General features: G+C 41.5%; 2 protein-coding genes, 1 long non-coding RNA gene and 1 pseudogene across 12 annotated transcripts; 1 reads left to right on the top strand and 3 right to left on the bottom strand.

Moving 5' to 3' along the window:
• Positions 1–22,712: 22,712 nt before the first annotated feature.
• Positions 22,713–52,543, top strand: LOC107033339 (uncharacterized). Of its 2 annotated transcripts, none has more exons than XR_012074383.1 (9): positions 22,713–23,138; positions 32,386–32,540; positions 35,372–35,517; positions 36,465–36,604; positions 37,037–37,081; positions 37,730–38,516; positions 45,624–45,795; positions 46,440–46,545; positions 51,838–52,543. It is a non-coding gene; the product is annotated as an uncharacterized lncRNA (long non-coding RNA). The 2 variants fall into 2 exon arrangements; XR_012074384.1 differs by lacking the exon at positions 22,713–23,138 and adding an exon at positions 31,964–32,262.
• NOD1 (nucleotide binding oligomerization domain containing 1) lies at positions 37,598–96,012 on the bottom strand. 7 transcript variants are annotated; one of them, XM_072964747.1, is made up of 14 exons: positions 95,895–96,012; positions 69,562–69,659; positions 69,202–69,344; positions 67,748–68,053; positions 66,524–66,698; positions 62,359–64,183; positions 57,761–57,844; positions 56,253–56,336; positions 55,089–55,172; positions 52,631–52,714; positions 51,690–51,773; positions 49,268–49,351; positions 46,059–46,142; positions 37,598–38,490 (listed from the first exon to the last, which is right to left on the bottom strand). In XM_072964747.1, exons 4-14 carry the CDS (start codon positions 67,946–67,948, stop codon positions 38,418–38,420), a joined length of 2,862 nt encoding a protein of 953 aa, XP_072820848.1. In that variant the 5' UTR covers positions 67,949–68,053; positions 69,202–69,344; positions 69,562–69,659; positions 95,895–96,012; the 3' UTR covers positions 37,598–38,417. The 7 variants fall into 7 exon arrangements, with proteins under 7 accessions (XP_072820848.1, XP_072820846.1, XP_072820845.1 ...); XM_072964745.1 differs by lacking the exon at positions 95,895–96,012 and adding an exon at positions 94,867–95,368; XM_072964744.1 differs by lacking the exons at positions 69,202–69,344; positions 95,895–96,012 and adding an exon at positions 94,867–95,368.
• Positions 96,013–103,467: 7,455 nt separating this feature from the next.
• On the bottom strand, positions 103,468–112,136 carry GGCT (gamma-glutamylcyclotransferase). Of its 3 annotated transcripts, none has more exons than XM_072964731.1 (5): positions 112,108–112,136; positions 111,522–111,686; positions 107,258–107,403; positions 106,147–106,282; positions 103,468–105,011 (listed from the first exon to the last, which is right to left on the bottom strand). In XM_072964731.1, the coding sequence occupies exons 2-5, from the start codon at positions 111,660–111,662 to the stop codon at positions 104,868–104,870; spliced, it is 567 nt and encodes a 188-aa protein (XP_072820832.1). In that variant the 5' UTR covers positions 111,663–111,686; positions 112,108–112,136; the 3' UTR covers positions 103,468–104,867. The 3 variants fall into 3 exon arrangements, with proteins under 3 accessions (XP_072820832.1, XP_072820831.1, XP_006201915.1); XM_072964730.1 differs by lacking the exon at positions 112,108–112,136 and adding an exon at positions 111,893–112,033; XM_006201853.4 differs by lacking the exon at positions 112,108–112,136 and adding an exon at positions 111,809–111,996 and having other exon boundaries at positions 103,469–105,011.
• A 16,154-nt stretch (positions 112,137–128,290) lies between these two features.
• On the bottom strand, positions 128,291–128,857 carry LOC102543355 (large ribosomal subunit protein uL6 pseudogene; annotated as a pseudogene).
• Positions 128,858–144,179: the final 15,322 nt, after the last annotated feature.

The following is a 144,179-nucleotide window of genomic DNA, read 5'->3' as shown; positions in this document are numbered from 1 at the left end:
TTTGCCCATTCCCCTTTATTTCTGAAGTAGGTAACTTGTGATTTTTCCTTTGCTATATTGTGAAGAACAATAGTTGCATTATCTGTGTTACTGTCCGCTTTTCTTCTCTACCCAATTCGTTTCATTCTGAAACTAAATTGTTACTTGGTTTTCTTTACAGGAAATTGCTACTTGGTATACTCCTAGTAGTGATCCTTATTCAGGAACACCTGGTAAAACTTTTTTGATAATAACTTACCTAGATAATTTGAGTACCATACTCTGTGAATACTGTGCTTAACTGGGAAACTGAGTGTTCTTTTCAGATCACAGAATTCCTGTATTGAATGGGAAATACCTGGTCTTTTAAGGCAGCTGATTCTCTGTGGAAGGTAATTAGGCATCAAAGAAAACCAGGTATGTTAATATTTAGTTTTAGTTGACAGTGCGATATTACTATGCTTAGGGGAGTTGGTATATTTTCAGATACTTAGCCATCATTAATTTTAGACCAATGGCTAATGGTAAGATAGATTGTTGGTTACTTATTTATAGAGAGGCAAAGAGCAACATGGTATAAACTCACATCCCAGAAATGAAAATTTTTAAAGTGATATTATAATATATATTAATCGACATTGTTCTTCTTAACTCTGTCCTGGCCGTGAGGCACTGGTCAGGGCACCAAGTCTTAGAAGTGACTGATTTCTCTTATTACCGAATTCTCACATCTTCCTTTTTAATGTGTTATGCTGAGATTGATAAGTACTGATGATTTATGTTTATAAACTTACAGCTCTGCTGGTACCTTGTTACCAGTGAACCTGGTGCCAGCATCTTGATAAGATTGCATTGTTAGTCAAAAGCATTTTGAACACCTGTGTGCATATAATACAATTCGCAGACCCCATAGGGAGATCCAAAAGCGCTTTTGGAATTTGATGATGATACTGATCTTTATTACAGTAGTCCATTACATTTTGTTGCTTTGCAATGACTGTTTGAGTTTCCTTGTTTGAAAATCATAATAATAATAATAGATATTTACCTCTGTTGCTCTGTTCATGGTTTCCTCAACTCTTCTGTAATACTTCTTAATTTCCTCTATTAGAAAATATTTTCCTGTTAAATAAGGTATCAAAAGCATCAATCACAAGAAATATAGAAAATGTATTAGGAACAACTTGTATTATGTTCTAACCTAAAATAGAACAATTCATTATTGATATTTTAATAAATAAAAACTCCAAATTATCTTGCCACATCATCCCATTATTTAGAAGTATAAAATAAGAATACTTTTAAGGAAATTTGTCATATCCACCCCTATGTCCAGAACTTGACAGTACATTACAAACTGAGAATGGTCTGAGTGCTGAAAGGTTACCATGAATTAACTGATGTCACAGTTTCTGTATCTGTTTTTGTATATCCATTACCACAAAATTGAATCCAGAAATATTAAAATTCTGTACTAGCTTAAGAAACCGCTGTTTGTAGTGATAATGGACAAAGAGGTCTTTCTTCATTACCATAAAACACTAAGTAAAGATGTACTTTGAAATTTCTCATGTAAAACCTACTAGGTAAATTTGTAATTGAAATATGATTGGAGAGCTTTAAATTTTGGGGACGGATGGTCTGCCAGTGCACAGTCACAGCTTTTAAAAATTTAGGTTGTATCTTAGTAACATTCCATTATGTTTTTAAAAGGAGAGTAATCTTTGAAGCACAGTGTTCATGATGGAAGAGGTGTTGAATTTTGTAGGATAGTGGTTAAGAATGTGAGTTCTGAAGCCAGATTGCCTAGTTTTGCCATCTTTGTGACTTTGGGCAAGGTAATTCTCTAGGTCTCACCTTTGCCTATAAAAAGAGGTAATATTACTGCCTACCTCAAGGTTACTTACCTCAAGGTGAGGATTAAATGGGAAGGTACATGTATGCACCAGAGTAAGCGCTTAATAATGTTAGTAATTCTTATAAACAATAAAAATATTTGTGCCCATCTATGAATAAATAATTTGTGTTATTCTCTTCAGTCATGAGGTATAGGAGTACTTCATAGACCTTAACTGATAACGTTTAAGAAACCCAGGATTACGGAGGGCGTTGTGGATTCTGCTCTTCCCTCTCGCTAAAAACCAGAGGTTTATTATTTCAGCACTACTTAGTTCTGTGGACTGTTAGGGAAGCAAGAATATAGAAATCAGAGATAGCTGACCTCCAGGAACTTAATCTTTAGTGGGTGAAGCAAATAAGTAGAGCATGTAACAAAGAGTAATAAATGCTCTGATAGACGTACACAGGGTGTTGTGGAGGTAGTACGAAGGGTCATTAAACTCAGACTAGGCAAGAAAATGATTAAACTAAGTCTTTAAGAACAAACAGATCATAGCTCTAGGGGATATGGATAAAAGGGCATGTGAAGTGGGAGGTTAGAAAGGGTATTCCCAAGGCAGAAAGCATAGCACATACCAGCATGACACTCCGGGAGAATTGCTATGTCTAGAGAGGTAAGCAGGTAACAAATCATGAAGGGATGTGCTTGCCATACTATGATTGAGGGGTTTTAAGCAGGAAAAAGACAATCAGATTTATCCTTCAGATTAGAGAGGAATGAGACTAGAGGCAGATCTGTTAGAAAATTTATAGTAATTCAGGCAAGATGATAAGGGGGGAAACCAGAGCAATGACAGTAGGGAAAGCAAAGTTGGAAGAATGTAAAGATTTAAGACAGTAAAGTTAACACATCTTGGTAGTCACTTAGATGTAAGGGGTAAAATCAGGACCACTCCTAGTTGTACTTTTTCCACATCTTGAAGGGTTGAATCTTAAGGACAGAATATCTCTCCCTGGGGAAAGCTCATTATACCAGAAATTCCTGCTGTAAAACCAGAGATAAAGAGCACCAGTTCTAACATGAAGAATCTTAAATGGGAGGCAGAGCCTTCAGAGAGAAGCCCAACAGGAATAGTTGGCAAGTTGTGAGAAAGGAGAGAAGGGGGAGAGAGAGAGAGAGAGAGACTGTGTGGCTCTGTGACTGTTAGGGCTTAGGAGGTGTCTAGACAAAAATGTGACCAGCACTGTTAGAAGTGCATGGTAAGTGGGCTACACTGAGCTAGTTTAACGACATCTAGGTTGGTTGATTTGGACTCCTCCCGCCATGTCCCCTTTAACCTCAGATGCCTGTTGGAGTAGGACCATGCTTTCCCAGGTTTGCTTAGTGAAATGCTGAGATGCACTTTGAAACATTCTTGAGATTTTCCCTTTGATTCATTTGTCCCATACTCTTTCCATTGTACTAGTCTTCTTAGACATTCACAATGTAAGTAAGCTACTCTTGGAAGCAGTCTTTTTAGAAGTAGACAGGAAGGATAAATCCTGCTCTCCTGATGGATGCTGCTGTTGGGATGAGTCGGTTAGGCTACGCAAGAGGAGGACCAGAAGAGGTTTATTAGTTCCTGCAAGACTGGGTTAATGTCAGCTCCTTCATGATCTTTGTTTAGCAAACGACAGAAAATGAGGACTGGTAAACTTATATTTAGTTCCAGGAGAGGCAGCAGAAACCTTGGGATATCCTTGTGTTAGATTAGGTCAAGGAGTCAGTTCGCTAATCTAATACAGCATATCCATCCATAGGAACACCCTTTCAGAAACTGCTCCAGATTGGTTCAGAGGTGCTCCTGTAGGTAACGTGGAACTTCCTAGACTAGGAATTTCTACAAAGCAAGGCCTGTGAGAATAATAGAAACTTAACACCTGAAAGGGAACTGTTCTAAAATGTCAAAAGTGCTTGTATTCGTAAATATTACTACATGATTTAAAATTTGCTTTCCCACATAAAATACAGTAAAAATAACTTCTGCAGTAACTTAATGACAGAACTATTAAATTCCCCCGTAGAGTGCCTTGTTCCTGTGATTCTTTCCCATGAACTTATGAATTCAGTGTTCATTATTTTATGAGATTTAAAAACTACATGACCAAAACAATATCTTCCCAACAAAGTCAGAGATTTTAAATGCTTTTAGATTGGCTTGATCATTTACTAGCTAGGTTACTGAAAGCAAATTGTTTAATATTAGCAATGTAAATTTATATTTCAGAAAAATATCAAATAACTATGTCATGAACCTTTCAAAGTAACTCATTAATAATTGAAATGTTATTAAATCTATAAATGTTAAGGGTATTCATTGTTCAAATATTCAGAAGTCAAAAGGTATACAGTTCAGCTGTTGTCTAACTCAAACATTGCAAATGTCCTAGGGTATTTCAGTGTCAAAACTAGTATCATTTTAGTACGTAGTCAGTATAAAAACTATCAATGAGATATTTTACATTCTTTTTGTTTTTCAGTCTTTGAAATCTGATGGTATATTTGGTATTTACATAGCACTTCAGCATTTAGAAATAGCCACATTTTAAGTATTTAAGACTCATGTGATTAGTGGCTACCATTTGGGTGCTCAACTCTAGATGACTCTGGGATGTTGATTTTCCACTGAATCTATCTTTACCTGAATATTTTTTGAAGGTTTTATAATTCCAACTTTGTGAAACCTGAGTCTCTCAGTTAACTACACATGAGCAGAGCTAGTCCTATGTTGTTACTAAATTGAGGCAGAGTTTCCAGAGTTTTTCATTGAAAAGGACTGGAAATATCTTGAAGGGTTGACAGTCTAACGAATCTTCTTCATATGCTTTCAGAGATGTCACTGGCTTTTGCTGTAATTAGTTTTTTGGTGAGCACACACAGGCTGAATAACTGATCAGTTTTATAGTTAGTTAACGTGTGTGTGAGGTTTTAGCCAGATGACCAATAGGAAATATAAGCAGCGCTGACAAATAGCTCCAGTCAGAGTTGTCCCCAGTTGATCTCTGTGGGGCAGTTTCATGAGTTTCAGACCTTCTAGCCAATAGTTGACTTTTTACCACATCTGTGCTTAAACTTCTAACTTTGTTCACTTATTCACAAACCTGAGTCTCTTGAAAATCCAGCTTGAGAGTCACCAATAGTCAGTTCTAAGCTCTCTTCAGTAAGATACTCTCTAGTTTTTGTGGGGATTCTTTGCTCAAATGCCCTGTTGAAAGGAGTCAGGGGTGGCATTGCCAGGGAGTTTGTCTGCAAGGATGGACTACACCTATGGAGGACAAATATTATGCTCCTCTGAGTTGGGGTCTGTGTAAGCGAGTGATTTTCAATACTTGGTTAAAATTAGATCAACTCGAGGTAAAAAGGGAGGGCAGAGGCAGCTTTTTAAAGATTAAAGAGTCTACCCCAGAGACTCTGAGTTGATTGTTCTCGTGTGATCCTGTTGTATAACCAGTGTACAACCTTTATCTAGGGTTTTCTCACACCCCCAGAATAGGGTGTCAGCTCTTGAGGAGGAGAGTACCAAGCATGTCTCAGACCTCTGCAGCTAAGCCCTGGCTTCATCCCCTCCAGCTCTCTTTCCTGCTTTGTCAAACTCTTCATTCTTTTTGAATGAGAAAACTACTCCTGTATCATTATGCATCCTTCCCAACTCTGCGGTTCATAGAATAAACTGCCTGATTCGGCCAGGCTCACATACTTTTTTTGCACAGCAAAGTTTGTGGTTTCCTAAAAGCCCTTTCTGCCTCCAGAATGTGGCTCTGACAGATCAAAAGCCCTTTGGGTTTCAGGCTCTTGTCTCTTCCTTTGGCTTTCAAAAACTCGACTTTGACACTCACAATTGAGCAGTGATGTCTTTTGTTTTATCCTTATTGTCTTTCCTTACTAAAGCAGCAACTGCTAGTAAGTCACTGAGTAAGTTGCCATAAGCAACTAGAAATGCAAGGAATGAAAAATGTAGCAGTTAATAATTCAAAAATAGGATTTTATTACATTCACATCAATCACCAGAAAGCCACAGTGGTGTAACTGTATGTGGGCATGTGAGTAACTGTAGTCTCATATAGTTTTCATTCTTAGAGTTAATGATAATTTTCAGAAGACTCACCATGAAGAAGAATGTGTGGGAGTTACTTGAATGAGAATACAGGGTAAACTGAAGAGGTTCATTCATTTAGCACGTATTTATTGAGCAGTTGATAGATGTACAATACTGTGTGAGACACTGTATGTACAGTGATGGGAAAAAAAAGACAGTTCCTGCCCTTAGGGAGCTAATGGTTCAGTATTCCTAGCAGAAGTTGGTTATCTGCTATGACGTAGCAAATATATAAATAACATGGGTGAGTGAAACCTAGTTGTTTTTTCTTTCCAGTTTTATGGAGATGTAATTGACATACAGCACTGTATAAGTTTAAGGTGTATAGCATAATACTTTGACTTACACACATCATGAAATGATTACCACAGTAAGTTTAGTGAACATTCAGCATCTCATACAGATACAAAATTAAGAAAAAAGAAAATATATTTTCCTTGTGATGAGTACTTGTAGGATCTACTCTCTTAGCAACTTTCATGTATCACACATCAGTATTAATTACATTTATCGTGTTGTACATTACATTTCTAGCACTTACTTATCTTGTAACTTGAAGTTTATGCCTTTTGACCACCTTCTAACCTGGTTCTTGAATAAGTATTTTTGTTAGAACTTTCAAGGCGTAAGATTATTAAAGTCACTGGAAAATACTACTTCATTTGACTATGCATATGCTAATAGTTTAATACCTTATGCCAGAACCTGGTATGTGTCAGTGCTGCTGGAGCAAAATGAAAACAGATGAAAGTGCTACCAAACACTAGGATTGCAGTAAAGACAGCTAGCTGGATGGATTTGTTAACTCATTCCATTTTGAGAGGACTGTTTCCTCAATGAGAATAATGTTATATTTCAAATCAAATTTTTTTTGTTCTCGGCTTATTAAAAATAACTAATAGGTTATAATTTACATACAACAAAACATCCATTTTAAGTGTACAATCTGATCAGAATTTGGACACACATATACACCTGTGTATGTATCATCACAACCAAGATGAGTACATTTCCATCACTCCTCAAAAGTTACCTCTAGCTTCTTTACAGTCAGTTTTCATCTACCCATCCTCAGCCCTGGACAGCCATTGACCTGCTTTGTGCCACTAGAGATTAGATGAAAACATTTAGTGTGTGCTTTATTTGTGTCAGGCTTGTTTGGCTCAGCATGTCTGTGAGAGGCATCAGTGCTGTTGCTTGAATCAGTTCTTTTTTTATTGCTCAGTAGTATTCTAATGTATGAATGTGAATATACTACAGTTTGTTATCCATTCTTTAATTGGTGGGCACCTGAGCTATTTCTAGTTCGGGGGTGTTATGAATAAAGTGGCTGTGAACATTTATATATAAATCTTTATGTGAACATGTGATTTAATTTCTCTTTAATAAATACCTAGGAGTGGAATTACTGAGTTGTATGGTAAATATTTGTTTCACTTTATAAGATACTGCCAATTGTTTTCAGGGTGGCTGTACCATTTTACATTCCACCAGCAATGCATGAGGGTTTTGCCTCATAGCAACACTTGCTATTGTCAGTCTTTTCAGTTTTGGCCATTCTGGTGGTATGTTGCGGTATCTTGCGATTTAGTTGAATTTACCTAACCACTAATAATGTTAAGCATCTTTTTATGTACTCATTTGCCACTCATATATTCTTTGGTGAAAGATCTGTTCAAATCTTTATCCCATTACTTTTAAGTTTTGTTGAGGTATAATTTACATGCCATAAAATCCAGCTGCTTCAAAAGTGTACAATTCCATGGTTTTTATTGTGTTTACAAAGTTGTATAATCCGTAGCATAATCTAATTTTGTAATATTTCTATCACCATAAACTTCATACCCATTAGCAATCTCTCCCCATTTCCCCCTCCTCCAGCCCTTAGGCAACAACTAATCTATATTCTGCCTCCATAATTTCCCTTTTCTGGATATTTCCTAGAAATGGAATCATATAAAATATGGTCTTTTGCATATAGCTTCTTTGACCTAACTGTTTCTGAGGTTCACCCATGTTTATCATGTATTAACAATTCTTATTTTTACTGAATAGTATTCTATTTTATGTATATACCACATTTGTTCTTTCACCAGTTGATAGAAATTTGGATTTTTTTCCACTTTTTTTGGCTGTTATGAATAATGCTATAGGAGCATTTGCCTTCACGTCTTTATGTGGACATATATTTTTCATTTGTCTTAGGTAAGTACCTAGAAGTAGAATTGCTGAGTTATATGTATGCAGCCTTACATCCCATCCCATCCTGGGATGTACTGGAGGTTCATTCAGTATTATCTCATCCCCATATCACTGTGTTAAATTTCTGCTATTCTGCTCACCTGTTGCTTGTCACAACGAATATCTCATTTTCAGACAAGCTATAAAGTTGGCCTTTCCTGGTTGCCACCAAGATGACACTGTTGCCAACAGTACCTCTGAACGAGTTTTCTTATATTTTGCTCCAAATCAGTTCAGTCCCCTGCAGCAGGGAGGCTCCAGGTACTCATAGTTTGCCCTACTCATGTGGAACTACATGAGGTTTCTGGGGGGAAGTGGAGCTATTCCAGGCTGAAATGCTGGGCTCCCACTGTTTTTGCTAAGATTGAGTAGGTTTTCTTAAGTAAATGTTTCTCAGTTTGTTGCATGCCTTTGGCCAATTTCCAAAGATTTGAAAAGATTGTTTTGACAGTTTTGTCAAATGTTGTTATTTTGTGGGGGAGAAAATTTGCCATGTGCCCTACCCAGTTCTTCCTGAAGTCTCACTGGGCTGCTCATTTTTAAATATGTTGTGCATCATCTTACTGAGTTGCAAGAGCTCTTCATATATTTTGCATACAAATCTTTTTACCAGATAAATGATTTGTAAATACTTTGTCTGTGGCTTGCCTTTTCATTTTCTTAACAGTGTCTTTGAAAGAGCAAAAGTTTAAAACTTTGATGAAGTTCAGTTTCTTAATTTGTTTTTTTCTTGTTTGTACTTTTTCTGTCCTAAGAAATCCTTGCCTAATACAGAGTCACAGAGATTTTCTTCATAGCTCTTACATTTAGATCAGTGGTACAATTTAAGATAATTTTTGCATATTGTGTGAAGGTAAGTATTGAGGTTTATGTTTATCCATGAAGATGGCTCTCCAGTTTATTCCAGATCATTTGTTGAAATGATTCTCTTTTCCCTGTTGAATTAACTTGGCATTTCTATTGAAAATCAAATAACTGTATGTGTGGATCTGTTTCTGGTCCCCATTTTGTTCCATTGAACTGTATGTCTGTACTTTTACCAGTATTACACTATCTTTACTATTGTAGATTTATAGTAAGCCTTAAGTCATTACCTTCAGTTTTGAAAGAAATTTTGCTGGGCATAGATTTCTAAATAGTCACTTTTTGTTTTTGTTTTATTTTCCTTCAGTACTTTAAAGATACTTCGTCATTGTCTTCTATCTTACATAGCTTCAGGCAAGAAGTTTGCCATCATTCTTTTAAAAATTTTTTAAATTGAAATGTAATTCGCATGCCATAATACCCACCATTTTGAAGTGTACAATTCAGTGTTTTTAGTATGTTCAGAAAGTTATGCAACCATCACCACTAAATTCCAGAGCATTTACATTACTCCAAAAGGAAACCCCATGCCCATCAGTAGTTACATCCCATTGTTCCCTTCCCCCTTGCCCCTGGTAACCAGTAAATTACTTTCTATAGCTCTGCCTGTTCTGGACATTTCCAAATGGAATCATAGAATATGTGTCCTTTTCTATCTTGTTTCTTTCACTTAGCATAATGTTCTCAAGGTTCATCCATGATATAGTACATAGCAGCACTTCAGTTATGTTTAAGGTCGAGTAGTATTCCATCGTGTGGATATACTACATTTTTTTGATGGACATTTGGGTTTCCTTTTTTAGCTACCTTGAATAGAATTTGTACAAGGCTTTCTGTAAACATACATTTTCAATTACGTTGGGCATATACCTAGTAGTAGAATTGCTGGGTCATATGTATGGCAACTTTATAACCAATTTTCTGGAAACTGCCAGACTCTTTCCAAAATGGCTGCACCATTTTACATTCTCACTATACGTATAGCATTGTATAAAGGTTCCAGTTTCTCCACATCCTCACCAACACCTGTTACTGTTCAGCTTTTTTTCTTCTTTTTTTTTTTTTAATTGACTTACATAATCAGTTGACAGTGTTGTGTCAATTTCTCCTCTCTTTTAATATAGCCATTCCCATGGCTATGTGAACTGATACCTCCTTGTGGCTTTGATTTGCATTTCCATGACTGTGTTCAGCACCTTTTCATGTGCTTGTTGGCCATTTGTTTATCTTCCTTATGTCTTCAGATCTGTTCCCCATCTTTACTTGTCTTTCTGTTGAGTTTTAAGAGTTCTTTCTATATGTTTGTTATGGGTTCCTAGACCCTTATCATATATATGATTTACAGATATTTTCTCCTGTTTTGTGAGTTGTCTTTTTGCTTTTTGACAGTGACTTTTGAAGCACCGATGAAGTCCAGTTTTGTCTTTTTTTTTTCTTTGGCTGTTTGTGCTTAGGTATCATCTGAGAAACCATTGCCTAATCCAAAGTTACAATAATTTTATAGTTTTAGCCCTTGCATTTAGGTCTTTGATCCGTTTGGAGTTAATTTTTGTATACAGTATGAGGTATAGAGGGCCAACTTCATTCTCTTGCATGTGACTATCCAGCTGTTACAGCATTATTTGTTGAAAAGATTGTTTTTCCTCCATTGAACTATCTTGCTTCCCTTTTTGAAAATCATTTGACTACAAATGCAATAATTTTTTTACTCTTAATTTTATTTCATTGATTTATGTCTGTCCTTATTCTAGTATCTAGTACCTGTCCTGGTAACTGTATGTTTATGATATGTTTTGAAACTGAGGAGTGTTCTTGGCTTAGAAATATAGAAAGTTTTCCATGGCACTTGATCTAAAGGTGATACCGGTTTGTAAGTATTAGCATAGCTTTACATTTTTGCATGTAGTAAATCATGATGTAATCCAAATGATTGGAAGATCCTCAATTGGGCATTCTTCCACTATTAAGAGTTGACAGATCTTGGCTTTATAGTGTTTTTGTAAATACTCTAGTGTACTTTCCCTTATCGAGCAAGGTGGGAACTCAAACAATGTTTATAGTTGCTGGTATTTGAATTGTTAGCTGATAGTCAAGTCCGGACAGCTTTTAAAAAATCTTTCATTGGGATAATTGCAAAAGTAAATATGTAAGAACTCATAAATGCAAAGAAAAAGTAAGACTACCTCAAATCTTACTGTATAGATAACCACAGTTAATATTTGGTGAATATACTCTCACTTAAAATCTGCACAAACATAATTTTACATAAATTGTCATACCATCTCTGTTGTCTTTCGGCCTGTACATTCAACAAATGTAAATATCTTTGTCATTAAATACAGATCTACTTCATAATTTTGATATCATACTATTATTGAAGTAACTATAACTTCATTAATAAATTGTTGAAATTTTAAGTTGTTTACACTGCAACCAACCGGACATGTGAGTTTAAATTTTCCCATACTTTAGGCAAAACTGAGTTTTGTCACTGTTTTTCTGTCTTGCTATTTTGATACTCAGAGTATCAGTTTTCATTAAATTTCTTTCATTATGACTAGTTGAAAATCTTATTATTAGTGTTTTGGCCATTTGTATCTTTGTGAATTATTTATGACTTTAGCCTATTTGTTTTTTGCCCTTAGTGGTTTATCTTAAGATATTTTTAAATATTAAGACTATTAATCTTTAATATGGATTGCAGATGTGTTTTTCAGTTTGTCATTTGTCTTTGAATCTTATTTATGGTAATGCTTTTTCTTACGGTTTTTGTTTTGTCTTTTTTCTGTTAAAACATTTATCTTTCTATAAAAATAATCACATTTATCAATTTTTGCTTTTATGTTTTTGACCTTTGTGGTCATATTTAGAAGGATTTTACTCATCTTAAGTTTACATAAATAACTTGAACTTTCTCCTGATACTTTTATATGTAATTCATTTAAAAATTTAATCTGTTTATTATAATAACTTTTTAAAAATTGTGTAATTTTTTATTCTGCAACTATATTTGAGAAATAGGTGTATTAGGAGATGGATTTTACTTTACTTGGGGAAAATCAATTAAGCTTTCTAAGTCCCACTGTGCTAATGCTGGAATAAGCTTTTATTATGTTGAGATATATTCCCTCTATACCCACTTTAGTAAGGGTTTTTATCATATATTGGTGTTGAATTTTATCACATGCTTTTTCTGCATCTATTGAGATGATCATGTGTTTTTTATCCTTTCTCTTGTTGATGTGGTGTATCACATTGATTGATTTGCGTATGTTGAACCATCCTTGTGTTCCTGGAATGAACCCAACCTGATCGTGGTGTATGATCTTTTTTATGTGCTGTTGGATTCTGTTTGCTAATATTTTGTTGAGGATTTTTGCATCTATGTTCATCAGTGATACTGGTCTCTAATTTAATGCTGGTATAAGAATTGATGAGATACAATTTTTTTATATACAGTATTTATGCTCTTTCTCCAGATCTTCACTTGGCTGGTTCTTTCTCAATATTCAGATCTCTGCATGAATGTCACTTGCTCAGATAGGCTGTGTCTGACCACTCTGTCTAGATCCTCTCCAGTCACTCTGGTGAAGACTGTACCCATCGTTCTGTATTGTTGTCCCTGTTTAATTTTCTTCTGCTATGACGTTCTGTGAAAGAAACTTACTTATCCACCAGTATCTCTTGAAATTATAAATTAAAAAGAAGGCAAGTGAAGAATATTACCATTTAATATAAAAATGAAATTGTGGAATCATCTAATTCCAGGGACATAGGTTGACCACACTTAAAGATGGTAAAAATAGAACTATTAACCTATTCACATCAGCCTTTTGATAGTTGTTTTATTAAGGTTTTGTGTTATAAGCTTATGCTGATAAAAGTGATATCTTGTATTTTGGAATACTCACTCTGTGCCAGCCATCATGGTAAGCACAGATATCTCATTTAATTCCTACAACAACCCTTTCAGAAAGGGATTTTCATCCTCATGTTCACAGATGAGGAAACTTGGGGAGGTTAAGTGATTTGACCAAGAGAAAAGTATTAGTAGATGACTGAACTGAAATTACGATTATGGACATCAAAATTCTTGGCTTTATAAATCTGATAGTATACCACCAGAAGTTTATAGAGAGGTTATGAAAGCAAAGTTGATAAGATGTTCATCTAGGAAATGATATCAGAAGTAAACCCTTTTTATCTTGTTGGATTAGTGAAGCTGTCTTATGGTAAGTAGTTTGCTTGATTGAGTGTGGGACATATCGATAGAGGTTAAACTAAGAGAGGACAGATGTGTCATGGACTTTGGGGACCCTCTACCTCCAAAGGCAGATTGGGTGGAAACCTCAAGGCCCAGTGAAGCGGAGTAGGCCCTAAGTTGTAGGTCAGTTCGGAGAGGTTATAGGGCTTAATGTTTATAGATTTATTTAGACACTTAATTTGCAGCTGAGTAGATTAAGTCTCCTCTTAAACCTCACCTGAGTGTTTCTGGGAGCTTTTAACACCTCTGGTTTGAAATATAGTACTTTAATTTTATAACCAAACTCTGTGTTTTCAGTCACATGTACTGTTCTTTTCCACATACCCTAAATCCCAGTTGAAATCATTTGCCAAATCCTCTGTAGACCTTTTTAGCAACCCAAGGGAATGGATGTCTAGATTATTTTTCCCTCATACATTTGCCTGTGAACATTCCACCATTCTGTAAGGCCTTTCAGAATGCCCTTTCTTAGAGAAAGCTGCTTCTGATTGTGCTAACTCCTTGTGAACCACCCCCATAATTAATTTGTAAATACTTCTTTCTTTACACTTGGCCTAATACCTTTTATTATTTTCTTGTCTGATTCCATCTAGTAGACTTTAAGCCAGAGGGTAGACTGATTTTAAATCATGTCTGCAGATTCTTTGCTATTTCCTCAATCAAGAGGTAAAATATCAACTTCACTTCTCTTGAGTATGAGCTGGCCCTACTAATTTCTAACTAATGCAGCCAAAGGGATGCTGTGTAACTTCCAAGACATGGTTAGAAAAGGCAGTGCTGCTGCTTCATGGCACTGTCGGGAAGCTCTCTCATGGAACCAAGTTTCCCTGCTGTGAGGAGGCCCAGGCCACATCGGCTGCCAGACACGTGCATGAGGAGGCCTCCTGGATGACTCCAGTCCCAGCCACTGGCAGTCTGCAACCATCCGAGAGACCCCAAGCGAGAACCACCTAGCTGGGTGTACTCAACCCCCAGGATTGTGAGAGATGATAACATACGGTATTGCTGTTTCACGCCACTGAAGTTGGTGATGCTTTGATACACAGCAATCAATAACTAGAACAGAGACCTTTCCTAGAAACACTGGAGAACCTCTCCTGGAATGGTCCTTCACCATTTCCATGTTTGGCCACTTGCTTCTCAAACAGTGGCCAAGGTGTGTGTTTTCTCTAAATCCCCTGTCGACCCAGGCTGCTTATCTACTGAAAGTTTCTCTTTGTCTCAGCATCCTGATGCTTTTGAAAATCCTTGCAGTTAAGAGAAATGTGTAGACAACTTTGCAAAAATTGGCAAGTATTAAATCGATAAAATTACTACTAAATTCAAGCAAGCAAGAAAGTGGTTAAAACAGTTGTTCGAAACAGTTAACCGGTTCTCTTTAAGCCCTTCCTGAATGTCAGTGGCTTGTTTTAGAGATTTATTAGCCACTTACATGCCGCTTAGTTCATATTCAGTTTTGCTTATTAATCATAGGAGCTGAAATGGGCTGCTTAAAATTGTTTTGAGCTTAAGGTAAAGCAAAGAAAAAGGTATCTTGGTTGACAGTTCTAATGATTCATCCCCTAGATATTTAAAAATAAATTTTTTTCAGCAAAATACTGGATATTGGTTATAGAAATGTTCAAAAATACAAGTAAAGCACAAAGGAGAAAACATGTTTTTCCTTTCTGCATCTCCCCAGGGATTTTTTTTTTCTTCTTAATATGTTGATATATGTCATTCCAGGCTTTTCTATGCCTGTGTATTCATGGGATGCCATTATATAATATCAGATCATGTGACTCCTCTCCTAAAAATCCTTCATGGATCCCATCTTACTTAGTCACAGCTGAGGTCTTTACCATGACCTAAATGGCCCTACAGTGTCTGGGGTGTGTGTGCATGCATACACAGATGTATACATTCCAGTCACTCTTTCTCTCATTTCCCCAACTCTCCTTGTTCCCCTGAGGCCACACTGGTCTTTTGATGTTCCTAAAGTATACCAGGCAAGCCCCTACCCCAGGGCCTTTGCACTTGCTCTTCCCTCTAGCTGTGGCACTTCCTTCAGGTCTCTACAGGCTTCCCCTTTAACTGATTTTGTTACCTTTGCTCAGCTGTTGCCTCATCAGAGAGACCTTAACCTTACAATATAAAATGAGAGCACCTTACCACCTTGTTGGTCTGCCAGCACCCTCATATTCCCTATTTACCTTACCCTGCCTTTCTCTTTCCATATAACCTGACAAATTTGGCCCATAAGCCTTAGTTTGCTGGCTTGTGTTCTAGGAGATTTAGGTGTTATATTTAGTCTATGATCCATTTCCAGTTTTTTTTTTACACAGTGCAAAGTATGAGTTGAAGTATGTCTTTTTTTTCTTTTTGCATATGAAAGCCCAGGTATTTTAGCACAACTTGTTAAAATGACTGTTCTTACTCTGATTAATTATATTTGTATTATGTCAAAAATCTGTTGTCCATACATGTGTGGATTCATTTCTAGATTCTCTATTCTGCTTGTTTTTCTGCCCTTCCCCACTACTACATTGTCTTGATTGCTGTAGCTTTGTCTTGAAACGAGGTAGTGAGTCCTCCAACTTTATTCTTTTTTCCCCAAATATTTTAGTTTTTCTTGTTTTCCCTCCCTCCTCCCTCCCTCCTTCCTCCTTCCTCCCTCCATCCTCCCTCCATCCACCCCCCCCCCGCCCCCGTCTCTCTTGTTACGTTGGCTAGGATCTCCAGTATGATGTGAATGGAAGTACTAAAAGCTGAGAACCTTACTTGTTCTTGAACTTGAAAGGAAAGCCTTCAGTCTCACTACTAAGGTTTTGTTAGCTGTAGGTTTTTTGTAGATGCCTTTTATAAAACTGAGAAACTTGCCTTTTGTTCCTGTTTCCTAGGAGGATTTATTATGAGTGAATATTGAATTTTGTCAAATGCTTTTTCTCTGTTGAAATAATAAGATTTTTCTTTAATCTGCTAATATGATAAATTCACTGATTGATTTTAAATCTTGAACTAACGTTTTATATATTTCTGGATTCAGTTTGCTAATATTAGTTAAGGGGTTTTGTTTTTTTTGCATCTGTGTCCATGAGGGATATTGGTTTGTAGTTTTCTTGCAGTATCTTTGGTTTTGTTATCAGGGTAATGGAGGGCTCATTAAAATAACTGGAAAGTGTTCCTTCCTCTTTTATTTTATTTTTTTAAATAAATTATTTTTATTTTAAATATATAAAATAAATTATTTATATAAAATTATTTTATTTTAAAATATTTTAAATTCTATTTTATTTTTATTTTATACAGAATGCTGTAAAATTTCCTCTGTGCCCTGCTTTAGCTATAGCCCACAAACTGATATGTTGTTGGTTGAAAAAGATGAAAACTAATATATTGTTGGTTGAATGAAAAGATGAAAGGTTGTAGGATGAGGTGGGTAGTCTATATTGGGAGTATAAATAACATTTGTTGCATTAGGCTTGAGCCAACTGCTTGTCCCTTGAGGTAGGCACATACCCTGAGTGAAGGCAAAGAATTCTTCCAAATCAGGCTGGAGTCTCTGAAGAGAACAGACTGACCATTGCCACAGGGAAAACCCCAGTATCTGTTCCCACTCCTAAATGAGCTTATAATGGCTGTACTATAGTGATTTCAGCAGAAGTATTTTGTTGACTTCAGGTAGGTTCCAATTTTTATAAGACTGAAGGATTGGGGTTAATAAATAAAAGGAAATTTCAGTATCATAAAAACCTACTGTCTGAAGTATATAAAGTAACAGCTGTCACTTTAAATTTTTGTCAGTGAGGTCAGGTTGGAAATGAAAATTATCTATCAGTCAGATTTAGAGCAGTAACTGAACTGAGAAAAACACGAGGGGTTTTGCCTTTTCTTAAATTGCAGAGTTGGTGAGAGAGTGAAAATACAACAGTGAGAACATGGGAACGCATTCTGTGAAACCACGAGGTGATGGCTAGGGGGCACCAAAGTACGGTAACAAATAAGATTAGCAGTAAAGCAGAAGAAAATCTGAGATATCAGGAAATTAATCTTCTGCCATGTTGGGTAGAAGCTGTCTGCTTTGTCATCATCTCCTCCATCTGACAGGGTCTTTGGTTAGCAGTCTCCATCTACAGAGCATCTGCTCCTGGAGGATTTTTAAGGCTCGAGAGCTTCAGATCTCCTGGAAAGGTCTATTTCATCAAGACTCAAAGGTAGTTTTTCTCTGCTATTAAAACACTTTTTAAAACTTCTCTTTTATTTGTCAGTTTTTGTTCTTTTAGTGTATGTTTTGAAAACTAAGACAAGGTCTCATAACAGTTAAAATACTTAGAAGAGTTAAAATTCAAAGTACCAAAGAAATTCAGTTATTTCTGTTTTCCTCCCTTTTTACAAGGTGAAGAAGCAAATTCCAGGTTACCTTGGAGCCTCTCCAGGATACCCCCCCCCAAATTTTTAGTTGTAAAAGGCACATTGGAAGTTTTATTATTCACAGATTGGGAAAAGCAAAATAAAGAACAGGTGACAAGGAGACAAAATAGAGACATAATAAGTATTGGAATGCAAGAAATTTTTAAGTTAATGTAAAAACAGCAGTAATAAGTGATGATGATTACGAGAAACTTAACTTTTTGGAAAAAAAGGAAATGTGTGTTAAAATAATTCAAGAGTATGCCAAAAATATATAGATTTCACTATTTTCAGTTTTAAGAAGAAACTCTGCTATCGACACAGAATAAGTCAGATCATTTTACAAAATTAAAATTACCTAATTTTAATTTAACACTTTTATGTCACCCAAATGGTGATTTGCAGTTAAGGAACTGTATGCCTTTCTTTCATGCAGCTTTCTAAAGCCCTCCTAAATATTTGTTTAGACATATGTAAACATGTAAAGTAATTTAAAGTTTTAATTTTGCTTTAAAGTAGGATTGCCTTTATGAGCATATTAAATAAATCAACATATATATTGAGTTTACCATGTTAGTAAAATTAACAGTTCCCTTGATAAATAGATAAGCCATTCCCATTATCTGATATGTATGAGATGTATTATTTTGTAACTATACTATAATACAGTCTCAACTATTTTATTAGTAACTACCTTAACCAAAATAACCCATTTTATTTCCTCCAAACACTGAATGAGAATACATAAAACTAAAAACTTTACATTTTTTTTCTCCATGGCTACACGTTTTGTATCTTTTATAGATTTGAAGATGGCAAAAATAAATTAATATTTTTAAGACGTTTCCATTTAGTTACTCTTTAGTCATTCTATAATTTTTACAATAGGAAACAAGGATAAATTAAAACCATGTTAAGTGACCAATGTTTTGTATCTTTTTCTTAGAAATTGTGACAGTATCCAAAGATTGTTTATTAATTTGATTCATTTATTAACTTAATTCAGTTTATTATTAATGTTAAGTTCTTAACAAAGTTAAGATGGGAAAACTACAATTGAAGTTTATACATTAAGTCCTTACGGTTTGTAGCATAATAAGAATTATGTATGACTAAATCAACCTGACCTATAATGCAAGAGATTTAGAAAGTTCAAATCATAAAACATTCAATCCAAGTCTTATACAAACTAGCACTTTGCACTAACATTATTTTTACATGATCGTAAATCAGTGAGGAGACTAAAAGCTATTTTTAAACTAAGATTAAATCATTCCGATTTGTCCAAAGGAACATGATCAGGAATATTATATGAACTCTGTTCTCTTTCTGATATATGATGAACCAAACCAAAAATGTACATTATAAATATTATACATTAGGAAGTTTTAACTTTCCTGCCTTTTTGGATCTTATAACCTAGTATCCAAGGCCATTATTCAAACTGGCAACTAATTTTTTCTCCTGTGTTAGTTTTAGGGGAAAAAAAAAAGTTGAAGAGGCAATATGTGTAAAGCTCGAGACTTTAAAAAAAATCATTTGAATTTTATCTGGACTGGATGAATATGTGAGTAGCAACAATACTTTATGACTAATTTTTGATTTTTAATTAATTCCTAAAGTTTTTGTAAGAGAAACAGAAGGGAGAAGGAGGGTGGAGAAGAAGAGGGAGCCAGCTATAGGCCGATCAGACGAAAGTTAACCTACCACCTGGTAATTGTTTAATTCTGAAATATATGATTTCCTATTTATAGATTTATAAATCTGTAGGATTTATATTACAGCCCATGTCATTTTGAAAGGTATGTTTCTATCCTTCCATCAGAGATAATCACCTTCATGGGCTAAGAGGATCACTGAAATTTGGATGCTACAGTTTCCCTTGGATCTCCTTTGTGATCATCCAGAGGCTTCTAGTTCTTCCTCTTTTGGGCTTGAATGGGGCAACTTTCCAGTTAACTTTTATTTATAGTGTCAAGCTTTTGCATATCCTGGACCCACCAAAGGGAAGAACTGCTTGAATGAGGTCAAGAAGGTTTGGAATATATGGACCAGGACAGGACTTGGAAAGTCCTCAACCATGACACAAAGATCTGAATGTAACCAGGATTAGAAGATGACATTCTAGTAAATATTAAGGACCTCTTCATGTAGAGGTTTCTGTTTTAAGGGACTTTGAGTTATTATGGATAGTTCTGAAGATAGAAAAGGAGAGAAGAGAAAGGAAATAACAGGGTTTAGGTGGATCCACAAGTGAGACAGATTTTAAATGTTTTGTGTTTTATTGGTCTGGGGAAGAGTTTGAGGTAAGTTGTAGAATCTGGACTTTATTTAGAAGCCTCTCCTACCAATTTTTAGCTTTATTTGAAATTAATTTTATACTCACAAGGAATTGCAAAAAAAAAAAATAGGACCAAGAATTTCTGTGTACCTTCACCCAGAATTCCCCTGATGCTCCAGTAGTAAGATCTTACATAACCATAATTCATTATCAAAAACAAGTTGACAGTGGTACAGTTCTTTAAACTGCACGTCTTATTCAAATTTTACCAAGTTTTACATGCATTCCTTTCTTTTTAACATATAGTTCTGTGAAATTTGTTCACATGTATAGATTCCTATAACTACCACAATAATCAGGATACAGAACTTCCCTATCACCACAAAGAAACTCTCATGCAACCTTTTCATAATCATACCTTCTCCATAGTTGTAACACTGACAACCACTGATCTGTTCTGTATCACTATAACTTTGTCATTTCAACATGGAAATTTATTTCTCTAAATGAAATCATACAATATATAACCTTTTGACAGTTGGCTTTTTTTATTCAGTATAATAGTGTTGAGATCCTTTCAACTAACTGCTTGTATCAGTAGTTTGTTCCTTTTTTATTGCTGAGTGGTATCCCATTGTATGGGTGTACCACACTTTATCCATTCACTTTTTGTAGGACATTTTGATTGTTTCCAATTTTTAGCTATTAGAAATAAAGCTACTATAAACATTCATGTACAGGTTTTTGTGTAGACATGTGTTTTCATTTCTCTAGGATAAATACCCAGGAATATGATTGCTGAGTCGTACGGTAAGTCTGTGTTTGACTTAATAAGAAACTGCCAAGCTCTTTTCCACAGTTGATGTACCATTTTATATTCCCACCAGCAACTCATGAGAGATGCAGTTGCTCTATATCCTCACCAGCAGTTGGTATTGTGGATTTTTTCATGCCACCTAGTAGGTTTCATATTGAATTTTATGTCTTATTACTCTTGCATTTATTTTTTTAAACTTTTTTATTGATTTATAATCATTTTACAATGTTGTGTCAAATTCCAGTGTAGAGCACAATTTTTCAGTTATACATGAACATATATATATTCATTGTCACATTTTTTTCTCTGTGAGCTACCTACTCTTGCATTTAGAGAGTTCATTATATATATTCTGAAATGGGTCTTGTGAGAATTGTGAATTGAAAATACTTCTCCTCGTCCATGTCTTGTATTTTCACTCTCTTAACAGGATCTTTCTCTTAGCAAAAGGATTTGGTATTGATAAACTCAAATTTATGATATTTTTCTTTTGTGGATCATGATTTTGGTGTCATGGCTAAGAACTTTGCCTAACCCATGCAATTCTCTCCTATGTTGTCTTCTAAAAGATTCATGATTTCACTTTTCACATTTGATCTATGATCCATCTTGGGTTAATTTTTTTGTCAAGTGTGAGTGTAGGCTGAAGTTCATTTTTATAAAAGCCTCGGAATGTACAGTTATGCTAACACCATTTGTTGAAAAACCATACTTTGTCCTTGGACTTGCTTTTGCCCTTTTGTCAAAATCTGTGCTTTGGGTTATTTCAGGCATTTTTATCTTCTGTCCTGTCCCTCCACCAATACTACATTGTCTTGATTACTGTAGCTAAATAAGTAGCTATTAGAAAGTTGAGTAGTGTGATTCCACCAACTTTTCTCTTTCCAAAATTTTTTGTTTTGTTTTTATATTTCCATATATAAACTTAGAAAGCTTCTCTATTACAAAAAATCTTTCTGAGATTTCAATAAAATTGCATTAAGCCTGTAAATCAGTTGGGGATGATTGACATCTTTAATGTGTTGAATAAGTTCTCAGTCCATAAACACAGTAGGTTTCTTTATTTATTTAGGTCTCTTAAAAATATTTTCATCAGAGTTTTGTGGTTTTCTTCATACTAATCCTGTACATGTTTTGTTAGATTTAAACTATAGCATTTCTCTTTTGTAAGAGCAATTACATGTGGTTTTGTGTTTTTAATTTCAGTTTTGATATGTTTGTTGCTAGTGTATAGAAATCCAGTTGATTTTTGTAGGTAACTCTTATACCTTGCAACCCTGTAAAAATTGTAAGTGGTCCCCTTTCTTCTGTTTCCTGGAAGAATTGGTATATAGTTGCTGTTATTTACTCTTTTAATGTTTGATACAGTTTAGCAATGAAACCACCTAGCTTAGAGATTTAAGAAACTGTAGATTTAATTTTTTTTTTTTTAGTATTTATGACACTTCAGGATGTCTGTTTCATTTGGGGTGAATTTTGATAGTTTGTACTTTTGAGGAATTGGTTGATTTCATCTGAGTTGTTGAGTTTATGGGCATAGAGTTGTTTGTTTTATTCCCTTACTATCTTTTTAATGTCTGCTGGGTCTGCAGTGGTATTCCCTCTTTCATTTATGATGCTGGTAATTTGTTTTCACTTTTCTTGTGGACAGAAAAGTGCTTTTTTTTTTTTCTATTGTGCCAATTTCTTTTAATTTTCATGTATAAACTATTTACATGTAATATAGTTTTGATATGTTGGGATTTGTCTGCTATTTTGTGTTTTCTTTGTTTCTTCTGTTTTTCATTGATTTTTCCCATCTTCTTGGGGGTACTTGCACATTTTGTTAGTATTCCATTTAAATTTATTTATAATGTTTATAAGTATGTCTCTATGATTTTTAAAGTGGTTATTCTACATTTACATAAATAATATATATAAGTCTACCAGTATTAGCATTATACCACTTTAAATGGAATGTAGAAACAGACCATTGAATAGTTGGAATTCCATTTCCTTTTTGTGCTAATGTGCCTGCCAGATGAATAGCATTGCTCTTGTCAGATTTCTTCAGAGTGACCACTGCAGTACGTAATTGTCTTTCATGAAATTATGCAACTTGGAAAGATATGTGCCTTATTTAGCAGTGTAACAGGTATCATGAAGGAAAAGGTATTTGGCCTGAAAGGACTGTAAGCTTAAGACTAAAAAGTTCTCACAAGGATCATTGCATTGATAATGTGCTTGTGCAATGGCATGTCTCCAGAATCTGGCCAAGGACCAGTTATTGTCAACTGAGGACTCATTTAAAGAAAAGAAAAGAAGCAGCTCTAGGAAGACACAACTATAGTAAGTCAGTCTTAAAATATCTTAAAAAGTGACTGTTGTGGATTGAATTGTCTTCCAGAAAGCTGTGTTGAAGTCTAAACCCTAGGTACTTGTGAATGTGACATTATTTGGAAATAGGGTAAAGTTAATATGAAGTCATACTGGATTAGGGTGGATTCTAAATCCAATGACTGGTGTCTTCAAAAAAGAGAGAGAGATTTGAAGACACACAAGGAAGGACATAGGCCATGTAATGACAGAGGCAGAGATGGGTGTGCTGCAACTCTAAGCAAAGGAACACCAAAGATTGCAGCAGCCCAGAAGCTAGGAAGGATTCCCTAGAGGCTTCAGAGTGAGCACAGGCCTGCTGCCATCTTGTTTTCAGACTTCCAGTCTTCAGCATTGTGAGAGAATCTGTTGCTCTTGTTTTAAGCCACCCAGTTTGTGGTAATTGTTGTAGCAGCAGCAAACAAATACTGTGACCCAAGGCAGAGTTTGTACCAAGGGTATAGAGATGAAGAGATGAGATATTCTGAACTCAGCAGCCATCAGAACCAGCCTTGTTGGCAGTTTATCTGGTCTGTGTCCCTCTCTGTAGGCTTTTCTGTTCCAGAGGAGTGACAGTCAAGACTGGACGACTGGGCAGATTGTAGGAATGCTGAGTTAAAAGTTTAGCAGCCAGATTTTACCAAGATGATCAGAATTCAAAAGTCCTAGAAATTAAATACAAACCTAACACTGAAGGGCTCAACAAATTATTTGGAGTTCACATTCAGCCTGTGTTGCCTTGGAAAGGATGGCTTTGAGACTGTGGAGATTCAAGGAGTTTGAAATTTGCCCACCACTTCGAAGTCAAACGTGGTTTGTGGTAGGGAAGGACCTAAGCCAGATCTCAGGAAGCTCCACTCTTCTCAAAGGTCACCAACCAAAGACCACCATGAACACAACTGAGGTCAGCATAAGGTTTCTTTAGCTAGGTGAGGAACCAAGGGGCATTTGTGTAAGAGAATTCGAACAAGCTTATAAATTTGGACTTGTGCTGTGTGATTCAAAGAAGAGTTAACATAAATAGAGTCTGGTAGTGATCTGAGTGCCGTCAGGAGCTTGGGGCTAGTCAGTAATTACGTACCTTGGTAATTTTCCCTAGGAGTCAGTATGTTTAAAGCAGAGCTAGATTAATGGTTGGGAAAAAAAAAAAAAAAACACGTATCGGAAGAGGGAGGTGTATAATTGCTTTAGTGGTTGCAATGTTTCTGTCCCCTGTTCGGGACATGCCCACTGAGTGGCTGGGGTGTGTCTCAGTCCACTGCGTTCACAGAGCTGCTTTGTCTGATCGTTGTTGCTGTATTGTGATCATTGTTTATATTCAGATGGGAAAGACACGGTCTTTCTGTTAGTTGGCAAGGCCGTTTTTCCTTTTCTAGGGGTCTGGCCTGGAGATAGCATATGTCACTTCTGCCTGCGTTCCATTGGTTAGGACATAGTCAGGTGCACAAGAGGCTAGGAAGTAGGTTTTAGCTGAGTGCCAGAAGGAAATGTGAATTAAGTTTAGTAATTACATAACATAACACTCTATTGTTTGGGGTTGTTTTGTTAAATTATTTTCTCCCTTTATCCCCATCCCCACTCCCATAGACATGCACCTTAGTATTTAATGTGTCCCTCTAGTCTGTCTACCTTCTATATAGTTAACTAGATTTTTTGAATCTTTGAACGATATGTAGGATTGCTTTGAGTGTGTTCTTAAAATGTAAAATATTCATTGTTTATCATTCTGATTATTTTTACTGTATGTTTTTGAGATCTATTTTTGCTGCTGCATATAAATCTAATTCATAGATTGCATCAAAATACACCATTTTATTGATATTCATTCAATATTTTACCTACCATTTCACCATGTACAAAAAGTTTAAAGCTTTGCTAATTTAATAGTCATATTTAGTCTTCTAGTTATTTTTGCTGCATAGTAGAGCATCCCTTAGAGGCTTAAGGTAATGACAATCCTTTTATTTTATTCACAAATCTGCAATTTGGACTGGAATTGGCAGAGACAGCTCATCTCTGCTCCATGCAGTATCAGCTGGAGCTGGCAGTGACTCAGCTGGTTGGGACTGGAGTCACCTGAAGCCTCAGTCAGTCACATCTAGTAGTTGATGTTGGCTGTTGGTTAGGCCCTCAGCTGGGCTATTTGCTGGAGCACCTATACACGACTTGTCCCTGTAGCTGCTTGACTGCCACACAGTGTGGTGACTCAGTTCCAGGATCAGTTGTCCCAAGAGAGCAAGGCAGAAATTCATGGGTTTCGTATGACCTTGTCTTAAAGCCACATGGAGTCACTTTGGTTGAGGAGGACACAGAGGTCTTACCAGGTTCATGGGGAGAAAACGTAGACCTCACCACCCAGTGGAAGAAATGATAATGTCACATGGTCAAAAAAAAAAAACGTTGGATGGAATATATTGTGGTGTCCATCTTTGGAAAAGCCACATTTGTGAAAATTTAAAATCTGATTTGAGTATTAACAGAATTTGATTTTGAGACTGATTAGCAAAAATTTTTAACTGTAAAATTACAACTTTTTTTATTGTCCAAATACACTCTTTCTTTTTGGACAGAGTACTGGATTGTGACCAACAAACTCTTGCTCCCTGTATCCCTAGAATTTTTTTCTAAGGTTATCAGTATCTTTCCCCTTGGTCCTTACTTTTTATGTGATCAGTATAACAGATGAGACCAACCAGTTTTTAGAATATGATTGCATAAACCTGTGTACACCTTGGGTGTCATAAGGAGAAATTGATTTTTTTTCTCCAGAAAATACATCTTAAGAGAAAGAAATAGTAACTAGTTCTCAGCCCCTTTCTCCTTTTATTTTGTGCTGTTGACCAAAGGGTCTTTTATGTACTGGATATTCTGATTAGATACCCTCAAAACAGAGTGACTATTCTGAGAGCTTATTGTCTCCATCACTATAGAGTAGATACATAATTTTTGCAGTCCTTGTGCTTTTTTTCTCTGACCTCTTCTCTCCTGAGACTATGAAATATGATGGTGCTTGAGGAAAATACTGCCAACATAGCTCTGCCTTTCTTAAGGTGATAGGATGTGAGGAGAATGGGGAAAGTATTCTAGCAATCAGTAGGTCAAGAAAAGGTTGTTGTTGAGTTCATCCAGCCCTACCAAGTCTTGATTTCTGTGTATCATTTTAGCTGTTTCCCTCAATATCCAGAAAGACCATAGCCAGATGGATGATAATGCAGAACACAGCAGTGTTTCCCTTTTAGTTACATAAAGTTTCCACCAAAGCAGAAAGTCATAGCTAAAAAAAAATGTGATGTGAGGATGGTCCAGTTAAGTGCATCCCTTTCTTCTTGAATCTCTACGCCAAGATGAGACCAGTCTTGAGCGTTTGTTTTCTTCCTTTGTTTGTTTAGTAGAAATTTTCAAGTGTATACAAAAGTAATGAGAACAGTATAGTGAACTCCCGTGTACCTGTACCCTAACTTCAGCAGTTATCAGCTCAAGGCTAATCCTGGGATGTGTGCTCTCCACTTCCCTTCCGCAAATGTATTTTAAATGCATTATTTTAAAGCAGAATCTTGATATTATTTTATCTATAAATACATCAATATGTATGTGTAAAAGAGACTCCTTATAACCACAGTAACATCACACACTTAAAAATTAGCACTTCTGGGGGCTGTTGAAACATGCAAAAAGTGTGTCTGTAATTGGAGAGAATGAAGCAAAAATATATAACATGAAAAAGGAAATGAGTTTAATCTCCAAAGTCCTAGAAGAGGTTTCGGGTCTGTGTTTCATATTGAGAGCCACACCCTGTCTTTCTGTCCCTCTAATAAATCCCCTCCTTTTGTGGTAAGACTGGTTTAAGTCATGATTAATACTACTGCTATCTGGATAGCTATTGTTCCTCTTTTTTTCTCTCCATACTCTGATTTCTCACACCACTCAATTTAGTTATAACACTAATGACATCAGCTCCCATTTATTGAATGCCTATCACGTACCAGACACTCTACCAAGAATGTGACATTTAAACCTCGCAACAACCCACTGAAGATGGTAATTTCCCTGTCTTGTGGAGCAAGAATTGCAGATTTACATGGATGAGGTCATTTGTTTGGGTTACACAGTTAATAAATGTGGAGCCAAAATCCTGCCGGATCTTTTTAATCCTCAGCCCATGTTCCCACTCTGTCATGCTGGACCTAACAGCGTGACTTTTCTTTCCTAAAAACAATGCAGTTTTGTAGCATCAAACTGTGACTTGTTCATGGAAGCGTTTCCTCGTCTCCCTAGGCACCTGACCAGACTCCTTTGTTGCGGTTAGGCTTAGTCATGTGGCTGGGTTCCACCTGTGAAATGTGGACAGAAGAGATGTGCCCTGTTTCTTGACCAGGCCCAGTAAAACTTTCCATTTGCTGTCCTCTATGCTCTGCTTCTGATATCCAGTTTATGATGCCTAAAGTGACCTTGGAAACCACAAGTTGACCATGGCAAAAACTGACAGCCTGTGTCCCTGAGTGATTATGCAATAGAGGCCCCTGCCACCAATCTCAAGCCTTCCTGAACTGTTTATATGAGCAGGCGATAAACTTCTCTTGTATTTAAGCCATTACGTATTTCGGGATCTATTTATTAGAGAAGTTAGCCTTCCTTAATTTTTATGTACTGTTTCAGTTATCCTTTGCTGGGTAACAAACCACCTCAAAATTTCAGTGGCTTAAAACCATAGGCTTACCTCATGATTCTGTGAATCAGAAACTTAGACTTTTGCCTATACTTGCATGTAGCTACAACCAGCAGGTGGGTCAACAGGGGGCTGATTGGTCTAGCATTGCCTTACTCACATGTCTGGAGATGAGAGCTGGCTGCTGGCTGCTGGCTGTGCCACGTGTCTCCAGCAGGTTTGCCTGGGATTATTCACATCATAGTGGAAGTGTTCTCAGCAGCAAGAGGGCAAGCCGCAATCTGCAAGTACTTTTCAGGCTTCTGCTTTTGTGTGTTTGCCAGTATATCATTATCCAACACAAGTCACATAGGTAGAGGGAAATGTAATTTATTGGGAAGCATTTACTGCAGCAATCTACCATACATACTACAGTACTAGTGCACAATTAGGCAAATCATTCACATATATACAACATCTCAGTCGCATATTTGATTATAGAGTCCAGCTTCTGAGGCTATTTTCATATCCCCTGAATCAAGTTCTAATATCAGTGTTTTAATAAATAGTACACTGGTCTTGTTTTAAAATTGCATTTCAGTTCTGTATATAAAAATGAAATATTTACCAATACATGATAAATTTAGATTAATAGAATTGGCACTATAGCAATGATGTTGTAGCTTATGGTCCAAATTTACCTGAGATTTAATGGATCCCCTTTCTCAAGGTTCTGTGCATTTGTAACCAAATCTTTGCTTTAAAGCAGTCTTTAAAGGGCTAACCTTAGATTCACCCTTATTTAGAGTAACTTTTAAATAAATGATTAAGTTACAAGTTCAGCATTTCCTCACTTTCCTATAACTTTTCCTTTATTCGGTCATACTAATCCCCTGCGAGGGCAAGATGCTCTCTCCCATTGCTCAGGGCCAAGCACTCTGCAGTGCTTTCCCCACATGATGTTACTGACGTGAGAAGTAGTGCGGTGGGTAAAAGCCAGAGTGCTGGACCCCAGGTTCACATCCTGTGGTTTCTGCTTGTTGTGTGACCCCGGGCAGTTTAGTTACTTGGTGCCTCAGTTTCTTCACCTATAAAATGGGGATAATTACCACAACTTGCCTCTTAGGACTGTTGTGAGAATTAAATGAGATAAAGTATCTTAAAAAGCCCTTAGTTCAGAGCCTAGCCCAGAAGAAGTCATGCTGGTTTTCTTTTTCTTTTTTTTTTAATTTCAGCTTCATTGAGGTATAATTGACAATTTTATTTTTAATTACTTTTCAGACCTATATGAGAATGAAATCTTACACATAAATTTAGATTTGTAGGAGATTGCCTATTTTCTTAGAGGCATGCTAAAATATTGAGGTAAAAGGCTTATGATGTATATGACTTTCAAATGCTATAGTGAAAAGAAAAAATACACTAAAATATACAGAGAAAGATAAATATGGTAAAATTTTAATACTTGTTAATATATGTAGGATACAAATTTCATTATATTATTTCAAGTTTTCTGTAGGTTTAACATTTTTCATAATAAAATTTGGAGGGAGGATGGAAATACTTTTCCCATTTCTCACAATCTCCCGTTTCTCTTTTCATTCTTTTTTCCTCCCCGTCTCCTATCTCCCCCAAATTGTCTCTCAAATCTCTCCCAAGCAGGGCCTCTTGTCTCTCCTCAGCTACAGGTTATCTCCTCATTATGTACTTAGGAATAGCAGCAGTGCAGCATGAGTGCTGAACCATGCTGACTCTGGAGCCAGGTTGTCTGTGTTGGAATATCTGCCATCTAACCTAGAGTGTGACCTTGGGTGACTTCCTTTAAACCCTCTGCAGCTCAGTTTCCTCAGCCTCATAGGGTTATCGTGAGGAGTGAAGAAACAGTGAGTATCTATAAACAGTTAGAAGAGGGTCTGGTGTATTGTGAACCTCCTAGGAATTTGCCATAATTCTAAAAATCTCTTCTTGTCCCTGGCTTCTCTCCTGTTTAGCAGTGATGGGCCCTGGAGCCTTTCTCCTGAGGAGAGGGAGTTGTTGGGGAGAGACTGCAAATGCTTCTTACTTAATTCCTTTCTTTCTTTCTTTTTTTCCTTTTTGAACACAAAAGGAGTTGAAAATGGTCAAAGATCCTCCTGAAAAAATGCTTCCACATTTTGAATAAATATATTCTACTTTGTTTTTGCTTTCCCATTTCCCCCTGAAGAGATAATTATTTAACAATAAAATTTTGCATTGACTCTGGATGCTGATAGTGGCATCAGCACCCTACCCCTGACCTCACAAGCCCATCTAGCCTGCACCTGTCTTCTCTCTTACTCTTGAAACGGCGAAGCCCTCTTCCCATATGAAGTTCAGTCTCTCACCTATGCTGGAGATCCCAGCGACCTCACCGTCTCAGAAGTCCTGCATTCTCAATTACTCCTCTTTTGTACCCACCTCTCCTTCCCAATTACATCTTTCCCACCAACATTTCGCTCCTTCTCATCTTAAGTCAGACGAGGTAACCCCCCGTAGATTCCATATCCCTTTTGAGCTACTGTCCTATCTTCTCCTTCACGTGATATTTCTTGAAAGATATCCTCATCTTCCAGTTACTTCTCAACCCACTCGGGCCTGGCTTCCCTGCTGTCAGCATAACAGAACAGCTGTTACTAAGGTGACCCATAACCTTATGTCACTAAATCCACAGGCATTTTTCAGGACTTACCTTACTTTGACTTACAAAAATATTCAATAGTGTTGACTTACTGAACTCCTTATTGAAACTTTTTAAAAGATATTTACATGTGGTTTTTTTAATTTAAATTTTTTAGGTGGTGGGAGGGAGGTAAATAGGTTTCATTTACTTGTTTTGTTTTGTTTTTAGAGGAGGTACTGGGAATTGAACCCAGGACCTCGTGCATGCTAAGCATTTGCTCTACCACTTTGGACTATATCCTGCCCCCTTATTGAAACTTTTTTATTCACCATTGGCTATCTGTTGTTCTGTGAAGAACAAAGCACTGTGTCTCTGACCCAGGAGTCTCATGTCTGATGCTGGCATCCAGGAAACAGTGTCTAACTTATTACATAACTTATGAGTAGGGTAAAGTCAAATCCCAGACATGACACTAAGCATTGTATGCCTAGCAGCCCCATAGTGCCTGGCGTGAAGTACATGTTCTGTATTTATTTGTGAGGTGGGTGGATGCCGAGACATTGCAGGGATCAAGCCCTGTCAGAACAGACACCTGTGTTCTGGGATTGTGGGGGAGACAGCTGAGGGAACACGAAGGTTAATTTGATCTGAAGTCTCTCTGGATTTTGTGTTTAACTGGAGAGTATTTTGATCAGTCAGCTTCTCTTCTGATACGTAAACCATCCGACACGGGTAATCCTGTTAGTTCCATCTTACTCTGAATTACTTGAATTGATGTTACGTCCTAACATTTAGCTGAGTTTAGCAGTGGTACATGAGGAGGGCTGATGTGGGAGGTAGGGCAGCCTGGGGTGGGCAGAGGCCTGGGTTCTGTTTCAAAGGGGGAATTCTGGATATTCCTAGGTTTCTTGGAGTGGGTGTGTGGGTGAGGGAAGCTAGAAGTGAAAAGGGGCAGTGGGACAACAGCAAAGGCAAACTTGGTCGGCCTTGAGACCTCCCCAAAGCTTGGGAGCAGTAGCTGGAGACACGCCATAGAAGTTCATCTCTGAAGCTGCTGATGCCAGAATGCTTCAGACTGTAACTGTCTCTGTTAGTATAGACTGTTTGCCTTTTGCAAATACCATTTTTTAAAGTGACATAAGCAAGTTTTTGCACATAGAGTAAAATTGTTTTCAGGACAGATAAAAGAGTAGAAAGAAGGAATGAGAACATTAAATTTGTAACTGTTAAGATTTTTTAAATTAGAAGTTGAATAAAGTGTAGAAAGGCTAACAGCCTTTAGAGTGACAGAGGGGTTCTTGGAGTTGGCAAACATGGCAAGAATTATCTAGGCTTTGACTCTCTGCAGGAGGGATATCACCCCTAAGTGGGGGTAAAAATTGGTCCTTAGGGGACAGAAAAAAACCTTAGTTATTCAGTGGCCTACATGGCCAGAGTACCTAAACAGAAATGTAGCGCATTTGTGGTATTAAAATTTCATGGTGGGAGGGGGGGATTAAGGGAAAATGTCTTAAAGTCTCCTTACTGGGGCGATAATGAAAAAAAGATTGAGAAACACTAGACTAGATGATTCAAATGGAAGGATTTTTTTGACCACCAATGGGTCCTTCTGGGGAAATGAATTGGAAATGTGTTGTCTCAGCAGAAGGAAAAGATCTTACACGTTGTCTAGTGAGTGTCCATTGGGAGATCTAAAAGCAGCAGTGAGCAGCTGGGTCACCCCCTCAGCTGCTCCGTAGGTGATGAGCTGCTGGCTCCATATAGCTTCAGTGCCCAGACACACAGGGCCAGCTCCTGGACACAGCAAACAGAAGGTATGAATCGGGGTGGGAGTCAGGATTCTAGGAGTTAAACCACCCGCCTTCTACCCTCCTGATTTATTTTGTTCTGTTCTGTTCTGTTCTTACCTGCCTCCCTCCCTACTCCTCTCCTGCTAGCTCTCAAGACTCCCATTATTCACCTTTGCTGGAGGCCAGGGGATCAATAGCAAAGTTAATGAGTGAATGAAAAGAATGCTAGAAACAGAGAACCACAAGCTGACATCCAAGAAAGAACTGACGTTCAGCCGTATGGTTTTAGTGTGCAAAGCCAGGTAATGCACTCTAACATCTCTGAAATCAAATCAAAATGCAGATAGGCTTTTAGCTTTCCTGCTTCTGAGTATAACCTGGACATGCAATTCCTTAACAAAATAAAAATGAAGACAATGTCAGATACAGGAAAAGGTTAGTTCTTAACCCACAGGTACTCAGCCTTGGAAATGACTTCTGGTCTCTGAGATGCTTAACTGTCTAGACTGCTCTCAGCTTGAAAATGGCAGTGTTGTCTCAGAGGGGCTCTTAAGGAGGGGAAGGATGGCCTGGCAAGGTCCCCTCTTTTCTGTTGCCTTATCCCTTGTGCTCATTAAGGTAGTGCTAGAGGGAAAAAGTCTGATAGCAAAAGTTGCTACTTCTGGAGTCCTTACTACATGTCAGGCACTGTTTTAAGTGCTTTATATATATATTAATTAATTGACTCCTCATAACCAAACCACCCTGCAAAGAGGCGGGGATGGGATGGGAAGCTCAGGCACAGAAAAGCTAAGTCACCTGTCCAAGGTCACACAGCTACTGGTAGCACTGGAATTTGAACCCAGATTCTTAGAACCCAGAGAACTTGCTGTAACAGTGCCCTTTAAATGCCTTGGGGCCAACTCTCCCTAACTTACCAATGTCTTTGAAGTCGTGGATGAATGGGTTCACAATGAAATTGCTTTTAACACCATGCACTTTGGTTTTTTATGTAAGTAGAATGTTGGGTCATTCATCAAGCCCTCTGCATGGTTGAATCCTTCAGGTCACTTACATAATGGACTAATTGCTGGATATGTGCTGCCCTCTTGTGATAAGAATGATCCAAATACGACCTTCTCCAGCTTTCTGGAATGCACCTTCCTTTGGTCCTGTCCCGTGGTTGGTGGGTGGAGAATGTGTGGCCCATGAAGATACTTTGGGCTCTGAAGAGTCAGACTCCTGTGTCACCTGACATTCTCCAGGGTGTTCCTGGCTCTTCAGTAAGGCTTGTAAATGTGACTCCAAAGTCCTGTAACTTAGCACCATGGGTATAAGAGAAAAGACTAGGCTTTCCAAAGAATCCCAGGGACATTAAAGAGACCCCACCTATGTCCTTCTGGGGAGAGTTCACTTTGTTTAACTTGCCCTAGTTGATTGGGACCAGGTTTCATAGACTTCGCAGAAAAAAGGTCAGTTGGAGAATTAGCTGAAGGTCACCGGCTATCAGAACAGAGGGAAAATGAAACCAGCCGGAGGCCTGCATTCTAGTTCTTGCTCTACCAATGATGACGTGTGTGATCTTGGGCAGGTTGCTTTTGATCTCTGACTCCAGTGTCCACACTGGCAGAGTGAGAGGGTTGAACTCTAAGTGAGCTCAAAATCTTAAATATTATCAGGTGCAACCTTCTGCCTTTGCCAAAATCCCTTTCCTGAAGGGTTTTGCTTTTTTTTTCTCCCTCCGCTTTTATTCACATCCTCATTAGTAAGACAAGATACATATTCATACTCACTACTTTTCCATTTCCTCACCCAGGAAGTAATCCCTACTTCACAGAGTGGTTGGAAGGAACTAGTTCCCATTTGACCCAGTGCCAGTGGGTTCAGTGAGACTGGGCTTGTTTAGGCAAAGCAAATTATGCACATATACAGATGTTTAAGGTCAAGGAAAACTGATTTTGAAGATACACCTACCCAGTTACGAGTGATTATCTTGCACAGTGCCACTTGCAAATAGATGCCACTGTATGGGTTGCTCATTCAACCCCACAGCTGTTATTACCAGTGCCCATCTGTGGCTGTAACACATCTGTGTGTGTGGGCAGTGCCCGAACACTGTCTAGAGTGGGAGTCTGGGGCAGGGAATCTCATTCGCATTCAAAGGAGACAATACATTGTTCTCTAACTTCCACCTGCTTCCAAACCATTTATTAGACTCCTAAACTGGACAGGTTAACAGACTGAAAAAGAAATAAAATTTCATAGCAAGAATCTTTGACTTGCTAATCCCACTCCAAAGAAATAATCCTGAAGAAATATTTACTTCCATACAAATGTCTGTAATAATCACCATGACCACCACAACCAATCTGGAAACCTGAATGTCTAACACTTGGCACATAATTAAGCAAATTATGAAACCAGTAGAATACAAATGGTAACTATAAAGATTATGTAACAATGAGAAAATGATTGAAAGAAATTGCAAATATACAGCGTGATTATAACTCTGTAAAAAGTCTCAAAATATTTAGCCTTAAAAAAGAAGGAAATCATATGAAACTTGAGGACATCATGCTAAGTGCAATAAGCCAGTCCCCGAAAGGCAAATATTGTATGGCTCCACTTGTGTGAGGGACCTAGACTAGTCAAAGTCATAGAGACAAAGTAGAAGGGTGGTTGCCAGGGGCTGGGGGGTGAGGGGGTGGGAAACAGGGAATTGTTGTTTAATGGGTATAGAGTTTTGGTTTTGCTAGAATAATAATTCCGGAGATGGGCATTGGTGATAGTTACACAACATACGGAAGTGTTTATACCACTGAACACTGATTCAAATGGTATATTATGTGTATTTCACCATATAAAGAAGTCTCAAAGTAGGCAATACAGGGGAAGATGGCATAAAAAATTAAAGTAGCTGTGTTAGCATTATTATAAGCATTATCTAAAAATTTTTTAAATATTGTGATACTGCTTTTATAACAAATATAATACTGACAAGGGGAAAAAAGTCAGGGAAAAAATTTCAAGATATTTTGATATGTATTAATTTGCCCCAAAATGCAACCTAGTAGTTGTGGGAAAAATCATAAACCTGTTTAACATTCTTGCACTTTTTATAATTTACTATTGTTTAAAATCTCTTTTATTACAGATCATTGGGGGCCTGTAACCTTTTCAGTGCTCAGTGCTTCTAAAAGTTTTAAGCTGGTCTTGGGTGCAGTTAATTCAGTTAGTTTCAAGGTTGCCAGAATCTCGCTGGGATGGCCCCTGGACCCTGCAGCTCTGCTACAAACCCATGTATGTGAATATGAGCTTTGGCCTCCTCACCAGCTATTTCCACTTTCATTAAAATTCCTCTCTATGGACCTGGGAGAATGGTCATGGTTTGGCCTTTTCAGCTCCAGAGCAAGGATTTTTTTTTTTTTCTGTAAGTGAGCAGTTGGGTTACTGGAAATAGACATGTGTCACACCTGGAAGTGGACCAAAACAGACGAGCCATGTGCTCCTTTCCAACTGGGAAGCTTAAAGGGACACCTGGCAAAGGCTGGAGGGCCTGGCTGTGTGTGGTGATGCCAGCTCCCACTCTATTCTTTACTGGGCAGTGAAGACGGGGCTGCGCCTCCCTCTGTTCAGTGAATAACACTTAAATGGCAGGGCTCTTTGGTAAGAATGACAACTAATGGCTGTGCTTTTCACTGGCGAAGCTAGGATATGCAGGAAGCTTAATGTTGAATGTTTTTAAACTTGACTTTGAGAACTTCTAGTCCCATATTTGACCTTGTTGGAAAGTTCTCTAAGCTTAAGAGTGAGAAGAGGATACCTAGGGGTTCCACTGTGAGTGGAAATGAGAAATGTCGGCTTTATAATACACTGTCACATATTGAGCAGCAACCCTGCGCCCGGCACTGTACTGACGGCTTTCCAAGCATCGGTTCATTCAATCCTCACAACAACTCTGTGAGTTGGGACTCTGGGATCCCCATTTTTCAAGGAGGAAATTGAGATTCTAACGTCTTAGGACGTTGGCCCAAAGCCCCACGGTGACATGACATGGCTTATTTTATAAGTTCCAAATCAGCATGGACATGCAATAAATGCAGGTCTGAAAGACAGGAGTTGTAATTTCTTTCCCTAAATCAACCAACATGTCCTGTGGAAAGAAAATCATATCCTAAGTTGGGGGCATTCTTTTCTTTTCTTTTTCTTTATTTTTTTCAATTTTCAATTGTCTTTTTCTTGATTAGGAAAAGTCTCCACGTCTCTGCACAGAAGCTCACCTGTGGTTAATGGAGAACCTTTCCAGCAAGTTAGGAGTCTGATTGCACTTTTATAAGAGACATAGAAAATCTACCGGTCACCATCGTGGATACCAAAGTATTTCCAAGTTAGAATTTAAGCCAATGCCACACGGATTTCAATTTCCCTTAGAAGCAGCAGTTTTAATTTTGATAGTCTCTAAAAGTAATAATATTTGGTAGTTTCTGAGTACATTATAACTCTCAAAAGTTTAGTTTTAGCAGTTTAATAAAATACATATTTGTCAGCTGAGAAGTGTGGTTCTCTCACTCAGCAGGTCTGAAGCCTGTTCTAAGCACCTTTGGTCTTCAGTTTGCCTTTGTGCTTTCTGGGCATATCTGCTGCCCAGATTCTCTGGTAGAGTTGCTTCCTCAAGGGGTGACTACCCAAATCTGGGGTAGAGAGGGGTGGGTGGCAGAGCAGTGCCTCAAGGGAATGGCCACCCTGTGGCTGAGTGACTGTACTGGATTTTCCCTATAACTTTCAGAGCTAACTTCCTGAATTGCACCTTTCCTAACAGGGGCTGCTGTACACAGTGCCAGGCTGGACTTCTCAGGACTCGAAGGTATGTATGTAGGGGCCCCTCATCCCCGCCCCTCTCATGCTTGGCCCCTGTCTGCTCAATGCCTCCTGCCACAGTGGGTGACAGGCCCACCTCGGTCTTCCACTAAGCAGGGGTTAGCCAAGGAGGGTAGTGGACATTAAAGCTGGCCTGCCAGGACCCAAGATGGCAGTGGTGAGGGACATGAAGTTTGGCCACGCCAGTGTACCCTGGCCCCAGCCACCCCGAACTCGTCATTTCCTCTGTGAAGCCACCTGTGTGGATCGGGAGGTCAGATAGGGAGTCCTCAGATGATTCCTCTGCTCTTTTTGGTCCCTTGGTAGGTGGAGAGGCCTATGGAGGGTCACACTGCTGATGCCTCCGGCCTTCCTTTGTCAGGCCCTCCTCACAGCACATGACCCCAGGGCCCCACCCAAAGCTGTGAGTGCCTCTGAAGGGAGCCAGGCATGGCGTTCGGGGGTCACAGCGTGCTTGCCAGGCTCAATCCCCTTAAAAAAAAATCAGCCTCAGGCAATTAGGAACAGTGTTTTCAGTATTTTACTAACAAATGAATTGGCAAAAGAACAAGTTATCTAGTAATACCACCCCACCATTTGGCATCCATCACGTGCCCACCACGACAGCAGGCGTCTAACGTGTTCTGCCAGCCAGGTTCTCAGTGACTCCCGAGTCTTGCCTCCAACTCAATACCCCTCACAACTGCTCAGCGGCAGGAAGAGTCCCCTTCCTCAGGAGGGCAAGAGAGATAAGCCTCTCTTGGATGCCAGGGCCCCTGGAGCAAGCCGGGACTCATTGCTGGTGGAGGACGGCACTGAGCCTTCTTCCTGGAGCAGAGCACCTCTACCCGCAGCATCAGTCTTCCGGAGGGCAGCAGTGCCACACGAAAGCCCTCAGTGGAGCCCCAGCATTACAAAGACATAGGTAAAACACTTTTGTTTGTTGAGCACCTTTTCCCCAAGAAATGTGGCACCCCATGTCTTCAACTCTTCAGTGAACACAGTATTGCCCGACTCACTTTCCCAGGTCTTAGAGCAGGCGTTTGTATGAGCTCAAAGTCTCTTTCCTCTAGTTTCAGATGAAAATAGTCATGGCTATGCATTAACATCTCTTCATAGTATAGTTACAGTCACTGAAACAGCTCATGTTTGTCCTGCAGAATTGTAACAGCTACTCAGGGACTTTGCCAGTCAGCACTCGGACGAAGGTTGATTTGCACCATGAAGGCAGGGCTCCTGGAAGTCCCACCGCAGCAGACCTTGGAGGTCTTTCATTCATCCAAGACATGCAGCTGCACAGAGTTGCCTCCAGGGCCAAAACCCACCAACAGGAAAACAGCCTCTCAGAAATAGACAATCCGCTTCTCATCTTCAAATACTTTGGCCTCCTCTGGCTTTATCAAGTTCCCATTTAAGCTGTTGGAGAAGAACAAAGAACACAAGTAAGTGTGAGGGGCTACTGTGCACTCCTTCCCAACATGTGTTCCAAACACACTCATGTGCTTCACACAACCCTGAAATTACAGAACATGCTCTGTTTGAATACTTGGGGTTTTTTTCCTTTTTCTTTAATTGAAGTCTAGTTGATTTACAGTATTGTGTCAGTTTCAGGTATACAGCATAGTGATTCAGTATTTTTGCAGTTTATATTCAATTATAGGTTATTACAAGATAATGAGTATAATTCCCTGTGCTATATAGTATATGCTTGTTGCTTATCTATTTTATATATAGTAATTCATATCTGTTAATCCCATACTCCTGATTTGTCCCTCCCCCGGCTCCTCTCCCTTTTGGTAACCACAAGTTTACTTTCTATATCTGTGAGTCTGTTTGTTTTGCATATATAATCATTTGTGTTATTTTTTTTAGATTCCACATATAACTGATATCATGCAGTGTTTGTCTTTCTCTGTCTGATTTATTTCACTTAACATAATATGCTCTGGGTCCATCCATGTTGCTGCAAGTGGCAGTATTTAATTCTTTTTATGGCTGAGTAATATTCTGTTGTGTGTGTTTGTGTGTCACTAAGCCAGTCATCTTTTGATGGGTGTACTTGAGTTGCTTCCATGACTTGGCTATTATAAATAGTGCCACTATGAACACTGGAATGAGAGTTTATTTTCAAATTAGTGATTTAGTTTTCTCTAGATAGTTACCCAGGAGTGAAATTGCTGGATCCTCTATTTTTAGTATTTTAAACTCCATACTGTTTTCTAAAGTGGCTGCACCAATTTACATTCCCACCAGCAGTGTACAAGGGCTCCCTTTTTCCACATCCTCACCAACATTTGTAATTTGTAGACTTTTTGATGATAGCCATTCTGACAGGTGGGAAGTCATACTCATTGTGGTTTTGATTTGCATTTCTCTATTAGCGATGTTGAGCATCTTCTCATGTGCCTGTTGGCCATCTGTATGTCTTTTTTGGAAAAATGTCCATTCAGGTCTTCTGCCCATTTTTCAATGGGTTGTTTGTATTTTGATGTTGAGTTGTATGAGCTGTTTGTATATTCTGGATATTAACCCCTTGTGGGTCGCATCATTTGCAAACATTTTCTCCCATTCTGTAGGCTGTCTTTATTTTGTCAGTGGTTTCCTTTGCTGTGCAAAAGCTTTTAATTACACCCCATTTGTTTATTTTTGCTTTTATTTCTTTTGCCTTAGGAGAAAAAATATTTCTGTGATTTATGTCAAAGAGTTTTCTTCTAGGAATTTTATGGTTTCCAGTTTTACATTTAGGTCTTTAAACCATTTTGAGTTTATTTTTGTGTATGGTGTGAGGGAATGTTCTAATCTCACTGTTTTACATATAACTGTCCAATTTCCCCAGCACCACTTAGTGAAGAGACTGTCTTTTCTCCACTGAATATTCTTGCCTCTTTTGTTGATTAATTGACCCCAAGTGCATGGGTTTGTTTCTGGGTTCTGTGTTCTTTTCTATTGATCTATGTGCCTTAGTGCCAATGCCATGCTATTTTGATTACTTTAGCTTTGTAGTACAGTGTGAAGTCTGGGAGGGTTACCCTTCCAAATTCGTTTGTTTGTTTTCAGAATTTCTTTGGGTCTTTTGTGGTTCCAACAAATTTTAGGATTATTTGTTCTAGTTCTGTGAAAAATGTTATGGGTATTTTTATAGGGATGGCATTAAATCTGTAGATTGCTTTAGGTAGTACAGCCATTTTAATACTGATGCTTCCAGTCCAAGAGCATGGTATATCTTTTTATTTCTTTGAATCATCTTCAATTTCCTTCATCAGTGTTTTATAGTTTTCAGAGTATATGTCTTTCACCTGCTTGGGTAAGTTTATTCCTAGGTATTTTTTTTATGTGATTTCAAACAGGATTTTAAAAAATTTCTCTTTATGATATTCATTATGGATTCATTATTGATTATGTGATATTTCATTATTAGTGTATAGAAACAACCAATTTCTGTATATAAATCTTGTATCCTGCAACCTTACTGAATTCACTTATTAGTTAATAGTTTTTGGGTGGAGACTTTAGGATTCTACGTTGAGTATCATGTCATCAGCAAATAGTGACAGTTTTACTTCTTCCCTTCCAATTTAGATACCTTTTCTTTTTCTTATCTGATGTGGCTAGGACTTCCTATATTATGTTACATAGAAGCGGCCATCCTTTTCTTGTTCCTGAATTCAGGGGGAAGGCTTTCAGCTTTTCACCACTGAGTATTATGTTGGCTGTGAGTTTACTGTAAATGATCTTTATTATGTTGAGATATATTCCCTCTATACCCACTTTGATGGGAGTTTTTATCATGACTGGATGTTGAATCTTGTCAAATGCTTTTTCTGCATCTATTGAGATAATCATGTAGTCTCTGTCATTCCTTTTGTTAATGTATATGTAACACTGATTGATTCTTATATGTTGAACCATCCTTGTGTCCCTGGAATGAATTCAGCTCGATCATGGTTGTATGATCCTTTTTATGTATCGTTGGATTCAGTTTGCTAATATTTTGTTGAAGTCTTTTGCATCTATATTCATTAAAAGATTGGCCTGTAATTATCTTTCTATAGTATCTTTGTCTGGTTTTGGTGTCAGGGTAATGGTGGCCTTGTAGAATAAATTTGGGAGTGTTCCCTCTTCTTCAGTTTTTTTGGAATAGTTTGAGAAGAATAGACATAGGTTCTTTATATGTTTGGTATAATTTCCCTGTGAAGCCATCTTGTCCTAGACTTTTGTTTGCTGGGAATCGTTTGTTTGTTTGTTTGTTTTACAGATTCAGTTTCACTTGTAGGGGTCAGTCTGTTCAAATTGTCTTTTTCTTCTTGACTCAGTCCTGGCAGGATGTATGTTTCTAGAAACTGGTCCATTTCTTCTAGGTTGTTAACCAATTTATTGGCATAGAACTGTTCATAGTATTCTTATTTTTTGTATCACTGTAGTATCAGTTGTTATTTCTCCTCTTTCATATTTTATTTGGATCCTCTCTTCTCTTGGTGAGCCTGGCTAAAGGTTTATCGATTTTATTTGTTCAAAAAACCATCTCTTGGTTCACTGATCTTTTCTACTGTTTTTTTTTTTTAATCTCTGTTTATTTCCTCTCAGATTTTTATTATTTTCTTCCTTCTGCTGACTTTGGGCTTTGCTCTTTTTTTCTTTTTTTGGTGGTAGGTATGTTAGGTTGAGATTTTTCTTATTTCTTGAAGTTCTGTATCACTATGAACTTCTCCCTTAGAACTGCTTTTGCTGTAGATTTTGAAATGTTGCATTTTCATTTTCAACTTATTTTTATTTCCTCTTTTACTTCATTGTTGACTCATTGGTTATTTTAGTAGCATGTTATTTAGTCTCCACATATTTGTTGTCCTCCCATTTTTTTTCCATAGTTGATTTCTCATTTCATACCACTGTGGTCAGAAAAAAATGCTTGATATAATTTATATCCTCTTAAGGTTAAGCAATTTTTTTTATGACCTAGTATGTGATCTATCCAGGAGAACATTCCATGAGCACTTGAAAAGCATGTGTATTCTGCTTTCTTTGGTGATAGTGTCCTGTAGATATCAGTTAAGTCCAACTCGTCTATTGTGTCATTTAGGACCTCTGTTGCCTTTTTGATTTTGTCTGGATGATCTGTCCGTTGATATAACTGAGGTGTTAAAAGTCCCCTGCTATTATTGTATAAATGTCAGTTTCTCCCTTTATGTCTTTAGTATTTGTTTTATATATTTAGCTATTCCTGTATCAGGTGCATATATATTAATGAGTGTAACAGCCTCTTCTTGTATTGATTCCTTTAACATTATATAAGGCCCTTTGTCTTTCTTCATAGCCTTTGTTTTATTCTGTTTTGCCTGATAGGGGTATTGCTCCCCTTGCTTCCTTGTCATCTTTTTCCATCCCCTCACTTTCACTCTGTATTTGTTTGGTCCTGAAGTGGGTCTTCCGTAAGCAGCATATTGAAGGATCTTGCTTTTTTATCCAGTCAGCCACTCTGTCTTTTGAATGGGAACATTTAGTCCATTGACATTTAAGGTAATTATTGATAGGTATGTACTTACTGCCATTTTATTCCGAGTTTTTCAGTTGTTTTTGTAGTTCATCTTTGTTCATTTCTTCTTTTTGTTTATCCCATTGTGGTTTGATGTTTTTCTTCTGAAGTATGCTTGAGTTCCTTTCTTTTTGGTTTTTGTGTATCTGTTGTACATTTTTGATTTGTGGTTACCATGGAGTGTATGTATGTTGACCCATAATTCTACCTACTTGCTTTAAACTGATAATTTAAGTTCAAACACATTCTAAAAGATCTGTTTTTTATACCTGATATAGATCTTTATGCTTATCCCTTTACTGTTTAGTGTAGTTACTTTTATAATTTTTTTAAGCTATATACTGGCTTAATGAAGTGATCTTCAATCTTCACTATATATTTGCCTTTCCTATTGGGATTTTTCCCTTTCCTAGACTCTTCTTTTCCATGTAGAGAAGATCTTTCAACATTTTTAGGGTAGGTTTAGTATTGCTGAATTCTTTTAGTTTGCTTGTCTGAGAAATTCCTTATGTCTCCTGTTCTAAATGATCATCTTTCTGGGTTGAGTATCCTAGGGTGTAGATTTTTCCCTTTCAGGACTTTGAATCTATCTTGCCATTCCCTTCTGGCCTGCAAGGTCTCTGCAGGAAAATCAGCTAATAGCTTTATGGGGATTCCCTTGTATATGACTTTGTTTTCCTCTTGCTGCCTTTAGAATTCCTCTTTAAAGTTTGCCATTTTAACTGTGGTATTTCTTCGTGTGGGGATTTCTTGGTGTTGGGGGGTCTGTTTGGGTTCATCTTATTTGGGATCCTCTGTGTTTCCTGTACCTGGATATGTTTCCTTCTTTCGGTTTAGGAAGTTTTCAGCTATAACTTCTTCAAATACATTTTCAAATCCCTTCTCACTTCTGTTTCTGGAACCCCTATACTGCAGATGTTGGCACATTTTCCATTACCATGTAGATCTCATATGTTCCTTTTGTTTTTTCATTTGTCTGTCTGGGTGCTTTCCACTATTCTATCTTCCAGACCATTTATGTGTCCTGTGTCACTTAGTCTGCTATTCATTTCTTCTAGAATGCTTTTCATCTCAGAAATTGAATTTTTTCATTGGGTCTTTTTAGTTTCTAGTTTTTTGTTAAAGTGATCTGTGCTTAGATCAGTTCTCTTAACTCAGCATTTTTATTACCAGCATTTTGAACTTGCCTGGTAGATTACGTTTCATTACTTTTTTAGGGGTTTTCTCTTGCTCTTTCAATTGAGAGTGGTTCCTCTGCCTTTTAATTTTACTCACCGTTCTCTGTCTCTATGAATTTAGATGAAACAGTCATTTATTATGGTCTTGAAGGGGTGTTTTTATCTGGGTATGTCCCTATGTAGACTGTGCGTGCCCATTGTCTTTGGTGCAAGGGCTGGAATGATGTGGATGCCAGCTACGCCTTTCTTCAGCCATGTCACACCTTGATAGTGGGTGTGGCTGGCGCTAGAGTTGCTGGAGCCTGCAAGGGTGTGGTGTGAGACTTCTTCTCTGCTCAGTGACAGTCACACAGGGTGGGGTCTGCTCCTAAGTTGGCTGGAGTGGATGCCCTGAGGGTCAGGCTTGAGCTGACTCTGTTCCCTTTAAGTGTGTCTTTCCTTCTCCCTGCCCTGAGGCCTTTGCCCCAAAGGAGGGGAGTGCCAGAGTAAGTGGGGCTTGTGAGCCACTTGTGCACTGCCTGTGTAAGCAGCTGTGGCTCTAGTCCACCTTTGCAGGGCCCTGTCACACACCTGGGACAAGATGCTTCCAGCACCCGAGCCCTCCTCTGAATCCGCCCCAGCACCAGCACCTCTAGGCTCTGCATAGCATACCTTGAAGCTAGACTCCTGGCCCTACAAAAATCGTCCCTTGTGTAGGAACAGTGGTCCTTGGCAGGCAACAAAGGCCCATTTTCGAGCCTGACAGAATCAAAGCAGCTGTGTATCCATCCTACAGCTGTCCTAACCAGCCACTGAGAAGAGTGGAAGTCAACTGCGGTCCACGACCTGTTCTGCAGCCTGGCCTGCCCCCTACCTCTCCCTCCTTGCCTGCTGTCCTCAAACAAGAGCCAGCAGGTGGTTCTAGGGAAGGGATCATAGGCTGAGGGCAGCTGGAGATTAATGCGACCTAAAATACTGTTGGTTCGCCAGTGCCTTCCGGGCTGAGGAGTGGGCCCAGCCTCCCAGGCGCACACACGTTCTGTCAGTCTGGTTGAAGCTGGGCTCTCTCCTCTAGGACAGTGGTTTCAAATGTCCTTTTGACAGTGACCCCCCAAATAAGAACATTTTACATTGTGAACCAGCGTCTGTGCACACGCACACACCCACAAATGAAACAAGATTATGAAATAATACTTCGTCCTGTGCACAGTGCATTCTGGTATTCTGTTCCATTGCATTTTTTAAATAATGCTAGTTGCGACCCACAAAACTGATTTTATGTTCCATTAACAAGTTCCAAAGTAAGTTTAAAAAACACTATTCTAGGGGCTGAGGTCAGGGAGCTAGCTGCACCTTTTTTTTCTCTCTTCTCCCCAGCCATGGAAAAAGAAAGTACTGTAGTCAATGAGTAACTACCCCCCGAGCTGAGGGTTTGGGTCACAGTGCAGCTGTTTTGTGGATCTCGGACCACAGTGGGAGCATGAACTCTTGTGGTCTCTGCCCTCTGTCAGGTTCTCCGCCAGTCCAAGCCTCACCCTCTGCTGGCTATCTCAGGCCTGGAATAGAGAGCAAATTCCAGAGCACTTGGGGGTCTGGGTTCAGGGTCACAGGGCCCTGTTTTCAGCTCAGTTATACCAGTACTCTAAAGCAATCAGGGCCCTTTCTGTCCAGTTAACTGCTGTTTCCCCAGCACTTAACCCAGTTCTGTCACTGCTGATACTAATGCGACCCCCCCCACCCCGCCTCACATGCTACAGGCCAGTCCCACCTTGGGGCCGCATGTGTCCTGTGGGAGGCACAAGAAATGGAACAAGGCTCAAGGTTGTACTAAAGCAGACTATGTGCTTTTCTTTCACTAGCAGAAGTGAGTCCTCAGAGCAGAAACAGGAAGTCAAGAAAGAGCACAGTCAGCTCAAACCCAGCCTAGAAGCCCAGAGAAGGAAAAGAATGAGCTTCAAACTCCACGTCCACACAGCCATCTCTCAGTCTCATGAGTCCCGGAGTGATTCACCTTCAGCAGGAATCCTTCTGCAGGTCTGTTTGCCCCCATGCAACCAGCAGACAGGACAGGGTGCTGGGGAGGAGAGCCCTGACTGTGGAGCTTCTCCTCTTATGTCTGACTTTGGCCTGGGCCCCAGTTTGTACATCTGTGAAATGGAGATAATACTACCCACTTTACGTATTGTTGGAAAGGTGAGAAGTAAATAGAAATTGCCCTACATTGTGCATGGCACTAGTCAGAGGTACTGTGTGAATAATCACCATTATCATTACAGCAAGTGGTAGATCAGTCTTACCAGATCTCCATTATGCCAGTGTTCTTCTGTAACGCATCTGCCAATTGGGCCATCCCCTTGGCTGTGATCTGGTTCTGGATAAGCCTGAAAGAAGAACATACCTTTTGTATCCAATAATACTGGATTAAATCTGCCTACTTCATTTGGGAGTTAGGAGGGTTTGATGGGATAAGAGACAGGGTCAGGGGAAAAACTGAGTCCATGTGACTTTTAATCTGGCTAAGATTGTCTAGATCAGATCCACAAGAGTAAATGACAAGCTTTAAAATGTTTAATTTTCTGTATACTTTTTAGTGAGCATAATATATCTGTATATTCAAATGTAGGTAGTTTAATAGATGAACATACTTGTGTGTAAGTGCTTGACATTTTTCATTGCAGGGGTGCCCAATCAAAAACATGGAGACTACCAGTCTAAACAACAATTTCTAAGAAACCATCTGGAGAACCGGCAGTCTGATGTCTCCTTCCAGGTGGCTAGAGAAAGGTAAGACAGTTTTTAAAGAGCTGACCATTCTCTTCTTTGGGGGAACAAAGGCTTCCCTCCATGTCTTCCCCAACATCTGAGAGGGAAGGAGGAGAAACAGTTCAGTTGCTAATAAGGGGTCCCAAGGGAAAGCATCGATAATGGGGCCTCTAAAATGTAAAAGTATGCCCCACTATGCTGGGGAGCAGTGATCCAAATGAAACAGAGGTTTCAGACACAGCTGGGCAGCCCAGACTATTCCTGCAATGCTCCCCTGGGAGGCTGTGCTTCCACCCCAACAAGGAAGCACGCGCAGCACAAGGCAGTGATATGTCTGCACTCCATCACAGGCTCCCTCCTGGCTAGCTGTAGAATAAGCTACTGCTGAAGTTCTCCCTTAAAAATTGTAGGCACTGACTCATGGCAGCCTAACCAGGAAGATGAGGGCCTATGTTACCCTGATTAATGAGATTATAGAAAATAAGCCAGCCCCTTAAAGAGGCAGTAAAGCATAGTGGTTAAAAGCTCCCCTCCTATACACACATCCACTCCCCACTTTTCAGCTACAGATCCATGAAAGAAATACACTTAAGCTGTCTGTGCCTGGGTTGCCTGATCTATAAAATGAGAATAACTGTAAGAGAACCCCTCCCTACCCTGGGTGTGTGGGGTTTCAATAGGATGTGTATGAAGTAGTTCTCTACCATGGTGCCCAGTGGTAAGGACCTCTTGTCACCATTACTGCCCAAGCACACAGGGGACCCATGGATCCCCATCACACTTCCCAAAGACTGGGGCCCCAGGGCCCAGTGGCAGAGGTGATGACCTTCTGGTAAGCATGACCACCATGTAACTTGGAAATTTTTGCAAAAGGAGCAAAAACAGAACCTGGAAGTGGGCACAGAGTTCTGAATTCAGTTGAACTCTGCTGTATTCTAGTCACTTTCCATGGTTGGTACTGCTGGGGGGCAGGGTGAGCTGCCTGTAGCCGAGACCCGACAAGAGTCTGGGTTGGAGGATATGTAAAAAGTTTGGCGGTGCTCAGGCATGTGTGGCCACCAGGGATGACTTCAGTGTGGCCAGTGTGGTCTCTGCAAGCACAAGTAGCTAAGACTCACTCTGCAGCCCTGTTTATGCTCTGTTCTTCTCAGGAGGGGCTGGCCTGACACCTAACAGTCTCCAGGCCAAAAAGGAGAAAAAAAAACAGGTGTAAAAGTAGAACACTCTGGGGTTTGTTTTTAACAGAAATTGACATGGTGATCTAAAATTCATAGAATTCAAGAGACAAAAAATATATATACATAGAGAAAGAACAAAGTTGGAAGACTCATACTTCCTGATTTCAAAACTTACCAAGTTACAATAATTAGGACAGTGTGGTCCTGGCATAAGGATAGACAGATGGCTCAACGAACCAGAATAGGAAGTTCAGAAATAAACACACACATTTATGGTCAGCTGATTTTTGACGAAAATGTCAGGGCCATTCAAAAGGGAAAAAGAGTCTTTTCATCAGGTGGTGCTGGGACAACTGAAAAGCTACATGCAATAAAATGAAGCTGGACCCCTATACCTCATACCATACACAGAAATTAACTTCAAATGGAGCAAAGACCTAAATGTAAGAGCGAAACTATAACACTGAAGTCTTTGTCACCTTGGATTGGGCAATGATTTCTTAGTAAGATACCTAAAGCACAAGTAACTTCATCAAATAAATGGACTTCATCAAAATTAAAAACTTTGCTGCTTCAAAGGTCACCTGAAGAAAGTGAAAAAAACCCTACAGAGAGAGGAAATATTTGCAAATCATGTATCTAGTAAATATCTAGTACCAGAATAAGGAACTGTAACAACTCAGCAATAAAAAGGCAAATAACCCAATTTACAAATGGACAAAGGATGTGGAAACAACTCTTCAAAGAAGTTACACAAATGGCCAGTATGCACATGAAAAGACACCCAGCATTGTAAGCCATCAGGGAAATGCAAATCAAAACCACTATGAGATACCATGTTATACCCACTAAGATAGCATGACCCCAACCAAAGATGAACAATACCAAGTATCGGTGAGGATGCAGAGAAATGGGGACCCTTATCCATGACTGATGGGAATGTAAATAGCAAAACCACTTTGGAATACAATTTGGCAGTGACCAGATGACCCAGCAATCCTATTCCTAAGAATATACCAATGAAAAATGAAAACATATGCATGACTGTTCCACAGTAGCATTATTCATAATAGTCATAAAGTAGAAGCAACCCAGATGTCCCCCACCTGATGAATGGACAATCATAATGCGAACTAGCCACACAGCACATTATCGGTCAGCCATAAGCAGCAAGGGAGCACTGATACGTGCTGCATTGTGGATGAGCCCTCAACACGTGCTCGTGAAAGAACATAGAAACAGAAGGTCACCTGCTGTATGACTGCACTTCTATGAAATGCCCAGAATAGGCTGATGCATAGAGACTGAAAGTAGATGAGTGGGTGCCAGGGACTAAGGGAGGAGAAGGATGGGGAGTGATTGCTTAACACATACAGGTTTTTTTGAGGTAGAGGAGGTGGGTAGGAAAAACTGTTCCAGAATTAGATAGTGGTGATGATTGTACATCCTTATGAATAAGCTAAAAACCACTGAATTGTACACTTCAGAAGAGTGACTTTTATGGTATGTGAATTTTATCTCAAAAATGTTTTTAAAAAAAGCACAGGTGTTGAAATCTGAATTACCATAAATGTTTCAATGTCTGGTTGACTTTCAACATCTCTGCCAAGCTCTCAGCCACTTCATCATCAAGTTCATTTTTGGTGAGCCTAGAAAAGAAAGGAAGTACTGACTCAGGACAGCCCTGCCTGGTACACACTCTTTAATGAGTTCACAGAAGTGGGATCCTGGCCCAGGAGTCTCCAGCCTGTGCTGCTAAGCACTCGCTGAGAACCCAGCAGACAGCCAGGCTCCAAGCCCAGCCTCTGAGCCCGACAGACAATCAGTGATGGTTCATTTCTTGTGCACATCCTTCACTCAAGCTTCTACTTAGTCCTGCTGCTGTGGGGAAGCCTATACTCCCTCCCCATCCTTGCTGAGCCCTCAGATCTCACAGAAGCGGGGGCCCACGGAAAACAAGGGGCCAATGCCTGCTTCTCCAGTCTTCTCTCCAGTCCCAAGATCACTTGAACACCATGGGCAGCGTATTACCAAAGCCAGTCAGATGAAGACCTAGAAAAGCCTGCTGAATGCGCGTTAAAATGTGTTCATCACTTTGCTCTGAGGCCAGTTATGAAGGACTCAAGTTCTGTGACTGAAAGTTCAGGAAGTCTCTCAGTTGTTCTTAAAAACCAGAAGTGGTCTGGATAAAGCACAGAGGGCTAGAAGCTCCTGGTTGTAAGTAGGATTGGACCCTGTTGTACCCGTGGATAAAAAATAGGGAAGAAAAATGGAATAAAAAGAACATTTTAAAAAATCATTCCTTGAAGGGCAATTTGGTAGTGTCTATCCAAATTTTCAACGTGTTACACTTTGGGCCAACAATTGGACTTCTAGAAATTGACCCCATGGCGTGCAAAGACATTACACACAGGACTGTACATGCAGTATTGATTGCAGTATGTTCAGTCATAATGTACGACATGAACAACCCTAAGTATCAACAGAGGCACCTGGCAAAATAGATTGTGCGTGTACATTCAGAGGGATGCTGTGCAGCCCTTAGAATGAGGTAGGATGAAGAACGGGGCACAGAGCACAGTGCTTAAGATGCTGAAGCCAGACATGCCAGCTGGAATCGCTTAACTAGCAGGGCGACCACAGCAGGTGGTTTCATTTCCCTGGGCCTGAGTTTTCTCACCACTAAATGTAAACAGTAATGGTACAGACCTTACAGGGTGGTGGTGAGAATGAGTTAATACATGGAAAAGGCTGAGAACAATGCGTGGTGTACAGTCAGTACTCAACATACGCGGGGGACTGACATCATTCTTATCTCTGTAGAGCTGTGGTTCTTCGTGATTTCCCCTCCAGAGGACACTTGCCAGCATCTGGAGACAATTTGGATTGTCACAATTGGAGGTCACTGCTGGTATCAAACGGGTAGAGGCCACGGACTCTGCTAAACATCTTACAATGCACAGGACAGCCTCTCAACCAAAAAGAATTATTTGGACCAAAATGTTGACAGTGTTGAGATTGAGAAGCCCGGACATAAAGGGACATGTAAAATATGTACAATATATGGTTGAGATATTTTTTAAAGCCACTTGCTAAATGTTATTCTATTTTGTGAGAAAGGGTTATTTATTTGAATATACATTCAAATGCTAGAAGAAAAAGATATTTAGAGAAAAAGAGGGTGGAGGTACTTTCACTTCCTACTTTCCAGACTTCAGTGTCTTACACTTTTTTCAAAAAAGCTTGTATTACTTTTCAAAATCTTTTAAAATGAAAATGCAACTACTGGCCAGCAGATCTAGTATCAGAATTCTCATAATGAGGACATTTTCATTAACTCATTTAACCAGTATCTCATGAGGAGGATACAGAGATATGCAATATAAAACTCCCTGACCCCTGGAAGCAATTTATGATATGGTCAAGTAAATGAAATACAATAAAAATAGGGTAAATGATCGAAAAAAGGAATAACTAAAAAAAAAAATAAAAGCGCTAGTAGAAGGCAACATACTTAATTAGTGGCCCTGGAGTGCAGAGAGGAAGTAAGGACAGGTGACAGGTGAGTTACAGCATGAAGGCCAAATCCTGATGGGACGGCCTGTGAGGAGGAAGTTTAAGAGGAAATGCTGAGCCGCGTACATGAAAGTTGGACCTCACGACACCTACCTGAGGGTGTTCAAGGATGTCCTGACAGTTAGAATGGCTAGTCTTCTGGTTTTCCCAAGGCCCAGAGTGGCAAAGAAGGCTAAGGTCTCAGACTCAAGCTCCTAGGACCCACCCCCCCCAACTCCTTCTGTACCTGTTTGTCCTCCTGGGAATGGCTGTTTTCTTCTCTAGAAGGAAATTAAATTACAAACCTACCATCGGGGAAAGTCCTAGAGCCTTTTCAATGGGGAGGCAGCCTTTCAGTTAAGATTCCAGGTGATGGGCGGCCTTTGGAAAAATCCCTGAGACCCAACCTTTCAAAATGACTCTGGTCATTACCAGAATATTCTCAGAGATGCATTCCGCTGCAGGGCCCATGCGAGACTCTTTCCTCCTTCTGTAGAGATGCCATTGAATGCGAGACTAGGGAGAAAAAACATTTGGAGTAAATTATTAGAAACACATCCATATTTGGCTTTGGTTTCAGCAACTCAAACAGCCACAAAGACTCCACCCGGAGGTGGCCCCTGCCCCGGCTGATTTGAGGCAGGAAGCAGAAGTGTCGGCCTCGTCAGCATCTGCTCAGGCTCGAGCAGGACAGGCAGCAGACTGCTCGAGGAGAGGCCAGACAGGACACGGAACATCAGCAACACTTGGGACACAGCCGACTGCAGGCTGAGGCGGCCAGGCTGACATCTCACAGGTACCCATCAGCGAGGCCTGGAGAAGCTTCCTCTGCTCTCATAAGAAAGGAACTCTGCTATTGCCCCTACCATATTAGACTCTCTGCCAGTGACAGGAAGGACGCGGGTAACTGGGAGACATCCAAGCCTCAGAGATTCGGCCAGAAAAGGAGGGCCGGGGAGGAGCAGGTCTATTTCCAGAGATAACAGGTTCCTGCTTGTCCCAGCACCATCCTGAGGGTGACGGAGGGACAGGAATCTGTTGCCCAGTGTCCCTTTCAGTTTTATTTGGACTGAATAATTCCTTCCCCACCTCCAGGGGGCCTGGGGAGGTGGCGGGGGCTGGCAGCACCCTATGTCTTAATCTGACTGGCGTGTGCATGTGTCACACCATGGAGCTGAAAACTCAAGCTTTCTGTATGCCTTTATTGTATGTCTCTTATAGTCAATAAAAACGTTTTTAAAAAGAAAAAGGAAAACTGCACACACAAATACCTCCCCTGTTAGGAGTGCCAGCCACCCTCTTCTTCTAGGCTCCTCCCCTGGTAAAACAGGAGCCCCACGGAGTGACCAGGTGGCCCCGGAGACAGTGCTCACCTCAGGTTGGTCAAGCTGGGGTGGTTCCTCAGAGCCTCTGCGAAGGCCTTGGCTCCCTCATCACCGATCTGATTGCCCCACATCCTGCGGGCAGAGGCAAGACAGTGAAGGTTATTTCACTCTCATCCCTTATTTTCTGCTCGTGGCCAAGACTTGACTGTATGTATTCTCAACAGGCAGATGTTTTTGCTCCGTCCCAGAAGCTGGGGCCTGAGACGAATCCCTGCACCAGCCCTCAGTGCGCTGCTGTAGAGGACAAAGAGCAGTAAAGCCTTGTAAACAAGGGTCAGATTGGTGGCTGCACAATTAGAGACCAAGCCTCACCCCTGAGCTTTCGGAGAGCTGTCAGTCACCCTCAGCTCATGACTCCCGGAAGTGTCACCCACAGGGTATAAGGGCTCGCAGCAGCCCCAAAGGAGGGTGGAGGTGCTGACTCACTAACCAGCTGACCCTGCACAGCAGTGAGAGACATTCTGGAAGACACTGACATTCCTGCATGAAGCAAAGATTAGGAAGCATTTTCAGAAAACTAATCAGCAATGTTTCCTGCATGTAAAGAGGATGTCACCAAACTGTTCTACCCCGATTGCTGCAGTTTGGGTGGGGAGCTGCAACGACAAAGCCCTGTTCTGTCCACCAGAGTAGATAACCTGAGCGGTTCTGGCTAAATGGAGGGTCTGGGTAAGACAGTGGGCTCCATCCTGGCCCTGCCACCCGCTACTTCTGCCTGCTTGGGCAAAATACAGTGTCTCCTAGGTCCTAGTCTCCTTGTCTGTAAAGCAGGGAAAGGAGGAGCATGTCCTCCTAGAGGTGTTGTGAGGATTAAGTCAGTCAGTACAAGCAAAGCCCTCAGAACAGCGCCGGAGCTCTAAGAAGCGTCAGCTATTCCTAAGAGGCTGAGGGGCACTGTCTACAGAAAGCAAGGCTGCCAGGCCCCCCACAACAGCACCAGGGCTGCCCCAGCCACACGTTCTTGCCAAGCAGACAACCTGCCGACACCCCCCCCCCCAAGTATGCCTTGCAAAAGCCCCAGAATGAGAGTTTTCAGTGTTTTGCATGAAAAGTGTGTGTACTAGGTACAACTGAATAGCATCGAAGTTTTAGTAAAGTTGAAAACTACTCATGACATGAGATTAAGTAGAAAAAGTAGAATAAAATATGACCACTATCATATTAAAAAAAATAGTGTAGAGGGAACACGCATTGCATTAGAGAGAGCAGGAAAGCTTAACTGACCTCAGACGTTGACAATGATTATTTCTGAGATCTCAATTATAATTTCCACATTTTCCAGCTTAGAGATAAAATTATCTGTGTTTCTTTTATAATAAGATAAAAATTATAACAATATAAAAAGCTTTAAAAAGCCTCCAGAATCAAAACCATTATAAGGTACCAATTTACACCCATTAGGATGGTTACTGTCAAAAAACCAGAAAATAACAAGTGTTGGTGAGGATGTGGAAAAACTGGAACCCTTGTGCACTGTTAGGAGGAACGTAAAATGGTACAGCTGGTATGGAAAACCATATGGTAGTTCCTCAAAAAAGTTAGAAATAGAATTACCATCTGATCCACAAATTCCACTTCTAGGTATATAGCCGAAAGAATTGAAAGTAGGGTCTCAAAGAGATAACACGGTGCATGCGTGTCCCTAGCAGCATTCTTCACAAGAGCTGAAAGGTAGATGCAACCCAGGTGTCCACTGACAGAAGAATGGATCAACAGAATGTGGGATATAGATAGAATGGACTATTACACAGCCTTAAAAAGGAAGGGAAAGTGACACATGCTGCAACATGGATGAACCTTGAGGATATTATGCTGAGTAAAATAAGCCAGTCACAAAAAGACAGATACTGTATGACTCAACTTATGTGACTGCCTACAGTAGTCATATTCTCAGGGACAGAAAGTAGACTGGTGATTGCCAGGGGCTGCAGGGAGGGGAGAATGGCAAGTTATTGTTTAGTGGGTATAGAGTTTCTGTTTTGCAAGAAAGAGTTCGGGAACTGGATGGTGGTGATGTTTGCACAACTGTGTGAATGTATTTAATGCCACTGAACTGTACACTTAAAAATGGTAACTTTTATGGTATGTATATTTTACCATAATAAGAAAAACTGCATTAAAAAAAAAGCCTCCAGTGAACATATAATTATTCTTAAAATGAAGAACACCTGCCTGTGGTGTTCTTAGGGCTAGGACAGTTCCCTCCATTTGCATGAATTAAATAAAAATCCATGTGATTGAAATTGCAGTCAATCCTGGCACTTCCCATGCAGGAGCCAGTGGGGCCCACCCTTCAGGGCATCCGTGGTGGAGGCTCCCTGCAGCCTCTGCCCCACAGCCTGCCCCAGCGGTCCTTTGATAGACGGACCTACAAAAAGACCAGCAGGCGCCCCTGTACCCAGAGCAGGCTGTATACACACATACACCTGCACTTGCCTCTACTCACCCAACTTCAAAGATGGATTTGCTGTTCTTCACAGCCAGGGCAAGACACTTTCCTCCTTCACTCGTTATTTTGTTTTTTCCCAGCCTGCCGAGAGAGACGTGCACACATCAGCTCCAGCCGTGAGGGGGCTCCAGCGTCGGCCACCCTCGTCCTCAGCACAGAGCCCCTTGGGTCCCTCCTGGGAGGTGTGGTCTTTCTCCTGGGACCCACAGCAGCCGTGCCCTGGGCTTCCTCTCAGGGAGGGACCCAGAGCCCTGAGGGGAGCCAGTCGGGATTCCCCTCCAGGAGATGGTCACAATCTCTGCAGAAACTCAGGGACCTGAGTTCTCCTGGGGGATCTTTAAGTGACCTCCGAGCATCACTCCTTTCTATCAGCAGACGGGAAGGTTCTCACATCAACTGCAAATGGTCAAGGTATAGGTTACCATCACCAGGGCAGCACCAGGGGCTCCTCCACCTATGACAGAGCCAAGGATCAAGCTCTTGCTTGCAACTATGATGGCTGCTATGGTCTTAAATATTTGTCCCCTCCACTGCCCAGAATCCATATGTTGAAATCCTAACCCCAAAGTGATGGTACTAGGAGGCGGGGCCTTTGGGAAGTGATAAGGTCATGATGGTGGAGCCCTCATGAATGGGATGAGTGATTTATGAGGCCCAAGAAAGCTCCCTTTCCCACCACCACATGAGGACACAGTGAGCAGGCACTGTCTATGAACCAGGAATCGGGCCCTTACCAGGCACCTAATCTACTAGCACTTTGATCCTGGACACCCCAGCCTCCAGAACTGTGAGAAATAAATGTCTGGTGTTTATAAGAAACGTAGTTTATAGTATTTTGTTATAGAACCTGGAATGGACTAAGACAATGAGGAATTTCTTCGAGGGGAAAAAGACCTCCAGAAAGGGTGATAGTTGTGACCTATCTTCCTGTCAGGAGTTAACAAAACCAAAATGCCAAGCTCTCCCCCTGCCCACGGTAGGTGGCCCTTCCAAAATCTGAGCCCCACACAGCTCACCTTGGACACACAGGTGTCCTGATTTGACCAACGTGGCCTTGGGCAAGCAGATGGCGACTCCAGGGTGACATTTATTCTTTGTGTCAATAATGAAGGGTGACCAAGAGAAGCTACTGAAGAACCTGCCGTGCCCACCCCCACTTACTTCAGGTGTGTGAGGCCTTTGCACTCCTCCAGGATTCTGGCGATGTACCTGGCTCCGACATCGGTGATCTGGTTGTTGTATAAGCTTCGAGAGAAAACACAGCCGTGAGATTTTATGACCCCCATTTTTTTTTCTCTTAAACAGCTTTATTGAAATATAATTAACATGCCATAAAATTCAGTCATTTAAAGTGTACAATTTAATGGGTTTTAGTACATTTGCAGAATCTTGCAACTATCCCCATAATCTAATTTTTAAATACTTTTTTCTTTTCTATTATATATGGAATCTTAAAAAATGATACAAATGACCTCCATTTTTTTTTTTAAAGTGAGTAGGTGCTGTCTGCTGATTTCCAAAGTCTGGGTCAAAAGGAGAAAGGAAGGGTGAGGGGAGACCACAGTTTGGGGTTCTGGGTCTCAAGGTCACCTCTGCCACTCTCCCCAGCTTTATGACTGGAGGTAAGTTACCTAAGTTCTCCATCCATAATACAGGGGTAAGAACCACAGCTCCCTCACAGGGTTGTTAGGGGGATTGTATGAGCTCATTCCAAGCCCTTGCACATAGTACTCGATAAGTGGTAGGTGAAGGGTATGTTTAGATTAAGATTACAATCAGCATCTTGAGGGGGGCTAGTTTCTGAGCACTGGAACACCTCAGGGTCTACCTTTTAGTCATTTTACCACTTGATGCCAACTGAACAATAAGGCAGAAACTTGAAAGTGGTAAGTGGACAGGTTTCCCATGTCCACAGTCACGCAGAACTCCAGAAGCCTGGGATCTAGTGTTTCAGTGTTTCACACGGCCTGGGAGCCTTGTGTTACAGCTGAGAACACTGGGGCCCACAGAAGCTGACAGACTGGCTTCAGTTTACAGAGTCAACAGTGGCCGTGGGGCTGGCTGGACTTGCCCACAAACTCTCACCTCAAACACCAACATCTCAAAGGCTCTGAAAGCCCAAAGTTCTTCTTAACTATTTGGCAACTGATGTGGAGCTATTCGTGATCTTTATTTCAACTGGTACATTTTGCTGCAGAAACGTTAAAGTGCTTGGAAGTGGGGTGCTACCCTAGAATCAGTCATGTCGTTGCTACAGAGCATGTACACTGATTTCTGATTCATGTCTTGCCCTAAAGGTTCTGGATGTCAGATCACGGACCCATAGTAGTGAAATCTACTACAGAAGTAGTCCCCCGTTCATAAAACCTATCCAGGTATTCTGTCATTACGTCCCTCAGTCACCACTGGTCAAACTATTTGCTTGCATTAGGACCCCAATTATACAAGGGGGATGAGAAGGCTGAAGCTCAGGGGGATTCTCTGACTTGCTCGAACAGAGGGCTGCTGGGTGAGCCAAGAGCAGGACCCAGGACTCTGGCTCCCCACCCAATGCTCCTCCTACTGCCCTGGGGCCATCAGCCTCAACCATCCAGGGAGCCACATAATGGCCACTTCCTGCCACTCTGTTATTACTGTACAGCTGTCCCGTGTTCTTGAGAAATACATACCCTAAAAACGTCAGTATTTTGTATTTGGTCAGCTCTTCGTACAGCACCTTCACCCCACTGTCGGTGATCTGGTTTACACTGAGTCTGAAAACAACAGCCAAGAAAGTTAAAAATCAGAGCAGCTACTCACTATGAAAGAGCATCCATTCCACAAGGATCCAGAAGCTTACAGGTCCTGGAGTTTTCACAGCTATAAATGCCCCCCTGGCTAAATGGCCCCTAAAGAGCCTGGTCTTCATGGGGCGAGAAACCCTCCAGAACCAGCCCATCAGCGACGCGACAGCCCAGCCCTGATTCAACATAAGGGACACATGCAGACAGCCACCTCTGATAGCCTGCATTTGCCAGTGGCCTCCATGTCAATGTGGTTCTCACCACATAGCAGGGGGCATGAGATCTGGAACCATGAGGAGCTACATTTAGGGGTGATAAGGCAGGGAGAGGGGCCACCCCACCATCTCACAAGTGGGGCCAGGGATGTTAGGGGTTCCCACAAGAACTGTCCCAGCCGAGGATTGGAAGAATCAATATTGTTAAAATGGTCACAATGCCCAAGGCAATCTACAGATTTAATGCAATTCCTATCCAATTACCCAGGACATATTTCACAGAACTAGAACAAATCATAATAAAATTTATATGGAACCATCAAAGACCTAGAATTGCCAACGCATTACTGAAGAGAAAGAAAGAGGCTGGAGGAATAACTCTCCCAGACTTCAGACAATACTATAGAGCTACAGTCATCAAGACAGCATGGTATTGGTACCAAAACAGACATATAGACCAATGGAACAGAATAGAGAGCCCAGAAATGAACCCACAAACTTTTGGTCAACTCATCTTCGACAAAGGAGGCAAGAATATACAATGGAATAAAGACAGTCTCTTCAGCAAATGGTGTTGGGAAAACTGGACAGCAGCATGTAAAACAATGAAGCTAGAACACTCCCTTACACCATATACAAAAATCAACTCAAAATGTATTAAAGACTTAAACATAAGACAAGATACAATAAACCTCCTAGAGGAAAACATAGGCAAAACATTATCTGACATACATTTCAAAAATCTTCTCCTAGAAGAAATAAAAGCAAGAATAAACAAATGGGACCTAATGAAACTTATAAGCTTCTGTACAGCAAAGGAAACCAGAAGTAAAACAAGAAGAAAACCTACGGAATGGGAGAAAATTTTTGCAAGTGAAACCGACAAAGGCTTATCTCCAGAATATATAAGCAGCTTATACGACTCAATAAGAAAAAAATAAACAACCCAATCCAAAAAATGGGCAGAAGACCTAAACAAGCAATTCTCCAAGGAAGACATACAAATGATCAAAAAGCCATGAAAAAATGCTCAATATCACTATCAGAGAAATGCAAATCAAAACTACAATGAGGTATCACCTCACACCAGTCAGAATGGCCGTCATTCAAAAATCCACAAACGACAAATGCTGGAGAGGCTGTGGTGAAAGAGAAACCCTCCTACACTGCTGGTGGGAATGCAGTTTGGTGCAGTCACTGTGGAAAACAGTGTGGAGATTCCTCAAAAGACTAGGAATAGACTTACCATATGACCCAGGAATCCCACTCCTGGGCTTGTATCCAGAAGGAACCCTACTTCAGGATGACACCTGCACCCCAATGTTCATAGCAGCACTATTTACAATAGCCAAAACATGGAAACAGCCTAAATGTCCATCAACAGGTGACTGGATAAAGAAGAAGTGGTATATTTATACAATGGAATACTACTCAGCCATAAAAACGACAACATAATGCCATTTGCAGCAACATGGATGCTCCTAGAGAATGTCATTCTAAGTGAAGTAAGCCAGAAAGAGAAAGAAAAATACCATATGAGATTGCTCATATGTGGAATCTAAAAAACAAAAACAAAAACAAACAAACAAAAACAAAGCATAAATACAGGACAGAAATAGACTTATGGACAGAGAATACAGACTTGTGGTTACCAGGGGGGTAGAGGGTGGGAAGGGATAGACTGGGATTTCAAAATTGTAGAATAGATAAACAAGATTACACTGTATAGCACAGGGAAATATACACAAAATGTTATGATAAATCACAGAGAAAAAAATGTGACAATGAGTGTATATGTCCATGAATGACTGAAAAATTGTGAACACTGGAATTTGACACAACATTGTAAAATGATTATAAATCAATAAAAAATGTTAAAAAAAAAAAAAAACTGTCCCAGCCGAAATGCCAACAGCCTCCCCATCCAGAAACACACGAGCTAAACCCGTCTTGAAAGGTCAGTCGAGGTAGACAGCTCCTGTAGTGTGGTTCTGTGCGGGAAGGTCGATGGCACGGAGAAACTACCAGAAGAGGCAGGTCTTGGCAGCTACACTTTCCCTCTCCTCTTTAACACACAAGCTGCTTCAGCAAGCCAGGTTTCGAGAGGCAGCAGGAAAAGAGGGCCTCGGATGACAGCTATCTCCCGGACAAGAGCCAGCCGCATGCTGGAATTGTTCTTTGAAATCCCCTTACTAGCTGCATGTTTTGATATGGCTAAAATGAAAAATCCTTTTTTTCTACCAAGTAATCTCTATAACAGACTGTCCTCATCTTTTCAATCCTCCACCCCATCAATTTAGGTGAGGCTGAGGGACAGAAAAAGGCTCAGAGATGAATAAGCATAAGGGTCAGGAGTTGGATGAAGTAACAGACCAGAGGTCAGTAATTTTTTCTGGAAAGGGTCAGGTAACAAACATTTTAGGCCATACGGTCACAGTGCAACCACTCAACTCTGCAGAGTGAAGCAGCCAATAGGTAAATAAATGTGACTGCGTTCCAATAAAACTTCATCTATAAACAGAAGCTATGGGCCAAACTGGGCCACAAGCTGACCTCTGTAAAACGTAAAAGGCTGAACAGGTAAAAGCCTGACTTGGGGGCCCCATCAAATTGATCAGGTCAGACACTGGGCCCCTTCCCTCATGGTGCCTACCTTGGCACTGGGGCACAGTGTGTACATACACTGCATGGCTATCCTAGGATGGCAGAGCCTACTAGTCACTCCCAATAGCTAGGCCTTCTTAGAAACAAAATCCCCCATTTTTTAGCTGAGGACATGTGATTAAGGTCTGGCCAATGAAATCTAAGCAAAAGTCTCATTAGCAATAGCTGAGACATCTTTAAAGAATGAGGCGTATCCTTTGCCCTTCCTTCTCCCTGGTGGCTAGAATGTCAACTGAATGGCTGGAGCTTGAGCAGCCATTTTAGGCCAAGAGGTAGAAGTCAGGTAGTGAGGGCAGCAGGGCAGCAAGGCAGAAGAGAACCTGGGCTCCTGATGGTCATGGAGGTACCATAGCAGCCCTGAACTGTTCTCCTCTAGACTTTTGCTTAAGAGACAAATAAGCTTGTATCTCATCTAAGCCATCAGGATTTTGAGTTTTCTCTGACTCTCAGCCGAAACTAATCTGCACTGATGCCCTCAGGGAGCTCAAAGTACTTCCCTAGGGTTGCTCATTTCCTCCTGCCTTCTCTCTTGCTGGTTTGCATGCAAACCTGGGGACAGCTGCCTGGGGCAGGACCACCATACTAATGCAGAGTTTCCATTTTTTGAAATGGGCACAGGGAGGCACTGAGTGTGAGACTGCATGAGGCTGCAAATGGAGAGTTGCCAGCTGAGAGCTCAGAGAATAGATTCCAGGCCTTCCAATTCCCTGGCAGGCTTGGGCTCCCTACATTCTACTCATCCCTGCACAATGTACTCTGGCGCTGGTGTTCACAGGTACCTGGAATCAGTTCCAAATCCCTGCTGTTCTTCAGAAATGCATGAGCCAAGTAGTGGAGAACTGAACCCTCCCCCCCCCAGAGATTTACAAGGTGTATTTTATCCAGAAAATGCTAACAGAAGAAAGGAGGCTGGCTTTTCTTATCTTTAAACCATCAAACTAATCACGAGTCAGCTTTCTTTACCGAGATCCCTGGCAGATCAGGGCTGCCGGCTTTGATCATGGAAACTAACTAATGCTAATAATCACAAAGTCAGCTTTACCTGCAAACACAGAAGCTTTCACATGCCAGAAACTTTTCATGGGCTTTCTCTGAGCCTCACGTGAATCTCAGAAAGTAGGTTCTTTATGATTCTGGCTTTACCATGGCCCAGCTGTGTGACCTCGAACAACTTACTAATTTCTCTGTGCCTCCACTTCCTCCTTTGCCAAGATGGAGATTACAGCACTGACATTCTAGGATTGTTAAAAGGATTAAACCAGGTAATACCTGTATATCACTTCACCCATTCTCAATCAATGAATGCTGATTGTTAATCAGTGTAATTGCTAGGATAAGAGAATCTCCTTTTCCAGATGAGGACACTGAGGCTCAGAGAGGTTAAGCAATTTGTTCAAGGACACCCAGCTGGGGCCAATCCAGGTCCACCTGACTTCACGTTTTGCTCCTTGCCCTCTGCCAGCCTGAGACAGAGAAGGTCAGGATGTTCCAAGATACATGGTCATGAGTCCCAGGGTAATCCAGGAGACTGCGCTCCACGATACTAGTCCTCGTGTCCCTGGAGCCCCGGCCCTGCCAACTATTCTCTGAACCCAGCGGCCTCACCTAATGACGGTGAGGCGGCTGAAGCAGGGCTGCAGCTCCCGCACGCCGTAGTCGTTGAGGTTGTTGTTGTCCAGGTCGAGGGCGAGCTGCTTGCGGAAGTGGTGTAGGACGAAGGAGAGGGCGCTGCAGTCGGCCGAGTAGGCGTTGCAGAAGGTCAGCTTGAGGTAGTTGGCGCAGATGCCCCTGGCCGCCAGCCGCCCCGCCTTCTCGCTCTGCGTCTCATAGATGCAGCGCAGCATCCAGATGAAGGTGGGCATGGCCTGCACCTGGTTGAAGCCCCCAGACTGAACTCGGGGCAGGTTCTTCAGGTGGGAGCGCAGGCTGGCGAACAGGTGAGCCCACAGGGCCTTGCGCTTTCTCCGCAGGGCAGCAGCGGGCACCAGGTGCTGCAGGAGTTTCTGTTTGCCTTTGGACAACAGCCCACACAGGAAGAGGTTGGTGAAATGAAAATGATCCTTGTTCTTGAAGGGGTCCTCCCTCGCCAGGCCACGGCCCCCCAGGCAGTGGACTGGGAGGAAGGGGGGATAGCAGGACGGGGCTGCCGCCTCCTCAGGAGGAGCCCACTCCTGGAAGAACCTGAGCAGCTCCTGGGTGCCTACCTTGTCGTCCAGCACGAGAAAGAGGGCAGCAAAGAAGGCCTGGAGGGTTAAGTGGAAAAACTCATAGGACTGCTGGTCGCCTCCGAGGCCCAGCTCCAGCCCAGATCGCAGGAAGCCCAGCTGCAGATCCCCCTCCTGCACTTCAGAGGCTTGCACCTCCTCCTGGCTGAAGATAAACAGGCTCTTCTCCATGCCCCCGTAGGCCACCTGCCCCAGAGAGCGCAGAGTGCCCTGGCCAGAGCGGAAGGTCTCTGTCTGGCTCCGCGTGTTCCGCTGCACCAGGCTGGTGGGCTGCGTCCTGTTCAGGTGGACCTCGGTGACCAGCAGGAAGATGTCGGTCAGCGTTATCGTGCAGTCAGGCAGCTGCGGGGAGCTGTCAAAGGCGTCGTGGAAATGCTGGAAACACCTGAAGATGATCCAGCAGAAGAGGGGCACGGCACACAGGCTGCAGAGGTTGGGGTTGGCCTCCAGCTGGTCCAGCAGGTGCTGGCGCATGGCGCGCTCAGGGAACATCCTCCCGGTGTAGGCCCGCAGGTGGCTGGGGGAGAAGCCCCGCAGAAGCACCTTCTTCCAAAGGAGATGGCGCGGGATTTCGGTCCCTGTGCGGGCCGTGAGCAGCTTGCGTGCCCCCTTGAGCAGCTTCCCACTGAGCAGGTTGGCCAGCAGGACCAGGGGGTGCGCGGGCTCCCAGGGGGAGGAGGTGTCGGGCTGGCCACTCAGGTCGAAGTCCAAGTGGAGCTCGTCCAGGCCGTCGAAGGTGAAGAGGGCCGTGTGGGGAAAGCGCAGCAGGAAAGCGAACACCTCCTCGGGGTCCTGCTCCGGGTAGCAGTAGTGCTTGAAGAGCAGGTCCTGCAGACACAGCGTGGCGCTCTCCTTGAAGCAACTGAATGTGCGGCAGCGGAAGTGGAAGAAGAACTTGAGCCCAGTGTCCAGCTGGTTCGCCGCCCAGAGGCCCTGCAGCCGCTGCAGCAGCATGGACTTGCCCACGCCCGCATCGCCAAAGATGAAGATGGTCTCGCCCTGCTCATTGAGGACGCCTGTGGAGGGGTCCAGGAGACAGGCCAGGCTACCCAGGCTGCCCAGGCTCTCGTTGTTGAAGTTGACCAGCTCCATGATGGTGTCCATGTACATCTCCTCCAGCAGCAGCTCCTCCTTTTGGGCATAGCACAGGATGAACTTGGAGTCCCGGCCCAGCTGGTGTCGCAGCTTCTGGGTGTATCTGCTCACTGCAGGGAGAGTGGGGCCAGGTGAGAGGTGGAGATTGGGAGAGGGAAGCACAGGTGGAAAGGGCATCAAATGGGGGGTCAGGCAGAGAAGCAAACACACAAATCCACAACCTGGAGCCTGAAGCCAAGTGCAAGGACTCCTCGAATGCAAAGAGCCAGCACTCCAGAATCTGCGGGTCCTTGGGGCTCGATTTCCCTGCCTGACCTCGATTTAGCCAGCCAGCTGGGATCAGTGTCTGAGACAGGCTCCCTTCTTTCCTCTGTACAAGCTGTCTTTGAACTCCGGCTAAAAACTGAAGCCCCCTCAAACTTGAGGGCCAGGCCACATAGCCCTGCCACCCTAGCCCAATCCCAGGGTCCTGCTCAAACAGCTCAAGCCAGTCCCCACGGAAAAGCGTATTGTTGAGGAAAAAATTGCCCTAACCTTATTGTTTTGTTTTAATTTGTTTTACTGGGGGGGGGGGGTTAGATTGATTTATTTTTGATGGAGGTACTGAGGATTGAACCCAGGACCTCATGCATGCTAAGCATGCGCTCTACCACTGAGCTGTACCCCTTTGTCCCTGCCCTAACCCTTTTTGTGCTTATTATACTGCTCTTAAAACAACAGGTAGTCTCACAAAACCTAATGCCAAAACTTGGCAATAAGATACAACATCTGGCATTAATATGAATTACAGTGGGACGCTGCCTTACCACAACTGAGTAAATAAACTAAAACCCAGCCTTACACTGCACAGAGCACACCAGCCCAGCCCTGGGGATCACCGGCGCTTAGCAGCGAGCCAGGAGGAGGCCTGTGGCCTGCCCCAGGGGAGGACATGGGTTAACAGGCTGGCATGAGTGCCATGTTTTCTGCAAACCTGAGCTACGAAACGGGGCCTACTCCAGACAAAAAAGGGTGTTCCATAAATTCCTTTAAAATAGTTTTTGGGCCTTAATCATAATTCAGTTAACAAAAATTGAACACACATGGACATTTCCAGGTTCACCTATAATCCTTTCCCCTCAACTCAGTCCAACTTGATTTGGTTAAAATTTATGACGTGAATTCCATTTTTTACAGTTCTAGTAAAGCAAAATTTACAGACTGTAAATTCACCTATTCTACAAGTATCGCTGTCAATGATTTTTAGTAAACTTACAAAGTTATGCCAACACCACTGCAACCCAGAGGTATAATTTCCACCATAAGGCCATTTGCAGCCAATCTGTGCCAGTGCCCCCTGCTCCCCTCCCAGGGCCGCAGGAAACGGCCAGTCTGCTTTCCATCTCTATAAACGTGTCTTTTCTGGCACTGCATATAGATGGAATCATACAATGTGTAGTATTTCACATTTGGCTTCTCATGGAGTGAATTATACTTTAAAAGCTGTTACAATACCTGGGTGAGGCACCAGTGGAGAAGCCCGTTGAGAGAAGTTTTCATCGCAGGAATATTTTCCCTTTTTATAGGGGAAGGAAACAAAGGGAGGTGGGAGGCAGCGGAAAGAGGAAGAAGCTAGCGATGGCGGCTGGTATCTGCTGGGGCCGCAGAAGCGAGAGCTTGGCCTTGACACTGCCTGTTGGCCTGGTTTCCCCTAATACACACCTGCCTGTGTGGGAACTGTCTTCTGCTTCTGTTGTCAAGATCAAACTGGGTTCTTTAAAAATCAGAGTTTGGAAGCTCGGTGCTAGTATGTTGCCAACAGCTGTCAGAGTGGAGAGGCCACAGTCATGGAAAGAAGATTCCCTGGTCCCCTGACAAGACCATGGCCCCAGTCACGTGCGGTCACAGTGCCCCGAGCTGCTGCTGGTCTCCTGCCTCGGCCTCTGAGCTCCCCCAGTGCAGGAACCGTATCTGGGTCTGCTCCCCGCTGTACCCCAGGCATCCAGCGCAGTGCCTGGGCACATGGTGGGTCCATCATAAATACCCACTGAGCTAATCATTTAACTAATGGGGTGCCATGGGGCTTTGGAAATAAGGACTGGCAGTCAGAGGTGGTAAAAGAATACTTTGCTTAGAATCAAATTTGGAAAGATTTGGAAAAAAAGAAAGTAACTCTGAATTTGTACAACCACTAAAATGTCTATATATGTCAGAATAGGAATTCGGCAAGAGGACAGAACAGAAGCCATTTCTACACTTCCATGGGCCCTGACATAAACCACACCAGCCTCATGTGGTAAGTTCAGTCACAGTCCCCTGGGCAACACTAGGATGACAGGGAACCCAGCAGCCAAGCCTGCTACCCCAGGGACCCCACTTTTGTCCCCTGCTGGGCCCAGGCACATAGCATTTCCAAGCCCTGGGGGCCTTGCTTGCTTGGTGGCTACAGTCCCCCAGGGACTGACTCATACCTGGATCGGTGTTGACAATAGCTTTGCTCTGAATGATCTGGGAAGGGGAGAAGCCGATCTCTGACAGCCAAGGCCTGAGGTCCACGTAAGCATCTGCGAGCTGCTGGAGCACGTAGAGGAAGAACTCGGACACTTCATCACCCTTGCTTTGCACCAGATCCAGAATTTTGCGGACCTAGTGGGGCACAAGTATTAGGATGTGAACCGGCACTATGAGTGTCCTCCCACTGAAATGGCCCAACGCAGGGCTCTGAGCTCTTCTACAGCCTCGAGCTTGACTGTCCACCCAGCTGGTGTGAGATGCTACAGGCTGACAGCCCAGGATCTGAAATGGACCGCCTCGGCAAGACACACACCACATGGCTCTAAGAAAGCAGACGCTTCCGTGAGCCTAAAAATCAAACAGTCAGACTCACAACTAGAGCTGGGCCCACCCCTGGAATTTCCTTCTCCCTCCTTTTCTCCCTTAACCTAACACTAGTGCTCTCTGGGAATGAATGCTAAGAGAAAGTCACCCATTAGGCATAACGAGGTGCTCATGGGCCACATAGCAAGGGGACAGCAGCTCCCCGTGTAAAGTGTGCCTTTAAAAAGCTTTTGTCTCATTAAAAATTCAGGGAAAAAAAAATCACAGCAGTGTTCTATTGCAATTCTCCCAGAAACCCTTCTGGTCTTTTCTGAGCCCAGTAGGATCACATTACAAACCAGTTCTGTCACTCCTCTCCCCAAAAAGTTCTTGGTCTCACCATTCTGTGTTTCAGAAGAAGCCACAAAGCTAAAGTGAAACCGAGGGCTGTGAAGACTTCCCACAGTGGAGCGTGGAAAATTCTCTATTGTGGACCCAGGCTGGGATGCAGCCATCCCTCGATCAGAGATGAGGGCCATTCTCAGAGTCGTGCCCAGCAGCAAATGGCTCTCTGGGGTTTAATGGCACCGAATAAACAGCTCTGCTAGTGTTTCATGCTCATTGTCTTTTTAAAGAATTCACTAATTTAAAGTGAATTGGGAAACGAATTGTTTGAGAACCAATAAAACAGCAAGGAGGAGCTTGTGCTCAACACAAACACAGAAGTGAAATACGTAATTGTGTAATAAGCTGATAACTCAAGCGTTTATGTTCTGTAAATAACCCCAGCAGCAAATTCCGCCACGTGTACTGAACTCCCAGGGTTCTTCTCTCAGGTCAGCTGGGAGACGCCCCTCTGGCCCCCCCGTCACTGGCACCTTGTCAGGCTGCGTGGGGCAGGCGCACACGATCTCCGCATCTTCGGCAGAGAAGTAGTCATTCTGCAGCAAGTTGTCCACCAGACACTGAGTGTTGCGGATGTGAGTGACCAGATGTTCCCGGTTGACTTTCAACAATTTAACGTAGGAGTGCGGCTCTGCCGGGATGATTTCCATCTCACTGCGGCTCTGCTTTTCCATGGTTAAAGGAGCAAGCGGCTGCTTTTCCCAAATTCATCTTTGGCTGTGTGTGTCCTCCTGGCAGAAGGGCAATCGGGATCCAGGGCCAGGCTCTCAGTGCAACTCCTGAAGAGACAAATGGGATCACCAATCAGACAAAAGCCATGGGAAAGATGCTCCCCCTGTCTTTGGCCCTGGAATTTCTCTGTTTAAAACAGGAAGGACTCATGCTTATTAAGAAATTGATCGGGGATGTAGTCAAGTAAAAATCGTAATTTAATTGCTTCTGCTTGTGGGTTACATCACCAGGGTAGATGACCAGAGGTAGACAACCCTTTTGTTTAGCAAAACTTCCTTTTTTTAAAAAAAAAAAAAGTGTGCCTCAGTCCTAGAATGGGATATGAATGAAAAGGTGCATTATTTTCTAAGTGAGGTTAACTGGGACTGGAGGTTTTCACATACCCTATGAGGAGATGGGGCCCAGAACTGGGGGCAGAGGGACTACGGGGGTTGGTGGGAGAGGGTCTGAGCACAAAATGGCCGGTGGAGAACGACAGCATGAGGTCCCCTGTGGTAGCCAGAGCCCAGGAGCCTGGGGACAGTGATGTCTCGGCCTTATTGCCTGTTCTGGGTCATGCCACAGCCCTCCCCGCACCAGCTCTCCTTACACGTCCAGCCAAGTCAGCTGTTACACAAGCACCTTAGGGAATGAAGGAGCAGCAGTGGCCATGCTGGACTGACGCAGCACGGAAGGCGAGAGGGAGGGGCGACGTGGAGTTCCAAGCGGCAGATGACCAGGAGAGGCCATCTCTCCGGAAATCTTTGAAAACATCGTGCACATGCTGAACTTCCTGTCTCGGCAGGGACAGGGAACCAAGCTCTTTTATTTGGGTATAAAAATACCTTGAGTTTATCTGCACTCCCCCCAGATTGCACTGATCACTTTCTTTGGAGTAAGAGCCCTCAGCCATCTTAACTCTCCAGGCATCCTGTGTATATACAGTGGCTCACACTCTTGGACGTAGAAAGGCCTTGAACTGGCCACTTAGTCTTTCGTCTAAACCCACACAGTCCAGAGAGAAAGTGTGAAATGTTTTTTGTTGAGCTCAAAGAAAAAAAAAAAAAACGTAGAGCTCTAAACACTGTCAGCGTCATTCAGGTACATTGCACAAGCCCGCACACGTTAACATTCAGGTCCAGTGGTTCTCAAATTTTTTTCCACCAAGTCACTTAAGAGTCTTCTGCTCTTTGACACACTTGCATTTTTCTCTTACCTGTCAAATAGCCAAATGCAAGCCTTAGATTCTCAGCAGGAAGCCATGCAATCACCTTCCTTTTACAACCTGAGTGACTGAGGAAGAGACAGTACATCTAACATTCTGAACAACAAAAGGCCAAGAGTCTTACCAAAAAGAACCTAAAGGGATGAAAATGAGTGGAATGAGATTAAATGAAAATTTAGTCAGTGTTCCCCTAAAAGTATGCTCATCTATTTATTAGACTCTAATTCAGCCTTTTCTATTGTGCTCAAGTCTGTGACTCACTTAAGGACTTGTAGCTTTAGAAAATTAGTTACCTTAAAGGATACCAGTTGATAATGTTAAATATATATTTAAATTAGTGGTTAATAATACCTTTTTAAGTTTCTGGCATGTGTTCTTTGAAATAAGTGAGACTATTTTAAGACAACAGTCTCTCCTTAAATCCTTAACTTCCAGTTTCTTTCTGGAATCTGCAAAATCAAAAGAAAAAGAGAAAGGTTTCTTTGAAAACACTCTTGTGCCAAGTGGTGAATGAATGAATGAATGAATGAATGAAATTGGAGAAAGAATAATTTTTAAACCCAGAACTGCAGCACCTCAGAATACTCTCTGTACCTTCTCCCTTTGGGACGGTGTTTCCCAAATCTGTCATTCAGGCACTGCAGTCACTTTTTTTTTTTTGCCATAATTGAGTCCCACCTGTACTTTATTTGCTTAAATTTTTGGTTTGTATTGACTTTATTTTAAAACTCTAATAGACTAATTTTAAAGGGAAATTTTATACCACTGTTGTTAAAAAAAATATCGCTTGTAGTAACTAGAAAGTTTCACAAAAATAAATTTGCTAGAAATAAAACCATGCTATTGTATTCTGGCTTGACTGCATTGCCTGGAAAGGTTTTAGGTCTGAGTCCTGTTTTCTCCTAGAAGCACATGAGACATGTTAAACACACAATAGGACAAAACTGAGACTTTCTCTTTGAGCTCATGGTAAACCTGAGAGAACTGGGAAAGGGAACTGCCTTCTCACTTGGTGATTCAGTGTGTTTTCATGCCATGGCTCCATTCTTACAAGGGCTCGGAACAGGTGTGACACAGCCTTCATTCCTCCACTCCCAACCCTCATCCGTCCTCACCGTGGCTCCCATTTCACTCCTGGCTTCTGTCTCTTCCAAGCCTGTAATTCCCACAAAACCAGTGACATGTCTTCCCAGCCTTTCCCTGTAGTGACACCCACAGACATGTCTACCTCTTGCCATCAAAGGCAGAAACTTTAGGAAAATCTCCTGATGTATGGCCACCTAAGCAAAGCAATGAATTACATGTCAGTCAGCTGGCAAGGAGGCTGTTGTTTTGTAATGCCCAGAGCCCTGGTTTGAGATTGAATCAGATTTTCAGAGATCACTCAATTCAGCAGGAACTTAACAAGGTGTGGATGGTGGAAAAGGCAACAAAGAAAGCTGATCCTGCCCCAGTAAATGGAATCCAAAGTTCGACCAGATCTATAGCGCGGGACACGGCAGAGAAATTCAGTTCGTGGGCTTCTGGTACTAGAAACACCGATGCCTGGAATGACTGCACTGGCTTTTTAGATTCATTTCTCAGAAAGTCAGTGAGACAAGGGGTTAAAGAAGTGGGGTCGCTGATGACTCTAAATTCAGAGAGAAAATAAGCAGAGGACCTACTGACTTAGCGCCAAGGGAAGTTCCTTCCAACTGTTAGATTCGGTTTTGCAGCTTGGCATGCTTGGAAAGATCAGAAAATAAGACACCAAAATGCTATTGATAGTACGGTGAGACAGGGACTCGTCACACCAGGAATGTAAATTGGTGGAAACCTGGAAACCCATTTGATGTTATGTATCAACAGTCTGTGAAAAGTTTCAATTTCATAACTTCTCATTTTAGAACTCTGCCTTCTGAAAAGATTCAGAGGTTCTGACAGTTTTGTGGGTTTTTTTATTTTTTAAACAAGGGGCTTCTACAGCCAGCTGATAGAATAGTGTGCTGTTCCCACAGAGACTGTCCAGGTGGGAGGATCAGCACACTGGGAGGCATTCCTACAACAGTGCGCTATTCAACAACGGAGATGAATGAAATGCTAATACGACATGAATGAGCGTCACAGACATTATGCTGAGAGAAGCCAGACTCAAAAGAGTGTGTAGTATATGATTCCATTCATAGGATTCTAGAAATCTGACCCAGGAATCAGAACAGTGGTTTCTTGGGCAGGAGGATGAGAGTGGAGGAGAAACCGACTCCATACAGGAATAGGAGAAATTTCTGGGGAGATAAATATTCTGTATCTTATAGTGCCATATATATACATATATCTCACATATATATGAATGTATATCTCTCTGCATATGTGTACGTGTGTGTATAGTGTATATACCACATGTGCATATATGTATATTTACACACACATACATATATATCGTTTGTCAAGTCATCAACTAGCACACTTAAAATCTGTGACTGTTACTGTATGAAATTATACTTTAATGAAGTTGATTTTTTTTTAAGTAAAGGCAAAATACATTTCCAGATAAATGAAAAGTGAGAGACTCTGTGGCCAGCATAGCTGCACTAAAATACTGAATAGAGTTTTTTAGGTAGAAGAAAAATGATTCCAAGGCAAAAACAAAATGAGAGCAACAGAAAGTTTTCCTGTGTGGCTAAACATAAATGTGTACTGACTGAACAAAATAATATTAATGTCTGTGGCACCTAAAACATATGTAGAAATAATATTGAAACAAAGGACACTGTGCAAAACAGCAAAGTAGAAAGACCCTGAGCTCACCTCCTCTCACGGGCATGCCAGAATCACAACCATCCATGAAAATGACCGGAACCTACCAGAAAAGATCTTCTACAACTGAAGACATGAAGAAGGACGCACAGCAAGACAGGTGGGAGGGGTGGAGTCACAATATAAAGCCCCACACCCCCATTCCCAGTGGGCGCTCCACAAACAGAATAATTACAACTCACAGGAGTGAGAGGCCCGAGCCCCGTGTCGGGCTCCCCAGCCCGGAGGTCCTGCAGCAGGAAGATGAGCCCTCAGAGCACGTGGCTTTGAAGCCCAGCAGGGCTTACTTTCGGGAGTCCCAGGGGTTTGGGGAAAACCGAGTTCACTCTTAAAAGGTACATGCAAAATTCTCACATGCTTTGGAACCCAGGGCAGAAGCAGTAACTTGATAGGAACCTGGGTTGAACCTGCCGGCTGATCCTGAAGAGTCTCCCGGAGAGGCAGGGGGCGACTGCAGCCCACCCTGGGGGCACAGACACCGGCGGCGGCAGCTATTTGGGGAGCTTCCTCTACCACGTGGACGCTGCTGCTAGCAAGCACCATTCTGGAATCCTCCCTCCAGTTATCAGCCCTAGGCCCCAGCTCCACCCTGGCCCAGTGGTCCGTAGGCACCAATGCTGGGGCACCTCAGGACAAGCAACTAACTAGGCACGAATACAGCCCCGCTCACCAGCCGACAGGTGACCCTGAGCCCACAGCTGCCTCTGGTCAGCCTTGTGCACCAGAGGACTCCGGACCCAGCCCTATGCACCAGTGCGTGGACACTAGAACCAGAGACCCCGGGACCCAGCTCCACCAGCAGAATCCCCAGGGCCCTGGCCCCACCTACCAGTGAGCCTGCTCTAGCTTCCTGCCCAGCTCCACCTGCCAGTGAGCAGACACCAGCCCCAAGAAAACTGCAGTTCCACGGTCTGCAGACCCGGCCCACTTACTAGCAGGCCAGATCCCGTCCTGGCACTAGCTGGGTCCAGGCCCTGCCCATTAGCAGGTCATCACAAGCTTTGAGACATCCCGGGCTCCGCAGCCAACTGTGTCAGGAACTGGCCCCACCCACCAGCAATCTGACACCTGCTCTTGGTTCCCTGGATCCTGCAACCAGACCCCAGGACCCAGTTCTGTCTGCCAGTAGGCTGGCACTAGCCCCAGGACCTGGCTTCACCCACCAGTGGACAGGCGATGGCCCCGGGGACTCCTTGACCCTGACTCCACCCAGCACAAACCTGGCACTAGCTCCTGAGCCCCACGGTGCTCTACAGACAGCTGCCACGTGACCCAGTCCCACCAACCAGCAGCCGGTAGCCTCTGCACAAGGCAGGACCTGGCAACCAAACAGACCAGGGGCCAACCAGGCTTACCACACAGCCCACACAGTCAGCCCCCCACAACAGAAAGACCCACGGAGCCCCCGTAGGGGAAACCCTAGAGCAGTTAGTTCTGGTGACAAACGAGGAATGTGTTGCTGGGATGTATGTCTGCAAACGGCCACTTCTTCAAGGTTGGGAAACTTAACCTACTAGATACATAAAAATAAAAAACATCAAGTTAGGCAAAATGAGGCAACAGAGGAACATGGTCCAAACAAAGGAACAAGATAAAACCCCAGAAGAACAACTACGCGAAGTGGAGACGGGCAATCTACCCGAGAAAGAGTTCAAAGTAGTGATCATAAAGATGATCAAAGAACCCGGGGAAAGAATGATGCCCAGAGCAAGAAGTTAGAAGTTCTTAACACAGAGAAAATATAAACAATCACCAGAGATGACTAGACCAATAACTGAAATGAAAAATACACTAGAAGGAGTCAATAGACGAAATGATACAGAGGAAAGGATCAGCGAGTTGGAAAACAGAGTAGTGGAAATCGCAGATGTTGAACAGAAAAAAGAATGCAAAGAAATGAAGACAGTTTAAGGGACCTGTGGGACAACGCCAAGAATACTAAGATTTACATTATAGCTGTCTCAGAAGAAGAGGGAGAGGAAGGGGCTGAGAACATATCTGAAGGCATAATAGCTGAAAACTCCCCTAACCTGGGAAAGGAAACAGACATTCAAGTTCAGGAAGCACAGAGAGTCCTGTACAGGGTTAACCCAGAGGGGAACACACCGAGACACACTGTAATTAAAATGGCAAAAGTTAAAGATACAGAGAGAATATTAAAAGCAGCAAGGGAAATGCAACACACTGCATACAGTGGATTTCCCATACAGCCGTCAGCTGACTCTCCGGCAGAAACGCTGCAGGCCAGGAGGGAGTGGCACAATATATTTGAAGTGATGAAAGGGAAAAACCTATGACCCAAAATACTCTCCCCAGCAAAGCTCTCATTCAGATTTGATGGAAAGATCAAAAGTTTCCAGACAAGCAAATGGTAAACAGTTGAGCCACCAAACCAGCTTTACAAGAAATGTTAAAGGAACTTCTCTAAGCAAAAAAGAAAAGGACACAACGAGAAACATAAAAATCACGGAAGGAAAAGCTTATCAATAAAAGCAAACATATAGTGAAGATAGGAATCACTCACACACAAAGCTGGCAGGGAGGGTAAAAGATAAAGCAGTAAAATCATTTATATCCACAACAAACAGTTCATGGATACAGAAAACAATTAAATGTTCTTTTTCTCTAACAGTAATAAATATATTTTTTAAATTAAAAAAAAAGAAAACAATTAAATGTAAAATATGATATCAAAACCAGTAACTGTGAGGGGAGGAGAGTACAAACACAGGGTTGTTAAAATGCACTCGAAATTAAGAGATCAGCAACTTAAAATAATCAGGTGTATATGTGTGTGTGTGTGTGTGTGTGTGTGTGTACATAGATAGATTGCACATATAAACTTCAAAGTAACCACAAACCAAAAATCTAAATTAGATACACAAGAAAGAAAAAGGAATCCAAACATAACATTAAAGATAGTCATCAAATCACAAGAGGACAAAAGTAGAAAGGAACAAAAAGACCAACAAAACAATTAACAAAATGGCAATAATTTGCAAATGATACTATCCACAAGGGGTTAATATTCAAAATGTACCAATAGCTTATACAACTCAACATCAAAAAAACAAACAACTCCATTAAAAATGGGCAGAAGACCTGAATGGGCATTTTTCCAAAGAAGATAAACAGACGGCCAAGAGGAATATGAAAAGATGCTCAACATTATTAGTCATCAGAGAAATGCAAATTAAAACCACAATGAGGTATCACCTCACACCTGTCAGAATGGCTATCATCAAAAAGAATACAAATAACAGATATTTGTGAGAATGTGGAGAAAGGAAATGTAAATTGGTAGGATGTAAACTTGTGCAGCGCCTATGAATGTCAGTATGGAGGTTTCTCAAAAAGCTAAACAGAACTACTATACGACCCAGCAATTCCACTCCTGGGTATATATCCAAAAAAAACCAAAAATACTAATTTGACAAGATACATGCACCACAATGTTGAAAGCAGCATTGTTTACAATTGCCAGGATATGGAAGCAACCTAAGTGTCCACCAATAGATGAATGGATAAAGAGTAAGTGTTATACTACACATACACACACACACACACACACACACACACACACACACTGGAATACTACTCAGTCATAAAAAAGAATGAGATTTTGTCACTGGCAACAACAAGGATGGACTTGGAGGGTACTATGCTGAGTGAATTAAGTCAGAGAAAGACAAATACTATGTGATACTACGTATATGTGGAATCTAAAAAATAAAACAAATTATTGAATATAACAAAAAAGAAACAGATTCACAGATATAGAGAGCAAACTAGTGATTACCAGTGGGGAAAGAGAAGGGAAGAGGTACAAGATAGGGGTAGAAGATTAAGAGGTACACACTACTATGTATAAAATAAATAAGCTATAAGGATATTTAGTGCAACACAGAATATAGCCAGTATTTTATAATAACTATAGGTGGACTATATCCTGTATTTAAAAATAACAAATCACTGTGTTATACACCTGAAACTTATACAATATTATATACATCAACTATATCTTAATTTAAAAAACCCTTTTAAATAGCAATAACACAAAAAGATGGAAGGGAATAAATGCAGTTAAAATATTCTAAGGTCAAAGCATTTTCTGGAAATAGGCAAAAGTATTACTTTATATTAGACAGTAATAATTTAAGGATCCAGGTTTTAATCTCTGATTACTACTAATAAAAATAAGAATACAAGACAATAGAAGGAGGAAATGTAACAATAAATATATTTAATTCTAAAAGAAGTCAGGGAGAGAAAGGTATGTAAAAGCTGGTGAGACTAATGAAAACCAGATAACATATAAATCCAAATATATTAGTAATTCATTGAACTATAAATGGACCAAATGCACCAATTATACAACATAGATTGGCAGAATTGAGAGAAAAAAACTACATGCTGCTTAAAGAGATATACCTCAAATAAAATGACAGCATATCAGTCATTTATTTGTTCCCCCAGGTGGGAAATGATACACAACATATTCACAAGCCAAAAGAGAACTGGCAGAGCTATATTAAAATTAAATAATTTAAGGGAAGAAATGTTACTAGGGGTAGAGGAACATTTCATAATGATAAAATGATAAATTCTAAAGGATGCTGCAGAAATTTTAATTTGCACCTAGTGATATATTTTCAAAATATATAAAGCAAAAATTGATAAACATAAAAGGGGGACTATACATATCCACAATCACAGTGGGGGACTTTCATACATTTCTCAGAATAACTAAAAGAACAGGCAAACAAAAAATGAAACAGTAAGAATAGGGAGAATCTGAACAAAATGGCCAACAAGTCTGCCTTAACTGACATCTACAGAACACTGCACACAGCAGCACGAGAACGCCCAGCACTTACAGTGCATGTGGAGTGTGTGTCAAAGCTGATCAATATACTGGACTGTAAAGCAAGTTCTTAACAAAGTGTGAAGAACTGAAATCATTCATAATATGTTCTCTGATCACAGCAGAATAAAGCTCGAAATAAAAAATAAAAAATACCTAGAAAATCCCCAAACCCACAGGTCAAAGAAGAAATAAAAGTGGAAACTAGAAAATATTTTAATTGCATAATAATGAAAATACAATATATCAAAATTTGTGAGATACAATTTAAAAAATCATGGAAATGTGTAGCCTTATATGCATATTTTAGAAAAGCAAAAAATTAAGTTATATCATTCATATCTTCTGCTTTTAATTTATTATGATACCATGGATATTTACTCTTGTTTATAAATATTCTTTGAAAAAGTTTTTAAAAATACATGAAATTTCATCATATGGATGGTGTATATGTATATATACATTACACATACTCATATAAGTAGCCATACACACTAAGAAGAAAAATCAGAAAGAAATCCACCGAAACATTAATGGTGATTATTTCTGGGTGATGAGATTACAGGTGATCTTTATTACTTAGATTGGGGAGGCATATTCCAAATTATCTTTGATAAGAAGTATTTCATTTTCTAAATGAGAAAAAAAAAATTTTAGCCCACCTCAAACCATAATTGTGGTGCTTGGGTTTAACTGCCAGGAACACTGCTGCAGCCTTTTGACTGGGTTTCGAGCTTGCTGTCAGCCAGTACTGCTGACCGGTTCTGGATCCCAGTTGCTTATCTGTTTAGAACAGCAAGCAGATGAGGACAAGCCCACGGCCAGTGCAGGTGTTCTTTGGCTGCCACCACCCTCTCCTTTGCTGGCCAGCCGCCAGGAGAAGCTGGAGGGGCGGGAGGTCTGGAGAAGCAGAAAACCACGCCTTCCAGGAGAGAACTACGCAAGGCAGTCTTACCCCTACAAAAGGGTCAGTGGCGGCGGCTTCCCAGCGAAGAAAGGATCATGACGGCGAGTAGGCCTCCCAGAGAGGGAGGACCTCGGGTTATTTCTCCATTTGCACTCCTCATGTACTTACGGAGCATACAGGACAAATATGTGAATAAAGCTGACTGCCCCTGCCCTCAGGGGGCTTACGGACAAGACAGTAGAACCAACAGAAACCAACCAGACCACCAAATGCAAAGAAAACAAAATAATAGCAGGGAATGAAGAGGCTGATAATGGAGGAAGCAAAGCAAAGGCTTCTGAAGGTGGTGAACGTGGAACCCCAGAACAGAGGGAGGTCTGTGTCAGCCAAAAAGTCTGGGGAAGGCAGGTGAGGCCTGGAGCTTAGAGGACAGTTGAGTTGTGGCTGACTCGTTGTCAGAATGCATGTGATGCTAATTATCAGAGAAATGCAAATCAAAACTGCAATGAAGCATCACCTCACACCAGACAGAATGGCCATCATTCGAAAGTCCACAAATGACAAATGCTGGAGAGGCTGTGGAGAAAAGGGAACCCTCCTACACTGCTGGTGGGAATGCAGTTTGGTGCAGCCACTGTGGAAAACAGTATGGAGATTCCTCAAAAGACTAGGAATAGACTTACCACATGACCCAGGAATCCTGCTCCTGGGCCTATATCCAGAAGGAACCCTATTTCAAAATGACACCTGCACCCCAATGTTCATAGCAGCACTATTTACGATAGCCAAGACATGGAAACAGCCTAAATGTCCATCAACAGAGGACTGGATAAAGAAGATGTGGTATATTTATACAGTGGAATACTATTCAGCCATAAAAACTGACAACACAACTCCATTTGCAGCAACATGGATGCTCCTGGAGAATGTCATTCTAAGTGAAGTAAGCCAGAAAGAGAAAGAAAAATACCATATGAGATCGCTCAGATGTGAAATAAAAAAAAACCCACAAACAACAAAGCATAAATACAAAACAGAAACAGACTCATAGACATAGAATACAAACTTGTGGTTGGCAAGGGGGTGGGTGGTGGGAAGGGACAGACTGAGATTTTAAAATGTAGAATAGATAATCAAGATTATACTATATAGCACAGGGGAATATACACAAGATCTTATGGCAGCTCAGAGAAAAAAATGTGACAATATTTATATGTTCATGTATAACTGAAAAATTGTGCTCTACACTGGAATTTGACACAACATTGTAAAATGATTATAAGTCAATAAAAAATGTTAAAAAAAAAAGAATTCATGTGATAAGGTCACCAGGACACTTCGGAGGAAGGATTCCCTTAGGAAGGGGTCCCATTTCGGGAGAACAGCCGGAACAGATGGACAGACAGACACACACACACACACACACACAGAGTTTCACTTTCTAAAGAAGGATTTATCCCAGGCCTGCTTTTTTCCTGCCCTTTCCACCATCCCAGGGGACCCAGAAAGGAAATGTGAATTCTTTGTAACTGAGATGCTAAGATCAAAAACATTTTATAAAGGTGTTCTCCAACTCCACTGATGTTCCACTGTATGTTTTAATAACTTTCCCCAAGTATAAAAGCAATACCTGCTCATTTGAAAAATGTAGGAAATGCAAAAAAAAAAAGTTTAGAGAAAAAAAAAAAAAGCCAGTGCTCACCCACTGCTAACATGCTGGCGTGTTCCCTTTCTGCTTTTCTCTATGTGCAGCTATGCCTGTAGTGATCCTTCCTGCGTGTGTGGCATCACACTGTTTGTGTTTGCTGTACCTCTACCGTTATCTCATGTTTCTTTGTAACTGCCAAGGCCCTCTTTTGAGCTGGTTTCTGACAGATGCTCTGCTTTACCTGGTTGTTTTTTTTTTTTAATAAAGAAGAGTCAGAACCACCTGCCACTCTTTGCTGTTTTAAGGTTCTGTACCTGAGAAGTTCCATGCGCCAAACAGGATCAAAATTGGTGCCAAATGGTAGCCCCTTCTTTGACCCAGCTCTGCCTGCATGAACTGCCAGGGCAAATCTGGACACCGTGCCCTGCAGCCTCCACTAGCTGCCAATCACACGACAACATGCTATCCATCATGGACAGGTCCAAGGTAGGGCTGCTGGGGGCAGGTGGAGGTGAAGGCGCTGGGCAGACTCTGGGATGCCACAGCCTCATTCATCCTTCTCTGGAAACCCAGTGTCAAGTCTGCACTGCACGGGACCCCAGTATGGCTCTGACAGTCATCGATCATCATTAACAATGAGTAAGTCCTTCACCAGGAACCCAATGTCGACCTAACACTGCCTAGTCACTGCAGGAGGCCGGATAAGGGTTAAAAGTGGTCCCTGGAGCCAGTCGGGCTGAGTACTCAACACCTGACTCCACTGCTCCATAGCACGTCAGCCATCCTCTCTGTGCCTTCGTTTTCCTCCAGGTCTCTGACAGTCCCTGCCTCCAAGTGTTGCTGTAAAGATTGAGTTCATGTTCACAAAGTGCCTTGATCAGGGTGGGGATACAGTGAATACTCAGTAATTATTATCTTGTTTAATCTTTACTGTTATCTCACTCAATCCTTGGAACCATTGTAGGTGGCAGAGGTCATTGTTACCACTGATTTACAATGAGGGCACTGAGGCACATGGGGGTAAGTAGCCCCCACCCCCACAGAGTTTACAGCTCGGCCGGGCAGGTGGACACACAACACGAGACTACAAGAGTGATGAGCGGGAGGACTGGGTAATGACCAGAGGGCTCCAGGGCCGTCTGTAGGGCTCCCAAAGGCTTCCTGGAGCCCTCTATAGTGGAAGGTGACAGAGAGAAGAGGCAAGACACTGTCTCTTAGGGAGTTTGGATGTGAGACACCCAGAGAGACGCCAAGCACCAGTAACTCACAGCACACAAGCCATAGGTAAACAAATGGGACCTAATTAAACATAAGAGCTTTCGCACAGCAAAGGAAACTATAAACAAAAAGACAACCTACGGAATGGGAGAAAATATTTGCAAATAATGCAACTGACAAGTGTTTAATTTCCAGAATATACAAATAGCTCATACAACTTAACAAAAAAACACACACAACCCAATCCAAAAATGAGCAGAAGACCTAAATAAGCATTTCTCCAGTGAAGATATACAAATGGCCAATAGGCACATGAAAAAAAAATACTCAGTATCACTAATTATCAGGGAAATGCAAATCAAAACTACAGTGAGGTATCACCTCACACCAGTCACAGTGGCCGTTATTTAAACATCCACAAACAAGAAATGCTGGAGAGGGTGTGGAGAAAAGGTAACCCTCCTACACTGCTAGTAGGAATGTAGTTTGGTGCAGCCATTATGGAAAACAGCATGGAGAGTCCTCAAAAAACTAAAAATAGACTTACCATATGATCCAGCAATCCCACTCCTGGGCATATATTCAGAGGGAACGCTAATTCGAAAAGGTAGACGTACCCCAGTGTTCACAGCAGCACTATTTACAATAGCCAAGACATGGAAACAACCTAAATGTCCATTGACAGATGACTGGATAAAGAAGTTGTAATATATTTATACAATGGAATACTACTCAGCCATAAAAAAGAATAAAATAATGCCATCTGCAGTAACATAGATGGACCTGGAGATTGTCATTCTAACTGAAGTAAGCCAGAAAGAGAGGGAAAAATACCAGATGATACCATATTATATGTGGAATCTAAAAAAATGACATAAATGAACTTATTTACGAAATAGAAACAGACTCACAGACATAGAGAACAAATTTACAGTTACCAGGGGAAGAAAGGGGGTGAGAAGGAACAAGTTGGGAGTTCGAGACTTGCAGATATTAACTACTATATATAAAATAGATAAACAAGTTTCTACTGTATAGCACAGAGAACTATATTCAATATCTTGTAGTAACCTATAATGAAAAAATATGAAAACGAATATATGTATGTGTAAGCACAGCTAAAGCATTCTGCTGTACACTAGAGACTGACACAACACTGTAAACTGACTATACTTCAATACAAAAGGAAAGACTGCCCACTGCTAAGGGACAGTCTCCACAGCCACCAGACGTGCCACCCCATCCCATGCATCCTTAGACTAAACCCCAAACAGATATATCACCTCAGTGTTCCCTGAAGACACTAGCAAACACGTCCGTTGAGCAGCAGCTTCATTCTGTGCAAAATCACCCAGCGGAGCCCGAGGGCAGAGGTCACCCGCCCACAGTGTGAATATGAATGTCGGCTCCCAGGATGAGCAGACAGTTTGGGCTCCGTCACAACAGATGGGGGTGTAGGGGGCTACGCCAAGAACAGAAACCTCAACAGTCATTTCCCAGCATCCACGCTGGCCTCATGATTTCACTCTTTTCTTACACATCCAGTAGTTGGGAATCATCATTCATATATTTCAAAATAAATGCCACAGCTTTCTACAAACTGGTCTTGCAACACAGCCGATAAGACTCCTAACAGATCTCAGCAGCATTCCTTAAAACATTCTTCAACAGCGTAGCAGATTCTAAAGTAGGGTTACAACCCAGAGGTTTTTAAACAATGATTTCCATGGAGTCAGATTGTTCTGCAAGTATTTCTGCTGCCGACTTTTTCTACTTTTACTGCACGTAAGCTGGAAACAAATACAAACATAAGCAAAGCCAAGGCCAGGTTTTGCTGGCATCCAGATGCTACGGAATCTGGCCCAGGGCCATCAGCCTCTGCTCCTATCCTGACTGCTCTGTCCCTAAGCTCTGGAAATGAGTTCCCAAACGGGCTGCTCTTCTCTGGCACCTGGGAGGCCACAGGAAAAAGACAATGATTTCATGTACACAGAAAGGATCAGCTTCTGGGATATGACTTTACTGACCCCAGGACAGTTTTCACAGACTTCCCTACCCCTTCCTTGACAAACAGCACCGTGAGAGAAGTGTGCTGCCCATCAAATAGTTTGGATTCTCCCCCTGGGTACCAGGTAGGACTACACGTCCCTACTCCCTTGAAGTCACCTGCTCTGACCCATGACACGGGAGCAGAAGTGGAATGAGTTACTCCAGGCAGGAAGCTTTCGGCATCAGTGCATAATTTGTCAGGGTACAACTCTCTTTTTCCTCCGAGACTAGGGCTGGCAACATTCCAGCTGGTGGCTGCTCTGTCCACCCGGCCACAGATAACGACGCTGAGGAGACCCTCCTGCTAACTTGTGATGGGCAGTGTGAGCAAGAAGCAAACCTCTGCTGTCTGAGCTGCTGAGATTTTGGAATTGTCTGTCCCTGTAGCACCGCCTAGCCAAGCCTGATAGGTACCATAATTGTGGACAAGAAAAGCATTTAGCACATGAAGAAACTGAAGCCCAGTGGGGTGAAGTGAGCTGTCAAAGGCCAGACAGCTGGTTGGAGGCAGAGCAGGAGGCCCGAGATGCTCGCCACAGGCCCTTCCCTGCCTTCACATGACAGCAGTTTCTCCACGACATTAAAGGACCACTGGCAGTAAAGGTAAGTAAGCCACTACATTTTTTTTCCAGATACCATAAAACTGACTTTATTTATTGAATTAAGAGTTAAGTTAAAACTAAGCATCATTCCCTTCCTGCCTCCGACTTAGAAGTAATCCACATAAGAAAATACTACTGTTTAAAAGGAAAAAAAGGCACACGAGCAAGTCACACATTCTCCTCATTGGTACCGAGGTGGCTGCATCTGCTTGTTGTGGTCCCAGAGCCTGTCACCTCACTCCACGCAGCTACTTGCCCCACATCAGAACCTCAGCCGTCTCAGCCCAGTCCACCACCACAACCATCTGTTAGAATCATTGGATGGGAACCATAAACGCTCAGCAGATATGATCACTGGTGAAAAAAATGCGGTGGAGTTCTATGTACCGACAGAAAGATCTTCAAGACATATTGCCATTTGAAAAATGCAAGTTGCAGAAGGAGTATAACAACATTTATATAATTTGCCCATTTGTCTGCCCTAAAGACACAAAACACTATACACTTTTGGCAGGCATACACCTATGAACATAAATGCAAAGAAAAATGTCTGGAAGAAGACATGCTTTATGAGAAGAGAGATTACTTCCGGACAGGGAAGGAAAGGCACCAGGATTGGTACAGCACTTTTATTTGTAATGTTTTAATTTTGTATAAGAAAAATATATACTTGTTTAATTTAAAGTTCTTTTAGAGCCACTGTAATCATCAAAGCATCTTAGGACATTTGGCGGCAGGTCAATGCAACATTCTCAGCGATCACCTTGTTTTAAGGAACTTTGACTTTCAACTCAGAGCCCACCTTCCTAGGAAAAAGTGCTCGGTCCCCATCAAACTAAACGACAATTCATTAAAACCAAACACACTCAAATGGAATGCTATGACTCTTTTTGTGCACCTGTCAACAAATGGAAAGCTCCTCCTGGTTTGGTAAAATATCACAGTCAAGCTGATGAGTTTGTGGGCAGGAACAGTTTTATGGCATCTTCAATTTAGTAGGAGTCTGTCCACTCATGGTATTACCACTAAATCTGGTTTGACATGAGGAATCTAAACGGAAAAATCAAGCCCTATAAAAATGGAACAGAGCAAAAGAGTCAACAAAACTGACTTGCAGGTAGATTTTTTTAAACCTTAGGACCTCAAGCAATACCACATCAAAAAATGCTCCAGGATTACAAAACGTTTCCTCCTTTCCTCGGTCTTCTGTTTGCTTTCATGTAACACAAGCCTCTGAACACTTTACAATAACACGGGCTCAGCTGCCTTCTGTGTAACATTCTGACCCCGAGTGATGTTCAATTTTGATGGTTGAAGCCAAAGTTACCTCACACTTTCCACGCAATTATCTGCTCCCCACCCAAATAGTTACCGTTACCGAGGAAACCACCGTAGCTCTTTCCGCTAAAACCACATCCTATTGCTCAAATCTATCCAGCAAATACCACCTCCAACAAAGCCACATCTGCCACGCACAATATAAGCTTCTACAACATTCTGTCTGCCACACTCCTGGACAATAGGAATTGAGCACTGTTATTTACTTATTGAATTCAGATTTAAGGTAAAGTAATATAAAGCCACTCTTCACTGCCTACCTCAAATAGGTCCCTACCGACCTCAGAGATGACATTACCCAGATTGCAACCTGCCAACAAAAACAAGCTCTGCCAACCTGACCGTAAACCCCCGCATAACCTGAACACACATGCCCGCGAGCACCGAGGGTCACACCTGCATTCTCCTGGGGAAACTCCCCTCTGGAATCAGTTTTCATTTCAGTGAATGGGCCCCGCAGCCTCCTCAGCCCGGTCTCACAGTGATGAAGATAATCACAGCGTGTTTGCTGACATAGATGGTGTGGACAGCAAGGTTCCACCTTATTTCAAGTTGCCCAACAATGAGGTGGGCAGACCAACCCCCCTCCGAGGTCAGCAATCGAGCAGGAAGCTGAGACCAAGCCCATTTACATACAACACTGACAGGACGGCTCAGAGGTCACGCACCATGGGTCAACTCCAGCGGGTCCAACTTTCCCTGCTGCAAAGTCCGCAAAAACTTGGGCTCCAGGCTTCAGAAACTAGATAAACCCAGGCTACCATTCTTTAAAGCGTCTACATCTATCTCTCATGGGTTTTGAGGTTTGGGGGAGTTTATTCATTTCTCTTGTTTTGTTTTCAATTTCTTAGTCTGGAAAACAAGCCCAATCTTATATGTCTCTGTCATGCCTGAAAACTACTAATGGCCCCTCTGGAGAAAATTCAGCAGAATGGATGAGGCTACAATCATTATATGAAGCTTTTAAGCTCCCTTAACATTCATTTACTTTAAGGATCTGAAAGCATGTGATCCCTTAAAATTTTAAAGCAGACAGAAAAGTCAGTCAGTCTCCCAATCTCTCTTCTCTTTCTCCCTTACTCCCTCCATCTCTCAGTCTCCTTTTCTCTCTCTCTTGCGAAGTAGTACATAGTTTGAGCTCCAGATACAGACACTGCCATCCTGCCTACAAAGGGAGGAATGCAGACACAGACCATGTGAGCACTCGGGAGTGGACGCTGATGGAAGGCAGCCATCCTTCCACAGCTGGCTGGGCCTTCTGAGAACTCAAACGTCTGACTTCACATGCCTCAGAGCCAGGCATCTTCTTTTGGTCAAGAAACCCTATTCAGAGTGCACGCAGAGCCAGCCCTCCCTTCTCCACTGGAACTGTAGACTTCTGGTATGGAACAGAACACTATGCAACACCCCCATTTTAAAGGTGAGGAAACTGGGAGGAGGAGGAAGACTCAGTGGTAGAGCACGTGCTTGGCATGCATGAGGCCCTGTGTTCAATCCCCAGTACCTCCATTAAAAATAAAAACAGAGATGAGGAAACTGAGGCACTGGGCAAGGCAGTCTTGTCTGGATCAACCAGAACTAGAACCCAGGTCTCCTGGTGCCGAGGTGAATGCCCTCTCACTTACTTCTGGCAAGAGTAGCCCCTCAGCAGCCGAGAGCCTCCCCCAGGCCACACCTCACCGGGTTCCTCCCCTCGGCCCCTCTCTCCGCCCCGGGAACGCCCCTGGTACTTCATCCCCGCCTCTCTCGGAGGATGTGGCACTTCACTTGTTTCCTTGTAAGTTCTTTCATCACATCGTTTGACTGTGGCAAGGAAGGGGCAAAACTCTAAAAGCAGGCTACCTGGTTCCAATCACTAGCTGTGTGTTCTGGACAAATATACCACCCCTTTGTGCTTCTGTGTTTTTATCTATAAAATGCAGATAGTAATAGTACCTACTTCACAGGACTGGTGTATGAATTCAGTGAGTTAATACATAGATGGCATTTAGCACAGCACTGGTCATGCTGCAAGCTTCTGTCATGATCAAGGAGAGGGTGTCCTAGACTGGGGCTTCTGTCTGGTGCGCCTCTGAGGCCCAGCATTTGACTTCTAGGGATGGTGTCCGTCTGGTTAGTCCCTATATCTCCAGCACAGAGCGGATGCTAGATTAAAAATGTCGAATGAATGAATTTAGCAAAGCACACTGCTTATAACAGGTGCTTTATTAATGCCCATTGAATGGACATGTGGATTTCCAGAATTCACAGGCTCACTTAGGGAGTGTCATGTATCAAGTTCACTAGTAGATAAATTCAGATTTGTTGGCACCAGTATTTTCTATTGCTCTAAGACTTTTCTACTAGCTGCTGCCTTAAAATATTAACCAAAGCCCTCAATTTCCAGAGCATTCTAGAGTCTATACATTTTCTTGGCACATAATCACCTACTATTCTGTGACAATGCCCCCCACCACCCAGTGCCTTATGGGGCTGATATACAATCGTTAAGTTGCATTTTCCTGGTGTATCCAGGCTTTGAAAAACAAACTTCCAAAACGCCATGCTTGGCATTCATCTGAGGGGCCAGTACATAAAACTTTTTTTTAAGTTTCTTCTGTATAGCACAGGGAACTATATTCAATATCTTGTGTTAACCTTTAATGAAAACGAATGTGAAAATGAATATATGTATATATGCACGGCTGGGACATTGTGCTGTACATCAGAAACTGGCACATCACAACTGACTGTACTTCAATTAGAAAAATTAAAAAATTATCTTAATAAAGGATATTTTTAATCTTAAGAAAGCCAACATAAGACACCAGAGCCTTGAATCAGACCCAGATCTGCAGCTCTACAGGTGGGTTTAAGTGCTTATGCAGAAGAAAGTTCTACAGAAGTGGCAGGTCTGGAAGCCGGAGATGGCATTTAGGAATAAAACGGAAAGTGTGTGGAACTTCTCAAATGAAAGGCACTTCACAAGAACAAAATAAGTTAGTCACCTCAGAGGCTTGCGTTGAAACTTGGCCTTGAACAAATAAACACTCGGCTGATCACTGGCCAAAATGCTTAGCTGGAGACTTTCACCGTCTGGGACACACGTGTATCTGCAGCTCGGCTGGACGGTGCCTAGAATGTGTGGGAGTTGACCCTCAGCAGCAGCAGCAGGAGGTCGAGAAGATGCCAAGTCTTGTGAGAAGCAGGACGTGTGGGCCCCCACCTAGCGAGGACCTATCTTAGGGATACACCTGACTTGCCATCACCTCTCACTCTGTGACCTCAGGACGGCTTCACAGGAGTGAGGAGAAAGGGGGCAATGCAGATGCCCCAAAGCCAGAGGCTTTTTCTGTGACCCCAAAACCTCAAATAGTCTTTTTCCTGTTTTTTTTGTTTTAAGTGTATGCAAATTCCCTGGTAGATGAATAGGGTGGGGAAAGCACCTTTTTTTAGAGCCTTGGGTCTAAAGCCAGAGAGAGAACAGAGTAGCATGAAAAACTGTTCAAAGCCTTCTCCCTTGGCCAGGCGTTCCCAGCATTTCTACCTGCAGACTCCCACACTCTGACACCCACGCTGCCAGCCTGCCTCTGCTGTTTTTGGGCCCTTTCATTCCTGTTTCCAAGGAGCCAGGAAGGACTAGACTCCACTTCTGTGCATCCATCAGGGCTCCTGCTGAAGGATGCTGGCACCTCGCTGGCCCACACGCACCCACGCACATCTGCTCCAGAAAACCACGGAGCAGGTGCTAGGGGCCAGGCTTCCGGTCTTGGTTCTGCCACCTTTTCTCTGTTATGAGTTTCAGTTCCTTCATTAGAAATTGCAAACCATAATTTCTATCTCCAGGATTGTCTCACTAAGACAAGGTTTATACTGGGTTTTGGCACACACACACGTACACACGAAGGACAAGTTTTAAAAAGCTTAACAAGTAGGGGCTGTTACTTATCTTTTCCTTGTAGATTACGGACATTGAGAAAAGGCAGGAGTGGGGACTCTTCAAGGCCTCCCACTGCCCTTTACAATAAACTTCCAAATCCTTCCCAGCCCAGGAGGCTCTACTTGGCTTGAGCCAGTTCATTGCTGTTGTTGTTTTTTTAAATTGAAGTACAGTTGATTTACAATATTGTGTTAGTTTCTGGTGTACATACAGCATAGTGATTCAGTTATATATATATATGTGTATATATATTATATATATATATTTTTTGGATTTTTTTCCATTATAGATTATTACAAGCTATTGAATATAGTTCCCTGTGCTATACAGTAGGTCCTTGTTTATCTATTTTGTACATAGTAGTGTGTATCTGCTAATCCCAAACTCCTCATTTATCCCACCCTCCACTCCTTTCCCCTTTGATAAGCCATAAGTTTGTTTTCTATGTCTGGGAGTCTGTTTCTGTTTTGTAAATTAGGTTCCTTTGTGTCATTTTTTTCAGATTTCACAAATAAGTGATATCATATGATATTTGTCTTTCTGTGTCTGACTTACTTCCCTAAGTATAATAATCTCTAGATCCATCCCTGTTTCTGCAAATGGCACTGGTTCATTCTTTTTTATGGCTGAGTAGTATTCCATTGTATATATATCCCATTTCTTTATTCAGTCATCTGTCGATGGATAATTATGTTGCTTCCATGTCTTGGCTATTGTAAATAGTGGTGCTATGAACACTGAGGGGCATATATATCTTTTTAACTTAGAGTTTTCTCTGGATATATGCTCAGGAGTGGGATTGCTGGATCATACAATAACTCTAGTTTTTTAAGAAATCTCTATGTTGTTTGCTATAGTGGCTGCACCAGATTACATTCCCACCAACACTGTAGGAGGGTTCCCTTTTCTCCACACCCTCTCCGAGCTGGTTCATTCTTCAGCTCTCTCTGCACCTTCCTCAACACATCCCATTCTTTCCCACCTCTGAGCCTTCAAACATGCTGTTCCCTGAATTTGGTATGCTCTGACTCTTCATTCCCAAGAACTAGCTGAAAAGGCTCATTCTTGGAGGCACAGACCCCAGACTCCCCTAATCCTAGTACAGCTCTGCTGATCTGTCTCATGATATACTGTTGTTTTCACTTACAGCGCTTACCCCACTTATGACTACGTATTTACCTGTGTTTACCACCTCTTCCTCCTTCAAGAGCTGGCAAATTCCATTTGGCCAGGCGCTCAGCCCCTGGATTCATTCATTGCTGCATCCCCCAAATTTAGTAGATTCCTCGCACCAGCAAGGTCTTCTGATAATATTTGTTGAACTAACATGTTAAAAAATTGAAGCCCCAAAGAGCCAGGAGGAACCAGGAGATACATATAGCTAACAGCCTCCAACACCAGGCTGGGGAGCCAGCAAAGCATTTCACACTCATGGGAAGGTCAGAAAAACCACCACCAGTTCATTATCAGAAATGCTGAAGCATTTACAGTTCACTCATGGAGAATTCCCTTTTCTGGGCTCTGAGTTCCACTGACCCAGGCTTCTTGGAAGATTGCCAGAGCTCAAAAGGAGGCAAAAGCTACTGGGGTATAAAAAAAAAAAAAAAGGTGAGAAAGGAATTTTCTTAAAAGGCTGTGTACTTGGAACAGGCCACTGCATTTTCTATGAGGTGTTGTTTACATACTGTTGTGCCTGTCTGAACCCCATTCTAGAAACTTCCAGGCCTGGTTTTTGTCTTCTCAAATAGCCTGCCCACCTGTCCCCGTGAATGTTTTAGAATGGGCTTAGAGACACAGAATGCCTGTGGTTTATTACACCCAGGCTAACAATCTCAGTGCACTGAGACATCTACCTAAAAATAAACAACATGATCCACCCTAATAAGGTCAGTCAATACCAGCCTCACCCCTCCACCCCCAGTAGATATTAGATCATCCACTGTAAGCAATGGTTGAGGTTTAAAGGTTGTAGATCAGGGTTGGGAGTGGGAGGTGGGGGGACGTCTCCTATGATCACTCCATCAGCACTTGGAGGCAGGCAGTCCTTTGGAAGCTGGGCCCTGTATCCAGAAACACGGCCCTGCAAAGAGCACACGCACATCTGTGGGTCCCTTCCAGGAGGCACGTGTCAGGGTGGGGAGGTGGGCCGAGCGGGAGGGGCGCTCACTGAGTCCTGTACAGTGATTAGGAACCCGGACTCTGCTTCAGATCCTTACTATCTTGACTTTGGGCTATTTAATCTCATTAAGCCTCAGTTGTCTCATCTGTAAAATGGAGAAAATGGTAACGACTAAATAGGGTTGTTGGGGAGATTAAATGAGCTAAAAAACCAAACCAAAACAAAAACCTAAAGCCCTCCCACCAGTGTTGCACATGGTAAACCTATGTAGGTGTTCGCTATCATTATTTAGGGTCTACTAGCTCAGATGCATCTTTATTGCATTTCATTAAAGCCTCAAGCCAATCCTTCCAAACTGATGGAGTTATCTGCTTCTTACAGATATAAAAACCTGAGGCTTGTGAGGGTTAAGTAGTTTATTTAAAGCCACAAAGCTAGGAGATGGCAAGACCAGCACTTGAACCCAGGTAATCATCATAATCATTCCCATCAACATAATTACCATTTACTGAAAGCCAGGTGGTGTGCTGCGTGCTTTACAGTAACTGTCTCGTGAACTACTCAAAACCCCTCTGTAAGGAAAGAATTATTATGACTGTTTTATAAAAGGAGGACACAGGGTTGGAGAGTTCAACTGTCTTGACTGAGGTCACACTGTTAGTTAAGTAACAAAGCAGGGGCTTGACCCCAGTTCTGACATCAAAGCCCATGGTTTGGTTCCATTTAAGTCCTGCCTGCCTAATATTTGTTATATATTCCACAACTCCACTTGAAATCACCTGCGTGCCTGAATTCATATTAAATGAAAAACACTGGCCTTGTTAAGTGGGGCCCTGGAATGGCCCGCTCCATGAAGCGGGCAGCTGTCCTGAATTGTAAGGAGTTAGGATATCCCCAAAGAAAAGTCTAGCTTTCCACCCAATGCCTTCTAGAAGGTTTGGTCATAGATGGCAATCAGGGAATGTGTTAAAACAAAGCATGGGAAGTTCTTAGTCATTAGACTTTTATCTCTTGGAAACCAGAACAAATATTTTCTCATGTAAATCATCACCCTCTCCCAGCTCTTCTACCATAGAAGGGTTTTCCTTAGCAATATGTGATGCCCTATCCAGCTAAGTGTGACTCTCGAAACATGTACCGAGTCACTCCATCCTCCCAACTCTTTCCTGCCCCTAACTTGTATCATGAGGGTGACACAGAGAAAGGTCATCCTGATACAAAGATATGGCAGTGGTGACTTTTTGTGCTTTATGAAAATATTAACCTACCAAAACCTGGTGCTAATCTGGTGCTCACTTTGCAAACTACCTGGGCCCTCGGGTTGACCTCTTCATTAGTTCTATAGAAAACTATGGTTTTCTTTAATTTAGAGGAAAATGACTAATCAGCAAAACAAACCTCAAAGTGGGCAGTTTACTAGAGAGTGCCTAATTGACTTACTGACGTATAACACACAATTGCTTTGCTGGGTCTGTAGAAGCAGATGCCTTGTCAGGGCACCGGGCCCCATCAGGGGCCAAGGTAGGATTCCCTCAGCATCACAACATCCTCGGCCATGATGGCTTAATAGCTCCAGAGGCTGGGAGGATGGCTAAGGGGAGGAGGGATGGTGACGAGGTTGCCTTGGCCACTCCGCACCAGAATCTCTGCCCACAGTTTGGTCTGTGGCAGTTTCTAGATAAAAGACAAGAAGAATTCAAGCCAGAAAGTCTTGCTTTGACAAACTTCCTAGCACTGGGTAAAAACCATCAAGTAATTGAAATGGCAGTGAATACTCGCCTCTTACTACAAGAGTCAAATTTGGAAAACAAACAGAAACACTTGCCATCATTGAGTATTTGACGCCCCGGAGAGTTTTCCACAAAACAAGTTTGGACCTTGTGGATGGATGAAAGGAGGCCCTTTGTATGAGATGCAGCTGAGTTTGCCCAGATGAGAAAAGAAAACAGGACTTCCAGAAACTTGCAAAATATCTACAACTTCCACGTGACAAAAATTCAGCACCAGTATAAACTTCACCTTTTTAAACTTCATCTTGCCTAAAACTGCCAAACAACAATAATCGTGGAAGAAACTGATAACTTAAACCCCAAATCTTAGGTTTATGTATTAGATTTTGAAGAAATATTGAACTTTCTTTGGATAAAAAGAGACAAGAATTTGGTATTCTCATTTAAGCAAGTATCAGCAATAGCACTGTAAAAACACTTGATCTTTAGACTACATTACTTCACTGTTCATAGTATTTCTAATGTCTAATCTAAAATACACAGGGCTGCTGTTACTACACAAGTGATCATTAATGACAGAGAGTAGGAAGAGTGAAAGGTTCAGCTGGCATAACACCCCCACTGACAATTGTAGGATGTGGTCCTCCTTTCCTCAGATTCCCGACTTCTTGGTCATCGAAGGATTCATTGTCCTTAGGCCAAGAGTCAGTAGCAAAACAGGTACAACCAGGGCATGACCAGAGGATGCTGCCAGCAGGAGAGTCATGTGTGTGCCCATATCAACTCTGAGACCCTGGAAACAGCCCAGCTTTGTAAGGGAGCTCATTTTTTGATATATGTGGCCGTAGGGTGGAGGAAGCCTCAAGATTAAGGGCTGCCTTCTTTTGTCAAGAAATCCATTCCTATCACGTGGAATAAAACTGTACTCCAGACCCACTAATAAGCCCTTTGGGGAGAGAAGCTGGTGGCCTGAGACTCTAGACTTCTAAGTACACAGAGGCTCAAGGGGGAAGGAGCCCCAGAGCCTTCCCCTGAGCAGGGAAGGAAAAGAACAGGGGAATGGAGTTTCAAGGGAGGCAACTTCTGGAAACCACCCCTCACTGTGGCTATACTAAATAAACAGTTGTTGGACACAAATCACCACTACAGTGGTTAGTAACTGTATAAGCTGATGGGGCAGCTACTGTGGGTCATCCCCCAACCCCGCCAGGCATTTGATACACATTGCCTCTTTTAAGTGAGCCCCAGGACAAAGCCACTATTTTTAATCCCATTTTACAAGAAAGAAAACAGGGGTTCAGAGAGGTCACATCATGTCCCCATGGTCACATATCACAGAAGTGACAGAATCTGAATTTGGGCCCAGGTTTGATGGGCTCCAAAGCTTGAACTTATTTCTTCATTACACAAAAACAATATCTACTCTCCTTAGACCCTCTGTAAGTCTTCTCTTCTCCTAGGCTATTGTTTGTTTTAAATCTACCTTTCTTATCTGCCCCACATATGCAGTAGAAGTCTGTGTCTTGTCCAGTGGCCCTGCCTGCTGTGATTACAGCTCACTGACCCCAGCACCTACCCCCAGGGTGAGAACGGTACAACCAGTGCACACTTCATATCCACGGCAGACCTATTGTTCCCTGAATATGGGAGATCTCTGGCAGCTTTTAGGTGGGACAAACCCGACCCTGTGGCAAGCACACCTAGCTTCATCCTTAAAGCAGAAAACCCCGAAGCTGTCAAGGCCATGGGTTTACTGGTTTCCTCTAACTTATTTTTAAATGCCAACAATGGAGGCATTTCTAGGAAAGCAGAACCAAGCGGGCATGGTAATCTGGCAATTCTGTATTTCACAGTGTGCCAAAAGACTGAAATCAGAGGCTCTTCTGAACAAACTATTCACGCGACCCTGCCAAGCCTTGTCTCATTTCCTTTGCACCTCAGGAAGCCTGAGGAAGGCTGCCAGGTCCCCAGGACCATGCAGGACACTGAGAGCAGCTGGTCCGTCCGCAGGCTGGACTCCATCAAGGCCCTGCCTTTCCACCTTCTCTTGGCAGCCACACTTTGGTCATTAGTGCCCAACCCTGGCTACACAATGGAATCAGCTGGGGAGTTTAACCGATACAGGGGCCTGGGTCCCACCCGCAGGGAGTCTGATGGAGCTGGCCTGGGCATCTGAATTTTAAAAGCGCCCCAGATGATTCTAAGGTGCAGGCAGGATTGAGAAGCCTTGCCTGGACCACCGTGGGATAAACGATTCGCCAGATGCTGAACTTGATCCTTCTTAACTTTTCATTGCGCTTGTCAAACTGCCAGGTTACTCTGCCCTGTTCCACCCGGAGCTCCTCCAGGGCAGCTCTGAATTCCACCCATTCACAGGACGCCGCCTCCCTGGCCTCCTCGCTCGTGGCGCCCGGAACCCCAGAAAACTTGCGCCCCGCGCGACCCGCCCCGGCCGCTAGGACTTACTTGGCCGCCAGGTGTGCAGCGCTCACAGCAGCGGGGAGCCGGAGCCGGAGCAGGGGGCGCCGGGGGCGCCGGGGGCGCGCGGGCCGGGGAGCGCCAGGAGCAGGGCGAGGGCGGCCGCGGCGCCTGCCCGCCTGCCCGCCTTCCCGCCCGGAACGGGAACTGGTTGGCCCGACCGCGAAGTTGACCTCACCCCTCCGGCCGAGCTCCGAGCCCTGTGGGCTGCGGGAAGAGGCCGAGGCCGAGGCCGAGGCCGGGCCCGGGAGGGAGTGGCGGGTGAGGCGGAATCCGCAGCCGCTGCGATCCCGCCTCGCCCGCCGCTAACGCCGGGAGAGGCAGCGCGCAGAAAGTGGCCCGGAGCAGCCGGGAGCGGCCAGGCCACCGCGCAGGGCCGAGCGGCAGGCCTGAGATCTCGCCCAGGGGTGACACGTTGGGAACCGGCAGCGCCAGCTCGGCCACGGCCGCCGCGAGCCCAGGCCCGTCCTCCTGAGAGTGCGAACCCAGCATGCGCAACCGGAGGCAGCGCCTGAGCACGAGGGTGAAACTCTTGTTAAAACGTGACACCTGCTTCCCAATGCAAAGTTAACTCAACGTAATGAAACCTTCTACAGCTGAGCATATACTTGAATTTATGCTTTTTAAAAAGCTAAGCTTTTCTTTGTGTCCTTAAACCTGTTCTTGGCAGTGTACATTTTATATTCCATACAGTAGGCTGTAATGACCTGTAAGGGGGTTTTAACATGTTAATACACAAATAAAATCTTTTTTTAAAAACGTTTTAAACGAGAAAGATCTACGTAAGTCACGATGATGCTGTAAGTTGCCACACTCACACTAAAGTACATTCAATCGTGTGACCACATATGCTCATGAATATTTAAATTACCATCAAAGGCTGCCTTCTGAGAAAAGTTTGTTCACAACTCAAAAGTGAAACTTTGCAAACCTAAAGTTGATGGGATACAATGGGCAAACTTGTAAGCACCAAAATGGAGACGCTAAAGATGCGAATTCCTCCGGTTTACACTTACCTGAGCTCCAGTAGAAAAATTACACGATTTTTCTTTTCTTGTAGGATTCTGAATTTTTATCTCCCATGCCTTTGAAACTCACATATTTTCCACATCTTGTTTCTCTGGCTGCATTCTGAGTAACCTCTTGAGTTCTGTCTCTCCATTCTTCATTTTGTTGATATTTGAATCCGCTGTGTTACCCATCTGCTAGGCAGTAATTATACTCTCCTCCCCCTCCGTTCCCCCCATGATGTTCAGGTCTTACACCTGGAACCTGTGAACGTGGCAAAGGAGAATTAAAGTAGCAGATGGAATTAAGGATGCCAATCAGCTGACCCTGAGATGGGAAGATTATCGCGGATTATTGGTATGGGCCCAATGTAATTGCAAGGGTCCTTACTAGTGGAAGAGGGAGGTAGAAGAAGGGAAGCTAAGAGTTAGCAGCCTGAGAAGGATTTGGCCTGATGTTGCTGGTTCTGAAGACGGAGGAATGGAGGGATGAGTAACGAAATGAGGGTGGCTTCTAAAAGCTGGAAAAGGCAAGGATATGGATTCTCCACTAGAGCCTCCAAAAGGAAGGCAGTCCTGCTGAGACTGATTTTAGCCCAGTGAGACCCATTTCAGACTTCTGACCTCCAGACCATAAGACGATAAATTTGTGTTGTTTTAAGCTACTAAGTTTGTGGTAACTTGTTCCAGCAGAAATAGGAAACCAACACACTATGCATTTAAGTTCCTGATTTCAACAAGAATATATTTATTTTCTAACAGTGTTTTTTCTATTTTTAATTTTCTTGGTCATCTTTAATAGTCTCCTGTTCTCTGATTCTATCAGAAAAATCATACGTAGTTATTTTTGTTTTTAATTAAACTTTTAACTTTGAAATAATTGTAAATTCAGACGCAGCAGTAAGAAATAATGCAGAAAGATCCTTATACCCTTAACCCAATTTCCCTTCATAGTAACATCTTATAGAACCAGTATGCTGGCATTGATAGTCAAGATACAGAACATTTCCACCCCTACAAAGATCCCTAATACTTTGCCCTGTTATATCACACCACCCGCTCCTTAACCCCTGGCAACCACTAATCTGTTTCCCATTTCTATAAAATGTCATTTCAGGAATGTTATATGGAGGGAGGGTATAGCTCAGTGGCAGAGTGCATACTTAGCATGCACAAGGTCCTGGGTTCAATCCCCAGAACCTCCATTAAAAAATAAATAAACCTAATTACCTCCCCCCTCCAAAAAAAAAAGATATTTTCTAAAAAAATTATTTTTTTCCTTTTTATTGCTAAATAGTATTCCATCCCACAGGGATACCACAGTTTGTTTAACCATTCATATGGTAAAGGACATTTGGATTTTTTCCAGTTTTTGGCTGTTATGAGTAAAGCAGCTATAGACATCAATCTACAGGTTTATATGTGAACGTGAGTTTTCTTTTCTCATAAATGCCCAGGAGTGCAACTGCTAGGTTATATATGGTAGTTGCAAATTTAGTTTCTTAAGAAACTGCCGAACTGTTTTCCACGGTGGCTGGACCATTTTACATTCCCATCGGCAGTGTGTAAGTGATCCAGTTTCATAGCATCCTCATCAGCATTTGATGCTGAACATTTTTTCAAGTGCTTATTTACCATCTGTGTCTCTTCTTGGGTGAAATGTCTCTTCATGTCTCATTCATTAATTAATTGGATTGTTTGCTTGTTTTCTGTTGAGTTTTGAGAGTTCTTTATATATTCTAGATACTAGCCTTGTTAGATATGTGGTTTGCAAATACTTTCTCCCACTCCAAGCTTGTCTTTTCATTCTCTTAACAGGATCTTCCACAGAGCAAACATTTTTAATTTTGATGAAGTCTAGTCTAGTTTATCAATTTTTCCTTGTAAAGATCATGCTTTTGGTATCGAGTCTAAGAACTCTTTGAAAAGCCCTGGGTATCATATAATTTCTCATTTTTTCTCTAAAAGTTTTATAGTTTTATGTCAGATATTTAAGCCCAGGATTCATTTTAGGTTAATTTTTGAATGAGACTTGAGTTAAGGTTAATTTTTTAAATTACTATTTTTGCCTACAAATATCCAATTGCTGCTCCAGCATCATTGTTGAAAAAGCTATCTTTCCTCCATTAAATTACCTTTGCACCTTTATGTGAGTCTATTTCTGGGTTCTCTGTCCTGTTCCATTGATCTGTGTGTTCATCCCTCAGCCAATACCATACTATCAATTCCTACCATTTTATTCTTCTTTTTCAAAATTGCTTTACCTAGTCTAGTTCCTTTGCCTTTCTATATAAACTTCAGAAAAATAATCTTCCTGGAATTTTGATAAGAATTGTATAAAACCTGTATTGAAGAGAACTGACATTTTATTATGTTGAGACTTCCAAACTGTGAACTTGGTGTGCCTCTCCATTTATTTAGATCTTTGATTCCTTTCATCCGTGTTTTGTAGTTTTCAGCATACAAGTCTCACACATGCTTTGTTAAATTTACAGTTAAGCATTTCCTTTAAAAAAAAGTGTATGCATTTCTGGCAAGAATCTAAAATAGTTCAGCCAGCATTGGAAACAGTTTGATTGTTCCTCAAAAAGTTAAACATAGAATTACCATGTGACCCAGCAATTCCACCCCTAGGCATGAACACAAAATAATTGAAAAGAGGTACTCAAAAATAAATGTACACACATTTTCACAGCAGCATTATTCGCAATGGTCAAAGGTAAAAACAATCCAAATGTCCATCAATGGATAGGTAAACAAATTGTTGTAAGTACACACAATGGAGTACTAAACAGCCACAAAAGAGTAGTATTGCTATATGCTACAATATCGATGAGCTTCAAAGATACTATGTTGAATGAGAGAAGTCAGACACAAAAGGTCACATACTGTATGAGTCCTTTTATATGAAATATCCAGAATAGGTAGATCCATAGAGGCAGAAAGCAGACTGGTAGTTGCCAGGGAATGGGGGAGGGGAGAATGGATACGTGGTTTCCTTCTGAGTAGGGGTGGATGTAAATGTACTGGAAGTAAATAGTGACGGTTGGACAACATTGTGAGTGTATTAAACGCTACTGAATCGTTTACTTTAAAATAGTTAATTTTATGTTATGTGAGTTTAATCATAATTTTAAAAGTCAGTCTAAAAAAATTGTAAGTGGTATTATATTTTAAAATTTGGTGTCCAAGTGTTCTAGCATATAGAAATACAACTGATTTTTGTGCATTTATCTTGCATCCTATGACCTTTCTAAACTCACTTCTTGGTTCTAAAAGGGATACTTTTTTTTTTTTTTTGTAGATTCCTAGGGATTTTCTACGTAGATAATCATGTCATCTGTAAAGAGGGACTGTTTCATTGATTTCTTTCCAATTTATGTGCCTTTCATTTCCTTTTTTTTTGCCTCATTACACTGGCTAGAACTGCCAGCACTATTTTGAATAAGAGGGGTGAGAGCAGACAACCCTGCCTTGTCCCCGGTTTTAAGGGGAAAGCACTCAGTCTTTTACTATTAAGTATAATGTTGGCTGTAACTATTTTATAGATGCTCTTTATCAAATTCTTGAAGTTCCCCTCTGTTCCTAGTTTTCTGGGACTATTATAGCATGAATGAGTGTTGAATTGTGCCAAACGCTTTTATGCCTCAACTGATACGATCACACGACTTTTGATAAAATACAGCAGATTACTTTGATTTTCAAGTATTGAACCAGCCTTACACCTCTGGAATAATCCCCACTCGGTCACAGTATATAATTCTTTTTATGTATTGCTGAATTCTATTTGCTGGTATTTTGTTAAGGATGTTTGCATCAGTATTCATGAGGGATATTCCTCTGTAGGTTTATTTTGGTTTTTTTTTTTGTTTGTTTGTTTTTTTTTCTATTGTCTGTCTGGTTCTGGTATCAGGGTAACACTAGCTTCACTAGCTTCACAAAATGAATTGGTAAGGGTTACTACAATGCCCTTCTTCATCTCTGGTTTTCTTGGTTCTGAAATCTACTTTACCTAATATTAATAAAGCCACTCATTCTTACATTTGATTAATGTTTGCATCATATATCTGTTTCCATTTTTTTACTTCCAAATTGCTTTTACTTTCCAGTTGTTTATAGTTGAAGTGAGTTTCTTGTACCCACCATAAGGTTGGGTCATGTTTTTAATCCACTCTGCCAGTTTCTGTGTTTTAATTGGTGTATCGAGATCATTTATGCTGAATGTGCTCATTGCTATGTTAGGGTTTAAGTTTGCCATTTTATTTTTTGTTTTCTGTTCTTTCATTTCTGTTGTCTTGTTTCTGTCTTCCTGTGGGTTAACTGAACATTGTTTAGAATTCCATTTTTATTTACCTGTGGTCTTTTTAAGTGTATTGCTTTGCATACTTTTTAAAATTGTTGTTCATACTATATGCACATAAAGGATATATATTACATATAATTTTTCAGTCTACCGGTGTCATTTTACCAGTTAGTTCAAATGAAGTATAGAAACCTTACTTCCGTTTACTTTTCCCTTTTTATAATGTAATTGTCTTAAGTATTACTTCTACATATATTTAGAACCAGAACACACACAGCATGGTAATTTTTGCCTCAGCCGTTATGTAGGAAACTCGAGAGAAGGAGTGTCCATTGCATTTATCCACACTTTTGCTTCCCATGTTATTTTTCCCTTTCTGATATTTCACACTTCCTTCTTTTAGCATTTTCCTTCTGTTAAGAGAACTTTCTTCAGCCATTTAGGGTAGGTCTGCTGGCAACAAATTTTCCTAGTTTTCCTGCATCTAAGAATGTCTTGCTTTCCCCTTCATTCTCAAAGGCTGTTTTCACTGGATTCTGCATGGGCGGTTTTTTTCTCTCAGCACTTGAAAGGTGTGCCACTTCCTTCTGGCCTCCATGGCTTCTAAGGAGAAATCTGGCATCACTTGAATTGTTTTTCTCCCATAAGAAAGCTGTCATTTCTCCCTCGCTGGTTTCAATATTTATCTTTAGTTTTCAGAAGTTTGACTATAATGTGTCTGGTGTGGATTTCTTTGGGTTGATGTTTGGGGTTCACTCAGCTTTAAATTGTAATACTAACTACTATTTTATCAGGCAATAGCTGTATGCCAGGCATTGCGCTGGGCAGTTTTTTGTACACAATCGCTGATCCCACCCACAAACCTGGGAGATATTTTTTCTTCAGCTTCAGTTTTATTTATTTTTTTTAACGAGAGAAAAATAATCTATAGAAAGAAGTTTCTATGATGTATGCAGAAGTCTGCTCCATCCTTCATGTCCTCCCATCCAAGGTTAAATGATCATAAACAGAACTATAACCATTCACTGTAAAATAAGCCAGTGAGATCCTTAAAGAGAACAACAATACAAGGACACTGTTAGGTTAAATCACATGAAACTGTCACGGCTTCACTGAGCTGCTTCAATCTGTCAGTTTGTGGCTTTTGCCAAATTCAGGATCTTTAAGCCATTATCTTTGGGGTAATTTTTCAGCCTGCCCTCTCTCCTGTCTCTCTGAGACTCCCGTGACGCAAATGTTAGCTCTTCTGTTACAGAACCACAGGTCCCTGAGGCTCTGTTAATTTTTTTCACTCTGTTTTCTCTCTACTGTTCAATCTTTATTGTTCTACTTCCCAGTTCACTGGTTCTTTCCTCTGTGCCCTCCAATCTGCTGTTGGACCCATCCATTGAGTTTTTAATTTCAGTTCTTATATTTTTCAGTTCTAAAATTTCCATCTGGGATCTTCTGTTTCTTTGCTGAGAATTTCTGCATTTTCATTTGCTCCAAGCCCGTTCTTCATTGTTCACGGAAGTAATTTTTTATGATGTCTGCTTTAAAATCTTTGTCAGATAATTCTAACACACTTGTCATGGTCTGTTTTGGCATCAGCTGATTGTCTTTCTTCATTTAGTTTGAGATCTTCCTGGTTCTTCAAATGACAAGTAGTTTTTCAACTGACATCCGGACATTTTGGAAATTATAAGACTCTGGATCTTACTGAAATCTTCTACTTTAGCTGGCTTACTCTGAAACCACCCGGCAGAGAAGGGTAAGGGGCACCACCTCAATACTGCTAAATGGAGGTGGAAGTCTGGGTTCCCACTCAGCTTCTGTTGTAACCCAGGGGAGGGTGCCCCTTGTTACTGCTCAGCAGAGGTAGGAGTTTCAACTTCCTCTCCACTGATACAATACCTCTTTGGCTAGGAGTAGGAATGCCTCACTATTGCCTCCTACAGGCCTTCACTGACACCACAGGGAAGGGTGGCTTTGTTCCCACTGGGTGGTGGTGATTAAAGTCCTAATCTGCCACTTGGCCTCCTCTGACTCCACCCCAGCAGGGATGGGGAGGGGCACCCCGTTACTGCCAGAGGGGGTGTAAGTACAGGGTCTCCACTGACTCTGCTGGGGAGGGGAGATTGTTACTGCCAGGTGGCTCCCTACTTGAGCTTTTCTGACACTACCCTGATAGTGGGGTGACGGGGGCGGGGGGGGGGGGACGGGGTTAGAGTGCCTTGTTACAACCTGGCAAGGGTGGAAGTCTAGACTCCCCTCTTGACCTTTTGCTGGCTTGGGCGGAGGTGGGGGTTCTTCAGTTTTTCTCTGCAGTGTTTGGCTGGGTTCTGGGGTAAAGCACTTATTCTCTCGAAGTTTTATCTTGCTAGAGTGTCCCTTTCACAGCCCTTTGGCTAGAGAGAAGGCTTTTCTTGTTTGTTGCTGTTGTTTTGTTTTTTGTCTGTGCTCATGCTCATTGGTGCTTTCAGGCTGCTGGCTTCTTCAGCTGCAAGTCTGAGATGTACGAGGCAAAAGAAAACCCAGAGAACTCAGCACCACGTCATGCCTAGGGTCCCGAGGTCCCTAGCTAGTCTGCTTGTTTTATGTGTACTGTTCAGCGATTTCAGCTGCACTCAACAAAAGGTATTGGGAAGAATATGTCTACTCCATCTTCCCAGAAGTCAAAGTCTCCAAATATACTTATTTCATATTGTTTTTGATCATTTCAGTATCTTAAAACTTTGCAGAACTAAATTTTTTTTCTGTTCTCACTCACAGTGTATCATTTTCCTTATGATTATCTTTTAAATTTTTAAGTGGAAATCCTGAGGACCTGAATTAGGATTGCTTTTTTTCAGAGGGGATTTATGCCTGCCTCTGCTGGGAGCCACCAGGCTTACTAACTGGGGACCATTTAGTTCTCTTCACAGGTTCTGGTTTCATACAGAAATCTCAGGTTGTTTTCCTGTCCTGTAGCAGGAACGCTCAAGAGTTAATCATCCAATTCTGGGGCTATTCTTGTCAAGGACACCAGGGCCATTACCGTCTAGACTTTCAGTTCAGTTTAGCTTCTTCCTCTTTGTGGGAGAGGGACTGGCACAGCTTGAAGATTTTCCTTGTTTTCTTGCAAGCCCAGAAATGCTTTTCAAAAACTACGTTTGCTATGAAGTATCCAGGAGCTGGTTGTATTGTGGTTAGAGGGTCAAAATCACTGGTAGAAATGGAAATTCCTTACAGATGACATTTGCTGGGACAACTTGAAAACAACTGGAAAAGTTATAACTAACAGATTTTTGTTAAAAGGCCAACATGAAGGTTTTATTGTTAATGTTTTAAATTTCTTCAGTGAAAGTTGTCACTAGGTAGGAGAGAGAAAGTATTAGAGTAATATTTAATTTTTAGTATCTACAGCCAAACTGAGTCTTGCTCACTGTATCACCATAACTAGGTTCTAGGTCACCGACAAACCTGCTCTTCTTGGGAGGAGTTAAGAACTGAAGAAAACTGGAATATTTAAGGGTATACTTGAAAAGAGTGAGGCATAATAGCTAAAAAACATGGTCTAACCTGTAGTCTATGCTTCAGCCTCACGACAGAATTGCCGCTGTAGCTGAAAAGTCCTTCGGTCCTTTTTCCCAAGAGTAAAAACCAAATCTTTATTTTTCACTCCTGTACCTAGTTCACTCTCATTCTAATAACCTGTTTTGAAGGCCCAGGTCACTGCATTTCACAGAGACATGAGATTTTTTGATAACCAGTGTTGTTTTATTCATGACTCTTCTTTCTTCCGTTTATTCAGTAAGTAAGAGGATGACCATTTCTTGATAAGCTAAGAATAAAATTTTAGCTTCCAGGAAACACTTTCCCCTCATCGTCTTGATTCTTCTACTTTAAAATCCTGTTCCAGGGATGGCTCTGTACAAACCAAATTCTTCAATAGGAACAATAATGATTGCTAATACTTACTATAGCCCAGGCTCTGTTCCAAGCTTATTACATATATTTATTCCTTAAAACAATCCTAAGACATGGGTATCTGGGCTGGCCTCCATCTGCAAGCAAGGAGACGGAGGCACGGTCACAGAACCCAAAGCTTCCCAGCTGGAAGGTAGTGGAACTGACGATCAATACTAGGCTGTCTGGTTCCACAGTTTGGGCGATAATCCTCTAGCACAGACTGGACATGGCCAAGGCCAGACCCAGTATGTGTGATGTTTATGAGTCTCTCTAACAAAATAAAATGTAGTATTTCAGTAGGGAATACAGGCTAAACCACAAACGCATTTATTCCTCTAAGAACAGTATGCCATCTTTTAAATTTGTCAAATTTTATTATCAGCTGTCTCTGCACCTTGCTTGCTCATATGAAGCAGATTAAAAAATCCCAGAGCAGAGTGATTCACCAGCACCACCATTAAGTTGCAAATCTATCCTTTGTCACAGAGCAAAAATATATGTCAAATCAACTCAATAAAATAACTTTAAGGGTTCACAGAAGTACTCACATCTCCGTGTCGTGCATTCCCGTGCTTCATGGCCCCCTTTTCAATGGTCTAACTCCTAACCTGGTTTCTTTTTATAGTCTGAGAACAGGATTCGCCCAAGTGAGATCTCCCTTCAGAGCACTGTTAAAAACACATTAAACAGAGAGATATCCCAGGTCCCTGTACTAAAGGTTAAAAATATATGAGCATATCTATTATGTCTTAGTGAGTTTTTGTTTCCCCCTTTTTGATCATGTCTTCAATTTCTTCTGAGAGCTTTCCTTTGTAGTCATTTGGTTCTATTGCATTTAACTTCTTTTGATACTCCAGTGGCAAACCATTCTCTTTTGCACCCATGCAAATGACCTAGAAATAGTTAAAATAAACAAGAAGCCCTCCTTTAGTTAGGAACATAATTTAATTTAGTATACCACAGCTGTATTTGAAGTATCAAAGTGTGAAATATTAGCTTTTAGATAATTCTAGAATAAACAATTTATAGAACGAAACAGAGACAGAGCCAGTCCTCTCACAATGAGCATGAAGGTGCAGGGAGCTTTCAAAGCCACACGATCCATTCTTATGGGATATCAACTGTACTCAATAATCTGATTTAAAGTCTTTTTCCATTAAGATAAAAACTTATACAGAATCTGCATGATCTTTTAAGAAACAAACACCACTTTTCAAAAAAAAATTTCTTTTAAGTTTCCAGGGAGCAGTTTTACTTCAATCCTGGAGTCTACCTCTGAGTTAGACATGAGGGAACAAACAGCACCTGTGCTCAGTGGTACGCCCCAGATCCATCCCAGGAGAATTCCTCTAGGTTCCGTATTAGAAAATTCCAGATTAGGCCCAGGAACTGGGTCACCCTCTCTGAGTGTCATGTCCTGATGGGCCCTGCCAACAAGTACCTAAGTTTGGGTTTCTGAAAAGGGATGTTGGGCTCTCTGTCCTGAATTCTTTTCCTGTGCTTGCAGGAGTGGCTTCCCTGATTTTTAAAAGCAGTGTGACATTTTTTTCCCCCTCCATCTAGAAACGGAAAACATTTCAGCAGTAGGAAATATATTTTCTTCCCTATAAAATGAATCTTGATGTTCACTGAAATACCGTTTTGTGAGGAAGAAAAACAATGACAAAAGCACAGGTGTAGGATAAACCTATCAAAAAATACATTCCTGTTCATATTTTCTACTTTAAGAAAGAAAAAACATGTCTAGAATTATGACTCAAATACATTTCTAAAAGCTTTTTTTTTAAAAATAAAGTTTTAGGAACATAGTTCTATCATTATGAATAAATCTGAACATTTTTGAATTTGCACGTCCAGTAAATAACTATCATTTTTGCACTAAAAAACATTTTCAGTAAAATGAATTGTTCATGTAGAATCGAAAACACACAAAGCCTTTTGAAAACAAGATATTCCTTAGTTTGGCTCAGTAAAAGCTAACGAGGAATCACCACAAGTCTTTTGCAAGCAGTAAGTTTAAAAAGATACCTTTTTATACTGGGGTGATGGAGGAACACTCTGATAATTTCTCATCTGATAACTTCGACAGGTTATTTCTTTTCCTTCTTGAGTAGAAACATTAACTTCTATTGGGACATATGTTCCACTTTTAACCCCTTCTTGCCTGAAACCAGAACAGTCAAATTTTAGTCATACTTGACTTAGCCAAATTAGTTTACGGGATTAAAATTTTTACTTGTGTATGGATATACCTGCTCCCTATGGATTCTGCGACAGAGGAGAACATATTGTAAACACTACCACATCCAAAGTAAGCTTAGCATTTCAGTTTGAAAGCTTAAGACATTACTTCATGTACTTCTAACAGATCTCTACATTTATGCTTTCTAAAAACATAAATCAGTGTACTTGTTTCAAGATGTATAACCCTGAAACATTGCTCTCCAGGCTACAAAAACTGGACTGTGTGTTCTGAAAGCAAGAGAACAGCCAGCCAGAGAAAAGACTATGCACCCGGAGAGGATGGCTCATTCCCGCTTGCAAGTGACCTAAAGTATCAAGAGTGCCAGATGCTTGTCTGCTCTTCTCAAATCCTACACTTTTCTGCCAACTTTCTTTGTATTAAATGCTCTGCCACACAATCCTTGTGTTCTAGTTATAAAAAGCATCAGAGCATTTCTAATGTGTTTTAAAGTTTTTACAACTCATTATTACTTTTTTAATGATTCAACTGCCACCTTAAAGAATTCTTTTTTTTAAAAAAAACTGGCTCTAATAAAAACTGAACTGCTTTTGAAACCAATAAAAGTATGTAACAATTATAAAAAATCTTCATGCCTTTCCACAATATGAAACTACGAAGCTACTTAAAAAAAACCAAACATAATAAGAATAAGGACTTCCATCTATTATAGAAGAGATTACTACAAACACCTTTCCAAATCTCAGTCAGAAAGTGTGACCTTTCTAGGCTTTTCTTTTTGGGAAATGAACATTACACCTTTTAGGGTAACTCTAAAATACAAAGAATACGTCCTCAGTATATGGTTTTGAAAAACCAACACATATATGTACACCCTTGCATATGATCCCCTTTCTAAATCAGTGATTATTTAATATATAATTAGAAGCCACCTACGTATCCAGAGAACTTAAGTTGCTTTTGTTCATTTTCCATACGACTCCCCATACTTCATCGCCAGGACTTTCAAAAATGGTGGCTATACCTCCGTGCCAAGTTTCACTTGTTTTGCCTTGGGAATTGCCAAAGTCAAGCTTAAAATCCTACAAAAGAAACCAAAGTGAAATCATCAATACCTACTTGAACCAAAACTGCCCTCCTCAAAATAAAAAAAAAAAGATTTTCCTTGAACTGTATGCAATTAAAACATAAACCTTGAGTTGCTTCTAGGCATAAGAAGCTATGGAAAGTTCAAAGATAAACAGACAAGGACCCAACTCTCACGGACTGTATTTTCTTATAGTTTTCTTTAAAAATAAAATGTATGCTGAGATGGTACATGTGTCTTACCATCCACAAGAGGTTTAAGGGGGAAAATAAACTCCATAATCCCAATGCCTCAACACAACTATTTTCATTTTTGAAAATGACCTCCCAGTCTACTTACATACACAAAGATTTTAACCTAGAAGCAATCACAGTGTACATAATTGTTGAAGCTGGGTGATGGCTGCAAAAGGGTTATGACACTCTTCCTACTTGTCTGTATGTAAGAGCACCCTGCTAGCATATATCACCGTGCTTGCCCTAAGGGAGCTGGCATTTGTATACTTATGAACTTAACCTAATATTCATATTCATGAACTGTACTAACATATCTGTATCATAGGAGCAGCTAACGCTTACTGGAAAATTACTGGGTTCTATACACTGTACTATGAGCTTTTTCCTTTTTTTTTTTTCTTTTTGAGGGGGGAAGTAATTAGATTGATTGATTGATTTATTATGGAGGCACTGGGGATTGAACCCAGGACCTTGTGCGTGCTAACCATGCGCTCAACCACTGAGCTATACCCCCCCTCCTGTACTATGAGCTTTATATGGGCTCTCAGTTTTTTAATCCTGTCAACAACTTTGTTATACCTGTTTAACAGAAAGAAAATCTGTGGCTTAAAAAGATTAACCAACTTGCCTAAGGTCTCACAACTAATAAGTAATGGAGTCAAGGTTTCAACTTTAGGATTCTTCCCTCACAGAGATGGGTAATCAAAGGGCTAAGCTAGGAAGATTAAAAATCCTTACTTGGCTCTTTGGTTTAGGAAGATTTCTTTCCATCTTTCCAGAGCTTAAGTTTCCTTAATGATAAAATAAAAAAGGTTGAACCAGATAATAAACCTAAAGTTTACATTTGATCTCTGTCACCTTTATTTTTTAAAAAACCTGTCAGCAATCTCACAAAAAAGCTCAGTACAAGTGGCCAGTACCTTCAATTGGTACGTTAGATGTTCTTGGACCAAGGATCCCTGGCAAGACACCAGGAGGTCTGATAAAAGTCACAACCCCACTGGGAACGAGGAATTTTCATTCCTCGTCTTGCTCTACTCCTCAGCTGCTTCTGACATAGTTAGCCTCCCTGTCTTGATCTGTCTCCTTTCTGGCTTTTACACTGTTCCTAGACCTCCTCTATTCATTTTGCCAACTCCTCATTCGCTACCTGGTCTTTAAATGTTGCAGTTTCTAAGAACTCAGTTTAGGTCCTTTTCTCTGTTCAGCAATTTGCTCAAGACAATCTCTTCCCCTCCAAATACCATCCAGTATTCCAGTCATCTTTTAATCCAGCACAGATCACTCTTCTGAGCTTCAAAAGTACTTAGAACATAGTGAGCACTTAATAAATGTTCACTAATATTTTTCTGCTCCCTTGGATATATAATTAGCATCTCAAACTCAGTTCAGCTGACCCTTGAACAACACGGGTTTGAACTGCATGGGTCCACTTATACATGAATTTTTAAAATAAATATAGTACCTGAAATTTCATTTTACAGATCATTAAATTAAAACTAAGTACAGGGAAAAGCTTGTGTTCGATTAGAGATTGAAACAGAGAATATGTGGGATCAAAAGAACTAGGATTTGAGCCTTGATTCTATCCAAACTATCCAGCTTCCCACCCTTGGGTGAGTCTTTTATCAACTCTTTTGTTTTTGAAGCAGAGATGGTAGTTCTCGGATTTTCGGCTGGGCGAAAGGTCGGCACCACTGACCTTGACCACTGTTCAAGGGCCAACTATATGCCCAAACAGCCTGATTTTTTTTTTCACTCCCAACCTAATTCTCCTCTTCTCTTTACAAACATCACCATCATCCACATTGATACCATGCATCCACCATCACTGCATCGAAAACCTTAGTCATCCCCATTATCTCCTCCTCCTTTCACAGTCACCAAGGCTTAACATTGTTCTCTCCTAAGTATCTCCCAACTCACTTACCGCCCACGGCTACCACTCCAAGGTACCATTGTCTTTAGTGTGGACTACTACAAAAACTTCCTAACTGAGCTCCCAACATCTTTCCAATCCATTTTCCACAGCAACCAGAGCGAGCTTTCAAAGATGTAAATCTGGCATTTCATTTGCCTAAATCCGGCCGAGGTCTTTTCATTGCTCTCAAGATAAAAACCCAGGTCTTCTTTGGCTTCTGTGGTCCTGTAACATGTGGCCCTTCCCGACCTCTCTGGTCCCCACGCTACATCCTCCTCACACATTAAATTCCAGCCACGCTAGCTAGAAGATCCAGGCATTTTCTTTCCCGAGGTCTTTTGTACCTGCTGTTCCTTCTATTTGTTTGCTCCTCCCCTCTCCCCAGTCATTTAGATCTCAGCTTAAAAATCACATTTTCAGGAATGGTTTTACTGAGCATCCTGGTTAGGTTGGGTCTCCAAGTCATATACTCCGATAGCACCCTATGTGTCTCCTTTAAAAAAAGGGGGGGAGCTTTTTTTTCAGAGCAGTTCTAGGTTCAGAGCAAAATTGAGAGGAAGGTGCAACGTGTTTCCTTTTAAGACCAACCATATTTGTGACTGAATAATCGTTTGTTTGATAGCTCTTCACTTCATCCCAACTATAAACATCTGAACTTCTTTCCCACATTTGGAGAATTCCTTACCTTATGAGTTTGGGGAGTAGAAAGTGCCAGAGCCCACCTCCCATTTTTGAAATTTCAAATGCCAGAAGTTGGTTCTCCCAGGTTTGCTTGAAGTCAGGGCATGGGTACATGGCCAAGACAGCCAGTCAGAACACCCACCTAGGGCTCCGAATTAGAAGCTAGAGACCCAGGACAGCAGAAACTCCACCCTGGTGGTGGCAGCCACATTTGGGTTTCAGGAACCGCAGGGAGTAGTGGCAGTGGCAGGCAGGGTCCAGAGCAGGCGATGCTGGATGCAGGGTCCGTGCTTACCAAGTTCAGCGGTGGTGCAGCAGCAGCCTCCTGGGCTGGTTCTGTCTGATACCGGCTGTGCTACAGCCTCCCTTTATGCCTGTCTGTTTTGTCAGATTTGTGATCCTACCTTCCTGGTCATTCTGTGAGCTCTTCAACGGCCTTTCAACAGTCTTTTTCTGCTTAAATCAGCCGCTTCTGTTGCTTGCAACTAAGAACCCTGACAACAATAGCAGAGACCATGTTTGTCTGGTTCAATAATGTCAGAAGGCTTTGTATGTACTTTGTTTGCTTGTCTCTCCTATAGACTGGGAGGTCCTGAAAGTACAGAACTGAACTCCGTTATCTTTGTGTCTGCAGGTTAAGTGCTATAAGAATATGCGCTAAATGAATAAATGGACTGTACTGAGCGCACTGATTTTTACCAAGGTGCCCGATGGTTCATTCAGCCACTTGACTTAACTGAGCACAGCCCTTACTATAAATAAGACAGGGCTCCAGCTTTCAGGATCTCTCAGATCTGGAACAAAAGGCAGGGAAACGAGTTTTTACAAAAACCAGGCGACAAGTCCTGGAACAAAGTTAGGTACAGAACAGAAAGCATTTTGATTCCCTGTCTTGGGGCAGAAATGGCTTCTCAGAGGGACCAACCGAATGGATTCTGTGCTGATGCCCCCAAGTCAGAGGACACCTGGGAGGAGGTGGGATCTGGGCAGAACCAGCAGCTGGTGGGCACATCAGGAAGGGGAGCTCAGGGCAGTCTGGGAGGCACAGGTGCGGGAGGCACAGCACCGCTCAGCAGGTGTCCAGCATAGAGCCAAGGGCCAGGGGGGCGGCCTGGGTCCTGCAGGGGACCTTGATGTGCTCTGATCAGAAAGAGCTGCATTCCTGGCCCAGTGCTGCCAACGCGCGGTCCTGAGAAAGAGACTTCTCGAAATCCTGACCCCCTCGTCTGCAGAGGCGGCACAGGACGTCGCAGCGGCCGGGCAGGGAGCACTGACCTGCAGGCAGGCCACGCAGCAGAACGCAGCGGAGGGGTTTCGAAGGTGGATCCGCTCCGTCAGCAGGTTGCTGCCGTAGGCGAAGTAGAGAAAACTCTCCTCTTCCTGGTTCCGGAGGTCCTCGCCGCTCAAGTTCGCCATGTCCCACCGGATGTCTGCACGGACCTAGGGTCGGTAGCAGAAGTGTGAGGAGAGGACGATGAGCACAGCGCGGTGGCCGATGACCCCAGTCCAGGGACCGCGGCGCCGCCGCACCCGAGGTTAGGGGAAAGGCGGGAAGCTGGTACCAGGTGAGTCGGCTGGGAGCACTTTGCTGATAGGTTGCCAGTACTCAACGCTGTGAGTCGCCCCCCTCTGATTGGTCAGCTCACCCTCTTCTCTTTGCTCGCTGCTTGGACTCTGTAATACTCTGCCCTGAGTCGACCGGGGGCTGATTCCTCATTGAATACGCTTCTCAGTTATCCCGCCCTTGTCCTCAAGGCTCCCTCTGATTGGCGGGTGGGCGGGCACTACGCGGGGCTGGGGTCAGGTCCTGCAAGCTCTGTTTCACGGTCTTGGCGCGCCGGTCATAGACCGGCTTTCTCACCTTTGGGTGGAGCGTGTGTGGTTCCCTGGCTGTGTGTGCTCTTGAGAGAGTTTTCAGCAGATGTGAGGGGAAACCACGGCTCTGGCCACGCCCCTGACACCAGACGGTACTCTCATCTGGCAGCTCTCCCGCTTCCTGCCCTCTGGGTTTGGAGGAGTCAGGACCGGTCTGTTCACCCTACACGCTGGTTCCTGCACCCTTAGCCCTGATCGTCTCCCTGAGACCTTTACTAAGCACCCTTGTCTTCCTGGAAAAGCTGTTGCGAGTGTCAGGGGCTCCCTTCCCTGATGGAAGTAGTGTGTTCTGTCAAATCCCAACGCTGCTGTTTACTGGACAACTCGGGCACTTCTCAACTCCGTTTCCTCCTTTTAAAATAGAAATCATAACATAACTTGATCACAAGTTATATAACATAAAGTGTGATTCCCCTGCCTCATAGGATTGGTGTAAGTATTAAAGCAATTTTGTTAAATGTTATTAGGTGCAAAAGCTCCAGTGTAAAGATATAGAAGGATAATAACAATGACATAAAAACTCTATGTTATTAACACGAAATGAAACCTTTAATATGAACCCAGGTCCTAGAAACAATGACTATACTTGGCACCCAGATTTTGATCTCTAAATACTACTTCCTACTAAAAGGTACTAGAGCTCCTTGGAGAAATGGCTGATGCCAGGTCAAGCGCTGGGAAATAATAGAAGCATTTGGAACATCTTGTGACAGGAAGTCAGGAGGTATTAAAAAACGAGGTCGTTTGAAAAGGACGCAGAAGCCGGCTTGAAGGAATGCCCACTGGCCAAAGTTAGAACAATTTGAGCATCAAAAATAATAAACGCAACTGCTTTAAAATGTCAAGCATATAAAATTCATTTCCCCAGAAGAGTAAACCAAATGTAAAATACAACAATTTTTTAAAACTTCCTTTGCCATACTGCTGGTAGCAACTATTACATGAACTCTTTACTCCAAAAAGTGGTGATTTAAGAAAATAAACATTTTTCCTGCTTTTCTAGTTGCAGCTGTATTTCAGGGTAACCAAATGGCCCCAGCTGATGAGGAAACTTCTCTTTACAAAAGTATGCCAGCTAAATAATGTAAAAATGAATGACAGAATTAGAAATTCACCATTTTGCATTCCCTAAAAATAATTGATTCATGCCAGGATCATCAATGAAACCAACTGGTAAAAGTGAGATAGAGAACAGGATATTCACATAAAGACAAATTGTCCCCCAGGGATTACTTGCCAGTAATCAGGGGAAAACCACAATGAAGAAATCTGGTCCCCTCCCACCTTAACCTAGATTGATCTTATCATGTCTAAAATTGGACCAACCTGCCATTATGTGTCTCCTGATGTGGTACAGTAAGAAGCACCAGCATCATCTGTGAAGTATTGTTTCCAAAAATCTTTAACCTCAGTATAATCAAGCAAAAACTACAAAGATAGAAGGAAACAATCAGAAAACTCCAGAACAAATGCTGAGATATCGTGCAGAACAAATGGTTGTCTCTTAAATTAACTCAGTGTCATAAAAAAAAGAAAAAAAAAGAAGAATAAAGCAGTACTGAGGGAGGGCTGTTTTAATTAGAAGAAACCTAAGAAACAAAATAACCAAATGCAATGGTTTGTCTTTGATCCTGGTTTAATAAACCAGATATAAAAGATATTTGGGGGACAAGTGAAGAAATCTGAATACAGACTAGAACATGAGATGATATTAGACAATTTTGTATAGATCTGATAATGGCATCATGCTTATGTAGAAAACTGTCTCTTTTTAGACACACGTATTGTTGGATTTAGGGCTAAAATGTTTGATATCTACATTTGTAAAGAATTCAGAAGAATTAAAATATGGAAAGTGTTCAACGTTAAACTGAGTGTGTATATGGATACTTATTCTATTTTTCTATATATTTGAACACTTTCATGTTAAAAAGTAAAAAGAATAAAAAGAAAAATGGTGATATTTGTAAAGCACTTGACATATAGGAGCACTCAATATGCAGTAACTTTGTCGTTATATAATCTGCAGATAGGAAGGTTCAGACCCTCTCCTGCTCCCCAAACATCAAGGCAGAACTTGACATACATATTTGGTCATTTCAGTGAGCAAGTTGCTTTTCTTGGCAAGATAGCAGTCTAATGCAGCATGAATTCCCAAGATCTCTGCTTCGGAGCACTACTGTTTAAAATGTCCTTCTGTGGTTTAAACTGCTTTTAGACATTTAAAATGAATTTATTATTTAATGATTTTTTAAGGTATTTGACTTCTTTTCTTATACTTCTCACTGATTGCTTAATTTTATGGTGACTGATTTTTCTCAATACCGTTTTGTGAAAATTTTCGGAAGTTAAGCATTGATGTTTCCTCAGACACTGAAAAATTTTTTTACCCCCATGAAGCAGTTTATTTAGCTTCCCCATGTAGATTGCCATGTACTGACCCCTGTTGGCCAACAAGAAGCAGTAGACAGCAAGAGTTTTTGTTTTTATCACATTTAACCAAAGCCTGGTTAATATTAGTTAACATTCATCGAGTGCTTATTAAATGCCAGGCACTAGTCTAAATTTGTACATATATGAGCTCATTCAACCCTGAAAATGGCTCTGTGCAGAAACTACTAATATTCTCCTGACTTGACAGTTGAGGAAACTGAGATGCAGTAGGTTAACTAACTTGCCCCAGGTTGTAGTTAGTGATGACTGAAGCAGAGATTAAGCAGTCTGAATCTAGAGCCATTGCTGGGTGTTGCTTCCTAAATTTCTCAAATTGTGAAGCCCTCGTGGTCTTGATATATAACTGGTTATTAATAACTCACTTTCAAGTACAATCTCTATCTTATTTATAAGGATATTATGAAATAATAATACTAGCATTCGGTCAGTTGATAATAAGGACAATGAATTGGTCAGATTTCTTCCAAATGCCATCTTTTAATCCAGTAGACTTAAAGTCTTTTGTTGTATCATTAAAATTTTTGAGCACACACACTGCATATATAATAACATGTATAAAAAATATATGATATAGTACCCACAAAATTGGAATTTTAGAAATCAGTATTTTAACTGCCATGTCAATGCAAAACAGAAGTGTAGAGCAAAGTTAATTATAAATAATAGTGGATAAAAATCCATATTTCTTTTTTAATTGAAGTATAGTCAGTCACAATGTGGCAATTTCTGGTGTACAGCATAATGTCCCAGTCATGCATATATACATATATTCATTTACATATTCTTTTTCATTAAAGGTAATTACAAGATGTTGAATATAGTTGCCTGTGCTATACAGAAGAAATTTGTTTTTTATCTATTTTTTTATATAGTGGTTAACATTTGCAAATCTCAAACTTCCAAATTTATCCCCTTCACTCCCTCTCCCAGGGTAACCATAAGATTGTTTACTATGTCTGCAAGTTTGTTTCTGTTTTGTAGATGAGTTCATTAGTGTCTTTTTTTTTTAATTCCACATATGAGTGATATCATATGGTATAAAAATCCTATTTCAAATAGTCCTGCAAATTTCCATTTTCTAGCTAACTTGGTAAAATCGTATTAGATCATCATTTTTATGTCATTATGGAGGTGAGAAAAGCTTGTTCCTCCAAAGTTAGAAATATCAGCTCTGTCCCTTTCCTTTTTCTTTTCTTGTGCTTGCAAGCTTCAGTCTAGTTCTTTGCAGAAATCTTTGTAAGAATTAGTTAGTTCTCTGGAAATCCACTTAACCAAGCAAATTAAGTAAATCACAAGACACAGAAAGTGAATGAACGAGGGCCAGTGCCACCTTCAGTCCCTCCTGGGGAAGGCACTCCCACCCCTCCCCAGGATACCTCACATCTCTTATGAGACAGATGATGACTGTCTGACTGACTGTGGGTTCTAAGTACTGCATAAAATAAAATTCTTAATAAAAAAAAAAGGAACCTGCTAATTCTAGTTTTCTTCTGTGAGAATTTAAGCTTGAGTCTGAAAGGATTAGGTTACTCTCTGGATGCCTAGACTGTAGCTTGTAACATTCTGAGCTGGTCTCAGCCACGTTGCCACAGACAGAATGAGAAGAGGAAGGTGACTGAGTGACAGAGAGTAGACCACAGCCTAAGGGGAGACAGGAGATTAGAGAAATCTGAGTCTGGAGCTGTTACCAAGATCCAGTTACCAAGGTCTGGTTTTCACTAGATAGTCTCATACCTCTTTTACTCCAAACCACTCTGCTCATGAAGTAAAAGATTCTTATGAAGTGTAAATACATCATGTGGGAAGCAGCATGTTTAATCCCAGAATAATATTTTAGAATGTGTCTTGAAGACTTCTAGCTCCCAAAATATTTTGCCCTGCCTGTATTATTTTAAATAAATATGTTAGTGACCTAAGGAAGAGAGAAATCATTATCAATTATAGGTGGTCCCAGGTTACACCGGCAGTATGAAATAAACACCAACCTCCAACAACTACAAGGATGTGGTGTAAGCAGTTATTGAGAATTCTGTCACTGCCTAAAACGTAAAATGAGTTACCTCTGACTGACGTCTGCTCTCTTTCCTATCCTACATCCAATTAATAGGTATGACCTGTGGCTACTCCCTTGTTCTCACCCTCCGCTGCATTCCCACACTCCCCTCCCTCTGCCTAGTGTCTTGATCGCACACCTGGTTGACTACAACAGCCTCCTGGCTGGTTTCTCTGACTCTGTTTTTCTCTGGAGATGGGGTAAGGGTGTGAAACACATGAAGACAGGACAGAAGTGGGTCTGGGGATTGGTAAGTAGTTCAATTGCAATAGAGCAATGGATTTATATCAGGAAATGGGAGATAAGTCTGAACATTTAGCATAGTTTATGGGAGGGCCCTGAATTTTGCACTCAAAAGTTCAGACTCTTTGGTGGTCAAAGGGGAGACATTTTTTACTTTTGAGCAGAGAGGGGCTCTCCCGTACCTTTGGAAACTTGTGTTCTTGTGGCTGTGTCTAGGATGGCCTGGGAGGGAGGGAGGGAGGAGGCTGGATACAAGTTCACTGCAACAGGCAAGGGCGTGAAAGCCTGAACTGCAGCAGTAGTTACGGGGGGTGGCAATGAAGGGATGCCAAGGAGTGGAGTCATAGTCTTTCAGTTTGATTTTATTGTGTCACTTCTTTGTGTAGAAACCTTTAGAGGCTGCCTGCTGTTTATCACTTTTTCAAGTTCAAGCTCTTGTGCAAGCCTTTGTTATCTGACCCCATTCTGTCTGTCTGGTCTGCTTTCTCGGTCGATAGTAAGCCCACTGTGGGCAGGGACCACACCTTGTATTTCTGTACGCCTGCAGTGCTGACCCCAGCGGAGGTCAATAACAATCCTTGCTGAGCGATTCAACCAGAGGCAGAAGCTCCCCTACCCTTTGCACAGGCTCCCAGATCTTTTTCCCTCTATGATTTTTTTCCAGGTTCCCTTGACTTACTGAGAGGCACTTCAGCTCTAATGTAAGATTTTAAAATTTATACTAATGCTTTAACATACGGAATCCTGTGTAAATTTTATTAGCCGTGGTGGTATTTATATTGCCTCTCAGCTTATGGTCTGACACATGACAGGGAAGCATGCCAGAATATGTTAAATCCAAAATGCTTTGGGGGAAAAAATAGTAAAATTTCATGAGGCAATAATTTCTCAGTAATTTGACAGGTAATCTGTATTCTGGTTTTGAGATTAACCCTGAAAAGCAGTTTCAATAAAGTTTATTAATTAGTGTGTGGGTAAATGGTCTCCTTTGACATCTCTATGTTTGTATCTACAACTATACACTTTGGAAAGGCCCACATCAAACTGTTAATGGTGCTTACCTGTGGGAAGGGAAATGGAAGTGGAATGGGAACAAGTTGAACAAAAAACTACCATCTTTTCATTCTGTATTCTTTTTTTTTTTTGCCTATTTGAACATGTATTCTTGTATAATTTTTATTATTTAAAAATACACATATTATTAAATTCATATCTTATGGAATTTTAAGTCAATATCTAGAGATCTAACGTCACAAGGATAAAAAGAGGGCAATGACTAAAGAAATTGCCTAAAGAGAAAACTGAATCAGCAAATGTATTTCCAAGTAGGTCTATCTCTCAACACATCAATCAGATAATTAGGCCAGATCAAGTCGGCCTTGCTCTGTGGGAGGATATGATCTCATCCCGTGAGGCCCAAAGCTGCAGGATCTCGCGGTGCCTATCTGGATGCTCCCTCTTTGCCCTTTGAGATGTCCATGGATACAAGAACCAGACTATTTCCCTAATCTGGTTTTGAAGAAGGTCACATAAATGTTCTAGGACAATGACCTGCTAGACCCTACCACCAACCTTAAATCACTTCCAGAAGGTCCTGGAAATATAACAATTCAGCTATCTCCATGCCGTTTCCCGTAGGAACATTAGATCCAGAGGTACCATTCTCAAGACTGACTACTGTTAAGGTTAAAGTCTGACAAATTGCATCGTGATATATTTGTTTTCTCAGCTTACATGTCCTTGTTATTCGTAACACTTTAAATTCAGCTGAAATTAAAATGTAAAAAACAAATTTGCTGTATGTTTTTTACTGTTAATAAGAGGAGTAATGTAGGTAATAGCACTTTAGAATGTAATTTATTTAAATGAAAATCCCAATGTTTCCCTTGATGATAGACCTCATTCTTTTCTTCCTATGAAGAAATTTAAACACCGCAAATTCTTAATATCATGTATAGTAATTAGATGAGAGCCAAGCTCTTCTTAAGTCACCATAAGAAGCCTGGCTTTGGAATGAGGCCTGGTTTAAGCATTTGAAAACATTTTCGGAAAGTGAGAACTAAGCTTGAGTTCTCTGCTCAATTAATGTTCCCAGGTTTCATGTTTTCGTCTATTCAACAATATTTAACTGATAATTAACTCTTCTCAGAAACTTACACTCAAATGAAGCTGGTTTACTTGACTAGAATACAACTCTGGGTATTTCGAAATCTTTCCAGAAGAGCTGATCTAGTGCTGGCGTCAACCTTTTTTCTTCATTATTTTCTGCTTTCACATGGGTACAACACATCCCAATAATAGAGCTACCAAAAGGCACCTCTACTTATTGTCTTTGTTAAACGCTTATTGGCTGAGAAGACAACAGACACTCTATACAGCTGAGTAACAGAAACTCAAATGGCTCACTGACCACGAACAGTATTCATGGGAGAAATAGGTATGTGTTGTGTATAGAGAAGAAACTTGCTTCAGTAAGTCATTCTCTAAGCTTCCTGTGGGTAGTGCATTTTATATGCATCTTTTCCCAGTGCGTTAAAAACTATGTGTCGAGCTAGCTAAATCATAGGAACCATTTGATTTGCCTTACGATGCCACAAAATTGTAGTGGCAAAATTTCATTTCCATGACCTAACAATTCCAATCCTGGAATATATACCCGAATATACTCAAATACTTCTACATGAATGTTCCCAGCAGTACTATTCACAATAGCCAAAGGTGGAAACAACTCAAAGTCCATCAGGGGATAAACACATGGTGGTGCACCCATACAACAGGACCTCTTTCAGACATAAAAGGGAATGATGATGCTACATCCACATGTTACAGTGTGGATAAACCTAAAAAAAAAACATTATGGTAACTGGAAGAAGCCAGACACAAAAGGTCACATATTGTATGATTCCACTTGTATGAAATAGCCAGAATAGGTAAACCCATAGAAACAGAAAGCTGATTGGTGGTTACTGCGGCTGGGGGGAGCAGGGAATGGGGACTTACTAATAAATGGGTAGGAGGTTTTATTTTCGAACTGAATTGGAACTAGCAAGAGGTGGTGGTTGCACAACATTGTGAACGTATCTCATGCCACTGAAATTTTCATTTTGAAATGGTTCGTTTTATGTTATGTGAATTTCACTTCAATAAGAAAAATTGCAAAAAAAAAAAAACACAAACTTTTATTTCCTGGAGTTTCCAAGAGTTTCTGATTAGTGGTTGTGAAAAGTAACAGAAGAACGTTGGTAGATAGCTTGGACATCAAATTCCTTTGATCTGAAGTGGGGGTGAGGAGTTTATGGATTTGATATGTCTCCCTAACAGGACACTCCTGTCGCCATGTACACTGCACTCAAGGAACGTGAGACCCTTACCATTTTGAAAGGGATGGTGCCAGAACCCTGCCCCTTGTAGGTGCTCAGTGGATGTTGTGAGAAGCGAAAGTCAGTCATCACTAAGATGCTGCTCCTTCCCTGGAACGTCTTTTTTACTTTTTTACTGTGTCCAGTGCTTCATTAATGATGAGGAATGTTCAGAATCATAAATATATGTGAAAAGCAATACTTCCCCAAGTATGCTCTGAAGGACATGGACCCCACCAGACGGTCCCCCATTCAAAAACAGCTTCTGTGGTCAAATGAGCTGGAAACAATTATATTCTCTATTTCCTCTTGGAGATCCACGATGGCCTCTACCACACGAAGAAATCTGAGAATGCGTGTAGTACAGAAACCTCACGAGCTCTGCTTACTTCTGACTGCCCCAAATCATTATGGTCACAGAATCCCTTTAATGTGGAAAGCATATTACTGAGACTGTGGGGTAGGCTGCTCTGTGTTAACAGTCTGGCCTCGGTTTTTAGATGACTGTTCAGTTCTTGAAGAATCATATTCAATAAAATCCGAAATTATCCAGAAAATTGAAGACAAGCAGTGATGGGTTAGCTAGAAAGGGAAGATTCTAAATCTTTGTACTGCTCTGGCTTTGTGGATAATAACCTTTCCTCATGGGATTGACTCATCAAAATGTTGCATGGCTTTGCTGATTAAATACCTGATAATCAAGAATGATGTATGAAAATACTCACTAACCTCTATTAAATGCAGTAATGGTTGCAAGCTGGTCAAAATAAGATTTTGATTGCAAGGCTGAGGACAAACGTGATGGAATCCAAAATTCTCAATTAAACTAGAAAAAGATTTGGCTTCTTGGCTCTATTTCCTATCCTCTTTACTTTGTTCCTTCTTCATTCCTTTAAGATTGTCAAAGCAGTTTACAGGCTTAATAGAACAGGTTGGACAACTTATGGAAACATACCTAATTAGCAATGGTAACAGTGGCAGGTGTTATTAAGCCAGTAGCTTCTTGAAACAAAATGCTTGAGCTTAGTCATTAAAACATTTTACTAAGTGTCAGTGTTGATTCACATTTTCTGATGCAAATAAGAGTTCTTTCTAAAGTCTAATTTGGAGGAAACTGTTGGCTTAGTGAGTTCTACTCCTTGGTGTAATATAATATTCCATGCTGTCAAGTAATTAAAATTTTTCTCAATATGTGTATAATCACTAATGAATTGATGATGACAAATTAGATTATTGTATCTGGTGGTTCCAAGTCCTTCTGCCAGTCTGATTATTGTGCACAGTATCTGATGGGTTCCTGAACTGCTCCAAAGTGGACAAACAACAGCGAGCACTAGTCTGGCATTGAACAAGGGGTGCTTTCTGAGTTTTCAGCCAGAGGAAGGTTTAGAGGTAATAGGGAGCCCATTTTTAGGAAGACTATCTTCAATCTGGCTGAGGCATTATAAGAAATTAAAATACCTCTGAGGAAAAAACTTAAAACACATCGTTTTTTTTCTTGAATTAATTTCATCCACTCTGTTAAAAATAATCCCTTTTATACAATTGTTCTGCATCTAACTTTGCCAACCTATCACTGCCTAGGGAACAAAAGCAAAAATAAACCCAGAAGACTGAAACCCAGCAAAACATTGGTTATTATTAATATTAGCAAATTAGGATTAGACTGGGATCCTGCTAAAAACAAGACCTGTGAGTTCTGGGCTGCCTATAAATACTTTTCCTACTTTCCTTTCCTGGAAAACTCTTACTTGTTCAAGATCAAAACAAATGTTACTTCCTCTATCAAACCATTCCTAAGGTCCAGGTGGATACAGTGCTCTATATTTATAATACTTGATTTGTTTTTTTTTTACTGTTGCACTAAAACCATTTTAATTATTTGTTAACACACTTCCCCTACTAGACTAGGATGCCCATGGAGGGCAGGATTTCAACAGAAATTTATTGAGTGTCTACTATGTGCCAACAAGCCATTCGGCTACTCTTTAAGACCACAGAATTCATTTTCTTTTTCCTCATCGCTTAGTACATGCCTGTCCCATTACTGAGTAGGCACTCAATAATGAGCTGCTAAATAAAACAGAATAACTGAGTGAAAGGATGAATGAATGAATGGATTCTATTGTGTAATATAGAAAAATATCAATTTTGCAGTGTAGTTTCAGTTTCCCAATTTGAAAACAGAATCAATAGAGAGAGGCATTAAGCTCCTAAGGACAGCGGGATCTGCCATTTTACAAGGAGATGCAGTGATTCAATTCCTGGTAGGTCTTTGGGTCTAAAGAGACCAGGGCTATAACTTTGGGAGGGGGCAGTCCTAGCCTGTCTCTTCTATGTGCTGGAGCTCCGTCCTGTTCTGAGATAAAGATGGATAGCTAGCTAAATAAGAACTCCCAGGGCTCCCTTGCTAATAACCAGGGAGGAGGGGATAATGGGAAAACGGACCAAGGAGGAAAGAATAATGCAAATGATATATTTAAAGACTGTAGGTTTTCCCCTTACGTTTGCTGCCCCTGTGCTTGCTGCAGAGTCCACAAGGCTTGTTGGTATTTCTCTTGTAGTATTTCCCTCTGATAGTCTATTCCTCTTCCTAAATAAAGTGCTAGGCTCTATATGACTGTTGCAAATCACTTTTGCTGGCAAGGAGTACTTTTCCAAGATGAGCCTGAGCCAACCTCAGCCCTGAACTCACTCATCAGCAGTCTAGCAGTCTGCCCACACAGACAGTCCCTGGGGCTGGCCCAGACAGGCCGCAATGTCTCTGAATTTCACACTCGAGATGAAGGCTCACTGCATGGAATCTGATCTATTTCCAATAGCAGGTGTGATTTCTGCAGCTGGATTTGGCATAAAGGAAGAGAGGCACAAAAGAAAACCATGAATCTTACTTGTGTTGCTAGTCAATTCCCCTGCCTATTTTTTTTTTACACCGCTCTTCCATTCCCTTGCCAATCTCATCCAGCTACCTCGTGGCCAGCAAATAACATGCCTTGTGTTTTAATGCTAAGAGAAAATAGAGGTATCGGACATCTACCTTTTCGCCTTTCCATATCATGCATATCCTCACCTATGATTCTCCGATTTCCTTCTGCCTCAGAGTAAGAAGGTGCGTTCATTTTCTGTTGCTGTGTAACAAATTATCCCCAGGTTTAATAGCTTAAAAGAACAAATGATTATTATCTTACAGTTCCCATGAGTCAGGAAATTTAAAGTAGCTTAATTGGGAGAGCTTGGCTCAGGGTCTTTCATGAAGGTGCAGTTAAAATGTCAGCTGGGCTACACTCACGGGAAAGCCTGTCTGGGGCTAGGAGATCAACTTCCAAGATGGATCGCTCACACGGCTGTTGGCAGGAAGCCTGAATCCCTTACCACATGGGCCTCGTCACTGAATTGCATGTTCTCGTGAAATATCACCTGGCTTCCCCCAGAATGAGTGACCCAAGAGAACAAGTATGGAAGTCACCACGCCTTCTGCAACTTACTCTCAAAGTTGCATGTCGTCACTCCCACCACATTCTATTAGTTAGAGGTGGTTCACTAAGTGCCACCTACACTCAAAGGGAGAGGATTTAGGCTCCATCTTGAAGGAAGAGGGATCAAAGACTTCATGGACATCTTTTAGAACCAGTACACAGGGATCCCTCTTCCTTTTCAGGGCTAATTCCTCCACCTATGAACTTGATTCCATCCTTTGCTACCTGGATTTGGCCAATCAATTATGCTCTTTCTTAATCTCTTAATAGTAGATCCAGTTAATATGTCCTGGTCACTGTGCCAAGCACTTCATTAAGTAGATAATCTCACTTAATATATACTGGCAACTCCATGAGGTAGGGGAATGATTACCCTGCTTTTACAAGTGAGAGACCAAGGCTCAGAGGGTTTAAGTGAGGTGTCGGGCTCAGAGAACTAGTAAGTAGAAAAGTCACTACTTGAACCCGGCCCTTACTGACCCCGCAGCTGTGTCCTCCTCCTCTAATCTACCCTAGACTTCCCCACATGGACCTTTAGTCTCTGCCTCTCCATCAGCTTCTTAGCTTTCAAAGCTCAATTCTTCCTCATATAGAAATTACCTTCCTTTAAATCCAGTTTGAGTGAAAAATGTTGCCTCCCCATATCAGTAAATAAAGGATGTTGCAGCCATCAAGCCACTACAGCGGCCCTCAATGGTGAGCCCTGAGGGAACTCAGGATGGAGATAAACTGGCTGCCTGCTGCCAAGCCCTCAGCCTCTGCAGCCACCCTCAGTGGTGCCCCCTGAGGGGCCTCAGGATGTGAAAGAAGAGGATACTGGCCCTAGATAGCTACAGTGCACATCAAAGGAATGATTTCAATGAGCCCAGACTCTTGCATCCTCCCACACACAGAAAAGTGCTAAATTCATTAACTTGGGCTATCTAGTTTCCTTTAATTAACAGTAATCTTTTGATGTTCCCAATACCCGGTCTTTGTTGCAAAAACCACTGTGTATCCTGGCTCCTCCCTTACCTCTTCAGAGAAGTCCCTCAGAGCTATTCTGAGACTGGTTTGAAGTCTTCAGAAAATCTGTCAAATAAAATATAATTCTCAACTTTTAGGTTGTGCATTTTTTTTCAGTCGACACTTGCCTCATCTCAAGTTTCATCACATCTTCCCATTTTGTAAAGTAGTGGTCAGCAAACAGTTCCCACATCCATACTCCCACAGCCACCCAGTTCTGCACTTCCTAATTTAGTGAAATGATTAACCAGCGACTTCCTAATTTCCAAATCCAATCCTTCCTTTTCAGCCCACATTCTGCTGTATTTCCTCAATTCTAAGATGCACAGTTTTCAGCATTTCTGAAGTTAAGGTGTCTTAAAAATCAACGGAACTTTGCATGTGATAGAATAAATTTCTTTGCTCCTCTTTAATTCCATCCCATGGCTCGGTCCCTTCTCCTGGAAATCCCCCAGTCCTGTCCAGACATCCCTGTAAACAGGCTCCCCAATTCCCCTCTGATAGCTCTATTCCATCCTCTTTATTGGCTCCTCTTCCTCCGACAACCCTCAGATGGTGGTGTAGATAATTTGGTCGAATAGGGGAGCCAAATTTGCTACCCCAAAATATCTCTTTGGCATGAAGATTATTTTGAGTTGAAAACAATCAAGGCTCAAAAGACTCACGAAGAACTATTGACCTACTCCCTAACTGCCTAAAGAGCGTAGACAGAGGACCAGTTCCGGGAAGAGAACTATCACCATAGTAACTACAGGATGAACTCCACGTGTAAACTGAGAGGAACCTAGCAAACTCTATTTGTTAAAGTTCCGCTGTGTCCCACTGTCTCTGCATGACCCAGCAAACATTTGTTTACCAGACACTTGCTTTTCCATCTTCATGTGAATTACCTTCTTCCCCTTTGAGGTCCCAAACCACAACCCTCAACATCCTCTTTTGTCTTCAGTGAAAGGTGATATTTAAGGTGAGGATGTTGGTCATTTTGGAGAGTTACTCAGTTTTCCTGGGGCTTTTCCATGTATATGTTATTAAACTTTGGTTTGATTTTTTCCTGTTAATCTGTGTCATGTCAATTTCATTCTTAGCCCAACCAGAAGAACCTAGAAGGGGAGAAGAACATTTCTTCCTCCTCGACAGTGGTGATTCACCGTCTTTACCTTATGAATTACTGAGGAATCTATTACAAAATTGTCCACACTACTTCTATGTTAATAACTCTTAATTTCTGCCCCAGCCTCCATCTTTTTCTCCTGTATGTTCTACAAGTACCACAAACAGAATGTTCCAAACAACCCCTTTCCAGAACAGCCTCCCTGCTTTCACTCCCTATCTTAGATGTTGACATCACCCTCCTCAAAGACTATCTCAGAGACCTTTAGTTTAGATTAAAGCACAGCTGACACTTACTCATGTTTAAGGGAGATCAGTGGTTTACAGATTGCCGCCAAACAGGCAAAGCAGGGTTTATAGGGGGAACGTTCTCAGTCAAGGGAGCAATGACAAAACTTTCTGTTTTGTCCCTGGGCATGCTGATTGGCTAAAAACTACCAAGGGGGCAATTTGCAACCAAGCAGACTGCATTAGTACCAGGGAAGGCAATTTTAGTTATTTGTAATTTTTCCAAGAAATCGTGTGATTCAGCTGCAGAGTAGCTGGTGATACGCTCATCTTTCATACTGGCTGCTGAGGTCCTTCCTTTGGTATCTACAACGTGGTTGAGCTGGAACTTATTATAAATGCTCACTCCCATCTTGTGATCAAACTCAGCTCCAAGACCATGGCTGCCATGAAGAATTTCATGTCTTCTTGATGTGGTATCATCCACTAGATGTTGGTTTGAGCTAACAGCTTATAGTAATATTTAAACAGCGGGACATCACATATTAAATATACTCAAGAAATACGACAATAATTACAAACGTAATAAACATTTGAAACCATTTATATCCAGTTTCCTAGTTGGCCTAGACCTAACCAGGAGACTAAGTCTCAGTCTTTTTTTTCTCCCTCACATTCCTTGAATTCCTGTGAGGCTTTTGTAGATTTTAGGAACAGCAGTTAATGGTTGGGGGCCTAGGTTCAGCAAAGACATACACAGATACGTTAGGAGGTCTTATTAGCGGGGTGTAAAGACAGACGGTCCAACCACTTGTTGGAAAAATTGGCAGCCATTGCGGTGGTTTGAGACAGGTAAATAATGAGGGCATTCAAAGAGTTTATGGGAAAGAGACAGCTAAGGGAAACGCAAAACCAACCATGGCAGTCACTTTATAATCGAATACCTTGACCCACACAAAAGAAAGAAGAGAAGTAATAAAAGGAGACAAGTGATAAACTGTTAAATCCTAATCACAGATCTCAACATAAAAGTCTTGCGTAGACACTTGAGTAGCTACCCGTTTTCGGAGCTGTGTGCTTATAAAAGCTTTTTACTGACTGATCCTTAAGGTTATCTACCTCCAGTGGGACTGGATGTCCAGGTTGTAGAGTCATTAGTGACTTTATCCTGGAAATCATAAATCCATGAGTGTATACCCTAGAGATTAAGAGCAATATTTGTGGCTGAGTGTACTCAACATGACCTTTTCAAAGCTGACGCCTTGGCATCCTCAGCACACTCTGTCTCCTGGTTTTACATTATATAGGGTTGTGTCTGATGTTGTCTCTTTCAAAGTACAGCTTATAGCTGTTGGGCATGTGACTGTGTGCATATCAGTTCTGACAATAGCTGACAAGACTGAAACATGACCAGGTAAAGTCTGTTGGAGAAGGAGTTAATCTGAGCCTCGCTGGTTTTCCTGTATGAATTTCATATGGTGAGAGTTTGAGGTTATGTGGTGTACATCACATTATCATTAAGGCGAAGAATGGAACTTCAGACCACAGAAGGTTAAGCTCTCCTAAAAATTTAGACAGTTTTGATTTTACAATATCATTAGTTTGATTTACCTTTCTAGAAGCATATGGACAAGGATGGTTCTGTTTTATCTGGAGATTCTACATAACCACTTAAAGTACCGAAACTGTAAAGTGAGTTCCTCCATCCAGGTAAAAAAAAAAAAAATCTTAAGTTTTCTTATATTAGTTAAAGCATTATCCTTTTCACAGAAGAAAGGTTTTGTCCCAAAAAGAAAAATTGCAGGCAATTACTGAAACACATTTAAGGATTTGTCACTTGGGCAATAGAATAAATCTGTATACTTTCAAGTGATTCTTAAGATGAGATTCTGAGGTTTGCCCTAACTTTGTAGTTTTTTCCCTAGATTTTGAAAATGATAGATTAAGGAAACTTCAGTTACCCCTTGATCCTTGGGTAAAATTCCCCTAACCATATTTCTGTATTTTGGACTGATTCATCCTTGGCATCCTAGGTGCTTCCATATAACAAACGTAATAAAGGTCTGGGGATGCACTTGGGCGCCACCAGGTGGCCATGTTGGGAAGTCCAAAACTCAAAGCTCTGCGTGAGTTCCCCCCACCTCAAAACAATAGAGCTTTTATAGTATCCTTAAAATATCATAAATGAATCTGAAGATTCATCTGGCATCTTGCTGTTTCTGTAGCTGGACAACTTAAGTCTTATTCATCAGCCTGCTGAACTGTTCCTTTTTCAGAAACATAGATACCATCCAAAATTTTTCTAATATCCTTGTTTTCAACTGTCGTGGCTTGCTGAATCAAAGCAGCTGAATTTGATACCAGTTCAGTGTCATTTCCCTCAAGAATTAACTCATCTTTCTGAGCCTGAGATACTAAACAAGGAACACCTGGCCTCATCTGACCCCCTGAGGATGTATTTTGCACCCAAGAAATTTCGAATTTCAACAAGAGAACCATTCTCCTGAGTGGAGGCTTTGATCAGGGAAGTGAGCATACACAGACCTCAGCTTGTAACGGAACCCTTGATCTTGTTCTGTACACGGCTGCAGGTATTGCGAACAGCAGCCAGTTCTTTTCTATTTCCCCACATCTGTCAACCAGGAGCCTCTTCTTTTTCTTTCCAAGGAGACTGAGTTCTACACTGATGTGACTGAAGTCCCTCTGCAGGGTGCCTCTGGGGCACTGCACAATAACTGTGCATCACTTCAAAGTGATATCGACATTTTCTGGAATGTCGACAGTCTGATTGCTGAGAATGGTCTTCATTGTTCAGTAGATGCGGCAAAGAGCTCTGCGTGAGAGTTTTGATACGGTCACTATCTCTTTCCCTTCTGTAGGGGTAGATCACTGTATTTGAAAAAAAGTCCTTCTGGGTTGATGAAATCACATCAAATAACTCTCCTGGGAAAATCAGTAAGGGCTGGCTGTTTTGTGCAGCAGAGGGCTCGGGCATTCCCTTTAGCTTCAAAAGTATTACTGGTATATATTTATAGTAGTATTTAAAAGATGATATTCCTTTCAGATGTTGTCTTGTCTTGAATAAGTCATTCATCCATTCATTTTCCATTTTTTGATTCAGGTGCTTGAGGAAGTTAGAAAACCCATTTGCTTTCATACTGTGCCGAGACCCTGAACAACCCAAAGGCACATTTACTGTCGGCAAGGGGTTTTTGAATTCTTAAATCTTTAACAAGATGGTGTGCTCTTGTTAGGCAGCAGAGAGTTCAGAAGTTACAGCCTATGCCGCACAGAATGTACTTTGATTATTTTAAAGAACCATGAAAAAATAATACATCAGTGTTGGCCAAGGTACTACCAGTCAGGGCAGGGAATGTTGAGTGTGAAGAGCTGTTCAGCAGTCATGCGATTCACTTCTCTTAGGAGGGGCAGGTAGGTGGGTTTCCTGAGGTTGGAGTTGTGCTTGACAATTATGTGGAAGTAGACAACGAAAAAATGTAGGCAAAATGCGACTATCATGCATTGTTTTGAAGCAATTATGTTTGAACAGCAAATCTTATGAGGGCAGTGAGTGAGAAGGGAGCCAGAATAATGCCTGCTCAGGCTTAACTGCTTGCGCCACAGCGACAAAGTGGCTAAACCTACCTAAGACAGGCCATAGGCTGGTGATGAGCCTGTAGTTTTCGCCTAAGCACTTTTAAAGCACAACTTGCCTTTTCCCGGGCAAACAATACAAAGGATTTAGCGTGGTCAGGTTGCCCAAAGTCAGGAGTTGCTATATAATGTCTGCTTAGGAAAGGTAAAGGCCTACTTAACATTTGGCTCCAAAGGGACGGGCCCTGGAACATGTGTTTTAGGTGGCTTTTGTAGTGACTGAGCTAAAGGAAATGTGGGAAGACCGAACAGGATAATCATCTGTAGCATGTCTCCTTGAGACGGTGAGGAGGGTTATCAGGTGAGACAGAACATACCTAAAGATCAGACGTAAGTGATAGGGGCCTGAAGATAAGAAAATTATTATAATCTTTGTCTGATGGACAATTTAAAATAAAAAACAGTAATAAGTAACAATAATTATTAGGAATCCTAACTTTCAGAAGTGAAGAATTTTTGTTTAAAAATGATTCAAGGAGGGGAGGGTGATAGCTGAGTGGCAGAGCACATTCTTAGCACGCACATGTTCCTGGGTTCAAGCCCCAATACCTCCACTTAAAAAATAAAATTAAAATAAAATTAAAAAAAGAGATTCAAAAGCATGACCGAAGATCATTCTTTTTCTGAATTATGTCATTCACAAACTTTGTTTGTTTACTAATTCATATGCCTATATATATTTAGACATGCACATAAAATTAAGTGGTAAATATATAGCTTTATAAAATAAGACATATCACATTGAACTTACCATTTTAATAAAACTCCAGCAATTTCCTTGAAAGCCCAACAAAACATATCCATCACCTTACATATTTGCTTGTTTTTGCAACTACTGTTTGAATATTTATTTTATTACAACTTTTACCAAAGAAATTAACTTCTACTCCCTCTCAGGCATGGAGCCAACAGGAAAGGAAGCAACGGAGCATAGTCTGACATCAGGTACTTGGCGGACCACAGCTCCCCAAGGATGCCTGCTTTTGTACCATCAGCTCACTTTCATTCATTCTGCATGTCCCGAACAGAGAGAATGGTATCCTGTGTGCCAATATGGCCCAAAGGCATTTGTACATCCTTATTAATCTGCTAACTGATGGTCACTCTCTAAAGAATAAAAACAGGAGGCAAGGGCAGACATATTAAAATCATGCTTCCTTGTTTTTGCATTCCCTACTGTTTAGGATTTTGATCTGCTAAGAAATTGGGCATCCAAAGGTTACTTATTAATTAACTCAATTAGTCCAGGGTCTCAAAGTCAGTTTAGGATCTTGGTGTTATGATTTAAGCTGATGTTACAGAATAATGTAGTCACTGATGACAGCAAAGATTGTCAGACAGACAACATTATGAAATTTATAGACAGTGGAAGTGGAGTAACTAGTTCTAAACAGTTACTGTCTGAAATTCTTAAGAGCAAATCCTTTTAAAAGGTATAATTCTGGGTAGTTAGATATATGCATTTCTTAACATTTTTATATTATTGTACAATTAGTAATGTAAACTTAAATGAAGAGCAAGATTAGTAAAAGATTTAGGGAGTCCAGATTTAGGCTTTTCACGAATAAACAAATCCAGGTTTTACAAAAGCTAGAATATTAGCTAGCATTTTTTATCCTGTTAAAAACAGGGAAGACATACTATTGTTTTCAAATGAAAATTGTCAAACCAGTAGATTGAAAGTGTATGGAATGAAACCCTCCTAACACTGTTGGTGGGAATGTAGTTTGGTGCAGTTATTATGGAAAACAGTATGAAGATTCTTCAAAAAACTAAAAATAGACTTACTATATGATCCAGCAATCCCACTCCTGAGCATATATCCAGAGGAAACTCTAATTTGAAAAGATACATGCACCTCAATGTTCATAGCAGCACTATTTACAATAGTCCAGACACGGAAACAACCAAAATGTCCTTCAACAGATGACTGGATAAAGAAGTTGTGGTATATTTATACAATGGAATACTACTCAGCCATAAAAAGAATAAAATAATGCCATTTGCAGCAACATAGATGGACCTGGAGATCATCATTCTAAGCAAAGTAAGCCAGAAAGAGAAAGAAAAATACTATATATCACTCATGCGGAATCTAAAAAAAGAAAAAAATGAACTTATTTACAAAACAGAAAGAGACTCATAGAAATAGAAAACTAACTTATGGTTACCAGAGGGGAAAGGGGGTGGGAAGGGATAAATTGGGAGTTTGATATTTGCAGATACTAGCTACTATATATAAAATAAACAAGTTTATTTCAATATCTATATTCAATATCTTATAGTAATCTATAATGAAGAAGAATATGAAAAGGAATATATGTATGTATATGTATGAATGACATATTATGCTGTACATTAGAAATCGACACAACATTGTGAACGGACTATACTTCAATTTAAAAAAATTAAAAAAAAACAAATGTATGGAGTGAAATCTTTTTCTTTTCTTGAATTCTTTTGTATCTGTATGAAAGAGGATTTGCCTTTGTACATCAATCAAAATAGAAGGTGCTTTCATTTAAAAAGCTTTATAACGCAATTTATAAACTCTCTCTGGAGGTCAGCAAAGATCCACCAGTCTATTTGTTTAGGAAGTATTTATACCCTGTATTTGTCAGGGTTCTCCAGAGAAACAGAGCCAATAGGATGTAAACATATATAGACAGAGATTTAGTGTAAGGAATTGGCTCCACAATTATGGATGCTCCAAGTCCAGATCTGCAGTGTGGGTAGCAGGCTGGAGACTCAGGAGAGTTGATGGTGCAGATGAGGTCTGAAGACAGTCTGCTGGTAAACTCCCTCTTGCTCAGGGAGGCCAGTCTTTTGGTCTATTCAGGTCTTCAACTGACTGGATGAGGCCCACCACATTATGGTGGGCAATCCAGATTTAAATATTAATCTCATTCCAAAACACCCTCTAAGTCAACACAAAATTAACCATTGCATACCATACAATGAAAAAGTCTTATCAAACTCTCAGGAAAGCTAGGTAATTAGAGAGGGATGTAGAGCTGAATTTCTATTTTATGAAATGCTATGTTTTCCATACTTGTTCTGTTCATTTGTGAGTTGAGCTAGAGGTTCACCTTTAAGGTTTATTGACACCTTACTGTTGGCTCACAAAGCTTTACCTCATATCTTGACATTGCTCATTTGCATATATTTCTATAAAACTTTCTTATTTCTTTTACAAGATAATGGAGGAAGAGTCTTGTACTTAAATTCCTTTCAATTTCTTGGGATGTCCTGAAGCTGTGGACAAGCCAGAAGCAATCATTCTTACTCTGTCATCCCAAAACACGTGTTTAGATATGATTTATGGCATTTCTACAACTGCTATATAGTTAGAGTTCTTTATTTTTCCGATCGTAAAAAACAAGTTTCATATTTTTTTCTCTTTTCTTTGCATACATTTCCCTCCCATTTGACAGCAGATGTGTCTATTTGAGTTAGATAGAACCTATGAGGTTCACAAATAACAAATTCCCGTGGCTAGTCAATCTCCAATAATTAATAATAACAATAACCAAAAAAGCTGTCTGACAGGACTTCTGAGATGCTGGTGTGAGTAGCTAAATAAATCTGAAAAAGCAGAACAAAATTGGAGGATTCACACTTTCTGTTTTCCGAGCTTATAAACCAGCAAGACAGTGTGGTCCTGGCATAAAGAAAAACATACAGATCAATGAATTCAGAGTCTAGAACAAACCTTCATATTTACAGCTAATTGATTTTCACCAAGGGTAATTCAACGAGGGAAAAATAGGCTTTTCAACTAATGGTACTGAGGACAGTTAGGTATCAACATGCAAAAGAATAAAGTTGGGCTCTTTCCTCATTAAATCTACAAAAGTTATCTCAAGATGGTCATAGACCTAAACGTAAGGGTTAAAACTATGAAATTCTTAGAAACTATAAAATTCTTAGAAACTTAGGAACTAGAAAATTCTTGGTGAGTCTTCATTACCTTGGGTTAGGCAAAGCCTACTTAAATGTGATATCAAAAGCACAAATGAAAAAGAAAATAAATAAATTTAACTTCATCAAAATTAAAAACTTTTGTGTTTCAAAGGACATCATCAAAAAGTGGAAAGAAAGCCTGCAGGACGGGAGAAAGCAAAAGCCACGCAGTAGGTGAAAGAGTGAGACTTGGATTTTGCCTTTGGACAAGCTGACTGCCTGAAAACTACCAAGGAGAACAGTGTCCCCAGAGGAGCAGAAGAGAATTTCAGTTATTTCTTGCTCTCATCCATGTTCTAATCTGCAGTCTCTTAACTGAGTGCCCCCATCCATCTGCCACACCGATGCCAAAATTATCGTAATAAAACAGATGTTTGCCATTTCTCTGTTTAGCAGCCTGGATGGATTCTAAGTTGCCAGTAGAATTAAAACCAAACACCTTATAAAAATGGCATGCAGACCCTACACGACCTGGCCCCTATGGACACAGGCAGCCACATCTCCACCGGAACCCCAGCCCCACCTGCCCTTCTCTGGATGCCATCACCTGAGCTACTCCTCTTTGTCTCACATCTCCCTCTACCTGGACACTCTCTCACTCCTCTGCAAGGAAAACCTCCATTCATTTTTCAAATGTTACCTCTTCTGGGAAGCCTTCCCTGATTTGCTCATCAAAGCAAGTCACTTCCTTATCTGTGTTCCCACAGCACTGCGTACTGACTTCCATTCCATCACTCAGCACTTACCACGCTGTGCTGTGACCACATGGCTACTTTGCTCTCACCCTGAGGCCAGTGGCAGTGGCTGTTTTGTCCTTGTGCCCTCCAGTGCCTAACTTCTGATTTGGCTCCAAGAAGCTTCTCAATTAAGTATTTGGTGACTGATTGTGTCATCCATCACAGGCACATGGACCAGAGAGTGTTTTTTCAGTGCCTACGCCAGCATTGCAGGTGATTTTTTAAAAAGTAGTTAATAGTCTACTGGAGGTTAAGAGAAGTAAATATGAACATCATAAACCATACAGCAAGCCAATTGCCATGTAGGGGTCTGGTGGAGGAGAATGATTCCTAGAGACAACTCTAAAGATTTCTACAGTTAGAGATGGGGGCCAGGTGATGGTTAATAGGAGAGAGGCAGCTGGGAGCTGTTTACAAATTTGATGCTAGCAAATGTTGACGGATTTAAATCACTTTTTTTTCCCCAACTGCCCTCCTCTCTGCCCCCTCAATAACTTCTGGTGGCAAACTCTATTTCTGAAATGAAAAGTCAGGGATATTATGGATTTTATAAAAGGGTTCTGCTCTCTGGGAACTCTCTCCACTAATACAGACAATATAGCTGGAGGGCTTCCTTCTGCTGTCAGGATGACCTTCCACTTACGTGTCTGGGGAAGGGTTGTTCTCACTGAGACTCCTGAGTGCCCCACACTGCAGCGGTGGCTTCCCCTTCCTCACTGCCGCCTGCCTCTCCTAGCTTTCAGCTTTGCTAGTGGCCACACCTGGAGCTTCTGGACCACTGTCTCCTCCTTCATCTGATGCTGCTGTGGCTACCCTGGCCTGCGTAGAGGGAGAAGCAAAGAAAGCTTCACTTTCCTCTGCTATCCGTCCTTTGGGACTCCTTCATCTCCACCACCATGAGGCTCTCAGGCTGAAACAATTCCAGGTTTTGTCGACTGAGATAAGACCATACAGTATAAAAGTTGTGCATTAAGTTTTATACGGGGACCTTATTATAGCCTGAGAGATAGCTTCTCAGATAGCTCTGAGGAACTGCTCCAAAGAGGCAAGGGAGGAGCCAGAATATATATAAATTTTATTATTTTTTTTAAACTGAAATATCATTGATTTACAATGTTGTGTTAGTCTCTGGTGTCCAGTTAGTGAGTCAGCTATCCATATCCATATGCCTTTTTATTATCGGTTATTACAAGCTATTACATACAATTCCCTGTGCCATATAGTAGGACCTTGTTGTTTATCTATTTCATATGTAGTAGTATGTATCTGCTAATCCCTACATGAATTTTTTGGCTGGAAAAAACATGTAGTTGAACATCAAAAGATTACTGCTCATCACAAGAACAGACATCTCAAGTTAATGATTTTAGTGCTTTCCTCTGTATGGGAAGATGCAATAATCTAGTGTTACTTGAAATTTTTCCTTAGATATGCATCTTAACTACCTAGGGGCTAGTATATCCAAAGCACAGAATGTTTCCTGTTTTTCTCCATCCTGAATTCCCCTCAGGTGCACCGTCAGTGGGCAGCTGCAGTGGCTGATGGCTTGATCCTTGTAGAACAGGAACGGCAGGCAACTTTTTTTATCTCTTTACAGTTTGGTAGGGAGAGATGAACGGACAAATGGACAATGGTCAGACCATATATAAAAGCAGAACTCTGACTCACAATCTGCAGCAGCCAGCCCAGGAAGCCAACCTATCTGCAAGACAGACTTCCACTAAGTCAGACTTCTAACAACTAGTCCAGGAAGTGAAACAATAGCCCGTGTAACAATCAGCCCCAAAGGGTCAGGACTTTATTAATATGTGATAGCCTCCCTAAATCATGCCACCGTTTCCAACTGGAGAAAGCAAATATGCTCCCCTGACCAATCACATAGGATGCTGTGCTTCTGGCTGGCATGCCTGTAGCTTCCCGCGCCAACAGCCTCCAGTCGAGCACGCCTGCAGCCTTCCCCTTTTTCCGTTAGAAAGTCTCTCCTCTCCTCTGCCTGCCTTGGAATGTCTGCCAAAACTTAAGCGACGTTGGCTGACTCCCTTGCTAGAGCAAGCCCTGTATAAATAGCCTTTGCTCGAGCTCAATCGGCTGGTGTTTATTTCTACAATAGAAAAAGGGTTTTAAAACCAGATGCTCAATATCGTTCCCAGAATCAAAGGGAGGGAAACATTAAATGCCTCATAAGACCGCTCTCATGGGCATAACCAGCCTGAGGCTTACTTTGGGTGTCTCTAATTTAACCATCCTCGCCAATTCCATAGGCTGTGGGGAAGCACACACAGGCTGGTCTTGCCCTGGTACCTGTACCCCTACCCTGAGCAGCAGCACGGTGGAGCTTGGTAAGTCATAGGAGTGTGAGTTTAGTTTGGAATCACGTCACCAAGGAGCTCCAACAGAGGAGCCCAGGGTAGGCACTGCCCCCCAACCCTGGGGCAAGTCGCAGTCTCAGCTCCTCCTGTTCCATATAATCTCCCAGCCCCTGAGACTGACTCTTGGATGGAAGCCCACACACACAGCTCTCGTGATAACAACGTTCAGAGACAGTACACTGGGGATCCATGCCCAGGAAAAAGAACATTTTCCTAAAGCAGTATAATTGGAAAAGAATGCCCTCTTTTTCTCTCTTACCTTGCAGAGAAGTTTTACTTGAACTCTCCCTTCCTCCACTGCCCGATCTGCCCTGTCTTCTTGTCCACACCAGCGTCCTCACTGGCTCCCTTCCCAACAGCCGAGCCCTGCACTCTGAGCACGCTCACTAGAGACGCAGAGAATGAGCAGTTTTCACAGTTGTTTTTCATCTAGTTTATATTCTCAAGCTCAGCTGTGTCTTCTCACTTGGCCAGATTAAGAAGAAAGGGAGTTGATAAGATTTGCTCTGCCTGTATCCAGAGCAAACCACAGGGACTGAGGTGTGAGGAAGACGACGGGGAGTTTTTGTCAAATTTGTGTCTGGACATATAATTTGAATTAAATATTCCTGCTTTAAATTTTTCTTTTAAATTGTGGTACTAACACAGCATTGTAAATCAACTATACTTCAATTTCAAAAGTTATGGTAAAATACATGTAAATGTCCATCTAAGCATACAGCTCAGTGGTGTTAAATACATTCACAGTTGCACAACTGTTAGGCAGATGGATAGAAAGGAGCACGGGGCAAGGGGAGAGGATGGGGAAAGGAACAGCCCAGAAAATAACAGTATGCCTGCATTCAGAATAAGGGACTCCAGAAATTTTCACTTTCTCTCAATGAGGGCCAGCAAAAGAAGCCAGTTAAAATCAAAACGCTGCAGCTGCGTATAAGAGAAGGACCCAGGGTAACTTGACCCAATGCTCGTTATAATGTAATTAACATTACAGTTTGAGCTCCCTCCCGGAGGTTTCTCTATGTGCTTCATGGGTAAGAACCTGCCCAAAAGGGGCTGGGCGTGCCAGAGCACTAGGAACCTGAGCTGTCAATCAACCTGAGCACAAGGAGCCTGAGCTGTCAATCAGCTTGATCACTCAAAGAACCTGTGCAGTTAATCAATCAATCATAAAAAATGCCCCTAAGCCAGGATATAAGATGGAAAAACAAAGGAGCGGCACCGTTTTTCTCTCCTGGACTGGCTGGCTCCCAATTCTCAGGAGTGTACTACCTTTTACTACCTTTTTATGTCACTAATAAAAATCTTGCTTATATCACGCTTTCTGTCTCTCATTAAAAATTCTTTTTTTTTCCCGATGACTAAGAACTGAGGTTAATTCTTATTTCCCTTTTCCCAGTAATACAACCAATGTTTAGAACCCTTTTCATCTTGCAAAACTTAAGCCCTGCACGCCCTGTTAAGTCAGTCCTCATTGCCCCTCCCCCAGCCCCTGGCCGCCACCATTCTACTTTCTGCCCCTATGATTCTGACCACCCTAAGTACCACATATAGGTGGAGTCCTGCAGTGTTTGTCTTTCTGAGACTGGCTTGTCTCACTTACATAATGTCCCTGAGGTTCATCCATGTTGTAGCATGTGTCAGAATTTCCTTCCTTTTTAAGGCTGAAAAACAGTCCACTGTATGTAGTTACCACATTGTGTCCATCTGTTCTCCTGTTAATGGACACTCGGGTGGCTTCCACCTTTTGACTGTTGTGAATAATGCTTCTATGAACATGGGTGTTACTTTTCTTTACTTCTTTGTTCTTGACTCTGGCCAGAGGTACCCATAGTACCTCAAGTAGTGTTATTAGCCTGAAAATAATTAAAGTTCAGCTTTTAAATTCATTACATTATTTAACTTCTGAAATACACTTTAAAGGAAAGTCTGAGGACAATAGATCCCCAAGTTTATGTCAAATAATAGATTTGGAAAGAAAATGGAACCGAGCTTCTCAGCTCTGGCTGCGCTGGGGAGATTTGAAAAAGCACCTTTGCTCAGGTCCTGTGCCCTGGAAAGTCTGAAATATGATCTGGGCCTGTTAGAGTCACCTGAGAGCTTTTAAATGGCACAATGCTCAGACCCTACCTGAGACCCATTAAATTGGAACTTTGGGGGCGGGGCCCAGGCACTGATGTATTTTACAGGTACCCCAGGTATTATGAGTAGCTGGGACTGAGAACCACTGGCATAGCCCGCACCTCGACACCTAGAGGGAGTAAAGATGAGCCACATGGACTGGAATGGAGTTGGGAGGGGTCTGGGGCATGAGCCTAGAGAAAAGGGGATACTTGGGTGGGATCCAGGTGGAGGGGACCATGCCCTGAACCTATTCACATCCTTTCATTAAACTCTGCTTGATTACCTTGTTAGAGTGAGTCACCTTTCCCCGCTAGATCCTGACGGATACAGTTGTCCTCATCTAGGTAAGGCTGCAAAAAATCATTGAAGGTCAGGTTGCCAGGAGCAGAGGCTGTAACCTTAAAAGGCTACATATGGACAAGACCCGGATGAGGAAAGCCGTCCTGAGCCAAGCATGTTGAGGGACAGCTACTCCAGCCCACCCTCTTCCCCAAAACTTTCTCACACCTTCCTAGCATCTCTGCTGTTTTTGGCTCTGTTCTCTCCTTGCTGCCCCCAAATCTGCAGCTCCAACGCCAGCAGAGGGCCTCTGGTCCAGACCCTGTCTCAGGTCCTGGCCGACCTGGAGCAGCAGCTGCCACCTCTACCTCCAACCAGAACAGAACTTGAGGTCCCCTGGGCAGAGGATGCCAGGAAGGGCAGTGCCATCTAAAAGGGGCACTAGATCACTGGGCTTGACATTTCCAGGACACAGGGCCACTGCTACCCATTAGTCTGATGGACTTCAGACACTGTTTTTCTTTTCCTTTTTGTGAATTAATAAATGACACAAAGTGCATAACATTTTATGCAGGTGAATACGTTTTGACATATGTGTACACCTGTGTAACCACCACTCAGGAAATAGAGAAATTTCCAGCGCTGGGGAGGCTCTCTTGTGCCCCTTCTGGTCAACTCCCTTTACCCCTAGGGCAAGCACTATTTTGTCTTCTTTCACTAGAGATTAATTTTGCTTATTCTTGAACTCCATGTAAATTAAATCACACCCTATGTACTCTTTTTGTTTCTTTTGCTTAATATTATGTCTGTGAGATTCAGCCATATTAGCACATGAATACATCATGGTTTACTTATGCATTCTATTTTTTTTAAAGTTTTAATTAATTTATTTTTTATTTTAGGGGGAGGCAATTAGTTTATTTATTTATTTTGATGGAGGTACTGGGGCTCAAACCCAGGACCTCGTGCATGCTAAGCACACACTCTACCACTTGAGCTATACCACCCCCATTCTGTTCTTAATAGACATTTGGGTTGTTAACAGACTGGGGGCTATTATGTATAAAGCTGCTATGAACATTTTCAGTCAGGTCTTTCAGTGAACACAAGCACTTATTTCTTTGAGGAACATAACCAGCAGCGGAACTGCTGGGTCACAGGGTAGACATAGAAGATAACTGCCAGTTGCCCAAAATGATCATACCAACTTACACTCCCACCAGCAATATATGAAAGTTCTAGTTGCTCCACAGTCTCGATACTTGACTCATCAGCTTTCCTAATTGTAGCCATTCTGGGAAGGACATGGTTGCATATCATTGTGATTTCAATTTGCATATTGAGTATATTATTAAACCAATTAACTTATAAAACCAAGAAATCAAGGAGCTCTTTCTATAGGTTGCCACTTCTAGAGAGGAAGAAATTTTCCTCTACTTTTCTAGGTTCTTCTGGGTGGTCTAAGAATTAAATTGACATGAGACAGATTAGCAGGAGAAAATCAAACGGAAGTTTAATAACATGTATACGCTGGGGCTCAGAGTGGGCCTCCCCAGAATATGCAACACTGGCATATTGATAATTTTGGATTAAAATTACTTAAGAAATAGCCAGTGCAAGAGGGACACTGTGACCCTCCTTCCTGTCTCCCTGAAAGTAGGAAATAAATCTCCCACGTGAAAGGTGCACCCCTTGCATCTGGAGGTAGAAGGACCCCTTGTTCCCAGAGATGGGAATTCAGACCAAGAAGCTTATGTAAATGAACTTCGTTACTTCTTTAACTTACTACCCCAAGCCCAAATTCTGTTTAGATTCTTCACTAATGGAGCACTCAACACCTACCAACTCCTCACAAATTTATTGTCTTTGTCTAAAAAAGTACAAAAGTTGCCTGCTTTGGCCTCTTCTTAGGTCCTGTTTCTAAGAGACTGTGCACAAATTAAAATTTGGGTTTTTTCCCTCCTGTTGCATGTGTCTTGTGTCAATCTTTTTATTAGCCTAGTCACAAGAACTCAAGATGGGTAGAAGGGAAATTTCCCCCTTCCCAACATGCACATGAGAGACTCAGGAAAACTAACTCTCCAAAAGGGCCAAAACCCTCACCTTAAGTACAATCTTTGGTTAAAGACAAAAGAGGATGTTGGGGGTAGTGGTTTAGAACTTTAGGAGGGAGGAAGACACCTCATATGAAGATGGAAAAGAAAATGTTTGGTAAATAAATGTTTGCTGGGCCATGCAGAGACAATGGGTCACAGAATGGACTCTGATCTTTAGGCTTTATGATTCAAGCAAAAAAAATGAGGGCCAGGGGAATTAGCACCCAAAGACACCAAGCTTTTATGAGCAGAGCCAGGCTCAGAACGTGGACCACTTTATTGTTGCCCAGGGTCCTTTCATACAGCCTCTGAACATCTTTAGTTCTGAGTTTCTCCAAGCCTTTTCAGGTTGTGGAGAGAGTTATAAAGTCACAATAGCAGTTATAACTCTTGTCCCTATCTGCCAACACAAGACTTCCCTCTTCTTGCAAATTTCTCTGCAAATATTTCTCTTCCATCCCAGGGAGGGTCAGTCTCTTAGGGCTGGTTTTGTTGGACACAGTGTTCTACATCATCATTTCCACCAGGTGGCAGCACTACACTAGCCGGCACAGCCTTAATTCATGGAGTCCTCCTCTTAGATTATAACAAAGAGTTATTTTCTCCCCTTTGCATTACTTAAACACATTTTTTTAAATTTAAAAATTTTAAATTCTTTAGCTTTTGTCTTTTTAAATTTTTGTTTTGTATTGTTTTGTTGGAGGGAGGTATTTAGGTTTATCTATTTATTTTAATGGAGGTACTAGGGATTGAACCCAGGACCTCGGGAGCTAAGCTTGTGCTCTACCACTGAGCTCTACCCACCCCCTCTGCATTACTTTTTTTTTTTTTTTTGGATATTTTGCCATTTGTGACCCTTCATTCACTTTTTTTTCCCACTTCAAAAACCAGAATTTTATAACTGGCATAAACATTTTCATTGCATCAAAAACAACAAAACACCTAGAAATAAACTTACGACAAAACAGATCTCGAATGAGTCCTACCTCCCGAACTATGAGATTCTGAGCAGATTAATCTCAAAACCTACTTTTCCTCACCTGTAAAATGGGAACAATGATGGTACCTACTTCATAGGGCCGATGTGCAGATTAAATGAGAGTCTAGCATGCATAGTCCTTAACACATGGAATGCATTATCAATGTTAGCACTTATTATTATGACCATATATGCCTATAAAAAAGATGAAAATTATTAACAGTGATTCTTTCTGGTGGCAGGATCAGAGCTGATTTTAATTTCTTCTTTGCTTTCCAAATTCTTTTCAATAAACATACATTGTATTTATAATCAGGAAAAAAGGCAATTAAAATATTGTAGACTGTTGACTCCAGTTCCTGATGATTCCACTGAAACATTCAAATACTTTCTCCACTGCTCAATGAGCTCTGAAGGGCTGGGCCTAGGTCTTGTCTATTTTGGTATCGTTAACATTAAATATATTATTTGACACCCAGTAGGTAGTCGATACTCATTTCCTGAACAACATCTCAATGATAACTGCTTCAGATTTTAATTTCTCAGTGTTACTGAATATCTTTTCCTTCTCCGTGAGTTCTTTTTCTTACTTAGGTCCAATTTCAAATCCTTTCGAAAACAGCTTTTTTATCCCCTCCCTGTTTGCCCATTTCTGTCCCCCTCTAACCTGAAAAGAACCTAACTACAGGAAGGAGGTCAATAAGCAATCGAAACCAACTCCTGACTTCTGCTCTCCTGAGTGCACAACATGCCTTGCCTAACCTGTTGATTCCTTCTCTAGATAAGAGAAGAATGAAGAATTAAGCAGTTAAGGAATGACTAGCTCTCTACCCTCAACAGCCCCCTGAGCAAGCAAGCCTGCAGGCAGATCACATGGGTGAGATAACACGTGAAGAGAGAACCAGCCAATCTGCGCTCATTGAGGGATGCAGAACCCTGCCTCCCGCCTCGATGATTTGCTGAGATTCTTCCTCCCATATTTCACTTTAAAAACTTAAGCTTTCAGTTGATACGATGCTAAAGCAGGGCTGTGTTCCCTTTGGCCCCTGCTCCTGAGCCCCCTACCTATTAGAGCAGACAGATAGCTAGATATGAGCAGAGAAAAGGGGGGCATGGGCCAAATGGCAGGAAACCATACAGCTTATAAACAATGGGGGGAGGGGGGTGTCCCTGGACACACAAAGAAACTAGACTGACAGGAAACCACATATTTTGGGGCGATAAGGGTCCCAGAGGCAGACAAAGAAAGGTGGGAAAAGGCAAGAAACTCTGGTGTCTGAACATAACCTTTTGCTCATTATACCCTCATTACAATAAAATGAGCCTTGCAGGTAAGAAGTACCCATCATGCACTGATGCCATGACACTTCCGATCCAGACTAAACAAGGACAAAAATCCTTCCTTCCCTTGGGAAGGTGGAGTTGGGATAAAACTCAGAGAATACGACCCAAACCCCTTCCTCTCCAATGAATATTCTGCCCAGTCATTTTTACACCCTATGAATCAGGTTGCAAAGAAACTGAGCAAAGCTTCTCACCTGAGTCTGCCCGCTCTCCACTTAAAAGTGTACTATTGCTTCATAAATCCTCACTTTACTTTCTTGACCTCTTGTGTCCTGTCTCTGAATTCTTTCTACGATGAGACAAGAAGCTACTCCCGTAACACATCCAGGCAGGAGTGGGAAGAGGCTCCCGCCCTCTCTGCCATGCTACCCCGTCACACCTGGGTATCTGGCCCCCGGAGCAGGAGAGCTCTGTCTTCTGCTGCCCGCAGCTCCTCTCTCCAGACAGCTCAGACATGGTCCTTGTGAGGCTGAGGCGCAGACACTGTCTTTCCAACCTCTGTCTTCTGCCCCCCCAGGCACTGGGACATAAACATCCTCTCTTACTATTTAAGCAACAAATGAATAAATAAGTGAAAGTCAAATCATG

The sequence above is a fragment of the Vicugna pacos genome, chromosome 7, assembly GCF_048564905.1.
Source record: "Vicugna pacos chromosome 7, VicPac4, whole genome shotgun sequence".
In the NCBI taxonomy this organism is placed as follows: domain Eukaryota; kingdom Metazoa; phylum Chordata; class Mammalia; order Artiodactyla; family Camelidae; genus Vicugna; species Vicugna pacos.
The sequence above is the reverse complement of the archived record's forward strand: the minus strand, read 5'-3'. Positions and strand labels throughout refer to the sequence as shown.

What these genes read in the sequence shown, in the direction of transcription:
- GGCT (XM_072964731.1), bottom strand. Translation starts at nt 111,662, where the DNA reads ATGGCGAACTTGAGCGGCGAGGACCTCCGGAACCAGGAAGAGGAGAGT. An exon ending in GCTGCGTGGCCTGCCTGCAG is followed by an intron (nt 107,404 to 111,521) that starts GTCAGTGCTCCC and finishes TTTCTTTTGTAG; the next exon opens with GATTTTAAGCTTGACTTTGG. An exon ending in CATCACCCCAGTATAAAAAG is followed by an intron (nt 105,012 to 106,146) that starts GTATCTTTTTAA and finishes AACTATTTCTAG; the next exon opens with GTCATTTGCATGGGTGCAAA.
- NOD1 (XM_072964747.1), bottom strand. Translation starts at nt 67,948, where the DNA reads ATGGAAAAGCAGAGCCGCAGTGAGATGGAAATCATCCCGGCAGAGCCG. An exon ending in TATTGTCAACACCGATCCAG is followed by an intron (nt 64,184 to 66,523) that starts GTATGAGTCAGT and finishes CTCTCCCTGCAG; the next exon opens with TGAGCAGATACACCCAGAAG. An exon ending in AAAGGCCTCACACACCTGAA is followed by an intron (nt 55,173 to 56,252) that starts GTAAGTGGGGGT and finishes CTCTCTCGGCAG; the next exon opens with GCTGGGAAAAAACAAAATAA.